The sequence below is a fragment of the Oncorhynchus mykiss genome, chromosome 25, assembly GCF_057628025.1.
Source record: "Oncorhynchus mykiss isolate SJ-2025 chromosome 25, ASM5762802v1, whole genome shotgun sequence".
In the NCBI taxonomy this organism is placed as follows: Eukaryota; Metazoa; Chordata; class Actinopteri; order Salmoniformes; family Salmonidae; genus Oncorhynchus; species Oncorhynchus mykiss.
Genome location: NC_143046.1, coordinates 28427765 through 28556540, shown reverse-complemented (window position 1 = coordinate 28556540; position 128776 = coordinate 28427765). Strand labels below are relative to the sequence as shown.

The 128776-nt window shown below is 42.2% G+C and overlaps 6 protein-coding genes across 8 annotated transcripts; 4 read left to right on the top strand and 2 right to left on the bottom strand.

The window, feature by feature from the left end:
- Nucleotides 1-5896: 5896 nt before the first annotated feature.
- tyw2 (tRNA wybutosine-synthesizing protein 2) lies at nt 5897-7659 on the bottom strand. Its single transcript, XM_036970093.2, is given in 9 exon segments — nt 5897-6417; nt 6419-6677; nt 6680-6716; nt 6801-6813; nt 6815-6852; nt 6854-6957; nt 7196-7280; nt 7283-7307; nt 7463-7659. Coding segments are annotated over 9 exon segments (849 nt in total). The 3' UTR covers nt 5897-6326.
- Nucleotides 7660-16891: 9232 nt separating this feature from the next.
- On the top strand, nt 16892-32255 carry LOC110504923 (lipid droplet-regulating VLDL assembly factor AUP1). Of its 2 annotated transcripts, XM_021583796.3 has the most exons (12): nt 16892-17166; nt 17598-17735; nt 18219-18369; nt 18558-18742; nt 23959-24031; nt 24511-24584; nt 29061-29127; nt 29374-29479; nt 29594-29731; nt 30718-30866; nt 31540-31628; nt 31773-32255. In XM_021583796.3, exons 1-12 carry the CDS (start codon nt 17126-17128, stop codon nt 31816-31818), a joined length of 1257 nt encoding a protein of 418 aa, XP_021439471.3. In that variant the 5' UTR covers nt 16892-17125; the 3' UTR covers nt 31819-32255. The 2 variants fall into 2 exon arrangements, with proteins under 2 accessions (XP_021439471.3, XP_090075706.1); XM_090219580.1 differs by lacking the exons at nt 23959-24031; nt 24511-24584; nt 29061-29127; ... (3 more) ...; nt 31540-31628; nt 31773-32255 and adding an exon at nt 23006-23181 and having other exon boundaries at nt 16919-17166.
- Nucleotides 32256-34955: 2700 nt separating this feature from the next.
- On the top strand, nt 34956-37773 carry LOC110504922 (tubulin beta-4B chain). The gene is made up of 4 exons (XM_021583795.3): nt 34956-35205; nt 35946-36054; nt 36216-36326; nt 36599-37773. The coding sequence occupies exons 1-4, from the start codon at nt 35149-35151 to the stop codon at nt 37660-37662; spliced, it is 1341 nt and encodes a 446-aa protein (XP_021439470.1). The 5' UTR covers nt 34956-35148; the 3' UTR covers nt 37663-37773.
- Nucleotides 37774-41815: 4042 nt separating this feature from the next.
- On the top strand, nt 41816-77649 carry LOC110504921 (diacylglycerol kinase theta). Its single transcript, XM_036970338.2, has 23 exons — nt 41816-43183; nt 44786-44865; nt 45084-45183; nt 49361-49446; nt 55160-55285; nt 55366-55519; nt 59693-59767; nt 67715-67815; nt 68610-68824; nt 69003-69093; nt 69295-69349; nt 69502-69563; nt 69735-69885; nt 70077-70115; nt 70680-70795; nt 70928-71079; nt 72182-72330; nt 72444-72622; nt 73082-73182; nt 73484-73630; nt 73835-73946; nt 74133-74285; nt 74424-77649. Exons 1-23 carry the CDS (start codon nt 42967-42969, stop codon nt 74523-74525), a joined length of 2763 nt encoding a protein of 920 aa, XP_036826233.1. The 5' UTR covers nt 41816-42966; the 3' UTR covers nt 74526-77649.
- Nucleotides 77650-86122: 8473 nt separating this feature from the next.
- LOC110504918 (nuclear factor NF-kappa-B p105 subunit) lies at nt 86123-110384 on the top strand. Its single transcript, XM_021583791.3, has 24 exons — nt 86123-86389; nt 86978-87018; nt 87305-87380; nt 88706-88752; nt 88904-89002; nt 95707-95855; nt 98530-98693; nt 100250-100408; nt 101252-101356; nt 102414-102505; nt 102606-102744; nt 102906-103034; nt 103234-103332; nt 103428-103595; nt 103745-103886; nt 104089-104203; nt 104337-104538; nt 104682-104851; nt 105068-105170; nt 105317-105450; nt 105686-105749; nt 105880-106046; nt 108673-108811; nt 108932-110384. The coding sequence occupies exons 2-24, from the start codon at nt 86983-86985 to the stop codon at nt 109009-109011; spliced, it is 2778 nt and encodes a 925-aa protein (XP_021439466.3). The 5' UTR covers nt 86123-86389; nt 86978-86982; the 3' UTR covers nt 109012-110384.
- Nucleotides 110385-110810: 426 nt separating this feature from the next.
- Nucleotides 110811-119358, bottom strand: LOC110504919 (ubiquitin-conjugating enzyme E2 D2). Of its 2 annotated transcripts, XM_021583792.3 has the most exons (8): nt 118779-119349; nt 113178-113241; nt 112978-113009; nt 112803-112880; nt 112569-112674; nt 112357-112450; nt 112157-112206; nt 110811-111794 (listed from the first exon to the last, which is right to left on the bottom strand). In XM_021583792.3, the coding sequence occupies exons 1-7, from the start codon at nt 118800-118802 to the stop codon at nt 112158-112160; spliced, it is 447 nt and encodes a 148-aa protein (XP_021439467.1). In that variant the 5' UTR covers nt 118803-119349; the 3' UTR covers nt 110811-111794; nt 112157. The 2 variants fall into 2 exon arrangements, with proteins under 2 accessions (XP_021439467.1, XP_021439468.1); XM_021583793.3 differs by lacking the exon at nt 112157-112206 and having other exon boundaries at nt 118779-119358.
- Between the last annotated feature and the right edge of the window lie 9418 nt (nt 119359-128776).

The window sequence follows — 128776 nt, the reverse complement described above, 5'->3', positions numbered from 1 at the left end:
ACGGAGGAGGTTGCATGCATATACAACAAGTCACCATAATCAATTACAGAGAGAAAAGTGGCCTGAACAAGCTTCTTTCTAGCCATAAGCGGGAAGCAAGCCTTATTACGAAAAAAAAAAAAACAATTTCAATTTAAGATTTGTCACAAGATTATCCACATGAACTTTAAAGGACAACTTGTCATCCAACCAAATACAGTGCCTTGCGAAAGTATTCGGCCCCATTGAACTTTGCGACCTTTTGCCACATTTCAGGCTTCAAACATAAAGATATAAAACTGTATTTTTTTGTGAAGAATCAACAACAAGTGGGACACAATCATGAAGTGGAACGACATTTATTGGATATTTCAAACTTTTTTTAACAAATCAAAAACTGAAAAATTGGGTGTGCAAAATTATTCAGCCCCTTTACTTTCAGTGCAGCCAACTCTCTCCAGAAGTTCAGTGAGGATCTCTTAATGATCCAACGTTGACCTAAATGACTAATGATGATAAATACAATCCACCTGTGTGTAATCAAGTCTCCGTATAAATGCACCTGCACTGTGATAGTCTCAGAGGTCCGTTAAAAGCGCAGAGAGCATCATGAAGAACAAGGAACACACCAGGCAGGTCCGAGATACTGTTGTGAAGAAGTTTAAAGCCGGATTTGGATACAAAAAGATTTCCCAAGCTTTAAACATCCCAAGGAGCACTGTGCAAGCGATAATATTGAAATGGAAGGAGTATCAGACCACTGCAAATCTACCAAGACCTGGCCGTCCCTCTAAACTTTCAGCTCATACAAGGAGAAGACTGATCAGAGATGCAGCCAAGAGGCCCATGATCACTCTGGATGAACTGCAGAGATCTACAGCTGAGGTGGGAGACTCTGTCCATAGGACAACAATCAGTCGTATATTGCACAAATCTGGCCTTTATGGAAGAGTGGCAAGAAGAAAGCCATTTCTTAAAGATATCCATAAAAAGTGTCGTTTAAAGTTTGCCACAAGCCACCTGGGAGACACACCAAACATGTGGAAGAAGGTGCTCTGGTCAGATGAAACCAAAATTGAACTTTTTGGCAAGAATGCAAAATGTTATGTTTGGCGTAAAAGCAACACAGCTGAACACACCATCCCCACTGTCAAACATGGTGGTGGCAGCATCATGGTTTGGGCCTGCTTTTCTTCAGCAGGGACAGGGAAGATGGTTAAAATTGATGGGAAGATGGATGGAGCCAAATACAGGACCAGTCTGGAAGAAAACCTGATGGAGTCTGCAAAAGACCTGAGACTGGGACGGAGATTTGTCTTCCAACAAGACAATGATCCAAAACATAAAGCAAAATCTACAATGGAATGGTTCAAAAATAAACATATCCAGGTGTTAGAATGGCCAAGTCAAAGTCCAGACCTGAATCCAATCGAGAATCTGTGGAAAGAACTGAAAACTGCTGTTCACAAATGCTCTCCATCCAACCTCACTGAGCTCGAGCTGTTTTGCAAGGAGGAATGGGAAAAAATTTCAGTCTCTCGATGTGCAAAACTGATAGAGACATACCCCAAGCGACTTACAGCTGTAATCGCAGCAAAAGGTGGCGCTACAAAGTATTAACTTAAGGGGGCTGAATAATTTTGCACGCCCAATTTTTCAGTTTTTGATTTGTTAAAGTTTGAAATATCCAATAAATGTTGTTCCACTTCATGATTGTGTCCCACTTGTTGTTGATTCTTCACAAAAAAATACAGTTTTATATCTTTATGTTTGAAGCCTGAAATGTGGCAAAAGGTCGCAAAGTTCAAGGGGGCCGAATACTTTCGTACCTAGGTTTTTGTAGGATGATACTTTTTCAATGGATAAGCCACCAGATGTGACAATGCTAACGTTCTCTGGCAGAGTTCTAGCTCTGGTAAAGGTCATTCATTTAGTTTTTTGTACATTCAAGACCAGTTTGAGACGATAGTGACTGAAAAGCAGTCTGGAGCTCTTCAACAGCCTGAACCAGAGAAGGAGCACATGGATATATGTATCATCTGCATATAGATGTAACTTTGCTGGTTGCATCCCATTTCCCAAATCATTAATAAAAATTGAGAACAACACAGGAGCTAAAATGGAACCCTGGGGCACACCTCTATTAATCTCAAGAAAGCTAGACTGTGATTGTCAGTATATACACATTGTGTTCTGTCAGAAAGATAGTTCCAAAAACAATTTTCTGCCCCTTCACTCTGACCAATGTTTCTGAGTCTAGCTAGCAACAATTCATGGTCAACTGAATCAAATGCCTTTGATAAATCCACAAACAGAGCAGCACAATGTTGCTTTTTATCAAGTCCATTAATGATGTCATTTGCCACTGCAATAGCAGCAGTTGTGGTGATGTGCCCAGATCTAAAGCCAGACTGAATCCCGCTCAGTATGTTATTTTCAATGAAGAAGTTTTTTAACTGAGTTCACTAGGGAGTCATAGACTTTGGGCAGGATAGGGAGTTTAGAGATAGGACCATAGTTATTAGCATCTGAGGGATCTCCACCCTTTAGCAGTGGGATAACATAAGCTGATTTCCAAATGCTGGGTATGGAATTGGTCTAGAGACTCAAGTTGAAAATATGAGCCACAGGCTCAGTAATAATACCAGCTGGTATCTTTAAGACGTAGGGGGTCCAGATTGTCTGGACCTGCAGACTTTATAGACCTCAGCATAAGACACAGGCTCAAAGTTAAAATGGTACACATGAGGGCCCAGATCATAGTTGACTGTAACAGAGCTTACATTAGAGGCCTGGGCCCCACCATTATCAAAAACTGAACCAGCAGATGTGAAATGCTTGTTAAAAACCCCTACAATATCTGCTTTATCCTTCACTTCATTAGAATCCATCCATCATTAAATAGTCAGGAAGGCCAGAGGATACATTAGAACCTGACACTGATTTGATTAGCTTCCAGAACATGGTAGGTTTGTTTAGGTTCTCTGTGACTGCATATAAATAGTCATCTGATTTGGACTTCCTAATCAATCATGTACATTTGTTTCTTAGCACTCTGAAGGAGGCCCAGTCAACAAGAGCATTTGTATGTCTAGCTTGAGCCCAAGATATATTTCTCTTTCTAATTAATTCTGCCAAGTTATCTGAAAAGCAGGGATTGTCCCTTCCACTGAATCTATATTTCTTCACAGGGGGATGCTTATTACAAATCGACACAAATTTCATATAAAAATAGTCCCAGGCAGTGTCAACATTGGGAATCAGACTTACTCTGTCAATATTGTGGTACAGATCATGTAAGAACGCTTGCTCATCAAACTGTCTAAAATGTATTTTAAAAATATAACGGGGTTTGGCTTTGGTCATTTTTTATATTTTTAACACAAGCAATTGCACAGTGATCACTGACATCATTACAGAATATCTAGGTCGATGTGTATTTGTGAGGGGTATTCGTTAGAATAATGTCCAATAGTGTTGATTTGTTAGGTGCTCTGGGATTCGGTCTTGCACAGTAATTAAATGAGCAAGATTCAGAGAGTTACACAGATCTTTAAAAGAGTCTGATACAGATATAAGCATGTCTCAGTTCAAATATAAAAGAATGAATTCAGAGTCATTTAACTTGTGCAGGACATCAGAAAGAGAGTTAAGTGCGTCTCCCGATGCCGATGCCGGTCTGTAGCAGCCGAGGGCGGTCTGTAGCAGCCGAGGGCGGTCTGTAGCAGCTGAGGGCAGTCTGTAGCAGCCGAGGGCGGTCTGTAGCAGCCGAGGGCAGTCTGTAGCAGCCGAGGGCAGTCTGTAGCAGCCGAGGGCAGTCTGTAGCAGCCGAGGGCGGTCTGTAGTAGCCTACTACAGTGATGTGGGAGTCTTTATATACGTTCACTTTAATAACTGCAACCAATTCACAATGAATTTCAAGTTAGCTATTGAAGAAAAAAAAATGTTTTTGTGTGTGTGATTATACAGTAGGCTTAGTAGCCCTTATTTTATGCAAATATTTATTCCTATGGTTACAATATTTATAAAGACATTTTACAAATGTGTCCCAAGAGTGGCATCATACAGGCTACTATACTTGGCAAGTCAGTCATTTTTATTTAACTAGGCAAGTCAGTTAAGAACAAATTTCTATTTACAATGACGGCATACCAAAAGGCAAAAAGCCTCCTGCGGGGATGAGGCTGGGATAACATTTTTTTTTTGTAAGAAATGCAAATATAGGACAAAACACACATCATGACAAGAGTGACAACACAACACTACTTAAAGAGAGACCGAAGACAACAACATAGCATGGCAGCAACACATGACAACACAGCATGGTAGCAACACAACATGGCAGCAGCACAAAACATGGAACAAACATTACTGGGCACAGACAACAGCACAACGTGCAAGAAGGTAGAGACAAAAATACACTGCTCAAAAAAATAAAGGGAACACTAAAGTAACACATCCTAGATCTGAATGAATGAAATATTCTTACATAGTTGAATGTGCTGACAACAAAATCACCCAAAAATTATCAATGGAAATCAAATGTATCAACCCATGGAGGTCTGGATTTGGAGTCACACTCAAAATTAAAGTGGAAAACCACACTACAGGCTGATCCAACTTTGATGTAATGTCCTTAAAACAAGTCAAAATGAGGCTCAATAGTGTGTGTGGCCTCCACGTGTCTGTATGACCTCTCTACAACGCCTGGGCATGCTCCTGATGAGGCGGCGGATGGTCTCCTGAGGGATCTCCTGCCAGACCTGGACTAAAGCATCTGCCAAATCCTGGACAGTCTGTGGTGCAACGTGGCGTTGGCGGATGGAGCGAGACATGATGTCCCAGATGTGCTCAATTGGATTCAGGTCTGGGGAACGGGCGGGCCAGTCCATAGTATTAATGCCTTCCTCTTGCAGGAACTGCTGACACACTTCAGCCACATGAGGTCTAGCATTGTCTTGCATTAGAAGGAACCCAGGGCCAACCGCACCAGCATATGGTCTCACAAGGGGTCTGAGGATCTCATCTCGGTACCTAATGGCAGTCAGGCTACCTCTGGCGAGAACATGGAGGGCTGTGTGGCCCCCCAAAGAAATGCCACCCCACACCATGACTGACCCGCCGCCAAACCGGTCATGCTGGAGGATGTTGCAGGCAGCAGAACGTTCTCCACGGCGTCTCCAGACTCTGTCACGTCTGTCACGTGCTCAGTGTGAACCTGCTTTCATCTGTGAAGAGCACAGGGCGCCAGTGGCGAATTTGCCACTCTTGGTGTTCTCTGGCAAATGCCAAACGACCTGCACGGTGTTGGGCTGTAAGCACAACCCCCACCTGTGGACGTCGGGCCCTCATACCACCCTCATGGAGTCTGTTTCTGACCGTTTGAGCAGACACATGCACATTTGTGGCCTGCTGGAGGTCATTTTGCAGGGCTCTGGCAGTGCTCCTCCTGCTCCTCCTTGCACAAAGGCGGAGGTAGCGGTCCTGCTGCTGGGTTGTCACCTGATGTACTGGCCTGTCTCCTGGTAGCGCCTCCATGCTCTGGACACTACGCTGACAGACACAGCAAACCTTCTTGCCACAGCTCGCATTGATGTGCCATCCTGGATGAGCTGCACTACCTGAGCCACTTGTGTGGGTTGTAGACTCAGTCTCATGCTACCACTAGAGTGAAAGCACCGCCAGCATTCAAAAGTGACCAAAACATCAGCCAGGAAGCATAGGAACTGAGAAGTGGTCTGTGGTCCCCACCTGCAGAACCACTCCTTTATTGGGGGTGTCTTGCTAATTGCCTATAATTTCCACCTGTTGTCTATTCCATTTGCACAACAGCATGTGAAATTTATTGTCAATCAGTGTTGCTTCCTAAGTGGACAGTTTGATTTCACAGAAGTGTGATTGACTTGGAGTTACATTGTGTTGTTTAAGTGTTCCCTTTATTTTTTTGAGCAGTGTACATCACACAAAGCAGCCAGAGTCATTGCATGTATAAACATTTGTAAAATCAGTTGTACAACAACCGGTAAACAACAGTTTCATTTTATAAACCTATAAACCATGTTTTTCTTAAAAAAAAACGAAATTCTGATTAATTTAAATTAGTGTGCAACAATTTATTAATAGCCACAAATGGCAGAGTACACCAGATGGACTGGTCCATTTTTAGCCTAGTGGGCCTGTCTAATTTGGGTTGTTGTGCGCAAAATTCTAATTATTTTGCTAATTATGGGGGCCTCAAGGTGATAAAAATGGGCCGGTGTGTTAGAAAGGGGCGATTTTTGGTCCCAGTCCGCCACTGGTACGACTACACAAATAAGAGTCATGCTACAGTCCTGTATTTTGTCTCCTCAGAGTGGCCTGCATTCTAAGAATAGTACTACATGGTGAATGTGAGGTGCGTATGACTTGACATGCTCAATGTGCTGGACGCCAGTCCAGAGTGATGTCCTGCAGTAGAGAGGCAATGTGGATGTCTGTGTCCTTTGTCCAGGCACCCCAAACTTCTCTGTCACTCCCCTTAGGAGACACCTCTTCTTGGTCTCCTCCAGAAATGTCCACTCTCTCCATGACAGGAACAGAGGAAGTGTCACAGTCTGTAATATGATGTGGTGCGGTAACATTCTGGTGAATATGCAACATGCCACCGGTCCTTTTCCTCAGTAGTCGACAGGCAACAGGCCAGCCACTCGCAGAGCTGGACCCAAATTCACCCGGTCAGCCAGGTTACACAATGGGAGCTGGAAAAACACCCAAAACGATTATTCTCAGATCACATAAACTGGTTGAGTTCTGATCTCCAGTATAAAGATGTTGTTCCTTACTTGCCGGTTGTCTCTCGTGGTCGGTGCAGTGATGCCACACTCCATTTAACTCCCAAGTTTCTTTGCAGGGCTTCCACGGCATCTGGGTTCCACTCACAAGCATGAACATGGCTGGCCCCCGCATGCACCAAGAATGGGATAGTTAAGTAGCCAATACCTAATAAAGAATAACAATAAGGAATAACAATATAATCCTATAGTGCTAAATTATGCATAGATTATGAATATTTTCTGTAATTCATGGATAATATACACAGATGTGTTAAACAGCTAACAGCAAGTGGCTTGTCCAATTAGTGTATTTTTAGTGGCCTGTTGAACAAGCCTCACCGTAGCCCCTCTCTAGCAAGGCACACTGATTGTGTCACAGTCATATACAAGATGTATTTTCTTACCTGCATATAAATCCACCACAGTCTCCCCACTGCAGTTGAATGAGGCAACCCTGAGCTTCTCTGTGATGTTGCCGGCAGAGAACATGCGCACCTGGTCACATCAAACTCATCCCTCAAAGAAAATTGTAAAACATGACAAAACAATTGGACAAGGAGTACATAACATGCAACTATTCCATTGAGACTACAAAGTAACACTTCTGGTACCATTTTGTTTTTAAAGAATACTGGTAGTGATGTCATTGAAAGGGTTAAAGGAGTCATTACCTGATATTGTTGTCTACATGTGTCACCCAGCTGTCCTCTCCAACTAGCATGGTCACTACCGGAGTTCTTAATCCATCCTTGGAGATTCAAGCTATCTTTGACAAATGTCCTGCACCCAGTGCTTGGGCCACTGCTGGCCACAAATCTGGACCTGTAACAGATGCATTGGAATTAACACACACACACACTAAACCCATACAGAACGTAAAATTAGGCCTGTATCAATATGATAACAGTTTGTATGCTATACTATAGCATACCTGTTTTCTTCCATACTGGCTGAGAAAAAGTGTTTTCCCCCTAAGACCACCAAGTATCCGTGGCGCTGGCCACCGTGATGCATATCGTCTCTCAGATCCTCAGTCCATCTCTCACAATGGGATTCTAGTAGGTCCTATAAGACATTCACCAGCTTGTCACTGCTTGAGATCCTCCTCTCTCTCTTTGACAGCAGAGGAGCCTGTTGCATAGAGAAAAGCAGAACAATTACAGCAAATTGTTAGATTTCAATCCAAAAAGTCAATGAAGCTAGAGATCAGTAGATGATTAAGACTATGCATATGGGTTGTTCCATTTGATTTTAATCGAACCTCTTTTCATTTGAACAAAAAACTTTCCATACATATTTGCCTATGGTGGAAGTGGTCAGAAAGTGACTTTTTGAACCTGAATCCCAACACATTCAGGAGATAAAGGTGCCCAAAGTTGACCCATTTTGCATACACGACCATACGACGAGAAATCCATGTCTGCATCACTGGAAAATATAAAACGGTTGAGTTGAAAAAAAGTTTTTTAATAAAAATTGTAATTTAACCTTTAAGGTCAAACTCAGATTTGTTTCCATTTTCCGCATATCTTGTAGCTTAGACCCTATTTTACATCATCTGGGGTGTTTGTCTTGTGTCCGCCATCGGTTAAGACACAACATACATATTATATATAAGATAAGAAAGAGTATGGAAAGTTTGTTGAAATCATAAGGGGTGTGGTCAAAAAGTGCTTTAAACCAAAATGGAACCACCCATACATATTGGACATTGTCAGAAAGGTAGAAAGAGGTTTTACTGGCTGGTGTGTTTATGGATATATTCAATCGCTCCCTATCCCAGTCTGCTTTCCCCACATGCTTCAAGATGGCCACCACTGTTCCTGTTCCCAAGAAGGCAAAGGTAACTGAACTACAGTTGAAATCTGAAGTTTAGATACACCTTAGCCAAATACATTTAAATTCAGTTTTTCACAATTCCTGACATTTAATCCTAGTAAAAATTCCCTGTCTTAGGTCAGTTAGGATCACCACTTTATTTTAAGAATGTGAAATGTCAGAATAACAGTAGAAAGATTTATTTCAGCTTGTATTTCTTTCATCACATTCCCAGTGGGTCAGAAGTTTACATACACTCAATTAGTAATTGGTAGCATTGCCTTTAATTTGATTAACTTGGGTCAAACGTTTTGAGTAGCCTTCCACAAGCTTCCCACAATAGGTTTGGTGAATTTTGGCCCATTCTTCCTGACAGAGCTGGTGTAACTGAGTCCGGTTTGTAGGTCTCCTTGCGCACACATGCTTTTTCAGTTCTGCCCACACATTTTCTATAGGATTGAGGTCAAGGCTTTGTGATGGCCACTCCAATACCTTGACTTTGTCCTTAAGCCGTTTTGCCACAACTTTAGAAGTATGCTTGTGGTCATTGTCCGTTTGGAAGACCCATTTGCGACCAAGCTTTAACTTCCTGACTGATGTCTTGAGATGTTGCTTCAATATATCCGCATAATTTTCCTCCCTCATGATGCCATCTATTTTGGAAAGTGCACCAGTCCCTCCTGCAGCAAAGAACCCCCACAACATGATGGCCAAACAGTTATATTTTTGTTTCATCAGACCAGCGGACATTTCTTCAAAAAGTACGATCTTTGTCTCCATGTGCAGTTGCAAACCATAGTCTGGCTTTTTTATGGCGGTTTTGGAGCAGTGGCTTCTTCCTTGCTGAGCGGCCTTTCAGGATATGTCGATATAGGACTCGTTTTACTGTGGATATAGATACTGTTGTACCTGTTTCCTCCAGCATCTTCACAAGGTATTCTGCTGTTGTTCTGGGATTGATTTCCACTTTTCGCACCAAAGTACATTCATCTCTAGGAGACAGAACACATCTCCTTCCTGAGTGGTATGACAGCTGCGTGGTCCCATATACTCGCGTACTATTGTTTGTACAGATGAACGTGGTACCTTCAGGCGTTTGAAATTTCTCCCAAGGATGAACCAGACTTGTGGAGGTCTAGAATTTGTTTTTCTGAGGTCTTGGCTGATTTCTTTAGATTTTCCCATGATGTCAAGCAAAGAGGCACTGATTTTGAAGGTAGGCCTTGAAATGCATCCACAGGTACACCTCCAATTGACTCAAATGATATCAATTACCCTATCAGAAGCTTCTAAAGCCATGACGTCATTTTCTGGAATTTCCCAAGCTGTTTAAAGGCACAGTCAACTTAGTGTATGTAAACTTCTGACCCACTGGAATTGTGATACAGTGAAATAATCTGTATGTAAACAATTGTTGGAAAAATTACTTGTGTCATGCACAAAGTATATGTCCTAACCGACTTGCCAAAAACAGGAAATTTGTGGAGTGGTTGAAAAAACGAATTTTAATGACTCCAACCTAAGTGTGTGTAAATTTCCGACTTCAACTGTAAATGACTACCGCCCCGTAGCACTCACTTCTGTCATCATGAAGTGCTTTGAGAGACTAATAAAATATCATATCACCTCCACCTTACTGGCCACCCTAGACCCACATCAGTTTGCATACCGCCCTAACAGGTCCACAGACGATGCAATCTCCATCACACTGGCCTATCCCATCTGGATAAGAGGAATACCTATGTAAGAATGCTGTTCACTAACTACAGCTCAGTATTCAACACCATAGTACCCTCCAAGCTTATCATCAAGCTGGAGGCCCTGGGTCTCAACCTCACCTTGAGCAATTGGGTCCAGGTCTTTCTGACAGGCTGCCACCAGGTGGTGAAGGTAGGAAACAACATCTCCCCCTCGCTGACCCTCAACACTGGGGCCCCACAAGGGTGCGTGCTCAGGCCCCTCCTGTACTCCCTGTTCACCCACGACTGCATGGCCATGCACGCCTACAACTCAATCATCAAGTTTGCAGACGACACAACAGTAGTGGGCTTGATTACCAACAACGACGAGAGCCTACAAGAAGGAGGTGAGGGCACTCGGAGTGTGGTGTCAGAAAAATAACCTCTCACTCAACGTCAACAAAACAAAGGAGATGATCGTGGACTTCAGGAAACAGCAAAGGGAGCACCCCCCTATCTACATCGAAGGGACAGCAGTGGAGAAAGTTTCAAGTTCCTCAGTGTACACATCAACGACAAACTTAAATGGTCCACCCACACAGACAGTGTGGTGAAGAAGGCGCAACAGCACCTCTTCAACCTCAGGAGGCTGAAGAAATTTGGCTTGTCACCCAAAACCCTGACTAACTTCTACAGATCCACATCCTGTCGAGAGAGCATCCTGTCAGACTGTATCATACCGCAAGGTTGCGGTCTGCACAACGCATCACCGGGGGCAAACTATCTGCCCTCCATGACACCTATAGCACCCGATGTCACAGGAAGGCAAAAAAGATAATCAAAGACAACAACCACTGGACCCACTGCCAATTCACACCACTACCATCCAAAAGGCGAGGTCAGTACAGGCGCATCAAAGACTTGACTGAGAGTCTGAAGAATAGCTTCTATCTCAAGGCCATCAGACTGCTAAACAGCAATCACTTAACTCAGCAGAGGCTGCTGCCTACATAGAGACCCAATCACTGGCCACTTTAACAAATTGATCACTAGTCACTTTAACAATGCCACTTTAATAATGTTTACATATCTTACATTACTCAAAGTATATAATACAGTATATGCATATGATATCTAGTTGCACCTTTCCTATGCCGCTCGGTCATGGCTTATCCATATATTTAAATGTACATATTCTCATTCACCCCTTTTAGATTTGTGTGTATTAGGTAGTTGTTGGGGAATTGTTTGATTACTTGTTAGATATTTCTGCACTGCTGGAACCAGAAGCACAAGCATTTCACTACACTCGCATTAACATCTGCTAACCATGTGTATATGACCAACATAATTTGATTTCTCCGCCCAAAATCTGAGAGTAAAGTAACATGTCGGGAAACAAAATGTCACGACAATCCTGATAGAAACAGCGAATTTATCAGTTAACTTTCCAAATGTAGACAAAAAAATATTCTAGACAAGCTGGGATATTTTTTGTCGGTAAAATTAGGTATGCGAGAAATGGCGGTAGAAAGCCTTTATGCACAACTATTTATATAACAACAATAATATCTAAGTAAACTTGGGAGTTACCAATGATATGTTGTGCGGTCCTCCCAGGAACTCAGGAAAGCATGCAGTTTATTAGGCTTCAGATTAAATATGTTGTGATGAACTTCTCAGGATGGTGAACAGTGATGAGCTTGATGCATCTTTTCAATAAATATCGAGTGTCTTATTCTGGTGATATTATGATCGACGCTTGGCTAAAACGTATATTCTGCGCCCAATACGTGTGTGGTTTAGACCCAGTGGCCTGGCGCCCCCTGGAGGAGAATATAGTAAAGCCGTACAGGCTCCAAGATCTGGTATATTTCAACATCTCAATCAAAAAAACTAAACTCACCTTTGACCCTATCATCACGCAAATGCTTACAGTATGGCGTTCAATGGGGATCAATTGCAAATATATTATTAATCACCCCCATATTATTTATTTTATTTTCAATCCCAGCCCCTGTCCCCGCAGGAGGCCTTTTGGTAGGCGTCATTGTAAATAACAATTTGTTTTTAACTGACTTGCCTAGTTAAATAAAGGTTAAATAAAAAAAATATGCCATTGTTTAATAATGACAGTCTCATTTTGGGTGGCCAGCCTATATGTTTTCCAGCTTGAGGGGGGAATTCATACTCTCTCTGACATTGTGGACAGTTGAAACCTACATGCGTTCCAAGACATGAAAAAGCAATACCATCTGCCTGGTTTTCATTTTTATTTTATTTGCAGCTTCGTTCTGCTCTAAGTGCTTATGGAGTACGTTGGGGATCTGATAATCTCACCCTATCCACAAAATAATAATGACATGGGTAAGGGCAGTCTCCAAATTATATATATCAATCAAACGTATTTATAAAGCCATTTTTACATCAGCCGATGTCACAAAGTGCTGTACAGAAACACAGCCTAAAACCCCAAACAGCAAGCAATGCAGATGTAGAAGCACGATGGCTATGAAAAACCCTAGAAAAGCAGGAACCTAGGAAGAAACCTAGAGAGGAACCAGGCTCTGAGGGGAGGCCAGTCCTCTTCTGGCTGTGCCAGGTGGAGATTATAACAGTACATGACCAAGATGTTCAAACGTTCATAGATGACCAGCATGGTAAAATAATAATAATCACAGTGGCTGTAGAGGGTGCAACAGGTCAGCACCTCAGGAGTAAATGTTCAGGTGGCTTTTCATAGTCGATCATTTAGAGTTAGAGACAGCAGGTGCGGTAGCGAGAGAGAGAGAGAGAGAGTTGAAAACAGCATGTTCGAGACAAGGTAGCACGTCCGGTGAACAGGACGCGCTACCTTGTCCCGAACCAGCATGGTATATATTCCTATTCAAACCAACATATTACCAATCTATTAACAATGGAACAAAGATATACCAGCAGTAGATATTAACTGGAGTACTGTCTGGTCCAACATCATATTCTCATCAGGAACCCAAATGACTCACTACAATTTTGCCACATGAGTTATGCGACTCCTAAACAACTTTTCCAGATGAACATAAACTCAACCCCTGTCTGTATGCTCTGCCCCCAGGGTACTCCTGGCACATTTGTGTGACTAAACTGCACACTTTAGAGTGACCTTTTATTGTCTCAAGCGCAAGGTGCACCTGTGTAATAATCATGCTGTTTAATCAGCATGTTGATATGCCACAGCCTGTCAGGTGGATGGATTATCTTGGCAAAGAAGAAATGCTCACTAACAGGGATGTAAACACAATTCCACACAATTTGAGAGACATAAGCTTTTTGTGCATATGAGAGAGGGAGGAGGGGGGGGGGGGTAAATGTCTCTTGGTTTGTTTGTTTGTTTGTTTGTCACAAAAACAACAAGAAGTCTTGCTCTTTTGTCCATAATAATTTCCTCATGTAAGCTACTTCAGCACTGTATACTGAAAAAAAAACATCAGTAGAGTTGAAAATGAGATGGAAACCCATTTAACTTCTATTTTTTACAGCAACGATTGTTGTAATGTACACTACGTCACCAAGCAAAGCCTTTTTTAGCAATAAATGTCAGTTTGATGCAAACACCCCTCTGGTGGGAGAATATATTGTTTTTATGCAGATTTTAGAATATTTGCATGAAAATCTGTCGCCAAGTGGATGGAAACCTAGACACTGTTACCTAGCTACCTAGCTAATGAGACTGTCGAATTTGGTCAACAACAAAAAAGCTTTCTAATTTGCTACGTGAGGCTTATTTGATTGAATATACGTTTTGTAATGGTTAGGTTGTTACAAATGCACAGACATAAGTGGACGCACGTGGCATTTTGGCAACTTACCTGAAAACGACTTGATATTGGAGTTTTGCCTGTTGTCATAGAGATAGATGATAGAGATACATGATTATCCAATAAGACATTTCAGCATGGACATTGTCATTAAGGGCTTCCACCATTTTAAAGTAGTCAACTACTGAACTGGGAGCAATCAGCCAATGAAGAAGAACATGTACTACTTTAAAATGGAGACAGCCTCAATGGCTCTGCCCATGCTGTCACAGACACTATAATTGTACAGATACAAATATGAGTTCTCTCTCTCTCTGTATGTATGTATGGCTGGCATACATATGACCACTCTTTGGCTAGAATGGTCCCACCTGATTTCGCCTCCTCCCACCTGCATTCCATCTTTGAGGACATGTACTTCCATTGTTAGAAAGGTCACTCTAATACAGGGATGGGAAACTTTGATGTGTGTGGGGGCCACAAAAAAACTAAACTCATTAGGGGCCGCAGTGGCTCTTGGGTCTGCGTACCACTAACATGAGCTAATTGAGTGACTGCTGATGCGCAACCAAATTTCAAAATTACACCTTGTATATTCTATTATTCTAACTCTCAATAGTAAGTTGATACTCAACTGAGTTCCTAAAAAAAATAAAACACTTTTCTTTTTTGGTCCACTGTCCTACAAAAAGGGGCCAAATGCCCAGTTGCCCATCCTTGCTCTAATATCTTGTCAATATAATAGACAATATTTGACATTGTGCATCCTCCTCATAGCTGCCATTACCTGGATCCTCACAGTTTCCCATGTGCTGCCAGTGGTACACTCTGTTTTGGAGATCAAGCTGGGGTAGGTAGAATGGTATGATTGGCAGGGTCACTGTCCTAGCAGAGTGTTTTTGCATGCAGAACCTAAGGTTCAGAACACCTTGTGCCTGCAAATGTTTCTTTTGTAAAGGTCATTACAAAGGAAATACATAGTTAGCAACAGAAGAGACAGAAAAACAAGCCATCCAGTCAAGACATGCAAATAAAAAGTAGGCTAGCTAGCTAGCTTCCAGAAATTGGGAATAGCTAGGTAGCTAACTGCACTGTTGTGCATGACGTTGTAGCACCCTCAGAGATGGTCAGTGGTGGAAAAAGTACCCAATTCTCATACTTGAGTAAAAGTTCAGATACCTTAATAGAAAATGACTCAAGTAAAAGTGAGTCACCCAGTAAAATACTACTTGTGTAAAAGTCTTTAAAGTGTTTGGTTTTAAATACACTTAAGTATCAAAAGTAACTGTAATTGCTAAAATATACTTAAGTCTCAAAAGTAAAATATTATAATTTCAAATTCTCCCCAGAGATATCACAAAACATGAAAATAACGATGCAGGAGCAAGTTGAATATGGTGACTGTTTTCCTTAGCCCTTTCCAGCTTTTTGGAGTGTCAAACGCTAACGAAAAAGAAGGAACCGTTGTAATGAACACTTATGAGAATGGAGGACTGAATTTTCTGGATTTTACTACTTTAAATAATACTTTTAAGATCAATTGGATAAAACAATTCCTAAGAAGACCCACTTCTATCTGGAATTTTATTCCTCATCATGTCTTCTCTACTTTTGGTGGCCTTAACTTCATGTTGTTTTGCAATTATAATATTGACAAAGTTACAGTGAAACTTTCTGCTTTTCATCGGCAGGTTTTCTTGTCATGGTCCTTAATTTAAAAACACAATTTTTCTCCACACAGATATTACATATGGAATAATCGGGATATATTGTATAAAAATACCTCTCTGTTTTTAGAATATTGGTTCCGAAATAATATCCTATTGGTGAGCCAACTGGTAAATGCAGAGGGTCTTTTACTCAGTTATAAAAAATTCTTATCACTTTACAAGGTCCCTGTAACACCTAAAGATTTTGCAATTGTTTTAGATGCCATTCCCTCAGGTGTTGCTATGTTATTCAGGAACATGTCAAGACCTGACCCTCAGAGCCTACCTTCTGTTGACCCTGTTGACTCATCAGTAGGAAAGATTTGTTTCTCTTTTGGTTCATTCAACAACAGAGCGATACGATCCTTGTTTCAGCAGGATGTTGTATCTATCTATACCTTATGTCATGCCTTATTGGAATGGATTTATTGATAATATCTGTTGGAAAAAAGTTTGGATGTTCCACACACATACCTACTTGTTAACAAAATTAAGGAAGTTTCCTTTAAAATTATTCATAAATATTATCCTGCCAACCACTATATGAAGAAGTTTAAGGAAAACATCAACTCAAATTGCTCCTTTTGTAATGACCACCCAGAAACAGTTGTGCATCTTTTTTGGCATTGTATGCATGTAAGAAAACTGTGGCAAGACATCAGTAGGTTTATAATTGAACACATTTATGAAGATTTTACACTATTGTGGAGAGATGTACTGTTTAGATTCTTTACATACAATAGAAATAAGCGGAATAATTTTTATGTAATTAATTTTATTATTCTTTTGGCCAAATTTCATATACACAAATGTAAATTTACAAACAGAAAACCACATTTTCGTACCCTACAAAAAGAAATTGAACTGTATTTTAAGACAGTTAAATGCTCTACTAACAAAAAAGCTGTTAGAATTGTAAGTATATGCATGTCCCTTAAGGTCCTTGTGTAATTGTAATGTGAAATTGTACCCCCTAGCTCGATTGTCTATTGTTTGTAATCTATGTATGCTTGTGTTCCCTCATGTGCTTTATGTATTGATTTGTAATTAATAAAAAAAAAATATATATATATATATATATATATAAAAAATGTTTTAAAAGGAACCGGAAGTGGTAGGAAAACGTCACTCTTCTGCTCGTTCTACTGTTCAACATGGCGCTCAAGGTAGACTAACTAGACACGTTAGCCAGCTACAACATGAGCTAACGAGCTGTTGCCAGTTTTACCTTTTTATCGTTTGAAATGAGTGTTTACGTTTGATTAGCAAGCTATTATGCAGGAATGTAACCCGTGTAAATAACTTACCCAACCGACAGATAAGGTGAAATAATGGAAACTCAAGGAATAGAACAGATGTTTGACTTCCAGCGGTAAGAACAAGATGTGTTGTTGTCAAGACAAGCATCTAACGTTAGCTAACTAGCAGCTTGCTAAATTAGCTCATCAGTACTCCCATAGCAAACATTATCCATAGTCTTGGTTGATCATAATCGGCTCTGGCTAGTAGCTAGCTAGGTCACAGTCTTCTTGCCTTCTATTTAGCTTGTTAGGTAGCAATATATATATCAGTATTTTTATGAACGACGTTAGCTAACTAGTTAGCTGTTATCTTGATTAGTATCAATAAGTAACATTTGTTTACTAGCTAGTAGCCATCTAAGCAACATGATGCTGTTATTCTTAACACGTTTAGCCAACTAACGTTAGCAGTTTTATAATCTTGCTAATTTTTAATCTGTCCGATTGGACTCGGAATATTCTGCTTGACCATGACCACACTGAAAATCTGTGTCTTAAACAGGTTGCCAAACGATGGACTGGTCCTGTTGCTGGTATTGCTTTACTCTCCAGTTGGCCTGTGTTTGATGTTACTACGAATCTTCGTAGGTGCACATGTGTTTTTGGTGAGCTGTGCACTCCCAGACAGTCTTGCTAGAAGGTAAGGGTAGTTTTGCATTATTGACTAGCAGTTGAAGGTTGACTCAGCAATATAACGTCATCATACACCTTGGGCTGACTTCCTCCTTATAATAAAACCAACATCTGACTAGACTGCAACAATTGGCTTCTCCCAATATGGGAAGAAGAGTGAAAATTTGGAAGAGCCAATTGTGGGAAGTCTTGGCAGATTTGGAATAGTTTTTTAAATGTAACCTTTATTTAGCTAGGCAAGTCAGTTAAGAAAAAATCTTATTTACAATGACGGGCCTACCGGGAAACAGTGGGTTAACTGCCTTGTTCAGGGGCAGAACAACAGATGTCAGCTCGGGGATTCGATCCAGCAGCCTTTAGTTGCTGGTCCAACACTCTAACCACTAGGCTACCTGCCGCGCTAGAGTTCATGTAGTATTTCTCAGTTTCAAAACATATTCTCCTGTTTTGTGCTTACAGAATCTAACTCAAAGCTTTCTTCCTGTTCCAGATTCATTGTGAGAGTAATGTCCTCAGTCCTTGGTATGCACGTGAGACAGAACAGCCCACGTTTAAGAGACAAAAGCACAAAACTGTACATTTGCAATCACGTGACCCAGTTTGACCACAACATTGTCAATCTTCTGACCTCGTGCAATACAGTGAGTATTTTGGTTGATTAAGTGAAGCTCTTTATAGTGTTGCATTTTGAGCTCCTGGAGTTGTGCTTGCCCAACTGAACAAAGATCTCTTTGTTTAGAGATACAGCCGCATTGACTCAACCGTTGGCCATCAACCAGTGTTTATTTATTTTGACCATGTCATGTGACCTGTCTGCTCCTCTGCTCAGCCCATGCTGGAGGACTCTGCGGGCTTCGTGTGTTGGGCCAGAGGCTTCATGGAGCTGGGTGCCATATCGGGCCAGGATGAGATGGAGTCCCTCAGGAGATACTGCTCCTCTCCAGGAACTCTGCCCCTTCTCCTCTTCCCTGAGGAGGACACAACCAATGGGCGCGCTGGCCTGCTTAAGTTCAGGTGAGCCACAATACATTGCATTTTTCCTGTCCTCAAGAGTATTGAGTTCTGTCTGTCACTCTATTTGTTTTCGAAGTTGGTTTCTTCAAACCAAGAGTATCACTGCCCCACACACTGCTTAAAGCATCATGTGCATATCAGTGCTTTCTATGGGGTTTATCCTATGCATAAAGACAAAGATGTTTTGTATTTGATTATATCTGCCCTCTTTGTATAGGGGAGAGTGGGGTAAGTTGAGCCTAAGGGTTAGTTGAGCCACCCTTTGTTTCTAGGAAACCATACACAAAATGAATAATGTTACCAAAATATTTAGAAAGAGGTTATCATTTCATTGAGTCTGTGAAGGATGAAGCCACATGGGACAAGTGGTAAGCAAGTTTGGTCTAAAAAAACTGATTTTCATAAAGTCCAATTAATTTAAGTTATACGTTTCATGATGCTTGTGTTTGTGATTGATGTTAACTGTTAATTCAGGGTTTCCCAAACTCGGTCCTCTGGACCCCAAGGGGTGCACATTTTGTTTTTTGCCCTACCACTACACAGCTGATTCAAATAATCAACTAATCATCAAGCTTTGATGATGTGAATCAGCTGTGTAGTGTTAGCACAAACAACTAAACATGAACCCCATTGGGTCCCAAAGATCAAGTTTGGGAAACGCTGTGTTAATTGGTTAGCCGCCGAAAATACATTTGACCGGTCATGCTTATCGGTCTATAGGTTCATTTGCATTATTTAGTGGAATTAAATGGGGGTGTGTATTTTCATTGGTGGAATTAAATTGACGTGTGTGTTTTCGTTAGTCGTCATGTATGTTATTTATCACGCGTACAGAGCCTAGTTTGAAGAGCGGAATAGCCTACCATCCGTCAGACAGCACGAGAGTAGCTCCTCATAAAGCCTGTAAACTACTGGAGTGAGACGTGCTTTTAGAAGCCCAGTCATTGTGCAACAAATAACTATTCTAAACGCAATCGCATGTTAACTGTTTTGATGGTCACGATTTTAAAGAGATTTTTTTATTTCTCAATCTCAACTCGTAATTAAAAGCATGTCTCCCATTGCCATTCGAGTGCAAAGGCTGTAGTCAACAGTAGGCAGGCTATCAGCGCGTCAGCCACCACTTTGTATTGTGAGCTTGAGGCAGTACAGTGTATTGTGAGCTTGAGGCCGTACAGTGTCTTGTGAGCTTGAGGCAGTACAGTGTATTGTGAGCTTGAGGCAGTACAGTGTATTGTGAGCTTGAGGCAGTACAGTGTATTGTGAGCTTGAGGCAGTACAATTGTTTAAAACGTTTTACTGAACGTTTTACTTTACTGTAAATGAGGTATGTCTTACCTTGCTTAGCCTAGTGAAAATCCAACCATAGAAACGTGGAGGCAATTATTTAATAGAATTCCTATATGCCATTAACCAGCATTTCTCTACTGTTGGTTTTCTTATCAACTTTCCTTCATTCTCCGGAACCAAAGGAACAGTCCTAGTCATATTAGCAACTCATCCTAGTTGTTGCTATTAGATTCCCCTTCTTTCTAAATTTGTAGCCAAGATTTTAATCCCTGTCACATGGAACCACTCGCATTAGGTGTGCTCTTAATGAAACATGTTAATTCCTTGTATGCATACATAATCATTTCTGTTGGTCACGCAATTTTACTGTTTAAGAATTTTTATTTACTGTTATTTGGCCGGTTAATGAGGGTCGGATAGTCAGCAGCAAAATTGACAGATATGCACCCCTAATCTAAACCAAAGTAGATCGTTTTAAGATTGATTTATACATCAGTTGGGGTCTCTACTAGCATTCAAACTCTAGGTGTCCTTCTGCATTCTGCCTTCTCCCTTCAGTTCTCAGCGGTTAGCTTCGCCCACGACTGACTCATGTAAACTACAATCCCCACGCTGTGTTTTAACTTTTAGAAATGTCAATAATCATCGCTTGCTAAACGGCTTACTTAACATATGACCCTTATCTTTCATCAGTGAGGAAGGATCCTTCAAATAAGAAATATACACTTACTGTAGCAGTTTTGCACTGATCCATACAGCTATGGGTTCCTCCATCAGACAACTACACTTCCACTACACTTCCAGAGTTATGCTTACACAGGCATTTGGAGAACGCTAGATAGCTAATTAACACAGGTGGTCTCCTCTGTTTTCCGTAAACAAGCACTGTAACATGGAGATATGGCCTTGCGGAAACACTAACCCAAAAAGGTGTGTATCAATTTTAACCTTTTTGTTTTTAGAAAACGAGTTCTCGCTTATATGAAAGATATGGTCCTTATGCTTTTTAAACCGTACCACAAGCAATGCGTGTTCAGACTGAGCGCCGGGGCTCTTAACAAAAATCCCCGTGCAGAAGACGCCTTCGTCCAATTTCTTATGTGTGTTATGTAATGGAACTGAGAGTCATCATCAAGGCCTAGGGTCTCTATAAGCTACAATATGAGGTCTTAAACCTAGCATGAAAATACATCCTTGTACCTTTTTGTGGGCTAAAATATAGTCAACATTTTTGCCAATGGCTACTATACCCCATAAAAATTATGATTACGTTTTGTCAGTTACAGTGCCTTGCGAAAGTATTCGGCCCCCTTGAACTTTGCGACCTTTTGCCACATTTCAGGCTTCAAACATAAAGATATAAAACTGTATTTTTTTGTGAGGAATCAACAAGTGGGACACAATCATGAAGTGGAACGACATTTATTGGATATTTCAAACTTTTTTAACAAATCAAAAACTGAAAAATTGGGCGTGCAAAATTATTCAGCCCCCTTAAGTTAATACTTTGTAGCGCCACCTTTTGCTGCGATTACAGCTGTAAGTCGCTTGGGGTATGTCTCTATCAGTTTTGCACATCGAGAGACTGACATTTTTTCCCATTCCTCCTTGCAAAACAGCTCGAGCTCAGTGAGTTTGGATGGAGAGCATTTGTGAACAGCAGTTTTCAGTTCTTTCCACAGATTCTCGATTGGATTCAGGTCTGGACTTTGACTTGGCCATTCTAACACCTGGATATGTTTATTTTTGAACCATTCCATTGTAGATTTTGCTTTATGTTTTGGATCATTGTCTTGTTGGAAGACAAATCTCCGTCCCAGTCTCAGGTCTTTTGCAGACTCCATCAGGTTTTCTTCCAGAATGGTCCTGTATTTGGCTCCATCCATCTTCCCATCAATTTTAACCATCTTCCCTGTCCCTGCTGAAGAAAAGCAGGCCCAAACCATGATGCTGCCACCACCATGTTTGACAGTGGGCATGGTGTGTTCAGGGTGATGAGCTGTGTTGCTTTTACGCCAAACATAACGTTTTGCATTGTTGCCAAAACGTTCAATTTTGGTTTCATCTGACCAGAGCACCTTCTTCCACATGTTTGTGTCTCCCAGGTGGCTTGTGGCAAACTTTAAACAACACTTTTTATGGATATCTTTAAGAAATGGCTTTCTTCTTGCCACTCTTCCATAAAGGCCAGATTTGTGCAATATACGACTGATTGTTGTCCTATGGACAGAGTCTCCCACCTCAGCTGTAGATCTCTGCAGTTCATCCAGAATGATCATGGGCCTCTTGGCTGCATCTCTGATCAGTCTTCTCCTTGTATGAGCTGAAAGTTTAGAGGGACGGCCAGGTCTTGGTAGATTTGCAGTGGTCTGATACTCCTTCCATTTCAATATTATCGCTTGCACAGTGCTCCTTGGGATGTTAAAAGCTTGGGAAATCTTTTTGTATCCAAATCCGGCTTTAAACTTCTTCACAACAGTATCTCGGACCTGCCTGGTGTGTTCCTTGTTCTTCATGATGCTCTCTGCGCTTTTAACGGACCTCTGAGACTATCACAGTGCAGGTGCATTTATACGGAGACTTGATTACACACAGGTGGATTGTATTTATCATCATTAGTCATTTAGGTCAACATTGGATCATTCAGAGATCCTCACTGAACTTCTGGAGAGAGTTTGCTGCACTGAAAGTAAAGGGGCTGAATAATTTTGCACGCCCAATTTTTCAGTTTTTGATTTGTTAAAAAAGTTTGAAATATCCAATAAATGTCGTTCCACTTCATGATGGTGTCCCACTTGTTGTTGATTCTTTACAAAAAAATACAGTTTTATATCTTTGTTTGAAGCCTGAAATGTGGCAAAAGGTCGCAAAGTTCAAGGGGGCCGAATACTTTCGCAAGGCACTGTATATGCATAATATTTTTGCAATGTGTCATGCATATGAACTCAAGATATTGTATTTTTATTGTTACAGAGCAGACATCATCATGCCCCGTGTATACAAATGTAAAACAAGCAGGAGTCTAGCCCCTCTTGAGGTTCTTGAGAGAGCAGCCAAGGAAGGGAAGAAGTCCATTCAAGCAGCAGCAAAGGATGAACAAATAGACTGAATTGACAGTAAAGGGATGCATTGACAAAAAAGAAAACAAACATGTACCTGTGTGAAAGAGAGGCTATGACAGAGTAGCAGAGGAACACAAGGTCTTATCTGATGACATGGAGTCAGCTTGATAAGCATATCAAGAATCTTGCAGATCAGTTTCATGGTCTTGGTAGCTTCAAATGCAAAGAACTAGCCTATAAATTGGCACATCGAAACAACATACCTGTCCCAGGCAACTGGCCAAGAAATTTAAGGGTAAGTGATATTGAACAGAGAGCTCTATATCTGAATGTAGGCATACATTTAAGATATACAATATACCACACCCCCATTCCATGAATTCAACTTTGACCAACCAGCACCATCACCCATTGTCACTGGACACAATCACCCACTTACCCCAAGGCGGCTCAACATACCCTGTCCATATGCTCAGCTTACCCTAAGTTGTGCCAAGAGAACTTTTTTTAAAACTTATGTTTACATTAATTCTGATTATTTCCAGGGATACCACATCCTGAAATATTTGTAGATATCTTTGTTACAAAGAATACTACATTTCCCTTGACATAGTGATGATGAATGTAATATATATATATATATTACTTACCCCACTCTCGCCTTCACAAATACATTTTCTAGTTTTCACCAGTAGGACAGAGAACTATTGCTATTAGCAACTTACATGGTTAGTGATTTATTAGCAGGTGATTAGAGGAGAATCTGTCCTGAGCAGAATGCCAACACTGCTATAGGCTGCCCCTGTACTGCCCATGTATTACTGGTGCTAAGAGCTGGTGTTCAACCTGTTTTCTCTCCCTCAGCTCCTGGCCTTTCTCCTTGACTGATTCCATTCAGCCTGTGGCCTTGCAAGTGAAGAGACCATTTCTAGCTCTGGTAATACGATCAAAACTAAACTGCCTCTTTCTCATATTTTAAAAGCAATGTGGTATATTTAGCAATATACATTTGGTGAAAGTTTTTGTTGAAAGAGTTGGGCTTTCAAGGGACAGCAACTGTTGTTTCTTCAGTCTCGTTGAGTAGACTCGTAATATATGGTAGATGAGTGGGTGTGCATTTAAATGGGAGGAGCAAGTTCCACACTAAACATGACATTTTTATAGAAATTCTAAGAAAGTGTGACATTATTTCCCTTGTTTGTTTTGAGACACCACTCGTATATTAGTTGATCAAGCCATCATTTCGTCCAACAGTCCATAGGAAGACCTGTAAAATTGTTTTACACACCGCTGGTAGACTAAATATGTTTTTGTGCACTTGATTTGTCACTGTTAGTCTTAACATATTTTTGTCAGACACATGCAGAGGATTTCCTGTAATGAAAGCGCTAATGTAGTTTGTTCCTCTTTCTCCAGAGCACGCCAGACTCCTTCTGGCTGACAGAACTGTTGTGGACCTTTTTCGTCCCGTGTACAGTGTACCATGTAAGGTACTAAATAACTACTGTCTCTTACTATTTGTCATTGTCCGGGTTCTGGTTGGACCTTGTAATAGAATTGATATTTGACAACTTTTGTTTGTCCTTGAAGTCCACTCCATTACTCATTGGAAAATTCCCTTAGAATTAGCAGTGGTTTGTCCTAGATATGTGACGCTCTTGCCATTTCAGAGTTAATGTTTAGTCAGCGTCAGCAGTACAGTTCCTAGTGAAAGTCTACACACTTCACATTTTGCTGCCTTAAAATTCAATCTTAACTAGTGACTCCCCGTCCGGGAGCGTAATCATCGACTGACACTAATTAGCATAACGCAACGGACATAAATATTCCTAGAAAATAATCCTATTCATGAAAATCACAAGTGAAATATATTGAGACACAGCTTAGCCTTTTGTTAATCACCCTGTCGTCTCAGATTTTCAAAATATGCTTTACAGCCAAAGCTAGATAAGCATTTGTGTAAGTTTATCGATAGCCTAGCATAGCATTTTGTCCAGCTAGCAGCAGGTAACTTGGTCACGGAAATCAGAAAAGCAATCAAATTAAATCGTTTACTTTTGATGAGCTTCGGATGTTTTCACTCACGAGACTCCCAATTAGATAGCCAATGTATCTTTTTTCCAAAAATATTATTTTTGTAGGCGAAATAGCTCCGTTTGTTCTTCACATTTGGCTGAGAAATTGACCGGAAATTGCAGTCACGAAAATGCCGAAAAATATTCCAAAATAGCTCCATAATATCGACAGAAACATGGCAAACATTGTTTATAATCAATCCTCAAGGTGTTTTTCAAATATCTATTCGATAATATATCCACCGGGACAATTGGTTTTTCAGTAGGACCGATTGGAATAATGGCTACCTCTGTATTTTACGTGAGAATCACTCTGAGAGCCATCAGGTGACCACTTGCGCAATGTAGCCTCTTACGGTTATTCTTCAATAAATGCGTAAAACTACGTCACAATGCTGTAGACACCTTGGGGAATACGGAGAAAAAGTAATCTGGTTGATAGCCCATTCACTGCTCAATAGGGACGCATTGGAACGCAGAGCTTTCAAAAGATGAGTCACTTCCAGATTGGATTTTTCTCAGGCTTTCGCCTGCAATATCAGTTCTGTTATACTCACAGACAATATTTTTACAGTTTTGGAAACTTTTGAGTTTTCTATCCTAAGCTGTCAATTATATGCATATTCTAGCATCTTGTCCTGACAAAATATCCCGTTTACTACAGGAACGTTATTTTTCCATAAATGAAAATACTGCCCCCTAGTCACAAAAGGTTTTAAGGGATTACATTGTGTTTTTTCCTACAGATCTAAACATCCTACACCACATTTCCCAAATGGAATAATAGAACATTTCCCAAATGGAATAATAGAACATTTCCCAAATGGAATAATAGAACATTTCCCAAATGGAATAATAGAACATTTCCCAAATGGAATAATAGAACATTTCCCAAATGGAATAATAGAACATTTCCCAAATGGAATAATAGAACATTTCCCAAATGGAATAATAGAACATTTCCCAAATGGAATAATAGAACATTTCCCAAATGGAATAATAGAACATTTCCCAAATGGAATAATAGAACATTTCCCAAATGGAATAATAGAACATTTCCCAAATGGAATAATAGAACATTTTCCTAATGAATAATAAAAAAACAATTGGATATGTCTTTACCCCCCAGAGTTAATACTTGGTGGAAACACCTTGGACATTCATTATAGCTGTGAATCATATTCAATCAGATTCTACCAACTTTGCCCAACCCTTAGGTCAACATACAGTACAGTTTTTGAATGACTACCTCATCTCTGTACCCACACACATACAATTATCTGTAAGGTCTCTCAGACAAACGGTGAATTTCAAACACGGATTCAACCACAAACACCAAGGTGTGCCTCGCAAAGAAGGGCACCTATTGGTAGATGGGTATAAAAGAAATTAGCTTACGTCAATAAGAATTCAACCCCTTTGTTATAGTAAGCCTACATAAGTTCAGGAGTAAAACAGTGAATAACAAGTCACATAAGTTGCATGGACTCATTCTGTGTGCAATAAATGTATTTTAACTTCATTTTTGAATGAGTACCTCATCTCTGTACCCTACACATACAATTATCTGTAAGGTCCCTCAGTTAAGAAGTGAATTTCAAACACAGATTCGACCACAAAGATCAGGGAGGCCTCGCTAAGAAGCATGTATTGGTAGATGGGGTACAATTTAAAAAAGCACACATTGAATATCCCTTTGACCATTGTGAAGTTATTAATTACACTTTGGATGGTGTATTTAACAAAATAAAAAATATTTTTTAACCTTAACTGACTTGCCTAGTTAAATAAAGAACAAATTATTATTGATCTGTACACCCAGTCACTACAAAGATACAGGCGTCCTTCCTAACTCAGTTTCCAGAGACGAAGGAAATCCCTCAGGGAGGCCGATGGTAACTAAACGGTTACACACTTTAAGCTTTGATAGGAGAACTGAGGATGGATCAACAACATTGTAGTTACTCTACAATACTTGCCTAATTGACAGAGTGAAAAGAAGGAAGCCTGTGCAGAATAAAAATATTCCAAAACATGCATCCTGTTTGCAACAAGGCACTAAACTAATTTTGCCTTAAAATGTGGCAAAGCAAGTAACTTTCTGTCTGGAATTCAAAGTGTTATGTTTGGGAAAAATCCAATAAAAAAAAGTACCACTCTCCATATTTAAGCATAATGGTATGTTATGGGTATGCTTGTAATCGTAATGGACTAGGTAGTTTTTCTGGTTAAAAAAAGAAATGGAATGGAGCTAAGCACAGGCAAAATCCTAGATGAAAACCTACTTCAGTCTGCTTTCCACCAGACACTGGGATATTTAATTTTCCTTTCCGCAGGACAATAACCTAAAACACAACTCCAAATCTACACTGGAGTTGCTTACCAAGAAGACAGTGATAGTTTTGACTTAAATCACCTTGAAAAGCTATGGCAAGACCTGAATATGGTTGTCCAGCAATGATCAATAACCAATTTGACAGAAATAATAATAATGTGCCAATATTATACAATCCAGGTGTGCAAAGCTCTTAGAGACTTACCCAGAAAGACTCGCAGCTGGAATCGCTGCCAAAGGTGATTCTAACATGTATTGACTCAGAGGTGTGAATTCCTGTATTTAATTTTCAATAAATTCACTAACATTTCTGAAAACATGCTTTCACTGTCATGGGGTATTGTGTGTAGATGGTTGAGAGAAAAAAATAAATGTATCCATTTTGAATTCAGGCTGTAACACAACAAAATGTGGAATAAGTCAAGGGGTATGAAAACTTTGGTCAAAATGTCTCGAGCTCAGTTTGGTTGGGAGTCTTTGATAGAAAGCAATTTTCAAACCTTGTCTCTGATTTGCATGCACATTTAAGACAGGACTGAGATTTGACCACTCAGGAACACTCAACATCTCTTGAAGCCATTCTGGTGCGTCTTTGGCATTAATATGTAATTGTCCCACTGAAAAATAAAACTGCTTTGCTCCTGGGTATGCTCTTTCATATTTATTTAGATCCTGACAAACTCCCCAGTCCCTAAATGGCCAATTTCTTTGCCGTGTTGTCTTGCAGTATTACTTAATGGCCGTGTTGCAAACAGAATGGATGATTTGGAGTGGATTTTTTTTAAAGGCCACTAATGTGGGGTGAATGCAATCTTCTGTATTTTAACGTATTGGCAGCATCATGTTATGGGTATGCTTGTCACCGGCAGGGAACTGTGGAGTTTGTCAGGATCAAAATAAATATGAAATGAACAAAGGCCAAATAAAAAGTTAAAGGAAACCCTTTCTTAGTCTTCTGAAAACATAACCCTGGTATAAACCAATATGTGTTCAGTGTTCCTGAATGGTCCATTCTCAGTCCTGACTTAAATCTGCTTGAAAGTCAGAGACAAGGTTAGAATATTACTGTCCATCAATGATTCCCAACCTTATTTACTTAGCTTGAGCAATTTTGACAAAAACAATGGCTTTATGTTGCCCAAAGGTGGTGCAAGGTTGGTAGAACCTGTTTCAAAATGATTCACAGCTGTAATGGCTGCCGAAGGTGCTTCCACCAAGTATTAACTCTGGAGCGGGTGAAGATGAACGCAATCAATACATTTTTGTATTTTTTATTATTAATTAGGAACATTTTCTATAATTTTTCTTTCACTTTAAAAACGTGGAGTAGGTTGTGTAGATCGTAGGAAAGAAATCCAATTGACTCTTATTTAATTTTAAGTCAACAAAAGGTGAAGAATATGCAAGCGGTATGTAGACTTTCACTAGCGACTGTTGTCATAACTTTTCAACCAGCTTGATTAGAGCTAGAAGCAAGTTTACATCAAGAGGCAAGTTTAAGTTTACTATCACTGCTCACAAAGCTTGTAGAGATCCTGTTTCGTTTACTTTCACAGATGGCTCCCCCCTGTGTCGAGGCAAGATGAAGAATCCCTTCAAGAGTTTGCCAACAAAATCCAAGGGGTATTAAACCTTACACACTTGTTCTGCAACGCCTTCTGTTCCCTAATGCCCACATTGTCTCAAACAAAACCCGTATGTATCTTATTGAAAAATGGTGCATATTGCAAGTTATCACATTGACTGCCGTAAAGCACCCAATTCCAGGCTCTGAGCTTGTGATATTACAAAATTCTTAATGATATGGAACACCTGAGCGAGTGGTTATTCAATTGTCCTCTGATTGATCTTTGTGCCGTCCATTTTCAGCTCCTAGCCACCGAGCTCGGCGTGGTCTCAACACAGATTACCAAAGCAGACAAAGCCGAGCACGTGAAAAGGAAACTGCACGTTGCACCGCACACCACAACCTCAAGTAAGTAAGAGAGCCCTGGAGAAACCTTCCCTGACAAAGCCTCTCTTACAGCATGGTCTTGGTGGTGGTTGGGACCGTCAGTGATGGTGTGTATTTGCTGCTGTCTGTGTCCAGATTTGGGTGCCAGACCACGTCCTCTGGGCTTCATGGTTCGCAGCTCTGGGGTGGAGGAGCTCAGGATCAGCAGGATGGCCCAGCAGGTGAAGGAGGTTCTGCCTGACATCCCCCTCGGCATCATCACCAGAGACCTGGGTACGCCAATCCTTCATTTCCGCTTTGCATTTCCAGTGCAGTGACACTGAATTTGAAACGGTGATGAGCAGTGCACCAATTCAAGTCGCTTGTGCATTTCATTGAAATGGTGGTAATACTTGACATGAAACCAGTGCCATAACACATTATGACAAGGTCAACCTGTTTTAAATATGATCATAACACTATCAGGATGCATATTTAGACCTGTTGTGACATATATTGTATTATTTTATGGCTGGTTATAACACCTACATTTTATGATTTTTTATTTAACCTTTAACTTGGCAAGTCAGTACATAAGTGTGTAAAAACCTACAGAAGGCAAAACATTCCATTACACTATAGCCTCCTTTCAACATTATGTTTATGTTATATGCTTAAAAAAAATTACCATATTAAATTATCATTGTAACTGTGCACACGTTGATGTCAGACATGCGCCTACCCCAATGCTCTGTTGCTGATGCCTGGGACGAATACAGGAGCATATTTCAGGAGCAGGACAAGACATCCTCTTTTTGACTGATGACTGATATAAGGGCATGTATGTGATAGGCCTATCTGGCTTATTATCACCAGTTATGATGGTCATAATGCTTCTTGACAGTGTCAAAGTGTGTTTCCTACAAGTTATTTAAAATCAAATGAAAAAACATGACTGTAAATAGTTCATTACATCAAAGGATTTAAGAAACAAACTTTCAACCGAAAGCTTTATTCAAATGTAACATTCTTATGTAGGTGTCATAACCAGATAAAATAGTGCAATATATGTCACAAAGGGTGTAAATATATGGGTTATGACAGTGTTATGACCATATTGACAGGTTGTCAGCTGTTATGACAGTTATTACTGTCGTAACGTGTTATGACACTGGGTTTCAAGTAAAGTGTTACCAATGGAGTTTGCATTAGGATCAATGGGAGAAAAAGGCACAGTAGCATGCAGCGTTTCCCAAACCTTTCCCTTACCCTTTTTACAGTGCAAACCAACTGCGTGGACACGACTATCACTAACCTGCTGGAGAGCACTGAGGAGTTTCCATTGGAGGCCACAGGCGGCTCCACATCTGCACCAGGCCCATCCTGGAGGTCCCTCTCCTTTTCAGCTGCACCTGCTCCCACCATTAAGGTTTGCCAATCATCTAAATGATGTCTTAAGTCTACTGGTAGTCTACACTGAGTGTATAAAACATTAGGAACACCTGCTCTTTCCATGACAGACTGAACAGGTGAAAGCTATGATCCCTTATTGATATCCCCTGTTAAATCCACTTCAATCAGTGTAGATGAAGGGAAGGAGACAGGTTAAAGAAGGGTTTTTAGCCTTGAGACGTCGATTGTGCGTGTGTGCCATTTAGAGGGTGAATGGGCAAGACAAAATATTTAAGTGCATTTAAATGGGGTATGGTTGTAGGTACCAGGCGCACCGGTTTGAGTGTGTCAAGAACTGCAAAACTCCTGGGTTTTTCACGCTCAACAGTTTCCTGTGTGTATCAAGAATGGTCCACCACCCAAACGACATCCAGCCAACTTGACACAACTGTGGGAAGCATTGGAGTCAACATGGGCCAGCATCCCTGTAGAACACTTTCAACACCAAGTAGAGTCCATGCCCTGATGAATTGAGGCTGTTCTGAGGACAGAAGGGGGTGCAACTCAATATTGGGAAGGTGTTCCTAATGTTTTTGTACATTCAGTGTATATTACCTTGCCAGCAAAGTAATTGAGGTACCATCTTGCTACACTATTCTATTTATCAGGAGCTTGCTGTATAGTCAGATTTTGTTGATTTTGACCCATAGCCTGCTGCCAAGTCTTTTGGGAAATCGCCAGTAGACCGACACATGTCCCTACAAGAGAGGAAGGAGGCCTTGTATGAGTTTGCAAGAAGGTGAGATCAAAGCTGCAATTCAGTCTTGGATTGATTTTAATTTCACCCACCCATAGAATTGACACATTTGGCCCTACGGTTTACACTCATCGTTGTTGTCCACCTGTCAACTCTGTTAGTTGTTCCCACCTTCCTTTCCTCTAGACGCTACATCGAGAAGCATGGACTGGAGCAGGACGACAACCTCTGAACAAGATCTGATCGCTGGGAAATGTGTTAGGAATGATGGTTGTTAAAATCAAATAATTGTACAGGCAGTAATTGTACAGGAGTGTATGGAGAGTTGAACAGAGGGTTTTTGTTGAGACATGTACCGGAGGAAAACCTTCTGAAGACTTCAATGGATTTTTTTTATTTTTTATTTGCTTGCATGGAAATCATGCATGTGTATTTTTAATTCTTTCTCCCAGCAAAAATATTATTTTGATAACAATTTGTATTAAGATCCAGTGACCATAAAACATCTCATTATTTTTTATAATGGCAGAGGTTATGATGAAACAAAGTCCATCTTGCTCTGCTTTCAGAGAAGCCACATCGGCTCTTAGGTTCATTATAATTTGACAGTACTTGTTTCTGCAGTATGAACATTTTAAAGTTAATAAAGTTCATAATTTATAAATGCAAGAGATTGTCTTGGCTAGAATCACAATTCCACTATTCCTCTTTGGATTTACCCTGGCATGACTCAATTAGTGCTAAGCAGCATTAAGTCATAAAATCAAATCCTACGAGATAGTAAATACGTGTGTATAACTGTTGGGGATTGTCAAGTCAAAAACCCAACTATAACAAACTATCTGTTGTTAAGCAACTGCTTGCTAAGCTTAGGGTAAGGTTTAGAATAAGGGTTAAGATTAGAGCTAGAGTAAGGGAATAGTTGAAATGTTACTCATAGTCTGTAGAGCATCTACAAATAAAGGATTGCTGACAAATGTTTAATAGTCAGATGAAACGATAAGAGATTATGAGAATGAGGAGTTATTAGCATCTATACAGCAGGATCATAGGGCCGAGACCCCCTTCAGCTGTTGCTCTCCTACAGTTCTTTGGGAAGTAGGCCACTAACACAATAAGTCACCTAAACATCTTTTTAATGTATTTTTATTTCACCTTTATTTAACCAGGTAGGCTAGTTGAGAACAAGTTCACATTTGCAACTGCGACATGGCCAAGATAAAGCAAAGCAGTGTGACACAGACAACAACACAGAGTTACACATGGAGTACACCATAAACAAGCCAAAAACAAGCCCATCTGCTCCGTTATGGGCCTGGCACCGCGGCAGTATCATGTCATATGTACAGTACCAGTCAAAAGTGTGGACACACCTACTCATTCAAGGGATTTTCTTTATTTTTACTTTTTTCTGTGTTGTAGAATAATTGTGAAGATGTCAAAACTATGAAATAACACATTTGGAATCGTGTAGTAACCAAAAAAGTGTTAAACAAATCAAAATATATTTGAGATTTAAAGTAGCCACCCTTTGCCTTGATAACAGCTTTGCACACTTGGCATTCTACTCAACCAGCTTCTTGTTCATATGTGGAATTTCTTTCCTTAATGCATTTGAGCCAATCAATTGTGTTGTGACAAGGTAGGGGTGGGAAACAGAAGATAGCCCTATTTGGTAAAAGACCAAGTCCATATTATGGCAAGAACAGCTCAAATAAGCAAAGAGAAATGACAGTCCATTACTTTAAGACATGAAGGTCAGTCAATATGGAAAATGTCAGTAACTTTGAAAGTGCAGTCGCAAAAACCATCAAGCGCTATGATGAAACTGGCTCTCATGAGGACCGCCACAGGAAAGGAAGACCCAGAGTTACCTCTGCTGCAGAGGAGAAGTTCATAAGAGTTACCAGCCTCAGAAATTGCAACCCAAATTAATGCTTCAGAGAGTTCAAGTAACAGACACATCTCAAAATGAACTGTTCAGAGGAGACTGCGTGAATCAGGCTTTCATGGTCGAATTGCTGCAAAGAAACCACTACTAGGACACCAATAAGAAGAAAAGATTTGTTTGAGCCAAGAAACACAAGCAATGGACATTAGACCGGTGGAAATCTGTCCTTTGGTCTGATGAGTCCAAATTTGAGATTTTTAGTTCCAACTGCCGTGTCTTTGTGAGACTCAGAGTAGGTGAACGGAGGATCTCCACATGTGTAGTTCCCACCGTGAAGAATGGAGGAGGAGGTGTGGGGTTGCTTTGCTGGTGACAGTCAGCACACTTAACCAGCATGGCTACCACAGCGTTCTGCAGAGATACGCCATCCCATCTGGTTTGCACTTAGTGGGACTATAATTTGATTTTCAACAGGACAATGACCCAACACACCTCCAGGCTGTGTAAAGGCTATTTGACCAAGAAGGAGAGTGATGGAGTGCTGCATCAGATGACCTGGCCTCCATGATCACCTGACCTCAACCCAATTGAGATGGTTTGCGATGAGTTGGATGCAGAGTGAAGGAAAAGCATCCAACAAGTGCTCAGCATTTGTTAGAACTCTTCAAGACTGTTGGAAAAGCATTCCAGGCGAAGCTGGTTGAGAGAATGCCAGGAGTGTGCAAAGCTGTCAAGGCAAAGAGTGGCAACTTTCATGAATATAAAATATATTTTGTTTAACATTTTTGTATGTGTTATTTCATAGTTTTGATGTCTTCACTATTGGTCTATGTAGAAAACAGTACAAATAAAGAAAAACCTTTGAATGAGTAGGTGTCCAATCTTTTCACTGGTACTGTATGTATCTCATAATCAAGGTAGAGAGAAGGGAGGATTTCATGATACAAATAAAAGTGTTATTCAAGTTGGTCTATCTGAGATTTCAACATGACAATGGTTCGGTTAATGTTGCAGACTTTAAAAAATAACTGACATGATGTGGAACCTTTTAACGTGAACAATGACAAGTGATTTATAACTCTTATAAATTAGAAGACTGTCTTGAAGATTGCATGTAAAGACTTCAGCAAGAGTCCAAAAATATAAAATAACCTTAACTCGTTCCCTGCGTTATGCCTCCACGAAAATTGACCAAATCAAAGGTGAAATTATATAAATACGGCTATTGATTATTTCTCCCTTATTAGTGGAGATATGTTTCGTGATGCAAAAATTCAGATTGAAGGCATTGAATGCTACAAACTTGAACGAATGAATTCTGTCGAGATGACATGCTAGACTTTTGATAACATGCTCAACTTAATTCGATTTACAATCTGGAGGCCGAGATGTAGGCTACTGTAGCCAGTGTTTTTATTCCCACTTCATTCTTTATGGTCCTATATTATTCATCCTATTACGACACGTGATATCGTAGCGTTTCTGGTCAGAATTACACCAATCACGTCGCTTACAATGCGGGTACTGCGACCAAATGAACCAATAGGATTGCTATAAATGGACGCGATTTTGGAGCATGACTTAACAAATTTACTTTGGAGCAACAGTTTGACGATTGTAGCCGCTCAAAGAAGGAACTCATTGAAACTAGACTAAGTTTACTCTAACAAAATGAGGGAGATTGTTCATTTACAAGCTGGTCAGTGCGGTAATCAAATTGGCGCTAAGGTTGGTACACTTTAGGCTTTTAAATCCTTGACTTTTGATCAGGTTTAGCAGTATGATTTGTTTAAACATAAAATCTGCGACAACGCTATATTGAATTTAAATATATTTCAAATTGTGCCCGAGAAAATAACTTTGGGGAAATTAAAATGTTATGTATTGGATTGAAAACAATGTGGCCCCGTTCTTAGTTGGTTCAATTTTTGTTTGGCGGAATATATCACATCCCCTTGATTATTTTCCTTCCCGTTTGTTCCAACAAGTTCAATGATTTTGAAGAGGCATCAACTTGTTTTTTACGGGGCAAACCAGATCGACGCAATGAGTCTAATTCAAGGGTGTTGGCCGCCCCGCGTTGATTCAGCGCGCGCAGTTGTAATATGGCTGGTTGTCTTGTTCAGCCGGGTGCGCCAAAACCTGCTCACTGCAACTATTATAGTCTTATGTTTCAGTTTACATATGCATATTTGTCTGTCCTAATACATCGAGCACAATTTCCCCTGTTATTTGTCCGTTTTAACCAAGGACAACGCAAAAATGATACTTTTTTTAAAATGGTGCCAACTTTGGAAACCATTTTGTTTTTAGATGTAGCACTTGAATGACGCAAAAAAGCCGATTACTCTTTTAATTCAAATGTCTTGTTTGCTTTTTATTTAATTCGATTGTAAACATCTTAACTGAATTGTCTATAGATTTATAATACATTTTCAGACTTATCAAAATGCATTCTTTGTCTTTAGTTCTGGGAGGTGATCAGTGACGAGCATGGCATTGACCCCACTGGAAGTTACCATGGGGACAGTGATCTTCAGTTGGAAAGGATTAATGTATACTACAATGAAGCTTCAGGTGAGTTAGGTTGTGTGATGTCATGATCCACATTTGGTCTTTTAATCTGGACTTTGTCCAGCTCTGGGTACACAAAATTGATGTCCTAGATGTCCTAAGTGTGGTAGAATAGGGTTTTGAAAGGATGTTAATTTATTCTAAGTGCTCTTGTGTTATTTCAGGTGGAAAGTATGTGCCACGTGCAGTACTTGTGGACTTGGAGCCTGGGACCATGGACTCTGTGAGATCTGGACCATTTGGTCAGATCTTCAGGCCTGACAACTTTGTCTTTGGTAAGAAACTGTCTTTGGCAGTTTGACTATATTAACTTGGAAGTTGTCTGTGCCTGGATTCGTTGCATGTTACTACAGTACACCTTAATTACCTGACTACAGTCACCAGAGACAAACTGTTGGTATTGGTTACGTAAAACAAAGGGTTTCCATGTTGCTTAATTTGCTTTGTCATCCCTGACTTTAGTGTTTGCACAATCAATCACCAGGGCCCAGTTTTTCCATAACATCTCATTATCTTTGCATTGATGTCCTACTTTTGTCCTTTCCAGGTCAGAGTGGCGCTGGTAACAACTGGGCAAAGGGCCACTACACCGAGGGTGCAGAGCTAGTTGACTCCGTCTTGGATGTAGTGAGGAAGGAAGCTGAGAGCTGTGACTGCCTCCAGGGCTTCCAGCTCACCCACTCCCTGGGAGGTGGAACTGGCTCTGGCATGGGCACCCTGCTTATCAGCAAGATCCGTGAAGAATATCCCGACCGCATCATGAACACTTTCAGTGTGGTGCCCTCCCCTAAAGTGTCAGACACTGTGGTGGAGCCCTACAATGCCACCCTCTCAGTCCACCAGCTGGTAGAGAACACAGACGAGACCTACTGCATCGACAACGAGGCTCTCTATGACATCTGCTTCCGTACCCTTAAACTCACCACACCCACCTACGGCGACCTCAACCACCTGGTGTCTGCCACCATGAGTGGGGTCACCACCTGTCTCCGCTTCCCTGGCCAGCTCAACGCCGACCTGCGCAAACTGGCAGTCAACATGGTGCCTTTCCCCCGTCTCCACTTCTTCATGCCTGGCTTTGCACCTCTTACCAGCAGGGGAAGCCAGCAGTACAGAGCCCTGACGGTTCCAGAGCTCACTCAGCAAATGTTTGACTCTAAGAACATGATGGCAGCCTGTGATCCCCGCCACGGACGCTATCTCACCGTGGCTGCAGTCTTCCGCGGGCGCATGTCCATGAAAGAGGTGGATGAGCAGATGCTGAACGTACAGAACAAGAACAGCAGCTACTTCGTTGAATGGATCCCAAACAACGTCAAGACTGCAGTCTGTGACATTCCTCCCCGTGGCCTCAAGATGGCCGCCACCTTCATCGGCAACAGCACTGCCATCCAGGAGCTGTTCAAGCGCATCTCTGAGCAGTTCACAGCTATGTTCCGCCGTAAAGCTTTCCTCCATTGGTACACCGGAGAGGGCATGGATGAGATGGAGTTCACCGAGGCAGAGAGCAACATGAATGATCTGGTGTCTGAGTACCAGCAGTACCAAGATGCCACTGCAGAGGAGGAGGGCGAGTTTGAAGAGGAGGAGGGCGAAGAGGAGTTGGCTTAAATTGTTTTCTTTTTAAAACATCTGACTTCACATTTCCTGTCTCTGGCAACCTTCAGCTGTACTTTTTTTTTTTTTTTTTTTGGTTCACTTGCAATAAAAGTTGAGAAACTATATTTCTTGTGTGAAATGGATAATATAATGTAAACAGGGTGGCAGGTAGCATAGTGGTTAGAACATTGGGCCAGTAACCATAAGGTTGCTAGATCGAACCCCTGAGCTGACAAGGTAAAAATCGGTCCTTATGCCCCTGAACAAGGCAGTTAACCCACTGTTCCCAGGTAGGCCGTCACTGTAATTAAGAATGAGTTTTTGACTGACTTGCGTAGTTGAATAAATATATATGGGATTTAAATTACGCAATTAGTATTTTAATGGAGATGTTTAATTTCATTAACATTTAATTTTGTGGGGGATTTTAAGGTGAAATAAGCTTGTTCAATGGATAATTATTTAAATGTGACTGCGTTAAGTTAAATGCAAGATATAGCACAATGGATCCAAATGAGGCGTTCAATTATTACCTTTAAGCACAAGTCCAAGCTTTGATCACTAAAAATTGTGATTAGAGGTCAAATGGTATGTGCACAAGTATTCAGACCCCTTGACTATTTACATCTTGCTTTACAGCCTTGTTCTAGAATTGAAAAAAATGCACAACACCCCAAAGCAAAAATGGGTTTAGATGTCTTTCAGGAACATTTACGTATTCAGACCCTTGACTGAGTACTTTGCCGCACCTTTGGCAATGATTACAGCCTTGAGCATAGATTATGATGCTACAAGCTTGGCACAGCTGTGTTTGGGGAGTTTCTCCCATGCTCTGTCAGATTGGCTGGGGAGCTTGGGCTCTAGTTGGGCCACTCAAGGATGTTGACTTGTCCCAAAGCCACTCCTGTCTTGTCTGTGTGCTTAGGTTTGTTCTGTTGGAAGGTGACCTTTTGTCCCCAGTCAGGTCTTGAGCGCTCAAACAGATTATCAAGGATATCTCTGTACTTTGCTCTATTCATTTTTCCTTTGATCTTGACTAGTTTTCCAGTCCCTGCTGCTGAAAAACATCCCCACAGCATGATCCTGCCACCATGCTTCACTGTAGGGTGCCAGGTTTCCTCCAGATGTGACACTTGGCATTCAGGGCAAGGAGTTCAATCTTGGTTTTGTCAGACCAGAGAATCTTGTTTCATGTTCTGCGAGGCCTTTAGGTGCCTTTTGGCAAACTTCAAACGGGCTGTTCATGCCTTTTACTGAGGAGTGGCTTCTGTCTGGCCACTATACCATAAAGGCCTGATTGGTGGAGTGCTGCAGAGATGGTTGTCCTTATTGACGATTTTCCAATCTCCACAGAGAAGCTATGTTGGTGACCATCAGGTTCTTGGTCACCTCCCTGAACAAGGCCCTTCTCCCCTGATTGCAATAATGTTCCTGGCAGACAGCTCTACGAAGAGTCTTGGTGGTTCCAAACTTCTTCCATTTAAGAACGATGGAGGCCACTGTTGTTGGGGACCTTAAATGCTACAGAAATTGTTTGGGTACCCTTCCCTAGATCTGTGCCTTGACAAAATCCTGTCTGCGCTCTACAGACAATTCCTTTGACCTCATGGCTTGGTTTCTGCTCTGACATGCACTGTCAACTGTGGGACTTTATTTAGACACGTGTGTGCCTTTCCAAATAATGTCCGATCAATTAAATTTACCACAGGTGGAGTCCCAAGTTGTAGAAACATAAAGGATGATCAATGGAAACAGGATGCACCTGAGCTCAATTTTGAGTTTTATAGCAAAGGGACTGAATACTTATGTAATTAAGGTATTTCTGTTTTTGTTTTTTTAAATTGCAAAAATGTCAACCTGTTTTTGCTTCATCGTTATGGGGTATTGTGTGTAGATGTGGGGGGAATATTTTAATCCATTTTAGAAAAAGGCTGTAATGTAACAATGTAGATGGAAGGGGTCTGAATACTTTCCAAATGCACTGTGTATACAGTATAAATCATTGGTCGAGACCTGTTGGGTCTGTGCCTCACCTATTTTCTCAGTTTGGTATAACCGTATGTATACTGGACAAAAACCTGCAACAATTTCAACGATTTTACTGAATTACAGTTCATATAAGGAAATAAATTAATTAGGCACTACTCTATGAATTTCACGACTGGGCAGGGGCGCAGTCATGCGTGGGCCTGAGCCACCCATGTGTTTTTCCCCACAGAATGGCTTTATTACAGACACAAATACATCTCAGTTTCGTCAGCTGTCCGGGTGGCTGGTCTCAGACAATTCCACAGGTGAAGAAGCCGGATGTGGAGGTCCTGGACTGGTGTGGTTACACGTGGTCTGTGGTTGTGAGGCCAGTTGGATGTACTGCCAAATTCTCTAAAACAACGTAGGCAGTTTGTGGTAGAGAAATAAACAAATTCTCTGGCAACAGCTTTGGTGGACATTCCTGCAGTCAGCATGCCAATTGCATGCTCCCTCAAAACATGAGACATCTGTGGCAATGTGTTGTGTGATAAAACTGCACATTTCAGTGGCCTTTTATTGTCCACAGCACAAGGTGCACCTGTGTAATGATCATGCTGTTTAGTCAGCTTCTTGAAATGCCACACCTGTCAGGTGGATGGATTATTTTTGCAAAGGAGAAATGCTCACTAACAGGGATGTAAATACATTTTGTGCACAAAAGCTTTTTGTGCGTATATAGAACATTTCTGGGACGTTTTATTTCAGCTCATGAAACATGGGACCAACACTTTACATGTTGTGTTTATAGTTTTGCTTAGAACAGGTAGGCCTACAAAAGAATACACATGTTTTCATATTCCTCTCAAAGCTGGTCACCAGGGCCTATTTAATCCAGATTAAAATGACCATGTGTTGTCTTTTTTATTTATTTTATTTAGCCTTTATTTAACTGGGCAAACCAGTTAAGAACAAATTCTTATTTACAATGACGGCCTACCAAAAGGCCTGTGGGGATGGGGGCCTGGGATTTAAAAAATAAATGCAATATAAATATAGTAGCAGCACAAAGACATGGTACACACATTATTGGGCAAAGTCAGGAGCACAAAGGTCAAGAAGGTAGAGACGACAAAACAATACATCACACAAAGCAGCCACAACTGTCAGTAAGAGTGTCCATGATTGTCTTTGAATGAAGAGATTGAGTGTTTGTTGCAGCTCGTTCCAGTCGCTAGCTGCAACAAACTGAAAAGAGGAGCGACCCAGGGATGTGTGTGCCTCGGTGACCTTTAACAGAATGTGACTGGCAGAACGGCTTGGTCTTAATCCTGAGCCCTCATTAAATTGTGTTACCTTTCACTTTAGAAATACATTTTTTTTTTATCCCAAATGTCATGGGATCATATAAAAGTGTATTTGTTGTAGCATATGTTATATATTAAGAGATTTGATTCAGTTCTCTAAAAACGACATCCAAAAATGAGGGACTACATCTAAAGGAGCAGAATCTAACACCACATGATAATTTTGATCTGCATTAAATGTTTTGAAAATCTGGGCCCTGGATTTCTACTTCTTGATCTGCATGCTCTTAGCTATCCACTGTGACATAAATTTCAGGCCAAGGTTAATACATTTCACTGTGTTCATGTAATGTGAGTTGTCACATGTATTTTCACCTAAATACCACTAGGTGGCAGCAGGTAGCCTAGTGGTTAGAGCGTTGGACTTGTAACCGAAAGGTCGAATCCCCGAGCTGACAAGGTAAAATCTGTCGTTCTGCCCCTGAACAAGGCAGTTCATCCACTGTTCATAGGCCGTCATTGAAAATAAGAATGTGTTCTTAACTGTTAAACTGTCTAGTTAAATAAAGATTTTAAAAAATAAAAATAACCGGCCTGTATCCAAGAGTTGGTTGACTGATGAATTGAATGCCAGGGACGATAAGAAAGGCAGAAAGAGGCCCATTGGGGTTTATCACTTTACTTTTGAGTTGATAGGTTATAAGTATTGACAGGTTTCCACCAATTCGGTTGACCACGGATAAGTATAATACTATAACAACCCGCACTGACAGCTGCGTGTTATGTGTTATGCTATTAGTTGGTTGTTTTGTACTTACCATTCATTACCCAGTGTTCGCGGGGTCCGACTTGCCAATCAACCTGCTATCTTTCCAATCATGGGAATGCCTGGAATGTTCTGATGCCGGGTATCCTGGTGGTTGGCGGGGTGGCGTGGAGGGGTTCGGGCAGGGGGGTGGAGCATTGGAAGTTAAGACCAGGTTTAGCTATTGTTCTTTCTATTATGGCGGTCCTTCACGAGAGAAGGTCACGGTTGTTTTATTGGGTATCCTTCATTTATTTGGCGTGGGCTACGGCCAAACAGTAGCCTGTGTGAAGTTGGGTTAATACACCGTAAATTCGTAAACTCAATCCTCTGTCTGGACAATTGTTCCTTTTTAATCTAGTCAGGTCATTACAATACTGGTGACCGGTGGTAGGTGAAATGCCGCATGCCAAAAGATTATGGGAAATACAAGTAGGCTAGTGAATAAAAACCAAGAGTTTGTTGCATTGTAAAAAAAAATCATTTTTATGATCTAGAGAACTCTGCACAATGAGTTGTTAGGGCAATAGGGTCGCTTGCGTGTTATGGTCGAGGTGGCTGCTGGAGCCCCGCAAGGATTTATCTGTTTGTGCTGTGCTTCATTTGCTTTGAAAATTCTGTGATGCTGGTCACTCACTCATGTCTAGGCGCTGTGAGGGCCAACCATGTCAGGGCGGATGAAAACCGCTGCACAACTATGAAAACTGCGGGCGGAAGTAGCTAGCAGCTGATGTGTAAAAGCTGCAAAAGAAAAACGGAGCAGGATAAAAACAACCAATTTAGTTAGCAATTTAAGTCGTTAATTAGTTCGATTGTCACTTGTTGCTTTGATGGATTTTCTTTGAACTTGCTTGCCTTTAATTTTTTTGCGAGTAAATGTAGCGTTTTGCTAACGTTAAGTTAGCCAGTAAGCTTATTTTTCTTGTTTCCTGGTGACGAGCCACAAGACTGAGTGTTTTGTCAATTAACCATATTTCTGGATCATTCAAGACTTATGTTTTTTATTTTTTGCAATGCTGGTAGCTAACTGCCTTGTCTATTGTTGTTAGCTAACTTCATGACTGCTATAGCTCCAGCAGCAGCTGGCACCACTGGCTCCAAAGTGTAATGACACGGCGGTTGGGCTTAACGTAGCTGGAGCTCGCTGGTTTTGCCGCTTGGCAGCGGAAACATATTTTCACTCAAACACCCTAGCTACGTTTTCATTATACACGACTCTTGTGGTGCACAGATACGATGGCAAACAGCACTCGAACGAAGAATGAGAATTCCATCATGGAAAGCGCAAGCCCCCTGTCCGGGAGGAAAAAGGCACAACAATCCCCTGGGTCTCGCTCAAGGTACCATGTCAGTGCACCCGGACATTGTTTTAGGAAAGTGACTCTCACCAAGCCAACGTTCTGCCACAACTGCAGTGATTTCATATGGGGTCTTATCGGCTTCATTTGTGAAGGTAGGTTGGTTTACATGAGACGTGACATTTGTTTTTGTTTCTTCACTTGACCAGACCAGTTGAGTTGAAACGGCTCAACTAAAATGTAAAATGTGCTTGACGTTGGGGAATTTTCCTTGAATTGTTGAATTCTCAAACTGAAGCATTTTGGTTGACGTAATGCGTATAGGTTCTAAACTTGTCTAGATATTGTCGCCGTGTACAGTATGGCATGTTCCTAGAGCAGTACTTACCCCGATGGCAGTTTGTGTGCGTGTCGTAGGCGAGAGGAAGCGCTGTATGTGTGTAGTAACATTGTGTATGTGTGTGTGAAAGAGGCCTTGTCGTTGTGTCCAATACATTTGTGTGTGTAAAAATGTTAAACTGCAGCCTGTAGACCAATGCCATTATCATGCACAGACTGACATTATGATGCTATCGATTAATGTCAATTCAGTAAAGTCCCTCTCCTTTACTCCATCTGAAAATGTACCTCCCATGAACATGTGTAAAAACATATAGGAAATAAAGCAATGCCTAGCCTTACACTGAAGCAAGGGGACAGCACAGCAGCACTGCATAACAGCATAAGACTGATGGACAGCACCCAGTGTTACCAGGCAGAGCGAACGAGGGGAAATGCAAAGTCTCTGGTGCGCAATTAGCTGCAGTCAAATCGTGATACACTTTAACTGGTCGGCATGGCAACAGGGGACTGGATGCTCGAGAGCAACAACAAAAAACTAAACACCCTAGACATGGCATAAGAAATGTTTATAATGCTACAGTGGTGCTAGATTATAGACTTAATGTGCCTTCTTATATGCTGTGACAGCCTATTTGCTAATGTGTCAAATGTGAAGCATAGACTGTATGTCGCCTCCGTGAAGGTGGATGCGATCATGCACTCTTGTTGTTAGACAGCTTGTCTTATTAGAACACTTGTTACTGTGCCATCTAGCAGAAGCCCATAATATCTCAGTAGGTCTATAGGGCTGCTTATGGCCTGGCTCAAGCAGTGTGTGCCCAGTGGGTTGTGACTAACCACTGCTCCTTTCAACATATAGACCCTGAGCCGTAACCTTGTCAGGGACCAGTTTCAGTAGCACTTTCTAGAGTAGGTCTATTCTAATGCATCATGACTGCCACAACTGTGTGCATCTGGGTGACACCGAGAATCAGATTTTCACTTAAAAACAACAACAATGATTGCAAAGTTAAACAAAGAATACAACTCTATACACAAGGACCACTTTTAACAATTTTCATAGAACACTATACAAAAACACATTTACTTATTTTTTTAAATTGAGCAATTATTGGTTTTTGTTTGGCATACAATTTTTAAAGTAAAACATCTGAGTCTCAGTGTCACTTGGTTGCCGTAGAATTGCCAATCTATAAAGATTATTACGAATGCTTAGCAAATATTATAATGCATTATTGTGTGAAGGCATTACTAAAGCATTTACAAGACATTAGCCAATACAAAGGTAGTTTATAGACAGTGTAACACCAAAATCTCATTACAAGAAATTAATAGGACTTTAGATAGCCTTGTTACTGATGCTCCAAGGATGAATTGACTAGTTGACTGACTCTGGTGTCTCCTCCCACCCCTAGTATGTAACTTTATGTGCCATGAGAAGTGCCTGAAGACTGTGAGGACTGCGTGTTCATGTATGGCCCCGACGCTGGTGCGGGTGAGTGACAGCACAAAGTGAAACCGCTCTATCGCTGCTTGTGATTGTGGTTAGTGCATGCTAGCCCGACAATCCTTCGGCATGGTTTCAAGAGCTTTCACAACAGACAGTGTATATGCCACCAATGGCACAATGTACTTGCAACGTATGGCCAAAGTGTTGCATGTTTACTTCGTAGAAGTGTGCATATTCCTTTTTTGTCCATTTGTGAACTCCAGATCCCTGTGGCCCATTGCTTTGGTCCAGCAGGGCAGAAAAAGAGATTCTGCTGTGTGTGTCGAAAACATCTGGAGGGAAACACAGCCATTCGCTGTGAAGGTTCGTTTTCAAGAGCTTTCACAACAGACAGTGTTTATGCGACCAATGGCACAATGTACTTGCAACGTATGGCCAAAGTGTTGCATGTTTACTTAGTAGAAGTGTGCAGGTCATGATGCTGCATATGGAAGCTAAACCTCAAGGTACGTGTACATAGGCCACATTGGACAGTAGACACACGTGTACACACCCAAAGTAGATTTTCTATACACTCCCCTCCATATGTATTTAGAGAGTGATGCTAAAATATTACATATGGCTCTATACTCCAGCATTTTGGATTTGAAATCAAATGTTTCATATGAGGCGACAGTACAGAATGTCCCCTTCATACATATCTGATTTACAGTTTAGAAATTAAAGCACTTAATATATTTAGTCCACTATTTGAAGATGTCATATATATTTGGACACATTTCACTTATAGTGTATTTAAAGTAGTCAAAGGTTTAGTATTTGGTCACATGTACCTTGCACACAATGTCTGTATCAAGCTTGTAACGCTATAAACTGGTTGAATGCATTTACAGCTTGTTTGGTTGTGTTTCGCATTGTTTGGTCCAATAGGAAGTGAATGGAGAATAATGTATTGTGTCCTTTTTATTGCTAGTAAGAATAGATGTTTGTGAACACATCTACATGAATGTGGATGCTACCCAGTGGTGATTTTAGCATGTAAATCTTGGTGGGGCAAATTCAACCTTCTTCTTTTTTTTTGATGCATGCCAACAAAGCCACTACACAACATTGTATTATTTGAATAGGCCTATGTGGTTTAAAAAGGAAGGAAAATACAATCATGAGGATCCACATTTATAGACAATATACTGACGCAATGACAGCACATTGCGCAAACAAAACAACCCTCGCAAAATCAACTGGAATTACATGAGTATATTACTGAACTTTTTGTTGAAAAAACGATATTTGAATGGGAAGAGACTGTCACTGGCAAACATGGTTACAGACCCAACAACATTATATAGTATCCCCTCCTCCTTAAGAAAAGCACATGAGATAATTATAATACACAAAGTAAGCAAAACAATGAAATAATTCCAACATGGCCTAAAATGATGAATAAGATACTAATGAGATAGACCTATATAAGCAATAAAACAATTGAGATGTACAAACTATGGCATAAGGGCACGATGACCGGATAAGAGGCAAGCCGTCATTTCGATTAAGACATTAATGAGCGAGTAGTCGATATAACTATTTGTTCAGCACATTTCGCGACAGAATTCAGAACATGGGCCGGTCTTACAGCATTCTCCCTGTGCACCCTAAGAACGCAGGATAAATAACGGGGGCATATAAGCAGACAAAGAAAGCTCTTACCATATTTGATGGTGACATTTCTCTAAAACAGGCTATAGGCTACAGGTGCATCACCAAATCAGAACAGTAGGCTAAATTATGAGGGGAAAAGGGACCAAATTATTAGGCTGTGGCACATGCGCTACTAACAGCTTACTACACAACATACACTTACACGCAACCCAAACCGGCTGACATTTAGTCTTTCAATCACCCACGTGGGTATAACCAATGAGGAAATGGCACGTGGGTACCTGCTTCTATAAACCAATGAGGAGATGGGAGAGGCAGGACTTTCAGCGCGATCTGCGTCAGAAATAGAAAGGAGTTCTATTTTAGCTCTTGGCATCGCTGACGCTCGTTGGCGCGTGCGAGCAGTGTGGGTGCAATAATTGAATAACATGGATTTCTACATTTATTTTGCGACGCTCGCGCATGCGACGTGCCCGGTCTGGTCAGCATGTATCATTGGTCATGAGTATTACTTTCTTATCTACAGTATACATATCTCCCTGGCATTTTACATCATTTATGCAGCAGCATACAAGACATTTTTGGACTCACCGTTGTTGTGCTGTGCTCACTTGAACGTGGTGCGGCTGTCCTTCTTGTGGGCAAACTTTGTTATCAAACTTTGTCACAGTCTGGCATTTTCTGGATTTATGGTGCTTTCAAGACAACTGAGAACTCTGAAAAAAAACAAGGTTGAATCATGACATCAGTGATTTTTCAGGTCGGAGCACTACAAAGAGGCCCGAGTTCCCTACATGGAATTCAGAGTTGGATGACCGTTCAAAATGTGTTTTCCCAGTCAGAGCTGGTTTTTTTTCAGAGTGAAGCAATGGAGTATGAGATTTCCAAGTTTCCAGTTGTTTTGAACGCGGCATAAGTCATGCTGGACTGACAGCATGACCAATGTGAATGTTTATCATTTTAAGCTTGGAAAAGAGACCCTTTCAGAGAGATGTTTTAAATCCTCAAACCCAGACTTGGACCACACATCCTCTCCACCAAATAGCTGGCAGGGGAAGCAAAATAGTGATTGTTTTGCAACGCTTGCAGTTAGCCTTTGATTCCTTCCAAACCACTCATTGTTGAATTTCCAATTTCCAACTTGTTGTGCAATGTTTATGGCCAATGAGCACCGATACGATTTATCTATAATTTCTCTTCATATGACAAGTATTGAAAAGGATTTGCCTGTAAATTGTCAATGTGATTCATGATTATGACTGGTTGTCTAGCTAGCTAGGTAAGATTGTGAAAGTAGGATGTTGACATGATCAGTACAATCAAAGCTATGGTAGATATAATGTGATTTGACGTCATTTAATCTCTGGCCAATGGCCTTAATCCTTCTTGGACAGGGACTTCTAATGTAAATCTATGGCAGCACCCAAGGGGGCTTGAACTGCCTAGCTCTACCTGTAGATTCTCCGATGAAGTAGTGTCCTCATGAGTGACAGAACACTGAGCTAATCACGCCGCAATTAGAGAAGATTACCAACCCCTACGCTCTGTATTTCCGCTGGCTGCCCCACCACCACAGAAAGCATTGAGCTGGGCTGAAACACCTACATTTTGGAGCTGCCTTACTCAAGAAAGAGACCGTGTTTGTATGCGGCTTTATTAAGTCTATTATTATTTATTTTTACATTATTTGCAAGCTGATATATCAATGAATGCCAAAATAAAATGCAAAACAGGCAACAAAAAAATACTAAACTGAACCGGTTGGGCTCAAAACCCATTCTCATGATATCAAATTGGTAGTTACAGTCTTGTCCCATTGCTGCAACTCCGCAACAGGCGAAAGTCGAGAGCCATGCGTCCTCCAAAACACGACCCTGCCAAACCGCACTGCTTCTTGACACACTGTTTGCTTAACCCAGAAGCCAGCCGCACCAATGTGTTGGAGGAAACACCGTTCACCCGGCGATCGGAGTCAGCTTGCAGGTGCCCGGCCCGCCACAAGGAGTCGCTAGAGCGTGATGAGACGAGGAAATCCCCGCCGGCCAAACCCTCCCCTAACCCGAGCGACGCTGGGCCAATTGTGCAGCCTGGGATCAAACCCGGGGCTGTGACACCTCAAGCACTACGAATCAGTGCCTTAGACCACTGCGCCACTCGGAAGGCCTGAGTGAGAAAGTTAGAGGGACGAAGATCATATACCTCCCAAAAATGTTTTATCTCCCCCATCATTGATAATGGTGAGAGGTTAGCATGCTTTGTTGTAGCCTCTGTAACTTTCTAACTCGCCATTATTCATGATTTTTCTTAATCATGGCAATATCAGAATTGATTTAGAAGTGTTCAGAAACATCTTATCTACCCACTTAGAAAGAAAATGACTCCAGCCATCATTCACCATTCCGTTCCTATGGGGCAAAACATAACCCAAAATACATCCAAAACAAACTGCAAATGCATCCAACGAGTTTGTAAAGTCACAAGCTTGATGTAGTCATTGCGTACTAGGAATATGGGACTAAATACTCAACTTTTGATTACTTTAATACATTAAGTGAATTTGTCTATAAAGATATAGAAAGTGCTTTCATTTCTAAACAGTAAATCAGATATGTATGAAAAGACCCTAAAATAAAAGATAACATTCTCTACTGTCACCTCATATGAAACATGTTATCTCAAATCGAAACTGCAGTAGTAGGGGAATGTACTTTTACATTTTAGTCATTTAGCAGACACTCTTCAACTTACAGTAGTGAGTACATACATTTTTGAATAATGAGATTCACACTGTATTTAAACTTCCTTGGGGGAAATCTAACTGGTCCATCAGTCATAGTAGTGACTTTGACAAAAGTAATATAACCTCTGTTTTCGGTTTCAGTTTGTGAGCTGCATGCCCACTCGGAATGTGCTGCATTCAGCTGTGGTGACTGTCGTCTCTGCCATCAGGATGGGAGTCAGGACTTTGTAAGTATTCCACGCCTCTGTCTTAAAGGTGCATTGTGTTCACACCTTTTTCATTTAAAGTTAATCCAGCAAACCAAAATTGGTTATTTTCTTCTTTTGAAAGTTCCCAGAACATTTATTAAGTTGGGGCAAATGTTCTCATAACACAAAAACGGTCCAGTTGTGCTGATGATTATACAATGTTTGTATAATCGGTCCTCTGGCAGTCTCTATGGGGGTGCCACAGGGTTCAATTCTCGGGCCGACTCTTTTCTCTGTATATATCAATGATGTTTCTCATGCTGCGGGCGATTCCCTGATCCACCTCTACGCAGACGACACCATTCTATATACTTCCGGCCCGTCCTTGGACACTGTGCTATCTAACCTCCAAACGAGCTTCAATGCCATACAGCACTCCTTCCGTGGCCTCCAACTGCTCTTAAACGCTAGTAAAACCAAATGCATGCTTTTCAACCGTTCGCTGCCTGCACCCGCACGCCTGACCAGCATCACCACCCTGGATGGTTCCGACCTTGAATATGTGGACATCTATAAGTACCTAGGTGTCTGGCTAGACTCTAAACTCTCCTTCCAGACCCATATCAAACATCTCCAATCGAAAATCAAATCAAGAGTCGGCTTTCTATTCCGCAACAAAGCCTCCTTCACTCACGCCGCCAAACTTACCCTAGTAAAACTGACTATCCTACCGATCCTCGACTTCGGCGACGTCATCTACAAAATTGCTTCCAACACTCTACTCAGCAAACTGGATGCAGTTTATCACAGTGCCATCCGTTTTGTCACTAAAGCACCTTATACCACCCACCACTGCGACTTGTATGCTCTAGTCGGCTGGCCCTCGCTACATATTCGTCGCCAGACCCACTGGCTCCAGGTCATCTACAAGTCCATGCTAGGTAAAGCTCCGCCTTATCTCAGTTCACTGGTCACGATGGCAACACCCACCCGTAGCACGCGCTCCAGCAGGTGTATCTCACTGATCATCCCTAAAGCCAACACCTCATTTGGCCGCCTTTCGTTCCAGTTCTCTGCTGCCTGTGACTGGAACGAATTGCAAAAATCGCTGAAGTTGGAGACTTTTATCTCCCTCACCAACTTCAAACATCTGCTATCCGAGCAGCTAACCGATCGCTGCAGCTGTACATAGTCTATTGGTAAATAGCCCACCCATTTTCACCTACCTCATCCCCATACTGTTTTTATTTATTTATTTTTATTTTTCTGCTCTTTTGCACACCAATCTCTACCTGTACATAACCATCTGATCATTTATCACTCCAGTGTTAATCTGCATAATTGTAATTATTTGCCTACCTTCTCATGCCTTTTGCACACAATGTATATATAGACTCCCCTTTTTTCTACTGTGTTATTGACTTGTTAATTGTTTACTCCATGTGTAACTCTGTGTTGTCTGTTCACACTGCTATGCCTTATCTTGGCCAGGTCGCAGTTGCAAATGAGAACTTGTTCTCAACTAGCCTACCTGGTTAAATAAAGGTGAAATAAAAAATAAATAAAAAAAACATTTGCCTGACGTTGCAAGAACATTCCCAGAACACATGTTGTCTATTCTTTAAATGTTCCCAGAATGTTTCATTAGGTTGTAGGAGCAGTCTGGTGGGAACATTGTGGGGCCATCACAAAATATATGTTCCAAAAACACAAACAGCTATCCAGTTGTGCTGATGATTACAATGTTACTAATAGGTAAAAAAAAACATTTGCCTGATGTTGCAAGAATGTTCCCAGAAATACATTTGTATGTTTACAATTGTCTTTAGGTTGTGGGAACATTTTGGGGATATGACAAGAGAGAGGTTCCCAAAACACTAAAACTGATCAGTTGTGCTGACATTCATATAATGTTTGTGTCAGGGTGCACAAAACATCCTTTGATGTTGCAAGAAGGTTAACAGATCAGCCGTTTTCAGTTCTTTAAAGGTCCCCAAGAACACAGTGGCCTCCTTCATTCTTAAATGGAAGAAGTTTGGAACCACCAAGACTCTTCTTAGAGCTGGCCGCCCAGCCAAACTGAGCAATCGAGGGAGAAGGGCCTTGGTCAGGGAGGTGACCAAGAACCCTATGGTCATTCTGACAGAGCTCCAGAGTTCCTCTGTGGAGATGGGTGAACCTTTCAGAAGGACCACCATCTCTGCAGCACTCCACCAATCAAGCTTTTATGGTAGAGTGGCCAGACGGAAGACACTCCTCTGTAAAAGGCACAAGACATCCCACTTGGAGATTGCCTAAAGGACTCTCAGACCAAGAGAAACAATATTCTCTGGTCTGATGAAACCAAGATTGAACTCTTTGGCCTGAAAGCGTCACGTCTGGAGGAATCCTGGTACCATCCCTACGGTGAAGCATGGTGGTGGCAGCATCATTCTGTGTGAATGTTTTTCAGCGGCAAGGACTGGGAGACCAGGATCAAGGGAAAGATAAACGGAGCAAAGTACAGAGCGATTCTTGATGAAAACCTGCTCCATAGCGCTCAGGACAATAGGATGGGGTGAAGGTTCACCTTCCAACAGGACAAGGACACTAAGCACACAGCCAAGACAACGCAGGAGTGGTTTCGGGACAAGTCTCTGAATGTCCTTGAGTGGCCCAGCCAGAGCCCGGACTTGAACCTGATCAAGCATCTCTGGAGAGACCTGAAAATAGCTGTGCAGCAACGCTCCCCCATCCAACCTGACAGAGGTTGAGAGGATCTGCAGAGAGGAATAGGAGAAACTCCCCAAATACAGGGGTGCCAAGCTTGTAGCGTCATACCCAAGAAGACTCAAGGCTGTAATCGCTGCTAAAGGTGCTTCAACAAAGAACAGAATAAAGGGTCTGAATACTTATGTAAATTTGCCAAAAATCTGTTTTTGCTTTTACATTATGGGTATTGTGTGTAGATGGGTGAGGGGGAAAAATATATATTTAATCCACTTTAGAATAATGCTGTAATGTAACAAAAGTCAAGGGGTCTGAATACTTTCCAAATGTTAAAAAAGCATACATTGAATATCCCTTTGAGCGTGCTGAAGTTATTAATTACACTTTGGATGGTGTATTAATACACCCAGTCACTGCAAAGATACAGGCGTCCTTCCTAACTCAGTTGCCAGAGAGGAAGGAAACCACTCAGGGATTTCACCATGAGGCTACACATTAACAGTTTAATGTTCAATGACTGTTATATATTCCAAAACGTACATCGTGTTTGCAACAAGGTACTAAAGTAATACTGAAAAATCCAATAGGAACACCAGGTTCAGTCTGCTTTCCTCTTGACTCTGGGAGATGAATGCACCTTTCAGCAGGACAATAACCTAAATCACAAGGCCAAATCTACACTGGAGTTGCTTACCAAAAAGACAGTGAATGTTCCTGAGTGGCCGAGTTATAGTTTTGACTTAAATCTAATTGAAAATCTATGGCAAGACCTGAAAATTGCTGTCTAGCAATGATCACAACCAATTTGACAGAGCTTGACAAACGTTGCACAATCCAGGAGTGGAAAGCTCTTAGAGACTTACCCAGAAAGACTTACAGCTGTAATCGCTCTTCTACAAAGTATAGACCCAGGTGTGAAAACTTATGTTAATTAGATATTTCTGTATTTCTTTTTCAATAGATTTGCCAAAATGTCTAAAAACAAATTTTCACTTTGTCGTTATGGGGGATTGTGTGTAGATGGGTGAGGGGGAAAAATATATATTTAATCCATTTTGAATTCCGGCTGTGACACAACAAAATGTGGAATAAGTCAAAGGGTGTGAATACTTTCAGAAGGCACTATGTTTGGACAATACCTTAATAAAATATAATGATGTAAGAATATTAAAATGCCATTTGTTTAAAAGTTTAGCAACATCATATAATAATGTCACATTACACATCAACATAGGCAGAACATTGCAGCAATGCTTTCAGAACTACTTCCGTTATTGTTGAAGTAGGTTTTTAGAGCAATTTTGTGTCGTCATGTCTTAACCTTTAAGTAATAACTTTATAAGAGTCTCGCAGGACTGTTTCTTTTTTGTTCTAGGTGTTAGTAGTAATGTCTCCATCCATATTCGCTGACTATACCAGGACACCATTTTTTCTTCTTTTTTTACAAATTCTATTGCTCCAACATTTTAAAGTATGTTCAGGGAACGTTATTTGAACCATCATGTCATAACATCACACTACCTTTTTGAGACCATTTTAGGAATATTCCTTGCTTGTTGTGTATAGGTGTTTTAAATAACATCCATCAACATTAGCAGAACATTCCTGTACTGTTTCCTTCTGTTGCGCCCACATTTTGTTTGCGGCAGTATGTTCTAAGAACATTACCGGAACATTGTGTTAATACATTCCCTGGCAACCTAATGAGAACCTTATCGGAATGTTCTGTGGTAGTTTTTACAGATGTTGTGAACAACATTTTAGTGAATGTTAGGAGAACATTCCAACATTTAATTTATAACATTTTATTAAGAAAAAGGTTGTGGTGATCAAAAAACCTTCTTTGAATGTTTGTGGGACGCTATCATCCTAATGTTAGCTCAAACTCTAACTAGAACTTAATGGAAATGTTAGCTAATGTTCTGGGAATGTTTCCGGTTTGCTGGGTGGTTTGTTGTTATCAATACGCATCATTAATTGTTAGGCCTATACAGGATCTTAATTTGACCACCCTGTTGCAGGAAATTACAACTTGTAGTGTATTCGAGGCTTTTAAAGTTTGTAATTTCCACTTTAAAATTTCAGATTTGATTTGTTCTAACGAAAAACGTATTAACCCATACAAAAATGTCCCTTAATTATCATCCACATTTCAACTCAAATTTCCTGGTGCTGCAGGATTATTTTCCTGCTGTGAGAAACTGGTCAAATTAAGACCCTATACCTTGGTAGGTGTATCGGATGACATCTCCATTAATGTTAGCAGTACATTCCAGTAATGTTTTCTCAGAACCAATTTAATTGAATCCAGGCCTCATTGCTGAAGAATGTTTAGAAAACGTTATTGGAACAATCATGTCATAACGTCACACTAATTTCATGAGAGCATTCCTTGCTTGTTTCTAATAACATCTCCATCAACATTAGCAGAATATTCCTGTAATGTTTTCTTAGAACCTTTTCTATTGCTTTCACCGGAACATTGTGTTAATACAATCCCTGGCAACCTAATGACAACCTTCGGTGAATGTTATATGGTAATTAATACACATTTTAATGATTGTTAGAAGAACATTCCAAGGATATTTCATTTCAAGCATTTTCTTCGCAAAAACATTTGGGAATGTTATCATTCTAATGTTCGAAAAAACTTAATGGGGAACTTAGGGAATGTTCTGGGAATGTTCACAGTTTGCTGGAAAGGTACAGTATTCTCAGTAGGCAAAGAGGCAAAACAGAAGACTAGTGCAAGGGTAGCACTTTTGAGGCGGAATTTAAGTTACAGATTGTAGCTTTAACACTGATAACCTGCCTCGGTCAGGGGAGGGATCATCTTGAGCCAAAGAGTTCCATGAGCAAGCACACTGAAACAATGTGAGAGAAATTACTGCTGTGCTGAGCAATATCAAATGTTTGGTCCAGCCAGATCTACATTAAAGCAAATCCAGCAGGATAATGAGTGTATTCCGATGTGGTGACTAATTCACTTATTGCTTTTTGAACCACCTCTCTCTCCGTCTCCTTTTCTCTCTTCTTGTCCTAGGATACGCTTCACCACCACTGGCGGGAGGGAAACATCCCCTCAGGTGCACGCTGTGAGGTCTGCCGACGCACCTGTGGCTCCTCGGACGTCCTGGCGGGGATGCGGTGCGAGTGGTGTGGTATGACGGTAAGCCTCAAAACGACACCAAATGTACCGCCACTAAAGAACAACTATAGTTAATAATGCGTTTGTTTCATCCTTTGCAGACACACGCTGCCTGTTATGTCATTGTGCCTCCAGAGTGTGGCCTAGGACGTCTACGTAGCATGCTCCTTCACCCCGCTTGCGTGCGAATATGCTCGCGGAACTTCAGCAAGATGCACTGCTACCGCATCTCTGAGAGCTGCCAGAATGACCTGGGTAAGCTGGTGGTCTCCACCAATGTTCCCTCTAAGCTGCGAACTTCACTCAACTTTGTAGAGCAGTGGTCACCAACCGGTCCATCTCCAAGGCCTTCCTAGTTAATCGGCAAACATTTCTTTGGAAGAAAAAAAACAACGATAAAGCCTTGTTCCTTTTTTTTTCTTTTTCGTCTCAGGCTGTTGGCGGTAGGTGCATGTGATTCAGCTACACTGGGTGCCGGATAGGCGAACTGTTGCCATTTTGAACCTTTTCATGTGTCTGAAGGTACAAATTCTGCCTTTCCGACGTGCCTGAAGAGCAAATCAAGTACACTACAGGCCTACCGCTAGACAATCGGATGGCTCAGATTACTGTGTCTGCAGTAACGTAGCAGGCATAGCTGGGGTGGCAGGTAGCCTAGTGGTTAGCGCGTTGGGCCAGTAACCGAAAGGTTGCTGGATCAAATCCCTGAGCCGATTAGGTAAAAATCTGTTGTTTTGCCCCTGAACAAGACAGTTAACCCACTGTTCCCTGGTAGGCCGTCATTGTAAATAAGAATTTGTTCTTAACTGACTTGCCTAGTTAAATAAATAAATTAAAAATTAAAAAGCTACAGCAAAGCTCATACTGTGAGATTTCAAAACATTTAAAACCATGACTAGAGAGAGACTGTCAATGAATACAGCAAAGAGCTGCTGGTTTTATGAGTGAGTTCATGTTTAAGTTCTTACTCAGCACTGTCAACACTTTGTATTCAACACTTTTATAACCCATAAAATGCACGTTCTTCCTATTTCCACTCAGCTCTACAACAAGCACTGCAGCAGTAAGGAATGAGGAGGAAAGTGGCTTGCATTGTTATTATTATTAGCGGCTTGGGTGTTTTTTAATATCATGGAATATTTCACTTTCTCTGTTCATAAGAGCAACAACATGAATTTGTGCATGAAGCAGAAATAATGCGGTCCGACTCGAGTTTCGGTGTCCCTTTTTGGTCAGTGTCAGTGGAGGAACCTCAGTCTGCTGTTCTCTCCCTCCACTGAGACTGACTATCAAATGCAGGCACCATCAGCCCAGTAAAATAAAAAGCGAATTATTTAAATGTATGCTCACTCAGCTGTGCTTCACAAGTAATGCAAGAACTGATCTATTACCGGTGTGATCATACAGCCTACCTCAAATTGTTTAATATACATTTAAAAAAACAATGCATTGGGAAAGCCAATATGTGGTGTTAATGTATTGGGCCTATAGCTTACTGCACAAACCTCGTTGCTACAGTACTGTTTTTGATTGGTTAATGTTGCGTAGGCTTACATTTTTTTTAAGTCATGTTAAAAAACAATCTGAGTGGTCGATCTCGGTTTGCGTTTTGACTCATAAAAGGTTGGTGGCCACTGTTCTAGAGTTTTCCCTGCTGACACTATCAGCGTTTTCCTTTATTGTGGCAATTGTGATCGACTCAACGCAATATTAGCAGCTTTCAATGCAACATACCGAAACAAAACAAACTATGCAAGACATTTTACATAGTTCTACAAGAGCACAAAATGTGTACATTTCTAGACATCTTTGAAAGCGAGTCAGGTAAAGAGATTTTTGTTTGTCTTAAAGGGGTAGTGTTGTATTTTTAAGACAGACAGGCTTGAATAAGCAAAGGAGCTAATAGGCAGAGGATAGCATCATTTGTCGGATTCTCTGTAATAATTGTATGGGAATAATGATGCATTTTATTTTGTAAAGTGGTTTCTTGCATCACACAACACAACAAAATGTTCAGTCATCTCATTTTCTCTATTGTTTTGATAGTAGGCCACTCTGGTAGGCCTACATTATGACCAAATAGCCACAGTAGCCTACTGAACCACTGTTAAAACTGAAACTTAAAGCAGGTACAGCAGTGTTAACAGTAAACGCGCGCTGGAAGTTGCACAGAATTTTCACAACATTCAACTTTGCGCTTAGCAGACCTGAAATTTGCTCAGTGCTGAATTTTTTTTGAGGGAACATTGGTCTCCACCGTCCATTAACCCTCCCCACCCCCATACCCAAAGCCACATCCTCTAAGCAACTGTTTCACACTCCGACATTACCATTCAAACGAATATAGACAGTGTGCACACAAAATATACACATTGGAAAGTAAATTAAGAAAGTAATAAGATATACAGTGCATTTGGAAAGTATTAAGACCCCTTCACTTTTTCCACATGTTGTTACATTACAGCCTTGTTCTAAAATGGCTTAAATAAATAAACAATTCCTCATCAATCTACACACAATACCCAATAACAACAAAGCAAAAACGGGTATTTCGAAAGTTTTGAAAATTAATTTAAAATAAAAACAGGTACCTTATTTAAATAAGTATTCAGACCATTTGCTATGAGACTCAAAATGGAATCCTGTTTCCATTGATCATCCTTGAGATGTTTCTACAACTTGGATTCCACCTGTGGTATATTCAATTGATTGGACATGATTTGGAAAGGCACACACTTGTCTATATAAGGTCCCACAGTTGACAGTGCATGTCAGAGCAAAAACCAAGCCATGAGGTCGAAGGAATTATCTGTAGAACTCCGAGACAGGATTGTGTTGAGGCACAGACCTGGCAAAGGGTACCAAAACATTTCTGCAGCATTGAAGGTCCCCAAGAACACATAGGCCTCCGTCATTCTTAAATGAAAGAAGTTTGGAATCCCCAAGACTCTTCCAAGAGCTGGCTGCCCGGCCAAACTGAGCAATTGAGGGAGAAGGGCCTTGGTCAGGGAGGTCACCAAGAAACCGATGGTCACTCTGACTGAGCTCCAGAGTTCCTCTTTGGAGATGGGAAAACCTTACAGAAGGATAACCATCTCTGCAGCACTCCACCAATCAGGCCTTTATGGTAGAGTGGCCAGACGGAAGCCACGCATCAATAAAAGTGCAAAGGGATACCTAGTCAGTTGTACAACTGAATGCTTCTTCCACATTTAACCCATCCCCTCTGAATCAGAGAGGTGCGGGGGCCTGCCATAATCGACATCCACGTCTTCGGAGCCCGGGGAACAGTGGGTTAACTGCCTTGCTCAGGGGCAGAACGACGGATTCTTACCTTGTCAGCTCTGGGATTCGATCCAGCAACCTTTCGGTTGGCACCTAAAGACTCTCAGACCATGCAAAACAAGATTCTCTGGTCTGATAAAACCAAGCTTGAACTCTTTGGCCTGAATGCCAAGAATCACGTCTGGAGGAAACCTGGCACCATCCCTACAGTGAAGCATGGTGGTGGCAGCATCATGCTGTGGGGATGTTTTTTTCACGGCAGGGACTGGGAGAATAGTCAGGATCGAGCGAAAGATGAACGGAGCAAAGCACAGACTGATCCCCAGTCTGAGCAGGTTACGGTTCACCTTCCAACAGGACAGCAACCCTAAGAACAAAGCCAAGATGACGTAGGAGTGGCTTTGGAACAAGTCTCTGAATGTGTTTGAGAGGCCCAGCCAGAGCCCGGACTTGAACCCGATTTCTGGAGAGACCTGAAAATAGCTGTGCAGCGACGATCGCCATCCAACCTGACAGAGCTTGAGAGAATCTGCAGAGAAGAATCTCCAAATACAGGTGTGCCAAGCTTGTAGCGTCATACCCAACAAGACTCGACCGAGGCTGTAATCTCTGCCAAAAGTGCTTCAATAAATATATCTGAGTAAAGGGTCTGATCACTTATGTAAATGTTATATTTCAGTTGTAATTTTTTTGTTATAAATTTGCAACCATTTCTGTGTTTGCTTTGTCATTATGGGGTAGTGTGTGTAGATTGTCAAGGTGTCTGAATACTTTCCAAAGGCACTGTAACTGAATGGCTGAGTTTCCGTTCTGAAAATGTGAGACCTAGGCCTAATTCATTCTCTGACAATACCACACAGTCAACTTTTCAGTCCCTTTATAAGCATTCTTACTTCTAGGCTGTTAGGAATGACGTCTGTCTTTGAGCAAGTGTCAACTTGTCGTTGTCTCTTGTTCTAGGTCAGACAAGATGTCATTTGTCAAGCAAGATGAGCAACGATAAACTGTGCTTGACTTTGAAATTAAAAAAGCATTCCATGTTTCACACGTGTGTAAACTATGTGGGAAAACAAATGCAACGTTCATTCTATTTCCTCATTGTTTGCCTTCACGTACCTATACCTAACACCTTTGCTTCATCAGATAACCTGGACGAAGTTGACACCCAGATTCCAGCAACTACAAAGGAGAGCCAGCCGGCAACCACAGCGGATTCAGGTAGAGACAGGATAAGTTGTCACATGTATTTGGCCAGTAATGTTTCCCTGTGATCAGTGAAGTCACATCAAAACCGATACAATTATTCCCATGTTTCAACTATATAAGAGTCCCTAACGTTTCTGTAAGAAGTTACAGTACCAGTCAACAGTTTGGACAAACCTACAGTTGAAGTCGTAAGTTTACATACACCTGAGCCAAATACATTTAAACTCCTGACATTTAATCCTAGTAAAAATTCCCTGTCTTAGGTCAGTTAGGATCACCAGTTTATTTTAAGAATGTGAAATGTCAGAATAATAGTGGAGAGAATTATTTCTTTCAGCTTTTATTTTTTTCGTCACATTCCCAGTGGGTCAGAAGTTTACATACACTCAATTAGTATTTGGAAGCATTGCCTTTAAATTGTTTAACTTGGGTCAAACGTTTCGGGTAGCCTTCCACAAGCTTCCCACAATAGGTTGGGTGAATTTTGGCCCGTTCCTCCTAACAGCTGGTGTAACTGAGTCAGGTTTGTAGGCCCCCTTGCTCGCACATGCTTTTTCAGTTCTGCCCACTAATTGTCTATAGGATTGAGGTCAGGGCTTTGTGATGGCCACTCCAATACCTCAACTTTGTTGTCCTTAGGCCATTTTGCCACAACTTTTGGAAGTATGCTTGGGGTCATTGTCCATTTGGAAGACCCAAGCTTTAACTTCCTGACTGATGTCTTGATATGTTGCTTCAATATATCCACATAATTTTCCTCCCTCATGATGCCATCTATTTTGTGAAGTGCACCAGTCCCTCCTGCAACAAAGGACCCCCACAACATGATGCTGCCACCCCCGTGCTTCAAGGTTGGGAAGATGTTCTTCGGCTTGCAAGCCTCCCCCTTTTTCCTCCAAACATAATGATGGTCATTATGGCCAAACAGTTCTATTTTTGTTTCATCAGACCAGAGGACATTTCTCAAAAAAGTACGATCTTTGTCCCCATGTGCAGTTGCAAACCGTAGTCTGGCTTTTTTATGGATGAACCAGAACAGTGGAGGTCTTCAATTTGTTTTCTGAGGTCTTGGCTGATTTCTTTTGATTTTTCCATGATGTCAAGCAAAGAGGCACTGAGTTTGAAGGTGGGCCTTGAAATGCATCCACAGGTACACCTCCAATTGACTCAAATGATGTCAATTAGCCTATCAGAAGCTTCTAATGTCATGTACTGTCATGTTGTCTTGTCTCTGTCCTTTCCCTTCACCCTGTCTCCCTCTGCTGGTCGTGTTAGGTTACCTTTTCTCCCCCGCTTTCCCCCAGCTGTCCCTTGTCTCCTCTAACTACCCATTCACCCCGTTCCCCACCTGTTCCCTTTTTTCCCTCTGATTAGGTCCCAATATCTCTCTCTGTTTCTGCTCCTGTCCTTGTCGGATTCTTGTTTGTTTGTGTCATTCATGCCTGAACCAGACTGTCGTCATGTTTGCTGTAACCTTGTCCTGTCCTGTCGGAATCTGCCGGTCCATCTGAGCCTACCTATGTTTGGTAATTAAAGAAGCTCTGTTTAAGTTGATTCGCTTTTGGGTCCTCATTCACGCACCGTAACAGAAGAATCCGACCAAGAATGGACCCAGCGACTTCGGATCCTCTCCACTCAGCCGTCGAGATCCAGGGAGCGATGCTAGGCAGACACAAGCAGGAATTGTCTGCTGCTCGACATGCCGTTGAGACCCTGGCCACCCAAGTCTCCAACCTCACAGAACAGGTTCACCATCTCCGCCTCGATCCACCGGCCACTTCCAGGGCTTTCGAATCTCCGGAGCCCAGAATCAATAACCCGCCGTGTTACTCTGGGGAGCCCACTGAATGCCGCTCGTTCCTCACCCAGTGTGATATTGTGTTTTCTCTCCAGCCCAACACTTACTCCAGGAGCACTGCTCGTGTCGCCTACGTCATATCTCTCCTTATTGGACGGGCTCGTGAGTGGGGCACGGCAATCTGGGAGGCAAGGGCTGAGTGTACTAACCAGTATCAAGACTTTAAGGAGGAGATGATACGGGTTTTTGATCGATCTGTTTTTGGGGAGGAGGCTTCCAGGGCCCTGTCTTCCCTATGTCAAGGCAATCGATCCATAACAGACTACTCTATTGAGTTTCGCACTCTTGCTGTCTCCAGTGGCTGGAACGAGCCGGCCTTGCTCGCTCGTCTTCTGGAGGGTTTCCGCGCAGAGGTAAAGGATGAGATTCTCTCCCGGGAGGTTCCTTCCAGCGTGGATTCCTTGATTGAACTCGCTATTCGCATTGAGCGACGGGTTGATCTTCGTCACCGAGCTCGTGGAAAGGAGCTCGCACTCTCCGTCGCCTCCCTCTCCGCATCACTACCATCTTCCTCTGCCGGCTCGGGTGCTGAGTCCATGCAGCTGGGAGGTATCCGCATCTCGACTGAGGAGAGGGAACGGAGAATCACCAACCGCCTCTGTCTCTATTGCGGTTCCGCTGGTCATTTTGTCACTTCATGTCCAGTAAAAGGCCAGAGCTCGTCAGTAAGCGGAGGGCTACTGGTGAGCGCTACTACTCCTGTCTCTCCTTCAAGATCCTGCACTACCTTGTCGGTCCATCTACGCTGGACCGGTTCGTCAGCTTCCTGCAGTGCCTTAATAGACTCTGGGGCGGAGGGCTGTTTTATGGACGAGACCTGGGCTCGGGAACATGACATTCCTCTCAGACAGTTAAAGGAGCCCACGGCCTTGTTCGCCCTGGATGGTAGTCCTCTCCCCAGGATTCAGCGTGAGACGCTACCTTTAACCCTCACTGTTTCTGGTAATCATAGTGAAACCATTTCTTTTTTAATTTTTCGTTCACCTTTTACACCTGTTGTTTTGGGCCATCCCTGGCTAGTTTGTCATAATCCTTCCATTAATTGGTCTAGTAATTCTATCCTCTCCTGGAACGTCTCTTGTCATGTGAAATGTTTAATGTCTGCTATCCCTCCTGTTTCCTCTGTCTCTTCTTCACAGGAGGAGCCTGGTGATTTGACAGGGGTGCCGGAGGAATATCACGATCTGCGCACGGTGTTCAGTCGGTCCAGGGCCACCTCTCTTCCTCCACACCGGTCGTATGATTGTAGTATTGATCTCCTTCCGGGAACCACCCCCCCCCGGGGTAGACTATACTCTCTGTCGGCTCCCGAACGTAAGGCTCTCGAAGATTATTTGTCTGTAGCTCTTGACGCCGGTACCATAGTCCCCTCCTCCTCTCCTGCCGGAGCGGGGTTTTTTTTTGTCAAGAAGAAGGACGGGTCTCTGCGCCCCTGCATAGATTATCGAGGGCTGAATGACATAACAGTGAAGAATCGTTATCCGCTTCCTCTTATGTCTTCAGCCTTCGAGATCCTGCAGGGAGCCAGGTTTTTCACTAAGTTGGACCTTCGTAACGCTTACCATCTCGTGCGCATCAGGGAGGGGGACGAGTGGAAGACGGCGTTTAACACTCCGTTAGGGCACTTTGAATACCGGGTTCTTCCTTTCGGCCTCGCTAACGCTCCAGCTGTCTTTCAGGCATTAGTCAATGATGTCCTGAGAGACATGCTGAACATCTTTGTTTTCGTTTACCTTGACGATATCCTGATTTTTTCACCGTCACTCCAGATTCATGTTCAGCACGTTCGACGTGTCCTCCAGCGCCTTTTAGAGAATTGTCTTTTTGTGAAGGCTGAGAAGTGCACTTTTCATGCCTCCTCCGTCACATTTCTCGGTTCTGTTATTTCCGCTGAAGGCATTAAGATGGATCCCGCTAAGGTCCAAGCTGTCATTGGTTGGCCCGTCCCTAAGTCACGCGTCGAGCTGCAGCGCTTTCTCGGCTTCGCGAACTTCTATCGTCGTTTCATCCGTAATTTCGGTCAGGTGGCAGCTCCTCTCACAGCCCTTACTTCTGTCAAGACGTGCTTTAAGTGGTCCGTTTCCGCCCAGGGAGCTTTTGATCTCCTCAAGAATCGTTTTACATCCGCTCCTATCCTTGTTACACCTGACGTCTCTAGACAGTTCGTTGTCGAGGTTGACGCGTCAGAGGTGGGAGTGGGAGCCATCCTTTCTCAGCGCTCCCTCTCTGACGACAAGGTCCACCCATGCGCGTATTTTTCTCATCGCCTGTCGCCGTCGGAACGTAACTATGATGTGGGTAACCGCGAACTGCTCGCCATCCGGTTAGCCCTAGGCGAATGGCGACAGTGGTTGGAGGGGGCGACCGTTCCTTTTGTCGTTTGGACTGACCATAGGAACCTTGAGTACATCCGTTCTGCCAAACGACTTAATGCGCGTCAGGCCCGTTGGGCGCTGTTTTTCGCTCGTTTCGAGTTCGTGATTTCTTATCGTCCGGGCTCTAAGAACACCAAGCCTGATGCTTTGTCTCGTCTCTTCAGTTCTTCAGTAGCCTCCACTGACCCCGAGGGGATTCTCCCTGAGGGGCGTGTTGTCGGGTTGACTGTCTGGGGAATTGAGAGGCAGGTAAAGCAAGCACTCACTCAAACTCCGTCGCCGCGCGCTTGTCCTAGGAACCTTCTTTTCGTTCCCGTTCCTACTCGTCTGGCCGTTCTTCAGTGGGCTCACTCTGCCAAGTTAGCCGGCCACCCTGGCGTTCGGGGTACGCTTGCTTCCATTCGCCAGCGTTTCTGGTGGCCCACCCGGGAGCATGACACGCGTCGTTTCGTGGCTGCTTGTTCGGTCTGCGCGCAGACTAAGTCCGGTAACTCTCCTCCTGCCGGCCGTCTCAGGCCGCTTCCTATTCCCTCTCGACCGTGGTCTCACATCGCCTTAGATTTTGTCACCGGACTGCCTTCGTCAGCGGGGAAGACTGTTATTCTTACGGTTGTCGATAGGTTCTCTAAGGCGGCTCATTTCATTCCCCTTGCTAAGCTTCCTTCTGCTAAAGAGACGGCACAAATCATCATCGAGAATGTTTTCAGAATTCATGGCCTTCCGTCAGACGTCGTTTCGGACAGAGGTCCGCAATTCACGTCTCAATTTTGGAGGGAGTTTTGCCGTTTGATTGGGGCTTCCGTCAGTCTCTCTTCCGGCTTTCACCCCCAGTCTAACGGTCAAGCAGAACGGGCCAATCAGACTATTGGTCGCATCTTACGCAGTCTTTCTTTTCGCAACCCTGCGTCTTGGTCAGAACAGCTCCCCTGGGCAGAATACGCCTACAACTCGCTTCCTTCGTCTGCGACCGGGCTATCTCCTTTTCAGAGTAGCCTCGGGTACCAGCCTCCGTTGTTCTCATCTCAGTTCGCCGAGTCCAGCGTCCCCTCCGCTCAGGCTTTTGTCCAACGTTGCGAGCGCACCTGGAAGAGGGTCAGGTCTGCACTTTGCCGTTATAGGGCGCAGACTGTGAGAGCTGCTAATAAGCGTAGAACTAAGAGCCCTAGATATTGTCGCGGTCAGAGAGTTTGGCTCTCCACTCAGAACCTTCCCCTTAAGACGGCTTCTCGCAAGTTGACCCCGCGGTTCATTGGTCCATTCCGTATCTCTCAGGTCATTAATCCTGTCGCAGTGCGACTTCTTCTTCCGCGATATCTTCGTCGCGTCCACCCGGTCTTCCATGTCTCCTGTGTTAAGCCCGTTCTTCGCGCCCCCGCTCGTCTTCCCCCCCCCCCCCCCCATCCTTGTCGAGGGCGCACCTATCTACAGGGTCCGTAAAATCTTGGACATGCGTCCTCGGGGCCGTGGTCATCAGTACCTAGTTGACTGGGAGGGGTACGGTCCTGAGGAGAGGAGTTGGGTTCCCTCTCGGGACGTGCTGGACCGTGCGCTGATTGATGATTTCCTCCGTTGCCGCCAGGTTTCCTCCTCGAGTGCGCCAGGAGGCGCTCGGTGAGTGGGGGGGTACTGTCATGTACTGTCATGTTGTCTTGTCTCTGTCCTTTCCCTTCACCCTGTCTCCCTCTGCTGGTCGTGTTAGGTTACCTTTTCTCCCCCGCTTTCCCCCAGCTGTCCCTTGTCTCCTCTAACTACCCATTCACCCCGTTCCCCACCTGTTCCCTTTTTTCCCTCTGATTAGGTCCCAATATCTCTCTCTGTTTCTGCTCCTGTCCTTGTCGGATTCTTGTTTGTTTGTGTCATTCATGCCTGAACCAGACTGTCGTCATGTTTGCTGTAACCTTGTCCTGTCCTGTCGGAATCTGCCGGTCCATCTGAGCCTACCTATGTTTGGTAATTAAAGAAGCTCTGTTTAAGTTGATTCGCTTTTGGGTCCTCATTCACGCACCGTAACATCTAAAGCCATGACATAATTTTCTTGAATTTTACAAGCTGTTTAAAGGCACAGTAAACTTAGTGTACTTCTGACCCACTGGAATTGTGATACAGTGAATTATAAGTGAAATAATCTGTCTGTATACAATTGTTGGAAAAATTACTTGTGTCATGCACAAATTAGATGTCCTAACCGACTTGCCAAAGCTATAGTTTGTTAACAAGAAATGTGTAGAGTGGTTGAAAAAAGAGATTCCATGACTCCAACCTAAGTGTATGTAAACTTCCGACTTCAACTGTACTCATTCCGTGGTTTTTCTATATTTTTACTATTTTCTACATTGCAGAATAATAGTGAAGACATCAAAACTATGAAATAACACATATGGAAACATGTAGTAAGCAAAAAAGTGTTAAACAAATCTAAATATATTTTAGATTCTTGGAAGTTGCCACCCTTTGCCTTGGTAACATCTTTGCACACTCTTGGCATTCTCTCAACCAGCTTCATGAGGTATTCACCTGGAATGTATTTCAATAAACATGTGTGCCTTGTTAGAAGGTAATTTGTGGAATTTCTTTCCTTCTTAATGCGTTTGAGCCAATCAGTTGTGTTGTGACATGGTAGGGATGGTATACAGAAGATAGCTATATTTGGTAAAAGACCAAGTCTATTTTATGGCAAGTACAGCTCAGCTCAAATAAGCAAAGAGAAATGACAGTCCATCATTACTTTAAGACATGAAGTTCAGTCAATCCGGAAAATCTCAAGAACTTTGAACGTTTCTTCAAGTGCAGTCGCAAAAACCATCAAGCGCTATGATGAAACTGGCTCTCATGAGGACCGCCACAGGAAAGGAAGACCCAGAGTTACCTCTGCTGCAGAGGAGACATTCATTAGAGTTACCAACCTCAGAAATTGCAGTCCAAATAAATGCTACACACAGTTCAAGTAGCAGACACATCTCAACATCAACTGTTCAGAGGAGACTGCGTGCATCAGACCTTCATGGTCGAATTGCTGCAAAGAAACCACTACTAAAGGACACCAATAATAAGAAGAGACTTGCTTGGGCCAAGAAACACTAGCAATGGACATTAGACCAGTAAAAATCTGTCCTTTGGTCTGATGAATCCAAATTTGAGATTTTTGGTTCCAACCGCTGTGTAAGGGCTATTTGACCAAGAAGGAGAGTGATGGAGTGCTGCATCAGATGACCTGGTCTCCACAATCAGCCGACCTCAACCCAATTGAGATGGTTTGGGATGAGTTGGACCGCAGAGCGAAGGGAAAACAGCTAACAAGTGCTCAGCATATGTGGGAAGTCCTTCAAGTATGTTGTAAAAGCATTCCAGGTGAAGCTGGTTGAGAGAATGCCAAGAGTGTGCAAAGCTGTCATCAAGGTAAAGGGTGGCTACTTTGAAGAATCTAAAATCTATTCTGATTTGCTTACTACATGATTCCATATGTATTATTTCATAGTATTTAATGTCTTCACTATTATTCTACAATGTAAAAAATAGTACAAAAAAGAAAAACCCTTGAATGATACTGTATTTTGTGTCACTTTAACTGTGTGCTATTTGGAGCATGACACTGAGCTAACGGGTCCTAACGCTCCCAATGTTCAGCATTTGCTAATGTTTAGTAATCTATCATAATCCTAATTATACAGGTCCATACATGTAGAATTTCCCACGTTTGTCTAAAGAGTGTTTTTTTGCAAACTTCAGGGAAGCAGGTTCTCAAGGTGTTTGATGGGGACGATGCAGTCAAGCGCAGCCACTTCCGCTTGGTCTCCATTCCTCGGATAACCAAGAATGAGGAAGTGGTGGTGAGATTCTCCCCATTCCTTAAAACTGGATTAACTAGAGATTATTTCCACTTTTTTCTGGCATCAAGTGATTCATTATTTTTAGAGTGCATTTATTTTCTCCCACCACTCCTTCCTGGATATCTGCTGTGTATGTAGCCTTTAGCCCTGCTCTGTCACACCTGATTCAAGGTCCTGATGTTCAGCTGGTCAGCAGTGGTGTTAAGTAAAAATACATTCAAGTATTACTTAAGTATTTTTTTTCTTCATATCTGTACTTTACTATTTATACTTTTGACAACATTTACTTCACTACAATCCAAATGAAAATAATGTACTTTTCACGCCTGTATCAAGAGAACATCCCTGGTCATCCCCACGGCCTCTTAACTGGCGGACTCACTAAATCTTCATTTGTAAATGAGGTCTGAGTATTGGAATGTGCCCCTGGCTATCTGTAAATTTTAAAAAACAAGAAAATTATGTTGTCTGGTTTGCTTAATTTGAAATGATTTATACTTTTACTTTTGATACTTAAGTATATTTTAGCAATTAGCTTTCGATACTTAAGTATATACCAAATACTTTTAGACTTTTACTCAAGTAGTATTTTAATGGGTGACTTTCACTTTTACTTGAGTTGTTTTCTATTAAGGTATCTTTACTTTACTGACAATTGGGTACTTTTTCCACCACTGACTATGCAAAGTGTTTAAGTACTACTGGTCGTTAGAATCAGGTCAGGTGTGTCAAACGTCTGCACTCCCAGTAGGTCTCTCCAGGAGGATGATCACTGATCTAATCCCTGTCTGCAGGAGTCAGCGTTGAGGACCTTCTACATCCCAGATGACTCGCTGGACTACGAGCTCCAAGACAACGGCCAGCAGGCTCTACACAGCAATGACATCCTCAACCGTAACGGCACCCCTGACGAAAAGGCCATCTTTAAGGAGAATGTGCCTGAGGCGTGGCTTCTAAGGGCCAAACCCCAGGACACAGAGGTCCTCAAGGTTTATGCTGGCTGGCTCAAGTGAGTACTGCAGGGGCACAATACTTAGTCATTGGGCAAATCTCAAATGACTATTCCCTAAAAGTGCATTCCTTTTTGAACAATCCTTTGCTGATGCCTAATGAGTTGTTCCTATGGTAAAAGTTGCCCTTATACCATACCTCTATCTCCCATCTCTACTGCCTGGCTTTGTTTACAGGGTTGGTGTGGCGTACATATCCATCTCCATCTCCAAGAACAGCACAGTGGATTCTGTCATTAAGGAGGTCCTCACTCAACTGGGAAGACAGGTACAGCTTACCAGCAGGTCTCCAACATAACACACCCAGTCCACCTTAACTGCAGCTTGGCACATACCTTGGCACTAGTATTGTTCACAGAAATGGCAATTAATGGTTGTACTAGAGACTCCATTGCTCTGACTGTATAAACGTATCTGTTAATGACAACCCTCGTTCAATACTCTTGTTTGGTGATGCTCTTTTCTCCAGGACGAAGACCCATCAAGCTTCAGCCTTGTGGAAGTTTACATGGGCAGTAAGCAAGGTCAGGAAACAGGAAACAGGGAGGTGGCAGACCTATACACCAAGGCTGGGTTTTTACATAGCAAGTGTCATACTCTGTTTATTATATGCCTTCATTACTGTATCTTATCAAAGTTCACTGACGGGGTGTGTTATTTCTCTCTCTACATTCAGTTCAGAGACAAGGGCTGACAGGCCAGGAGCTGCTACTGTACAAACTGCAGGAGATAAGAAAGGTATGAGGAACTTCAACCTGACATTTAAGTTTATGGGCGATTGGGTGTGCATAACGTAACAAAATGTGGAAAAGGTCAAGGGGTCTGAATACTTTCCTAATGCACTGTATGTGTGTGTAGGTGTTTATGAACAGGCATGTGTGTTTATCTTTGTCTTTTTGTTTCTGACAGATCTCCCTAAGGCAGATGAACCAGACCCGTTTCTACATAGTGGAGAGCAGGAAGCAAGTTGTGCAGGTCAACCTACTGCTGGAGGGACTGCCTGTACAACTGAGCAAGGAGGAATATACCAACCTGCTACAGGAGCACTTAGCTATCAAGAGTGAGTCTACACACATCGCATCACAATGCTGCTCCTTTTCTAGAATTAAAACGGATGGAATCCCACGGTATTCAGTGTTGTTCCGCTTTACCCCAGAAATCCTCCTGAACATTTCCCTTGAAAAAGACTATAGTTGATTGAAATGTGATTAAGACTGTTGTTAACTAACTAGATTTGAATCTGCTCCTTAGGTCACTTGGTCACCATCACACATGTTTACGGGAGCCAAGGTGGGTATGTCGCCATGGAAACAGCCAGTGGAGCACCACCTTCCCTTTTCCACCGCCCCTCCATCTCATCCCACTCTTTTCTCCCCACAATCCCCTCCCTGTCCCCCTCCCTGTGCCCTCATTCCACATCATCCCCATTCAGGACACACAGGCTTTAGTTGGCTCTGAAACAGACGGTCTGTTCTGGGCTGTGTGTCCCTGCTTGACACTGCTCAAGTCGCTCCTCTGTTGCCGCAGGCCACTGCAGCAGGGTCCTGCCCCATTCAGTGTTACATAAGCCTCTTTCTTACTGACTGTGAGTGTCCCACTGCAGCTGCCACTTCCCTAGAGCTAAATGGGCCATTTATATCAAGCCTGCTATATGGCCCACAGCCATTTATCTTGCGATGTCTTTATTATAATAAACTATTTATTTGTGGAGAATGTTTGGTGCAATACATCCAAAGTACTAAATGTCATTATAACATTGAATGTGTGCCAGTCTGGGCTATATGAGAGGTCATATTTACAGTGCTTGTTATGCAACATCACATCCTGAGGTTTGCTTGTCTGTCTGAGTTGTAGGTGCAGTAGTGGTGCAGATAACGTGCTTCTCTGAGGCTGAGAGGATCTACATGTTAGCCAAAGACACGTCTGTCAGCAACCAGCAGCTGACCTCCCTAGTCATACCAGAGATCATGGTAATGCTGCGTCAATGTGAAGTAAACAATCCCAGATCCCAATTGAATGTGTCATTTACATGACCAGACCTTTTTAAAGAAGCTGGCTTGCTTTACTCAATTGACTGTGCTGCTGTTGTAACTCCCCTGCAGCACAACAAGTTGCCCAAAGGTGGCTCGCCCCTACTGGTGTTTGTCAACCCCAAGAGCGGCGGGCTGAAGGGCCAAGAGCTTCTTTACGGCTTCCGGAAGCTTCTCAACCCCCACCAAGTGTTTGACATGACCAACGGGGGACCGTTGCCTGGGTGAGACAAGTGGTGGTTAGGCTCATTCAGCAGTGTGATGTGAGAGCTGTTGTGTTTGTAGAAGGGGGGTCTGTATTGTGCAATGTTTTTTCCACAAGGTCTTTGGAAGGAGTTTTTTTCTACTATGTATGTTTGTTAGCCATGACACGGACACAAAGAAATTAACCAACCAGCGAATACATGATTGACTTTAAATATATATGTTGTAGAAAATAATAGAAACATTATTATTTATGTAAGAGATATATCTAACTAGCTTACTAGGCTATAATTCTAACCAATGAAAGAGATAGATATATCTAACTAGCTAACTAGGCTATAACTAGGCTATAATTCTAACCAATGAAATAGATAGATATATCTAACTAGCTTACTAGGCTATAATTCTAACCAATGAAAGAGATAGATATATCTAACTAGCTTACTAGGATATAATTCTAACCAATGAAAGAGATAGATATATCTAACTAGCTAACTAGGCTATAATTCTAACCAATTAAATATATAGATATATCTAACTAGCTTACTAGGCTATAATTCTAACCAATGAAAGAGATAGATATATCTAACTAGCTTACTAGGCTATAATTCTAACCAATGAAAGAGATAGATATATCTAACTAGCTTACTAGGCTGTAATTCTAACCAATGAAAGAGATAGATATATCTAACTAGCTAACTAGGCTATAATTCTAACCAATGAAATAGATAGATATATCTAACTAGCTTACTAGGCTATAATTCTAACCAATGAAAGAGATAGATATATCTAACTAGCTAACTAGGCTATAATTCTAACCAATGAAATAGATAGATATATCTAACTAGCTTACTAGGCTATAATTCTAACCAATGAAAGAGATATATCTAACTAGCTTACTAGGCTATAATTCTAACCAATGAAATAGATAGATATATCTAACTAGCTTACTAGGCTATAATTCTAACCAATGAAAGAGATATATCTAACTAGCTTACTAGGCTATAATTCTAACCAATGAAATAGATAGATATATCTAACTAGCTTACTAGGCTATAATTCTTAACCAATGAAATAAGCACCTTATCTCTTTTTTCTGTTCTTTTTTTCTATCCTCCACAGACTGCACACGTTTAGAGAGGTACCCCGCTTCCGGGTTTTGGTGTGTGGGGGAGATGGGACGGTGGGCTGGGTCCTGGGGGTCCTGGAGGCCATCCGACACAAGCTGGTCTGTCCTGAGCCCCCCATTGGTATTGTCCCACTGGGCACAGGTGAGAGGACACACCCTTCTCTTCTGATCACTGTAGTGTCCGTAAATTAGCTTTAATCAGCATATATCAGTAGTTGACCCCAATATCTTCTCTCCCCCAATGCCTTCCATCAGGTAATGACCTGGCGCGGATCCTGCGCTGGGGGGCGGGCTACAGCGGAGAGGACCCCCACCACATCCTTGTGTCTGTAGACGAGGCGGAGGAGGTGCAGATGGACCGCTGGACCATCCTGCTGGATGCACAGGAAGTCACAGAGGACGGCAAGGAGAACGGCTTCCTGGAACCACCAAAGGTACAATCAGATGAATGCAGATATAACAATGGCAATAGTTATAATTTGAATCATAACTATAATGCCAAGAGATCTTGGTCCCTAGCTGTGTGTTACCGCTTTCCATGTCTGTTGTCTGTAACTTGTGAGGTGTGGAAACACTTTGTTGCTTTTATGAATTTTGTCTTGACGCTTTTTGTTCTATGTTGCTCTGTCTGTATGCTACATCTTGCTTGTCCTATGTTGCTCTGTCTGTATGCTATGTCTTGCTTGTCCTATGTTGCTATTGTCTATATTGTAATTGTTTTTAATAACCTGCCCAGGGACTGCGGTTGAAAATTAGCTGGCTGGCTAAAACCAACACTTTTACTGAAACGTTGATTAATGTGCACTGTCCCTGTAAAAATAAAATAAACTCAACTCAATCTATTCAGTTGGTCGTCCTGGTCATTCATTTACTGGTGATCTCCCTTGTTGCAGATAGTGCAGATGAACAATTATTTTGGTCTGGGCATCGATGCTGAGCTCAGTTTGGACTTCCACCATGCCCGTGAAGAAGAACCAGGGAAGTTCAACAGCAGGTAGGAGACCACCTCCAGTAAGAAGCTGCTTTAAAATGTCTCAAAAAAGAGAACATCCCCAAAACGACTTATCCTTGTTGTGTGTGTGTGTGTGTGTGTGTGTGTGTGTGTGTGTGTAGCAGTGGAGGCTGCTGAGGTAGGACAGTTTATAATAATGACTGGAACGAAGCTAATGGAATGGCATTAAACACATGGAAACCATGTTTGATGTATTTGATACCATTCCACTAATACTGCTCCAGCCATTACCACTAGCCCATCCTCCCCAATTAAGGTGCGACCAACCTCCTGTGGTATGTAGGTTCCATAACAAAGGTGTGTACCTGAAGGCGGGTCTGCAGAAGCTGAGCCACACACGGAACCTTCACAAGGACCTTAAACTGCAGGTGGACAAACAAGAAGTGGAACTGCCCAGCATAGAAGGCCTCATCTTCCTAAACATCCCCAGGTAGGAAATACACACAAAAACACACAGGGTTAAACTCTAGACGCGGCTGACAGTCAGACACTCATGACGTATGACATTCACTTCAAGATGCATGCTCATGAAGAGGAATGGCCTCACACACGGTCCCCTTACTCACACAAACCTAAAAGTACATAACGATCTGTAACACAGTCAGTACTTACAACTGCGTGTGTGTGTGTTCAGCTGGGGCTCTGGGGCAGACCTGTGGGGATCAGAAGGTGACTCGCGCTACGGGAAACCACGCATTGACGATGGCATGCTGGAGGTGGTGGGGGTGACCGGGGTAGTGCACATGGTGAGTTCATCACCTACTGCCCTTACTCTGTTGAGTACCATGTATGTCCTGATACCACAGAGAAGAGAGACATCAGTGCTAAAAATGATCCCAGTGTTTCAGAACGTTTTCTCCAGTGTACAGTGTTAAAATCAGGATACCACGAATGAGGTTTGTATACAGATATATCTGTGTTGTGTGGTCCAGGGCCAGGTGCAGGGCGGCATGCGTTCTGGGATCCGTCTCGCCCAGGGCAACTACGTGCGTATCACAGTGACCAAGCCCATCCCTGTGCAGGTGGATGGAGAGCCCTGGATCCAGGCCCCTGGAAATATCATCATATCTGCAGCAGGCCCAAAGGTAACAGCTTTTTCCTACTATAATGGGGCAAGTAGTTACAACTTTACTGTGGTGTCCTTCACCATGGATGCAAATCTCCCATAGCTATCTATAAAGTAAAGCGCTGTTAAGCTATCGTGTCCTTGATGCTGTGTTCAGGTACGGATGCTGAGGAAGTCCAAACACAAACAGAAGAAGCAGCCTGCCAGCCTGAAAGAGAGGCGATCCGAAAGCCCTTCGTCCAGCGATGGGGGACACTGATGCCCCCCCCAACACCTGCTCCTTGGTGTCACCATGTGAGCATGGTGGCCTGTTGGCTGCTCTAAACAGCTGTGGCAGGGGCCCGTGTGCCCCATAGGCTCTCAGATGGTTTGCGTAGCTAGCACTGTCATCTCCTGGAGTGTTACATTGATAAAGGAGGAGATATCACAAGCATTTAGCAGTCCCTCTCATTCTCATCTTACTGCTGATCAATTTCACCTCTGTTGGGTTCGGTTGCCCCAGTTAAGATCATTCAGATTAGCTTCCTGTCTGATTTGTTAGTTTGTTTTATTTTTGCAGTCCTTCAGAGTTTATCGAAGACAAATACATTGTAACAATTGGCCGTGGTATTATCTGGTACTATAGAATTTGGTACCAGGTGGTTACAATGAGTCCCCAAGAAACCGAGAGGTGTTTATGGACAACATGTAATTACTGTGTTACCGTGTAATATCAAAGTAAATACCAGACGGTAAAATAAAGTGTCATTGTTGCTTTTTTAAAGTTCAGACATCAAGCTGCTTGCTGGATTAACGTCAAATAGTCTACTACTTGACAAATGACCTACTACTTGACAAATAGGCTACTACTTGACAAATAGGCTAGTACTTCGCAAATATTCTACTACTTGACAAATAGTCTCTTACTACTTGACAAATAGTTTAGTACTTGACAAATAGTTTAGTATTTGATTTGACAAAGTACTAGTATTAATGTAAAACAAGAACTTACCAAAGTAAAAATGCTTACGTGTAGTATATTAGAGTGAAAAAAACTCACTATTTGCCTAAAACCCCACTAGCCATTCAATAACAATTGTAGGAAGTGCATGTGAGACATTGCATGTTATTTGATACGTACATGTTTCATTCAGTTGTAATACTTTGAGGAAAATCGATATTCCAAGTGGAGACTTACGACAGTAGCCTCAGAAATATGCACATCCGCACAGACAAACACACTCCCATCTTAACATTCAGTTAGTGCATACTCAAGTCTGTAGCCAAGTTCCTCCTATTGTTTATAATCTGTCTCTGTAGCAGTCACCCTCGCTGCAGAATAAGTACTCACCTCACTTAATGCCTCACAAATGTATTCCAGACATAAGTATCATTGTGTTTGAATGGAATCATGAATGTTGCACTCCATTCGTTGTTTTACATATCTCTGTTGCTGCTCATTTTTTTGTAGCTGATGGAATGAATGCAGGGACGAGACCACCAGCCAATCCTAAATATGCATTATAAACTAGAGAGACTTGTGTTGTATTTCTCCAGTCATTTGCTTGGCCTGGAGGTCATGTTTCATTCATAGTAGAGATGGTACGCCTGAGTACCTGTTCTCTTGTTGTCAGCACTTCGTCCGCATTCCTGGTGATGTAGAATTTACAAGAAATGCAGTCATGAAATGACTCCTTCATTTGAAGGAGGATCTCATTTTTTACACTCCAGCTCATGTGATGTCGCCGGAACAGTATTTGATTGATTCTAAGTTGACTCACTTTTGTGACTTGGTGCTAGTGTGTAGCAAACCGTTTGAATTATTCACTCCACTAACAGCTTCGGGCCCTATTCAATCAAAACTGGTAAGCTGGTGTTGTGGTTGAGTCAGAATCTGCAGTCCTTTTATGCGGTCTGAAAGTATTTGTGAAAGCACAGTATTTCCAAGTTGCATTGACAGCTAACTGGGCTTGAATGAATAGGGTCCTAGACAGTTGGGTCCTCATGGCCCAGTAAACACACCCACTGTGGTGATTTCACCTGTGGTTCCTCATTGGCTGTGTTCCAATCATCGTAATTACTTTCTTTCCTTCTCTCTTCTCCTTCCTGAACACTAGTAAATGAAGGGCTTGGATAGGTACTCACCATATACCATAGAGACTTATGACAAGGACATGAACCCATTTTAGACTGAGGGGACACAGCTATTGTGTTGTGAAATGCATGTACCGTCAACAGCCTGTGTAAAAGAAAAACGGGAGTAAACATAGTGATGTTTTTAGCTGTTTAGCTCTAATATGAGAATGTCCATGTGTATTCCATTTAGAGGCATAAAGAGTTTCTGTGTATACAGTATGTGAAGACAAGGATTGGTTTTAGATCAATAAGTATCTTTGGTATCTGTCTTTGGTGTCAGTGGTCAGCTCTGTTCTGCAGTGCTCATTGGGATAGTCCGTCTTTTACAACCATTGCTGTGAGGTTTTGTCACACCATAACTCCATCACCAAAAGCAATCTACTCCAAAGATAATGCTCCAATAGGAATGCCCCTTTCACCCCTCTCATAAGACGGAAGAAAGTCCACACCAAGGGATGATTTGAATATACATGGAAGAAGTGATGACTGATTGCTGGCAAATGCATCAGCACACAGTTTGATGGCTATTAATCATAACATTTTTGTGTTTGCCCTAAAAAGTGCCATTATTTTTAATATTTTTTTTATTTCTCCTCAATGTTGCCGCACTGAAAACTCCATAACAGCATTGCGTCAATGCCCAAGGTACTGTTTTGTGTTGAATGTCGCTTATGTGTATATCGTAGTAAGTTTACAGCTTCTGCATCATTTGTGCCTGTTGCTGTGCGATGAACCTTCAGGCCAAAGTGTCGTTCTGTGTTGTCATTAGACCTAACCTCCACGTGGTGCCTCATTCAAGTGCTTCTAGAACCTTGGTGTTATTACCTGTGTGTCAAAGTGTTTAACATGATGTGTGGTCCACTCCTGCTGGTGCAGTGATTGAATATCTTCATCTAGGCATTTTTAGACCATTTTGAGCTAATGTGCCTATAGATGACTTATGTTGTCAATTCTGTGTTTTTATTTGATTTGCCGTAATAAAGGTATTTTACGTTTTTACCAAGTCTAAATAGCAGTTAAAAGCTAAATGAATAAATATGTATATTTTTGCAGACAAAAGCTGTTTTTAGTTTGAACTGTAAATTGCACTACAGGGTGACGGTATTGACGGTATTGTTTTACAGATGCTTTTAGGTGTTAAGTTTGGTTACTCTGATGTTTAAAAAACTAAATCTAAAGATATATGTGAAAATAACTAAAGATATATGAAAAGATTCTGTGTAACAATTGTGTCCAGTTAAAATAAAATCAAGAAATGGGACATCTTATGTATTATTGTACCTGAGTTTTTATTGTAGTTGGGAAGTCATATCTGGGATACGGGAAGTCTGGGAAGTCTTGTCTCGGATACTACAAGGGAGAAACGGGTTGCACTTTTTTACGGTACTGAAGTCACCAGGTATTTTACATTGCATCAAGTAGAAAATAATCTGGTACCAGATAGTAGCAAACGTATAAGTGCTAGAAAGTGAATGCCATTTCTTTGTCGTGTGGCTCAGACTTTGTTGGGCAACTGGCTGCCTGGCGAGGCCCCCTTTTCTAGGCGCGCAGATCAATTAGCCCCCATAAAACTCAAACTCAGTCGGGGTCTCAACTTTGAGAGTTAGAACAGTACACAAGGTGCAATTTCAAAATGTGGTTGCGCATCAGCAGTTAGTTTCTTGTTATGTCAGTCACTGACAGTCACTCAATTAGCCAGGTCAGCTAGAAATGTTTAGCTGGCTTGACCACTTTATCAATCTATCTACATGTGTAGTAATCATGTTTCAATTACCAACCGGGGCACCCCATTGATTTTGTTAGTCACTCTCACTCATATATTAAAAATGGCAAACATTTCTCTCCATCCCATGGCAAAATAAGTAGAATTGCATGAAATTTGTTTTCAAAATTGCAAAATAAATTCTCTAAGCCCCATGGCAAAATGTGTAGAATTGCAGGAAATGAATTCTAAAATGTATTTTTTCTCTTCTGTCACTAATGTACAGTGGGGCAAAAAAGTATTTAGTCAGCCACCAATTGGGCATGTTCTCCCACTTAAAAAGATGAGAGAGGCCTGTAATTTCCATCATAGGTACATTTCAACTATGACAGACAAAATTAGAAAAAAAATCCAGAAAATCACATTGTAGGATTTTTCATGAATTTATTTGCAAATGATGGTGGAAAATAAGTATTTGGTCACCTACAAACAAGCAAGATTTCTGGCTCTCACAGATCTGTAACTTCTTCTTTAAGAGCCTCCTCTGTCCTCCACTCGTTACCTGTATTAATGGCACCTGTTTGAACTTGTTATCAGTATAAAAGACACCTGTCCACAACCTCAAACAGTCACACTCCAAACTCCACTATGGCCAAGACCAAAGAGCTGTCAAAGGACACTAGAAACAAAATTGTAGACCTGCACCAGGCTGGGAAGACTGAATCTGCAATAGGTAAGCAGCTTGGTTTGAAGAAATCAACTGTGGGAGCAATTATTAGGATATGGAAGACATACAAGACCACTGATAATCTCCCTCGATCTGGGGCTCCACGCAAGATCTCACCCCGTGGGGTCAAAATGATCACAAGAACAGTGAGCAAAAATCCCAGAACCACACGGGGGGACCTAGTGAATGACCTGCAGAGAGCTGGGACCAAAGTAACAAAGCCTACCATCAGTAACACACTACGCCGCCAGGGACTCAAATCCTGCAGTGCCAGACGTGTCCCCCTGCTTAAGCCAGTACATGTCCAGACCCGTCTGAAGTTTGCTAGAGAGCATTTGGATGATCCAGAAGAAAATTGGGAGAATGTCATATGGTCAGATGAAACCAAAATATAACTTTTTGGTAAAAACTCAACTCGTCGTGTTTGGAGGACAAAGAATGCTGAGTTGCGTCCAAAGAACACCATACCTACTGTGAAGCATGGGGGTGGAAACATCATGCTTTGGGGCTGTTTTTCTGCAAAGGGACCAGGACGACTGATCCGTGTAAAGGAAAGAACGAATGGGGCCATGTATCGTGAGATTTTGAGTGAAAACCTCCTTCCATCAGCAAGGGCATTGAAGATGAAACGTGGCTGGGTCTTTCAGCATGACAATGATCCCAAACAACGAAGGAGTGGCTTCGTAAGAAGCATTTCAAGGTCCTGGAGTGGCCTAGCCAGTCTCCAGATCTCAACCCCATAGAAAATCTGGAGGGAGTTGAAAGTCCGTGTTGCCCAGCAACAGCCCCAAAACATCACTGCTTTAGAGGAGATCTGCATGGAGGAATGGGCCAAAATACCAGCAACAGTGTGTGAAAACCTTGTGAAGACTTACAGAAAATGTTTGACCTCTATTCATTGCCAACAAAGGGTATATAACAAAGTATTGAGATAAACTTTTGTTACCAAATACTTATTTTCCACCATAATTTGCAAATAAATTCATTAAAAATCCTACAATGTGATTTTCTGGATTTTTTTTTCTAATTTTGTCTGTCATAGTTGAAGTGTACCTATGATGAAAATTACAGGCCTCTCATCTTTTTAAGTGGGAGAACTTGCACAATTGGTGGCTGACTAAATACTTTTTTGCCCCACTGTATATGCACTCACTACTTACTGGAAGTCGCTCTGGATAAGAGCGTCTGATAAATTACTAAAATGTAATGTAAAATGTTGTTAGTTAAGAATCCCAGCTTTACCATACTACGTAATGGTCACCAGGGGGCAGGTGCTACTATAGATATATGTATTACATGTTTTATTTAACCTTAATTTAACTAGGCAAGTCAGTTAAGAACAAATTCTTATTTACAATGATGGCCTACCAAAAGGCAAAAGGCCTCCTACGGGGGCTGGGATTAAAAATAAATAAAATGTAAATATAGGACAAAACACACATCACAACAAGAAACAACACAACATTACATAAAGAGAGACCTATAAGACAACAACATAGCAAGGCAGCAACACATGACAACACAGCATGGTAGCAACACAACATAACAATAACAACATGGTAGAAACAACATAGTAGCACAAAACATGGTACAAACATTATTGGGCACAGACAACAAGCACAAGGGGAAAGAAGGTAGAGACAATAATACATCACACAAAGCAGCCACAACTGTCAGTAAGAGTGTCCATGATTGAGTCTTTGAATGAAGAGATTGAGATAAAACTGTCCAGTTTGAGTGTTTGTTGCAGCTCATTCCAGTCGCTAGCTGCAGTGAACTGAAAAGAGGAGCAACCCAGGGATGTGTGTGCTTCGGTGACCTTTAACAGAATGTGACTGGCAGAACAAGTGTTGTATGTGGAGGATGAGGGCTGCAGTAGACATCTCAGATAGGGGGGAGTGAGGCCTAAGAGGGGTTTATAAATAAGCATCAACCAGTGGGTCTTGTGACAGGTATAAAAAGATGACCATTTTACAGAGGAGTATAGAGTGCAGTGATGTGTCCTAAAAGGAGCATTGGTGGCAAATCTGATGGCCGAATGGTAAAGAACATCTAGCCGCTCGGGAGCACCCTTACCTGCCGATCTATAAATTATGTCTCTGTAATCTAGCATGGGAAGGACGGTCATCTGAATCAGGGTTAGTATGGCAGCTGGGGTGAAAGAGGAGTGATTATGATAGAGGAAACCAAGTCTAGATGTAACTTTAGCCTGCAGCTTTGATATGTGCTGAGAGAAGGACAGTGTAACGTCTAGCCATATGTAACAGTATAACTTTAGACCGTCCCCTCGCCCATACCCGGAAGCGAACCAGGGACCCTCTGCACACATCAACAACAGTCACCCATGAAGTATCGTTACCCATCGCTCCACAAAAGCCGCGGCCCTTGCAGAGCAAGGGGAACCACTACTTCAAGGTCTCAGAGCAAGTGACGTCACCAATTGAAACACTATTTAGCGCGCACCACCGCTAACTAGCTAGCCGTTTCACATCCGCTACACTCACCCCCCTTTTGACCTCCTCCTTTTCCACAGCAATCAGTGATCTGGGTCAACAGCATCAATGTAACAGTATAACTTTAGACCGTCCCCTCGCCCATACCCGGGCACGAACCAGGGACCCTCTGCACACATGTGTGACTACCTCAAGTTCTAAACCCTCAGAGGTAGTAAAAATACCTGTGGGGAGAGGGGCATTCTTCTTACCAAACCACATGACCTTTGTTTTGGAGGTGTTCAGAACAAGTTTAAGGGTAGAGAGCTTGTTGGACACTAAGAAAGCTTTGTTGTAGAGCATTTAACACAACATCTGGGGAGGTGCCAGCTGAGTATAAGACTATCATCTGCATATAAATAGATGAGAGAGTTGCCTACTGCCTGAGATATGTTGTTGATGTAAATTGAGAAGAGCGTGGGGCCTAGGATTGAGCCTTGGGGTACTCCCTTGGTGACAGGAGGTGGCTGAGACAGCAGATTTTCTGAGGATACACGGCACTATTTAAGAGAGGTAGTTAGCAAACCAAGCCAAACCAAGCCAAAGACCCCTCAGAGACACCAATACTCCTTAGCTGGCCCATATCAAAAGCTTTGGCCAGGTCAATAAAAATAGCAGCACAACATTGCTTAGAATCAAGGGCAATGGTGACATCATTGAGGATCTTTAAGGTTGCAGTGACACATTCATAACCTGAGCGGAAACCAGATTGCATACCCGAGAGAATACTATAGACATCAAGAAAGCCAGTCAGGGGCCTCCTGGGTGGCGCAGTGGTTAAGGGCGCTGTACTGCAGCGCCAGCTGTGCCATCAGAGACTCTGGGTTCGCGCCCAGGCTCTGTCGTAACCGGCCGCGACCGGAAGGTCTCTGGGGCGACGCACAATTGGCCTAGCGTTGTCCGGGTTAGGGAGGGCTTGGCCGGTAGGGATGTCCTTGTCTCATTGCGCACCAGTGACTCCTGTGGCGGGCCGAGCGCAGTGTGCGCTAACCAAGGTTGCCAGGTGCACGGTGTTTCCTCCGACACATTGGTGCGGCCGGGTTGGATGTGCGCTGTGTTAAGAAGCAGTACGGCTTGTTTGGGTTGTAGCGATGAGACAAGAAAAAACTATTGGATACCACGAAATTGGGGAGAAAAAGGGGTAAAATTCAACAACAACAAAAAAGAAAGCCAGTTAAGTTGATTATTGACAAGTTTTTTGATCAACAGGGAAAAATTGAAATCCTATCCTTATATTAGGACATTCCATTCATTACACCGATTATTTTGCAAAAACTTTCTTAAACAGAACGAAACGGGAGGGAAACTCTCGTTGCAACTGTTTTGGACTGATGATTATAGATTGCAAAGAAGAAGTTGAATATACTGCTACGTCACTGGGTATTTCACTGCGGTCAAGTGAGCCGACACGCGAAAAACGCATGGTGCGTTCAACACAAGTGGGAACTCGAAAGAAAACCGAGGTCAAATCATGACGTCAGTGATCTTAACGTCGGAAAGTCTGAGCTCTAGAAAGAGGCCCGAGTTCCCGACTTGGAATTTCGAGTTGGATGACCGTTCAAACCGAATTGCCCCAGTCGGAGCTCGTTTTTTTTTCGCGTTTCCAGTTATCTTGAATTCCCGCGTTTCCAGTTATCTTGAATTCCGAGCTCCAAGTTTTTTTGAACGCGGCAGCAGTCAAGCTATACGCGCTTAGCTTCCTCCTGAATTTTGGTGCGTGAATACACAACACTTTACGGCATCGCGTATTTTCTTGTAAGGATAGAGCAGATAGACAATAGCTACAAATCATTCCAATCAAACAGTTTGAAGCACAGGTATATTCAATCGTCCATAATCGAAATTATACCAAATCGTTTATTTCATTTTGTCTCCTTTTGAAAATGTACTTTGATATCACGGGTAGCGAGAGGCTGCAGTAGCCTAACAAGGGTGCTGTTTAGCAAATGTTCAATTGTGAAAGCAAGACGTATTTACAGTCATGACATAATATACACACACACACACACTAACACGCACACACACAGAGCAAGATATATTTGAGCTTAATATGTTTTCTTTGTATTTCATTTTTGATAAATTATATAATTATTGTTAGTGTTAACTAACTACATTTAGTTGATCTGTCCCACATTCTTTATCTTTATCTTTGTTTTAAGTATTGAACAAAAATATAAACGCAACATGCAGCATTTTCAACGATTGTACTGAGTTACAGTTCATATGAGGAAATCAGTCAATTGAAATGACTTCATTAGGCCCTAATCTATGTATTTCAAATTACTGGGCAGGGGCGCAGCCATGGGTGGGCCTGGGAGGGTACAGGCCCACCTACTTAGAATTGGTTCTTAACTGATTTGCCTAGTTAAATAAAGGTTAAATACAATTAAATAAAACGTAGGAGCCATGTCCAGCCAATCAGAATGAGTTTTTCCCCACAGAAGAGCTTTATTACAGACAGAAATACTTCTCAGTTTCATCAGCTGTCCGGGTGGCTTGACTCAGACGATTGCACGCTCCCTCAAAACTTGAGACAGCTGTGACATTGTGTTGTGTGACACAACTGCAGATTTTTAGAGTGGCCTTTTATTGTCCCCAGCACAAGGTGCACCTGTGTAATGATCATGCTGTTTAATCAGCTTCTTGATATGCTCCACTTGTCAGGTGGATGGATCATCTTGGCAAAGGAGAAATGCTCACTAACAGGGATGTGGAGAAATGCTCACTAACAGGGATGTAAATACATTTCACTTAATTTGAGATAAATAATATTTTTGTAGGTCTGGAACATTTCTGGGAACTTTTATTTCAGCTCATGAAACATGGGACCAACACTTTACATGTTGTGTTTATATTTTTGCTCAGTATTGTTATATTACAGTGAACTTTGATGACGCCTATGTAAAAAATCTATATAAAATAGCTGTAAAAATGGCTGGTATACTTTTTTATGCGTGACACTAGTAGATCATTAATCCAGTGTGATGACCATTTTATGCCAGTTTAAAATATTGGTTAAATAATTGGTTATTCTACACTGAGTGTACAAAACATTAGGAAAACCTTCCTAATATTGATGCACCCACATTTGCCCTCAGAATCATTCGTCGTGGCATGGACTCTACAAGGTGTTGAAAGCGTTCCACAGGGATGCTGGCCAATGTTGACTCCAATGCTTCCCACGGTTGTGTCAAGTTGGCTGGATGTCCTTTGGGTGGTGGACCATTCTTGATACACACGGGAAACTGTTGAGAGTGAAAAACCCAACAGCGTTGCAGTTCCTGACACAAACCGGTGAGCCTGGCACCTACTACCATATCCCGTTCAAAGGCACTTACATCTTTTGTCTTGCCCATTCACCCCACACACATACACAAAAATCCTTCTTTAACCTGTCTCCTGCCCTTCATCTACACTGAGTGAAGTGTATTTAACATGTGACATCAATAAGGGATCATAGTTTTCACCTGGATTCACCTGGTCAGTCTATGTCATGGAAATGTTTTGTATACTCAGTATATTAAAGTGAACTTTTGAGGGTATGTAACTCAAGTTTTCCACAGACAAAATGTCTGGTAAACATATTTTGAGATGTGAGCCACTAGTAGATAATTAATCCAGTGTGATGACTGTTGCATACCATACGATGCCCATATTATGCCCGTTTAAAGATGTTTTGTCACATGTGAGCCACTAATGGATCAATCATCCATTGTCATCAATATCGCAAAGCATAACATGCTCATATTATGCCAGTTCCAAGATGGGAAAATACTTGCTTTGTCCTATTATCGTGAACTTTGAGGGATTCTAATTCAACTGTAACACAGTAAAAATGGATGGTAAAAATGTTGTCACGTGTGCTACTAGTTGATCAATAATCCTTTTTGACTGACTTAATTTAAATCATTTTAACGATTTTTTTATTAATTTAATGAAATGATATATGTTATAGCTTGAAAACAAATCTAAGCCTGTACAGTGAGTTGGTTCTCTCTTCCAGTGGTCAGGTTGGAGTCTCTTCTGCTCCTCTTCTGTTAATTGGCTTCAATGGTGTACATCCTCCTTTCTTCTCACCTTCTTCAAATTCTCCCCCGACATCACAAGGAAGCAATGGTGCGCCATGTTAATCACACTGTATTACTGATACACTAGTGACACTCGTCACAAAATGTTTACCATCCATATTTACTGTGTTAAAATTGAATTAGAAATTCAAAAAAATTTCACTGTAATATAGAGTAAATGTATTTTTCAAATTTTGTAGCTGGCATAGTATGGGCCTTGTATGGTTTATAAAGATACCATTTTGTTGAGGATAGATCAAACACATGTAGTTATTTAACACTTTAAACACAATTCTAAACTCTCTTTAATGAAATACAAAGAAAAATGAAGAAAAACATCACGCTCACTTAGATTTTGCTGTGAAACTGTGTGTGTGTGTGTGTGTGTGTGTGTGTGTACTGTGTTTGTATGTCATGACTGTAAACACATCTTGCTTTCACAATTTAACATTTGTTAAACAGCACACACGCTAGGCTACTGCAGCTTCTGCAGCCATACTCTACCCGGAATATCAAAGAAAGTTTTGATAAAGCGAGAAATTTTATAATTTTGATTATGGAAGATTAAATACGTGTGCTTCAAACGGTTTGCTTGGAATGATTTGTAGCTATCGTCTCCATCTGTGCATGAAAGTGCATCCTACTCAGTTTCAGAAAACACGTGATACCCTAAAGTGTTGTGTATTCGCGCATCGAAATTCAGGAGTAAAGTCAAACGCAGATGGCTTAGCTGCGATTTGCGAGTGTCGGCTCACTTGACCGCAGTGAAATTTCTAGTGGGGAAGTCAAGTGTCTGAACAACTGTATAAGTCGATGTCCTTTGTTAGCTAGTACTGACATATTTAGTTGTGTGTAACATGAACAATTTACCATAGATTCTGTCCATGTTTGATTAGGTCAAATGAGTTCAGGTCGCAAGCATGGCGCAATAATGTGCAAAACTCGACTCAACTGATTGGATTGGGACTGCCATTGCCTTGGACTTTCATGTTGATGTAGGAATCACATTTGTGACCGAAGGTAAGCATTGGCTATGTTTCAATTAAATGAGTAACTAAGTTAGAAAGTTTATTGATAGTTAGCTTAGCTACCGTTAGCTGGTATAACTTTGCTAGCATGTCAGTTAGGTAGCTAGCCTTGTCCACTTCCTCTTTATTAGCCAGTTAGCATGTATGCTAGCCAACTAAAATAGTATAATCGACAAGCATGTTTGCTAGCCACAATCAAACAATGTAGTTAGCTAGTTAGCTAAGTAAAGCCAATAAAGCCAGTTTGCTCTTCTTTATTTAGTCATTATGGGGCTATTGGAAAATGTACTTAAATTAGCTAAAGCAACACCCTCTCTTATCTTGACACTGGTTTTAGTTAGCTATTAAACTTGAACTGGCTAGTTAGCTAAGTGGTTTATGCACAGAGCATTACCAGTAGCAAATCCAAATGTAACGAGAACTGTTTAATCAGGCCACATTTGAGATTGGGTCAGATGCAGGAAATCAATGGTATCTTTAATTCCGGTAAGTAATTTGATATAACTGTATGTAATATCCATATGTGTACTATTGCTTTATAAGCCATTACTTTTCTCAAGGTCTTTGTCTTCTCTCTCAGATACAATGGCAGAAGAGGAGCCTTACCTACCTCACCAACCGGTAAGCTAGGTGTTTCATGTCCACGCAATGTCGACACTGAATCTCTGTATTTGTCATATATGCATTGTAGGCTTTATCTTTTGTCACTGAGTTTTAAGAAGAAATCGATTTCCCTATGAACATATAGCACATCAGAACAACAGCCCATATTAAAGGAGAGGTTAACACGGTGGCTAAAGATGTCTCTTCATCTGACATAGGTTTGCCAGTGTCTCTTTCATAGATATTAGTCATACATTTCTACATTTGTCATTGAAATTAGATTCTCTCTTGTCTTTTCTTGTAGTACAACTTTGACATAGATCCACTATGGGATCCCCTGAATTTCCCTCCCATGTCACACTCCAACTCACTCCGGACAGGTAAGAAGTCATGACCCCCTTTATAAACCCATTATGAGCTATATTGATTACCTGCACCCATCTGTCCCTTTCAGATATGCCCCATGTTTAGGCCTTTATAACCCAAATAGAGATGAAATGGGCCTAACTAAAGATGTCATTGAATGAAAGCCTAAAATTGGAGAGTACTTTCACTGTAGAGAGTATGCTCTTCCTTGCCACCTCTGTTCTTTTATGGGAAAAGTTGTTTTTCTGAACTCAGTTTCATGATGTCATGATATTGCAGAGTTGTAATGTAGACATAAAGTGTACTTCTCCTTCTCTGTGCTTTCACTTCTCCTTTGGTCTCAAGAGGGCTGTTTTAAAACCAAGGTTTAAGTGAGACTAGTAGTGGATGTTTATGCAAGAGTGGTTGTGGGAATGGGCCAATAAGGTTCAAGGTACTGCTGCTGTCTGCCTTTCTGAACTGCCCAGACATATGAAGCTGTGAAAGACCATCAACTGTGAACAGCAAGATCTCTACAGTTGTTTTTGTGTTCAAAGCGACATTGAGATTGTTGTTTGTAATGAAAAGAGCTATATAAAATACATCTATTTTATTACTACTTTCTTGGGGGATACCCATCCGTGTACCCAGAACTGGCATATTCAAGAGCAGTCTAGATGAATGGACATACCCAATAAGCTACTTCATTAATCTTACAAGTATGGATCAAGACATCTTGTGACAGTGCAATGCTCCATTTTTAGAGCTGAAGGAAAATGTCACATTTGAATGTCTGGATGAAGGTTGTCTGTTCTATAGAGATCTGAAGCCGAACATCATTTGGCAGATGAGGTTCTTGATTGAGGTTATGTCAGTGGGAGGATGTGGCTTAGGCAGCGGGCCCTACATTAGGCAGGAAGGGGAAGAGGCTCGCTCAGCTAAGTTGTTTGAGGAGGAAGATGTTCTGAGACAGAGAGCAGAAGATGTTTTGTTGACACGGACGATAGCCCTGGCCCCCATTCCTAAAAGGTTCACACCCTTTGTCAGTGTTGCTTCTTATCTGACTTTAAATACATCCTCTACCACAGCACCTGGGGAAAAGTAATATGCTTGTTTAGTAGAGGGAAGGTCCTGGAGAGCTAGGCTACTGGCTGTGCAGGATTTTGTTCCAGCGCCACTCTAACACCTGATTCCGCTAGTCAATGTCCTCACTGGCAGCTCATTAGTTCACAAAATCGTCTGTGTTAGAGCAGGGCTGGAACAAAAGCCTGTATGCACACCCAGTACAGAAGCTCTCCAGGAGGAGGGTTGGCCAGTCCTGCTGTAAAACTAACGTAAACCATTGTTTATTTGTTCTTAGTTACAGCAGATGGGCCCTACCTCCAAATCATTGAACAGCCTAAACAGGTAACCCTTTTCGTCATTGTGCTCCTTCTTTCAGTTACACCACAGGCTACGTAAACAAGCTAGACTCCAAAATCAAATTTAATCACATTTCAAAGTGGTATTGAAAAGTGTTCAGTTGAGTGTCATTAAAGGTATTCTATGTCTATTCTAGCGGGGCTTCAGGTTTCGTTATGGCTGTGAGGGACCTTCTCACGGCGGGCTACCAGGGGCCTCTAGTGAGAAGAACAGAAAGTCCTATCCCAATATCAAGGTAAGATCCACCAACATGTCCTTCCTTATGTCATAATTTCCTTCCTTTCTTCCTTCATGCTTTCCATCCTTCCTTCTTCCTTTCTTTCCTTAGTTATTTCCCTTCTCCCCTCCTTTACTTTCTTCGTTCTGTTCTCTTATTGCCTGCTGTCTGTCCTTCACTCCTTCCTTCCATCCTTTATTATCATGTTTTTTACCCCTTTTTCTCCCAAATTTCATGGTATCCAATTGGTAGTTAGTCTTGTTCCATCGCTGCAACTCCCTTACAGACTCAGGAGAGGCGAAGGTCGAGAGCTGTGCGTCCTCCGAAACACAACCAGCCACACTGCTTCTTGACACAATGCTTGCTTAGCCCGGAAGCCAGCCGCACCAACGTGTCGGAGGAAACTCAGAGTGCATTACGCCCGGCCCGCCACAGGAGTTTCTAGACAACCCAACCGGCCAATTGCGTGCTGCCTCATGGGCTCCCGGTCACGGCTGGATGCAACACAGCCAGGGATCGAACAAGGATCTGTAGTAACGTAGCTAGCACTGCGATGTAGTTCCTGCGCCACTCGAGAGGCCCCCTGCCTTTGATCTTCCAACTGAACAAGCAGAAGTAGGAATTCCGCTTGCGAATCCTAGGAATTTATGTGTTTGAGATTTAATAGTTTTTTTCATGCATAAACGGAAAAAGTTATGATCAGTTCTGCTTGTATTTCAAACTAACATTTACAGGCCCACCCTGACAGAAATCCATTTATGGCATGCAAATATATCCAGTCTCACTCACACACCACAAATATTAATTTATCTTAGACAATTTGAACTATGTTCTGAATAAACTCTGGGAAATCCCCTCTTCTCGTGTCTCCACATATTTTCTTCAAGTAGTAGGAGTAGGTGTTGTCACTTTCTCCAACCTCTCATTTGCATAGAGTGCTTTTGAAAAAATAGATTTGAACCTTTGTGACAGTAACACTCAAACTCCTAACTGAGCCTGTCACTCAGCCAGTCAGCCAGCCAGTCAAGACCTTACGATTCAGTAATTTAGTCATTAAGTCGTTATGAATGAACTAGCTGCACAGGCTAAGAGCCAATAACCCTGAGAGCACATTTTTGAAAATTAGGTGTTTGAAAACGGGTATATAAATCTGACCTGCCATTTACTTTGTTTCAAGCCTTTTGGGATTTTCCTCCTGTGTCATAGGGGTAATTACTAGGAACTGTTGAGTGGCGTCTCCGACAGGAAACAGTATTTTCAGCTCGCCCCCACGATCTCAGACAGACTCAGACATGAAACGACTGCCTCAGAGCGAAGAAAGTATTGTCTCTCAAACCTGTTCTAGAGGTTGTGCAGGCACATGTAGCCCACTGCCTATGTTGTGCATCTGTACAAAGAAGACACACAGTGCATTGATATGTGAGTTCTGTTTCTGTGCCACATACATGCTCCCCTATGTATTTATTTGGACGGTGAAGCTAAAGCTTTTAATATGACTCTATACTCTAGCCTTTGGGATTGAGATCAAATGTTTCATATGCGGCGACAGTACAGAATGTCTGAGTTCTCCACAAGTCAGTGCTTGCATCCATCCCTGGAGGGGCAATTTAAATTGAATCTGATCTGCAAGACAAGGACAACAAAATAGCATTCTCACTGCATCCTCACTTTTCACCTTGTAAGATAACCCAAATAGGTAACCAAGGGAGGAGTTATATTCTAGTCCGTATATTCTAGAAAGCCGGATATGTATATGCTGTGGCTATAGACTGGGTTGAGGAAAAATACATTTGAGCGCAAGAGCAGGCTAGAGATTGTTTTCTAGGTAGACAACTTCAAAATGTGTTTTCAGTCTCACCCTCTGGCTACTGCACCTAACGACACAGGCCGTTTTTAGGAACTGGGTTGGTTTTGTATGTAGGCCAATTTTGTCTAGGGGAACCAGAAAGAGGCGAAGTGAAGGCCTAGTTCAGTGGCATTCGTCTACAGCAGGGTTTCCCAAACTCGGTCCTGGGCCCCCCCCGGTACACGTTTTGTTTTTCTCCCTAGCACTACACCGTTGATTCAAATAACCAACTCCTCATCAAACTTTCATTATTTGAATCATCTCTGTAGTTGCTAAGGCAAAAAACAAAATGTGCACCTGGGGGGTTGGGGGGAGGGGGCCCAGGACTGAGTTTGGAAACCCTGGTCTACAGTGTGGTATTAATTTTGACCAGGAAGCATGTGTAAGATTTCAAAGTGGTTAGATGGCATTCCTTTACCTCCCCCTGTGTCCATTACATATGTTGTTATCCATAAGCTCATAGCATACATAAGTCACTCCCAGAGTTAATCATTTATTTGATGCATCATTGTTGCTGTATTGAATTAATGTTATCAGCCTTTGACAGATCAAGAATGTTGTTTACATTCTATTGTTAGATCTAGACTATCTATGTCGGCTTCCTTTTAGTCAGAACAGAACTCTGAGACGTTGGTCTGTGTGTCATAGAAAGTGATTCAACTGCATGAAATACATATCTGATCACTGAAGAGAAATGCACATTCTCTTTTCTGTGAAGAATTGGTGACGGGTAAGCTGAGGGGTTCCCCGTGACGGGTAAACCGAGGAGTTTTGGATTGGCTGGGAATCTTTAGTTGAACTTGACCTTTTACCGTTGTTTGAAAATAGATCTGGTGGCATATGAAGAAGTGTGCAAAGACTGAGGTTCCCAACCTACCCTAACCCTGAGTGTCAACTTGAGCCATGTGGAACACTGTTTTCATCCATCCTTTCCTTCATGTTTTCATTTGGTCGATTCATCACTCAGATATTGTTTACCATTTGGACTGGCATTTTCAACCATTTTGAATGCTTGTTGCGTGTGATTGTATGCGTGTGTTTTGTTGATGCAAGAGAGACTAATTTTCCCCGTAGAGAAAGTGTCTGAATAACCACATGATACACACAACACAGTGACCATCACACTGCAGCTCCTAACTGAGCCTCACTCAGCCAGCCATTACATTTCAGTAATTTAGTCATTAAGTCGTTACGAATGAACTAGCTGCACAGGCTAAGAGCCAATAACCCTGAGAGTACATTTTAGATTTTTCTAAATTGTATTTCCTTACACAAAAAAACACACTACCATGCTATGTAAGCAGGAGAGCACGTAGCAGTCTGGCTATAACCCAAATAGGTAACCATGGGAGGAGTTGTATTCTAGTCCTTATATTCTAGAAAACCTTATATGTACTCTACCTTTCAAAAGTTTGGGGTGACTTAGAAATGTCCTCTAATGATCAGTTAGCCTTTTAAACACTGGTCTCAACGTTAACAGTAAGGAGGCGACTCCGGGATGCTGGCCTTCTAGGCAGAGTTGCAAAGAAAAAGCCATATCTCAGACTGGCCAATAAAAAGAAGATTAAGATGGGCAAAAAAACACAGACACTGGACAGATGAACTAAGCCTAGAAGGCCAGCATCCCAGAGTTGCCTCTTCACTGTTGACGTTGAGACTGGTGTTTTACGGGTACTATTTAATGAAGCTGCCAGTTGACGACTTGTGAGGCGTCAGTTTCTCAAACTAGACACTCTAATGTACTTGTCCTCTTGCTCAGTTGTGCACTGGGGCCTTCCACTCCTCTTTCTTTTCTGATTAGAGCTAGTTTGCGCTGTGAAGGGAGTAGGACACAGCGTTGTACGAGATCTTCAGTTTCTTGGCAATTTCTTGCATGGAATAGCCTTCATTTCTCAGAACAAGAATAAACTGACGAGTTTCAGAAGAAAGTCCATAACCACAAATGGTTATGCTCCAGATACTCAACTAGTCTGAAGAAGGCCAGTTTTATTGATTCTTTAATCAGAACGATAGTTTTCAGCTGTGCCAACATAATTGCAAAAGGGTTTTCTAATGATCAATTAGCCTTTTAAAATGATAAACTTGGATTAGCTAACAACATGCCATTGGAAACCAGGATTGATGGTTGCTGATAATGGGCCTATGTAGATATTCCATAAAAAATCAGCCGTTTCCAGCTACAATAGTTATTTACAACACTAACAATGTCTACACTGGGCCTCCCGGGTGGCGCAGTGGTTAAGGGCGCTGTACTGACCGGGAGGTCAGTGGGGCGACGCACAATTGGCCTAGCGTTGTCCGGGTTAGGGAGGGATTGGCCGGTAGGGATCTCCTTGTCTCATCGCGCACCAGCGACTCCTGTGGTGGGCCGGGCACAGTGCGCGCTAGCCAAGGTTGCCAGGTGCATGGTGTAGCCTCCGACACATTGGTGCGGCTGGCTTCCGGGTTGGATGCGCGCTGTGTTAAGAAGCAGTGCGGCTGGTTGGGTTGTGTATCGGAGGACGCATGACATTCAGCCTTCGTCTCTCCCGAGCCCGTACGGGAGTTGTAGCGATGAGACAAGATAGTAGCTACTACAACAATTGGATACCACGAAATTGGGGAGAAAAAGGGGTAAAATAAAAAAAAATATTTAAAAAACAATGTCTACGCTGTATTTCTGATCAATTTGATGTTATTTTAATGGACAAAAAAAAATGTTTTTCAAGTGACCACAAACTTTTGAACAGTAGTATATGCTGTGGTTAAGGACAGGGTTGAGGAAAGAGACATTTGAGTTCAAGTGCAGGCTAGAGACTTTTCTAGGTAGGCCTAGGCAAATTCTAAATGTGTTCTTCAGGTTCACCCGCTGGCTACTGCGTCTAACAACACGTGCTGTTTCTAGGAACTGGGTTGGTTTTGTATGTAGGCTCATTTTGTCTCGGGGAACCAGAAAGAGGCGAAGTGAAGGCCAAGTTCAGTGGCATTCGTCTACAGCAGGGTTCTCCCAGCAGGTAGAGCTACCAGTAGCTCGCAGCCCACCTACGAGTAGCTCGCAAATCAATTCTGAAATACATGCATTTTTTTCACATGTTCCATCGCAAAATGTCAAACAAAGCTCACGCTATCATTGGCTACTATCCAATCAAAGCCACATTGACATTATCCCACCCCTGGTTAGCCATGGTTAGTGTTAAATGTGGCTTTTTAAACCATCTGCCAATTAATTTCAGCAATATTGCCCCCCCTCTGTCTGTTTGGTTGCGCGTTTGTCTACCAATCTTTATGTAGCCAGTTAGCGACGATAATGATAACCGTCTTGTGGGTAGACAGACTTTCCCCAAAAACATTCTCAATTAAATGTTAATCCAGGATTATTTCTATCAATTGGGTGCGGATTGTTTTACTAACTCTGTCATGACATGTGCTTCAGCAGTAACTGAAAAAAATCACAAACCACGAAAATAAAATCTTAAAACAGAATTTGGGAAAATACAAAATAGATTTTTATGGGACCTTTTGTGCAAAGTAAGGCTTATTAACCAGTTTGCTGAAGGGTTTTCCGTGACGGGTATGCCAAGGCGTTTCGGATTGGATGTAGAGGTCGACCGATTAATCGGAATGGCCGATTAATTAAGGCAGATTTCAAGTTTTCATAACAATCAGAAATCTGTATTTTTGGGTGCCGATTTAAAAATATATTTTAATTTTTTATACCTTTTTATTTAACTAGGCAGGTCAGTTAAGAACACATTCTTATTTTCAATGACGGCCTAGGAACGGTGGGTTTAACTGCCTCGTTCAGGGCAGAACGACAGATTTTCACCTTGTCAGCTTACAGTTAACTAGTCCAACGCAATAAATAACGACCTGCCTCTCTCTCGTTGCACTCCACAAGGAGGCAGCCTGTTACGCGAATATAATTACCCAAGGTATGTTGCTAGCTAGCATTAAACTTATCTTATAAAAAACAATCAATCAATCATAATCACTAGTTAACTACACATGGTTGAGGATATTAATAGATATTATCTAGCGTGTCCTGCGTTGCATATAATCTGACTGAGCATACAAGTATCTAAGTATCTGACTGAGCGGTGGTAGGCAGAAACAGGTGCGTAAACATTCATTCAAACAGCACTTTCGTGCGTTTTGCCAGCAGCTCTTCGTTGTGCGTCAAGCATTGCGCTATTTATGACTTCAAGTCTATCAACTCCCGAGATGAGGCTGGTGTAGCCGAAGTGAAATGGCTAGCTAGTTAGCACGCTAATAGCGTTTCAAACGTCACTCGCTCTGAGCCTTCTAGTAGTTGTTCCCCTTGCTCTGCATGGGTAAAGCTGCTTCGAGGGTGGCTGTTGTCGTTGTGTTGCTGGTTCGAGCCCAGGGAGGAGCGAGGAGAGGGACAGAAGCTATACTGTTACACTGGCAATACTAAAGTGCCTATAAGAACATCCAATAGTCAAAGGTTAATGAAATACAAATGGTATAGAAGGAAAATAGTCCTATAATTACAATAATAACGACAACCTAAAACTTCTTACCTGGGAATATTGAAGACTCATGTTAAAAGGAACTGAAAACACGACCTTTCACTGTTTAATAAAAAATAACTCTGGTCACTTATTTAAAAAGTGTGCGAAGACAGGTTCCCAACCTACCCTAACCCTGAGTGTCAACTTGAGCCATGTGGAACACTGTTTTCATCCATCCTTTCCTTCATGTTTTCATTTGGTCGATTCATCACTCAGATATTGTTTACCATTTGGACTGGCATATTCAACTGTTTTTTTCAATGCTTGTTGTATGTATGTATGAATGAATGAGTCACTATCAGTCTGGCTCCCGGGGCTGTAGTTCTAATATCTAGTCTAAAAAGTGTTTGTCTCCCTCTTTGCAGATCTGTAACTATCAGGGGTTGGCACGTGTGGTGGTACAGCTGGTGACCAACTCTAAAGATGCCCACCTCCATGCCCACAGTTTGGTGGGCAAGCAGTGTGACAAGGGCATCTGCATCGCAGACCTACAGCCAAAAGACTCCAACATCAGGTGTTTGTTTCCACCATTCTCTCTCTAGCTGACACACATACCAGCTAGCTTACTGGTGCATTCAACACGTTTTAATATGCTTACTTATTGACAACATTGCAGACATGTCAGGACTTTTATAAGATGATTATAGGCCCTTCCTTTGAGATGTAGTGATGAGATTTCTGACTTAGGGTTTCCCCATCTAACCTGAACGTACGTCGTTGTGGTGTTATATCTTGCATGTTTACGTAGCCCTTCCCATTAACAGCCTGTATCACCCTGTATATAGGTTGAAATTAGAGGTTGACCGATTAATCGGAATGGCCGATTAATTAGGGCCGATTTCAAGTTTTCATAACAATCGGAAATCTGTATTTTTGGACACCGATTTTGCCCATTTGTTTTTTTTTTATTTTATTTTAATTTTTTTAACACCTTTATTTAATCTTTATTTAACTAGGCAAGTCAGTTAAGAACACATTCTTATTTTCAATGACGGCCTAGGAACGGTGGGTTAACTGCCTCGTTCAGGGGCAGAACGACAGATTTTCACCGTGTCAGCTCGGGGGATACAATCTTACAGTTAACTAGTCCAACGCAATAACGACCTGCCTCTCTCTCGTTGCACTCCACAAGGAGACTGCCTGTTACGCGAATGCAGTAAGCCAAGGTAAGTTGCTAGCTAGCATTAAACTTATAAAAAACAATCAGTCAATCATAATCACTAGTTAACTACACATGGTTGATATTAATAGATATTATCTAGCGTGTCCGGCGTTGCATATAATCTGACTGAGCATACAAGTATCTAAGTATCTGACTGAGCATACAAGTATCTAAGTATCTGACTGAGCGGTAGTAGGCAGAAGCAGGCGCGTAAACATTCATTCAAACAGCACTTTCGGGCGTTTTGCCAGCAGCTCTTCGTTGTGCGTCAAGCATTGCGCTGTTTATGACTTCAAGCCTATCAACTCCGGAGATGAGGCTGGTGTAACCAAAGTGAAATGGCCAGCTAGTTAGCGCGCTAATAGCGTTTCAAACGTCACTCTCTCTAAGCCTGTGGTTGTTCCCCTTGCTCTGCATGGGTAACGCTGCTTCGAGGGTTGCTGTTGACGTTGTGTTCCTGGTTCGAGCACAGGGAGGAGCGAGGAGAGGGACGGAAGCTATACTGTTACACTGGCAATACTAAAGTGCCTATAAGAACATCCAATAGTCAAAGGTTAATGAAATACAAATGGTATAGAAGGAAAATAGTCCTATAATTACAATAATAACGACAACCTAAAACTTCTTACCTGGGAATATTGAAGACTCATGTTAGAAGGAACCACCAACTTTCATATGTTCTCATGTTCTGAGCAAGGAACTTAAACATTAGCTTTCTTACATAGCACATATTGCACTTTTACTTTCTTCTCCAACACTTTGTTTTTGCATTATTTAAACCAAATTGAACGTTTCATTATTTATTTGAGGCTAAATGTAATTTAATGATGTATTATATTAAGTTAAAATAAGTGATCATTCACTATTGTTGTAATTGTCATTATTACAAATAAAATACAAATTAAAAATCGTCCGATTAATCGGTTTCGGCTTTTTAGGTCCTCCTATAATCGGTATCGGCGGTGAAAAATCATAATCGGTCAACCTCTAGTTGAAATGGCAGATTTTGGTAAGCTGGCTGTCATTGGTAAGCGCCTAAATTAGAATGCAGTGGCTGTACAGTAACATGCTATACATGATGTCAGAGCTTTTGACTGACAGCCATTATAAACTTGAACACCGCGCGTGACAAGAAGATGCCCCCGTCCCTCCCGCAAATTGGGCAACTTTTGCACATTTGTGTTCTGACTGAGGGAAATGCTTTAAATCAAGAAAAGTCATGCCATTTACAGTATCAAGGTTTATAATGATGTTTCATCCACATTTAGAAAAATGACATGCAGTATAGCCTGGGTTGTCCTGAAGAGAACGAGCCTATGTTTGTCTTGTCCTTTCTATGCGCACCAAAGTTGCAATGTTCTTGAAATGCCTTTTGAAAGCCTAACACTGTAAGATCCTATTTTATAATTTAGCTAGCCATGTTGGCAATATAATACGCTTTCAAAAGATGGCCACCTGACCCAAATTGTGATTTTTATATTGGAATGTTTTTGGATTGCATAAACAACAACAGTAATTTTGTGATGGTGGGGACACGACTGTGTTCCAAATAAAAAACTACAAGTGTGCTCGCTTCAGTTCCTCAATGGCAACGCTAGGAGAGCAAAAAAAGAAGGGGAAAAAGCACCTTATAGTTGAAGGCTCTTTCCTTGAGTCATAAAAGTGCTTTGAAATGACTTGGGAACTGTGCACAGTTTAGAGACACCAGTTAGACCTCTCACTCAAATCCTTGTAATCATTGACAAATGCTGTGAAAAGTAGAGTAAATGTAAAATGCACATTGAATCCAAACATTACACTGTTGATTTTGTCTTGTCAGGTGAATTGTTGTGTCCTCACCTTTGGTCTAATATTTTCCCCATAATCTCCAAATTGTTCTTTCAATTGCTTCCATGGTCATGAATATGCTTTTTCATAGTTCTTCTATTAGAAACATTTCCATTTGGTGGTATCCATATAGGCCTATTTCCACAAGCGTACAGGGTTAAAGACGTACCACATATAAATCAATATCTCCATGTGACAGTTTCCCCAACTTGGGCATCCTCCACGTGACCAAGAAGAACGTGAGTAAGACACTGGAGGACCGTATGTCTGAGGCCTACAGGATGGGCTACAACTGTGGTATCGTCATCCATCCCGAGATGGACGCCTTCCAGGGAGAGTTCCGCATCCCCCGAGAGCTCACTGGTCAGTCACCTTTAAGACGATGGACTGAATGACTATATTTCTGCAGAGCACAAAGAATATTTTTTGTTTTGCATACAGTGCTTTCAGAAAGTATTCACACCCCCTGACTTTTTACACATTTAGTTGTGTGACAGCCTGAATATAAAATTCATTAAATTGTGATTTTTGTGTCACTGATCCACACCCTATAATGTCATTGGAATTGGGATTTTAGAAATGTTTACAAATTAATTCAAAATGAAAAGCTGTAATGTCTTGAGTTAAACGTATATAACCTCTTTGTTATGGCAAGCCTAAAATAGTTGCTTAACAAATCACATAATAAGTTGCATGGACTCTGTGTGCAATCATTTTTTTTGTGACTACCCCATATCTGTACCCCACACATATCATTATCTGTAAGGTCTCTCTCAGTTGAGTAGGGAATTTCAAGCACAGATTCAACCACAAAGACCAGGGAAGTTATCACAAAGATGGGCATTGGTAAAAAATAAACTAACAATAAATAAATAAGAAAGCTGACACTGAATATCCCTTTGCGCACGGTGAAGCTGTTAATTAGGCTTTGGATGGTGTATCAATACATCTAGTCACTACAAAGATACAGGCTCCCTTCCTAACTCAGTTGCCGGAGAGCAAGGAAACCGTTCAGGGATTTCACTGAGGCCAATGGTGACTTTAAAACAGTTAGAGGCTGTGATAGGAGAAAACTGAGGATGGATCACCAACATTGTAGTTACTCCAAAATACTAACCTAAATTACAGTGAAAAGAAGTAAGCCTATACAGAATAAAACAAATATTCCAAAACATGCATCCTGTTTGCAACAAGGCACTAAAGTAATACTGTAAAAAATGTGGCAAAGGAATTAAACTTTTTGTCTTGAATACAAAGTGTTATATTTTGGGCAAATCCAACACAACACATCTATGAATACCACTCTTCATATTTCCAAACATGGTGGTGGCTGCATAATGTTATGGATATGCTTGTCGTCGGCAAGGACTGGGGAGTTTTTCACTAACCTAAAACACAAAGCCAAATCTACAGTTACTTACCAAGACGACATTGAATGTTCCTGAGTGGCCAAGTTACAGTTTTGACTTATCTGCTTGAAAATCTATGGCAATACCTGAAGATGTCTGTCTAGCAATGATCAACAAACAACTTGACAGAGCTTGAAGCATTTTAAAAAGAATAATGGGCAAATGTTGCACAATCCAGGTGTGGAAAGCTTTTCGAGACTTACCCAAAAAGACACTCTGCTGTAATCACTTCCAAAGGTGTTTCTAACCTGTATTGACCCAGTGGTGTGAATACTTATCTAATCAAGATATCTTAGTGTCTTATTTTTTATTTGTTTAAAAAATAAATAAATCCTTCCACTTTGACATTACAGAGTATTTTGTGTACATTGTTGGCATCCATTTCAACCCTACTTTGTAACAAAAAAAATGTAGAAAAAGTCAAGGGGTGTGAATACTTACTGAAGGAACTGTATGTGAACTTATGCGTTGCCTGCTTCATTCCACCTTTGTGAGTGTGTGTGTTTTCAGATCACCAGAGAAATCTGATCAGCAGCGCAGCGTCCTACCAGGCTAAAGAGATGGACCTGAGCGTGGTGCGCCTCATGTTCACAGCCTTCCTCCCAGACAGTGACGGGGGCTTCTCCCGTAGACTGGACCCCGTCATATCAGACCCCATCTTCGACAGCAGTAAGTCACTAACAGCCACAGCCACTCGGCCGTTTGTGCTGCGCTTTCCAGTGCACTCTGACCCCAACAGAACAATGACTAGCTAGCTAACTAGCTAGCCATGACCCAATAAGAAGTCTCTGTTGTCCACCGTTGTTTATTCTTTACATTACCAGTGAAGGGTGGTCTATTACCCTTCTCTAAGTCCATCTTATGACAAAGGTCCCTCACCTCACCGTAGAAACACACCATATCAGGCTACATGCAACCCAGTAGCTATAAGACCAAGTGCCTCAGCTTAATGAAACTCCGGAAGGGACTATTGTTTGAACAAATGAATAGAACCGCTCTCGAGCCTTTATGCAGTGTATCACTGAATTCACGTTTTTATTCAGAGTTATACAGATGTATTGAAATTAAACCATATATGTGTGCCCTGGTTTCATTTGCGTAGCTCTGTGCGTTTATCTTCCTCTACATCACATTTGTCACTCGGCTTCCTCTCCAAGGCTGAAACCAGGCATCCACTTTTCATTTCATGATGCCAGCCCTTTACTGCGTGAAAGCATCCACACAGTTTGTGGATGTCACGTCCTTTCTTCTTCACATTTGGGGTGTCTGGGGTTTCTTGAAATTAGAAAAGATTTTGAAGAGAAACAAACAAAATGGTGGTTTGAAATTTGATAACAAAGGGCAATTTCAAGGATTTGCAAGATATCCAATAGGGATGATGCACCACAAAGAATACATTTTTTTGGTAACATATTAGCTGTCAATAAATATAAATGTAATTCTGCTTGCACTAAACAGAAGATCTGAGTTGACCCTTTTGACCATCTCTCTATTCCCTTGTCTTGTCTGCAGAAGCTCCAAATGCATCTAACCTGAAGATAGTGCGGATGGACCGAACAGCTGGCTGTGTGACGGGAGGAGAGGAGGTCTACCTGCTCTGTGACAAGGTTCAGAAAGGTACACTAGTTCCTTTTTCACACTCCACAGCTGAGTCAACCTTGAGCTGAGCTGTACTGCGCTGGCATGGTTACGCATCCACCATAGTTGCTGGAAAGGAAAATATCCGAGCCGGTACCATTTGGGTCATCATGATAGTGTGAAACCGGTGTAAGATGCAGGCGCCATGGTTGTACCATCTATTCTCCCAAGTGTGATTTATCAAGACAACTTTATCATGAAGATCTAACTGTCAACGTGTTGTCTGAAGCGTTATCTAGCTGGCTCTTAAAATCAACCCGGTACATGTCTCTGTGACATCATCATTTATCACACTATACTACTCATGAAGGAAGTCCTTCGGCCTGCTTTTCCAACCTCAGGGAATTCCCCATCTGTTATGCAAATGTGGGAAGAGGAAGAGAGTTGTAGTGGCCTATTGTCCTTCTTGCTATGTTTTCATTTAAAAAAATCTGCATTGGTCGGATGGCAGAACATCAACAACCCTGGAATGAAAGATCCTCTCTTGGGACAGAAGTTCAAGTCTCTGTTGGGCTCTGCTGTTTGACTTCCAAACAAAGAGCCTCATCTCCAGTCTCCAGTAATTCTACCTCACTGAGTATCAGTGATCTCCTATCCCTGTCCTACAGGCCTTTCTTCCAGCCCAGCACTAACACACTTGATTCAAACAATCCATACTGAAGACCACGATTTTCAATGATTCTTTGAAATAGGTGTATTAGTGTTGGGTTGGAACAGATGCCTGCGCACACAGTAGCTTTCCTAAGACCGGAGTTTCCTTGTCGAGGAAGTGTACAGTGCAGTGGGGCACCATTTCCTGGTTTCCTTGGAAAGATGTTGACATTTCCTTTTTGTTCCATGACTGATGACACATGAAAGATACCTTGCAACACTTGAAGGCTTTATGCACATACTTGTTGGTTTGGATAATGAAGAAGTGTTTTTTTTTCTAGTGAACTTGTATTATCCTCCAATATCTTTCACATCGCCAGTTTATTACTTTACTCCTAGTTTGAAGGTGGAGTTGTGACCGTGTATCTTCCCTCTGTCGCGACAGATGACATCCAGGTGCGCTTCTATGAGGATGACGAGACAGGGCTGACATGGGAGGCCTTTGGGGACTTCTCCCCCACCGATGTCCACCGACAGGTCAGTGACACAGAAGTTGCCGATGAAGTCCATTTCCTCCCCTGTAACAGTACTATAACCTAACCATGAGTAAAATCTCCACCCTCTTCCCCCTCCACAGTTTGCCATTGTTTTCAAGACCCCCAAATACAGAGACCTGAACCTCCAGAAACCCACCTCGGTGTTTGTGCAGCTGAAGCGTAAATCGGACAATGAGACGAGCGAGCCCAAGCCCTTCACCTACCATCCGCAGATCATAGGTGAGCCGGTCTGAAACACCCCCAGACCACTTTCTGGAGACCCCTTGTGCATGCTGGCCTCCATCCCAACCCACTGTAGTTTGTGCCATTCTTCAAATTGAACATAACCCATTATTCTGTCAAGTCAATCCGCTCGTCTTGCCCCTGGTCTTCATCCTCAGATAAGGAAGAAGTGCAGAGGAAGAGACAGAAGACCCTGCCTAACTTCCAGGACTACAGCGGCCACGGTGGAGCAGGGGGCCTGTACCGGGGACCAGGGGGGGGGGGTCCCGCTACAGGGGGAGGAGGAGGTACAACAAACATCTTTCTTATGTCATTCATTTTTACAAAAATGAATAAATGTGGTGAAATGTGATTTAAGGTGAACGAGACAAGCCATGTCAACTTCAAATGGGTAATGTCTCATAAAAGTCCTAAACACAAGATGAAGTACCATTTCAAAAGCTTTGACTATTTAGGCTAAAATAACAACTTTTGATTATATTTTAGGTTTCTTCCAGGGCTATTCCACCTACAATAATTATGGCACCAGCTACAACTCTGGCTTTTCCCCTGGCATGAGTGGTGGCGGGGCAGGAATTAAACATGGTGAGTGTGTCCGTCTGTTTTCCAGGGTTTAGAGATCAATTCTGTTTCAGTTCAGGATAGGAATGAAGCTCAACCCATGTTCCCTCTCAACACAGCTCCACAAGGCAGAGCGGAGGACAGTGGTGATGACAGTGACATGAATGATGACCCGGCCTCAGGGGCAGTGGTGGGGGTCCGAGCCAAGTCAGAGGATGCCTCTGCTGGGGAGACGAGTGAAGAGGGCGGGGCCGGTGTGGAGCTAGGACCAGGGGACAGGACTGGAGGTGAGGTCAACCGAGACATTTGTAAAGTGATTAGCCAGAGTGAGTCAGTGCCTCAGGGTACAGACCACTGCAGGGTGTGTGACCGTGTGTGTTGGAAGTCAGGGTGTTGTGTATCCAGTCAATGACAGTGTTTTTATATTTGTGTACAGAGTGTGTGCTGGTGGCCAGGCTGGTGGATGTTGCTGAGAGGCAGGCTGAAGCCCTCTTCCAGTACGCCGTCACTGGTGACGTCAGCTACCTGCTGGCTCCACAGCGCCAGCTCATGACTGCTCAGGACGAGAACGGTGACACGTACGTCCCCTCTCCCATCACTTCAGACCTAATTTTAATGGAAATATAACCGTCCCTGCATTTTTCAAACTTTTCTATCTGCATTCATTTGCCTCCATTTTGTGTCCATCTGCATTGATGCCAATAGGATATATATCCCTGAAATGTGGCATAATTTCTCCAGTAGCACATGCCAATCTGTGCCTGTCCTCTGTTTCTCCAGTGGTCTCCATCTGGGGGTGATCCACAGCCAGACAGACGCAGTCAGGAGTCTAGCCCAGGTCCTCTCTGCCCTGCCTGGAGAGGAGGTCCTTAACATGAGAAACAACCTCTACCAGGTAACAAACACACACGGACAAGAATTGGTTCTTAACTGACTTGCCTAGTTAAATAAAGGTCAAATAAAAAAATATATTCTGTGGTGATCTGAGGTAGTAAAATCAGAACCCCATATTTATCCCTCTATACCAGACTCCTTTGCACATAGCGGTGATAACACAGCAGAAGGCGGCAGCTGAGGCCCTCTTATTGGCTGGGGCTGATGTCACTCTGTGTGATCGCCACGGAAACACAGCTCTTCACCTGGCCGCCCAGCAGAAGGAGGGAGGTATGGTGGGATTTCTACTGAGACACAGAGAGATAGTGGAACTAGTGGACCTCCCCAACACAGCAGGTACAACACAGACACACACACACACACACACACACACACACACACACACACACACACACACACACACACACACACACACACACACACACACACAGTACATTGTGAAGAGTCCACTGGAGTATGACATTGATTTTATCCTCCAGGACTGTGCTCCCTCCACCTGGCTGTGCTTGCCAACAGCCTGTGTTCCCTCAGGGACCTCCTGGTGAACGGGGGCAGTGTGGAGGTCCAGGAGAGGAGCTGCGGCCGCACGGCGCTCCATCTGGCCACTGAGCTGGACAACGTCTCCCTGGCAGGCTGCCTGCTACTGGAGGTATATATTGTAGAGTCCTTTCTTACATCCATACCTACCACCCTGCATCTTTCTGCTGGCATCTTGAGACTAAGCAGAGTTGGGGCTGGTCAATACCTGGATGGGAGACCTAGAGTATGTTTAGTATAGGCAAACTAACACAACCCAAGTAGCCCTTTCCTTGTGATGGTCGTGGGCGTAAGATGTGTGTGTTGACAGTGTTCTCTTTCTCCCTAGGGGAATGCTGATGTGGACTGCTGCACCTACAACGGTTCCAGCCCTCTCCATACAGCCACAGGGCGGGGCTCTGTCAAGCTGACCGCTCTCCTCATGGCTGCAGGTGGGACTACGTTTCTTCAAACTGTCCCCTTTGTGCAAATGTCTCAATTTGATGACCGTCTTGATGTTTGCTCTGTAACTGCCCCTTTTTATAATATAGTCCTAGCTCAAAGACAGAAAGGACTTTATCAATCTTTTCATGTCTAGGTGCCGATCCTCACAAAGAAAACTTTGAGCCCCTGTTCTTCAGAGAGCATGACTGCTGTATGGATGAGGAAGAGGAGGAGGACGAAGGCTACATCCCAGGGACAACTCCTCTCAACATGGCTGCCACTCCTGAGGTGGGTTCCGTGTGTTTGTCATTAACCTCAATGTTCTTCTATGGTCACATGTCACTCAGCTGACTAATATTGCTACAGTCCTTTCTCACACTTACTTTTTTTTACTATGAAAGTCATTTTATGACTGTTTGAAACTACTGGTGTGTGAATTCAAGAGTTGAAAGCATTTTTGAGAATTGACCTTTGATCAACTGGAACATTCGCTAAATATTCTCTCTCTTCCTTGTGCTTCTAGGTGTTGGAAATCTTGAATGGAAAAGAGTACAAGCCCGAGACCTTCGTCTTCGTCCCCCCTCAAGGTTGGCTCACGCACTTCAGTTTAAACAAGCCCCGTCATTGTAATCTCTACAGCTTAAGCCATGGGGTTCTCCTGCTGTCTCATCTTGGTTCTTGTCCATTGTGGAGTACAACAATGTCATATTTCTGTAGGTGACATGCAGAGCCTGGGCTCAGACACAAAGCGGGCACTATGCCAGGCTCTGGAGTGCCCGGAGGATGGCTGGGAGATGCTGGCACACATACTGGGCCTGGGCATCCTCAACAGTGCCTTCAGACTCAGCTCCTCCCCCGCAAGCACGCTGCTGGACAGCTACGAGGTACACACCCACTATCCCAACCTAAAGCAAAGACATGAGGGGGAAATATAGGGCTTGTGAGTCACACAGCCATTGTAAGATTGAAATTTCACTTTCATAGTCTGTCCTCTTTCTTGGTCAGATTTCTCCCACCTTAAATTAAAATCAGAACAGAAAGTGAATGAATATGTTCTCATGGAAACTTGGGGACTTTTTTCAACACTTCAATTGAATTTTGACTCAATTGCTGAATGATGACGTGCGTCAGGGCCCCCACCGAGCCAGGGAACTAGGTGATCTCGCTCTCCGGGGCCGACGTGATCTTTAATCCGGTCAACACTTAAGGTCGCGGGGCCGGACGTTATTCCAGCAGCTGGCAGGCATATTCACGGTCATGTCCTACCTCTCCTTGACCCCGCCTTTATTCCCCACGTCTCAGGAGACCTCAATTCCATTCCACACTGCCCTCACCCACCTAAATAAGAGGAATACCTATGTGGAAATGCTTTTCATACACTACAGTTCAGCATTCAACACCATAGTCCCATCCAAGCTCATCACCAAGCTTAGAACCCTGGGACTGAGCACCTTCCTCTGCAGCTGGATCCTGGACTCCCTTTTATTTTGATTTATTTCACCTTTATTTAACCAGGTAGGCCAGTTGAGAACAAGTTCCCATTTACAACTGTGACCTGGCCAAGATAAAGCAAAGCAGTGCGACAAAAACAATAACACTGAGTTACACACAAACAAACATACAGTCAATAACACAATATAAAAATCTATGCACAGTGTGTGCAAATGTAGAAGAATAAAGAGGTAAGGCAATACATTTAAATAATTACAATCTAGCATTAACACTGGAGTGATGGATGTGCAGATGATGTGCAAGTAGAGATACTGGGGTGCAAAAGAGCAAGAGGGTAAGTAATAATATGGGGATGAGGTAGTTGGGTGTGCTATTTACAGATGGGCTGTGAACAGGTACAGTGATCGGTAAGCTGCTCTGACAGCTGATGCTTAGTTAGAGGGGGGATAAGACTCCAGCTTCAGTCATTTTTGCAATTCGTTCCAGTCATTGGCAGCAGAGAACTGGAAGGAAAGGCAGCCAAAAGAAGACTTGGCTTTGGGGATAACCAGTGAAATATACCTGCTGGAGCGCGTGCTACGGGTGGGTGTTGCAATGGTGACCAGTGAGCTGAGATAAGACGGGGCTTTACCTAGCAGAGACTTATAGATGACCTGGAGCCAGTGGGTTTGGCGACAAATATGTAGTGAGGGCCAGCCAACGAGAGCATACAGGTTGCAGTGGTGGGTAGTAAATGGGGCTTTGGTGACAAAGCGGATGGCACTGTGATAGGCTACATCCAGTTTGCTGAGTAGAGTGTTGGAGGTTATTTTGTAAATGACATCGTCGAGGATCGGTAGGATAGTCCGTTTTACGAGGGTATGTTTGGCAGCGTGAGTGAAGGATGCTTTGTTGCGAAATAGGAAGCCGATTCTAGATTTAATTTTGAATTGGCGATGCTTAATGTGAGTCTGGAAGGAGAGTTTACAGTCTAACCGGACACCTAGGTATTTGTAATTGTCCACATATTCTAAGTCAGAACCGTCCAGAGTAGTGATGCTAGTCGGGAGGGTGCGGACAGCAATCGGTTGAAGACCATGCACTTAGTTTTACTAGCATTTTAAACCACCACCCTTGTGGGTGGTGAGGGTAGGCAACATCACCTCTGCCACGCTGTGAGCACCCCCCCATCCACATCGACAAGGCTGCAGTTGAGCCGGTCGAGAGCTTCAAGTTCCTCGGTGTCCAAATCTTTGAAAAATCTTTTGTATTTATTTAACCTTTTATTTAATTACGCACGTCAGTTAAGAACAAATTCTTACTTACAATGACGGCCTACCCCGGCCAAACCCTAACAACACTGGGCTAATTGTGCGCCGCCCTATGGGACTCTCAATCTCGGCCTGTTGTGATACAGCGGACAGCCCAGTACATCACTGGGGCTCAGCTCCCTGCCGTACAGGACCTCAGGCAGTGTGAAAGGAAGGCCCAGAAAATCGTTAGAATCCAGCCACCCAAGCTGTTCTCTCTGCTTCTACACGGCAAGCGGTATCGGTGCATGAAGTCTGACACTAACAGGCTTCTGAACAGCTTCTATCCCCAAGCCATAAAATTGCTACATAGTCCATGTAGCCACTTTTAACTATCTGAGTTAACCCTTTTATTTACATTTTTACACACTCACAGGACTCTACACACTCACGCACTGACACACCAACACAAGCACACTATCCATTTTCTCGCACACACATTTATACTGACTCTACACACTCACAACTTACACTGCTGTTAATCTGTCTGTCATATATCATGATGCCTAGTCACCTTACCCCTATACATATCTACCTATATATATATATATATATATATATATATGTGTGTATTTAATTGGTGTTGGAACTGGCCCTGTATATACCTTACTTACTTTCTTGCTCTCTTTCTCGTTTGTTGTACTTTATTTTTTAGTACTACTGATATTGATTACTCCATTGTTGGGATAAGCTCTTGCAAGAAAGGCATTTAACTGTAGTTGTGCACGTGACAACTTGATATGTTACACTTCTATGCCACCGTCTGTAGGTGTCTGGAGGAAAGGTCAAGGACCTTTTGGAGGGACTCAGGACTGTAGGGAACTGCTCTGCTTTGACAGTACTGGAGGGGGCACTGCGTGAAACAGAACATGCTCCACCAGCCCCCCAAAGCACCACAAAACTCTTAGGTAAACTCAAAAACAACAGCCATTATACCTTATGTGATTTCAATAGAATAATCTTGGATAAGAAGTCCCCTGCTCTTAATCCCCCTTATCGCTCTCTCTTTGTGTTGCTGGGTGTCTCAGAACGCGTGTGTGATCTGAAGCTGGACGGATGGGAGGACAGCGGAGTGTGTGACAGTGGGGTGGAGCTCTCCACAGCGTGACCGCCAGATTGGTCCATCACATATCATGGCCCTGCCCACGTCATGAAGCTTCTGCTTCCTAAAAGCAGGCTATAGACTATTTCCCTCTGAAAGGGATGAATTCTACAAGCACACCTCACGCTAAATATCCTCACTTTTCTATTTGGCCCAGTAACATTTTGAAAGTGGTTTTGTATACGTAAATATAATATGCAGGTTATGTTTGGATAATGTTTGCATAATAAGTAATCTATTTGAAATGTGATGTTTGTATAAACATCATGAATGGGTTTTATTCGGGGGGAAAAGGTGTTTCCAAGGTAACCAACCGCATGTAGTATAAATCCTTGAAACTAATAATTTATGAAAGATTCATTGACAATTAGAAACAAAATATGATCTGATATTTTCTCCTCCCACTAGTTAATTTAGTCAGTCAAACAAGCAGCCAATTCTAATAACACATTTTTTGTATGGCCCTCCGGACTATGCAAAGTCCATCTGGCCCCGGGGCAAAATGATTTCCAACACCTGATTTATAGGGCAGGGACCCCATACAGAATGGATTTTAACTGTAAACCGCTTTGGATTAATTATATGAAATTAAAATTGCCCCTATACAGCAGTAGTATGCTGCCAAAGGGATAGCTCATTGTTATGAATCTCCCACTCATAAAAAGTGATTCCGTACCTGTGGAAATGCTAAACATGGATAAAATGGTTTGTATTGGAACCAAGCAACCATTAACACCTCCCTCCTGCAATTTTTTTGTATCGTGTACAAAGTCAAATTGAATTTCCTATGGAAGTGGTGCTACCAGTCAATTATAAGTATAATGGATTATCCTCCACTATGCATGTCTGTTAGAGCACAATCCTCATCCTGGACTACAGTACAGAAACCACTTTTGGATATCCTTTAGTTAATTCCTGTGTAGACATGCTTTTCTCCATGTATCTGTATTGAGTTGGGGGGGTAAACTCAGTTTTGGAAGCCATTTGTTTCTGGTTGTGTGTAATTTGCAGGTCCATTTTTTAAAATCACATGTTGAGTTCTGCGTGAAGATTTTAGAGAACGGTGCCATATTTTCTTCCCAATTTTGTAATGAAGTATTCAGCGTCCCTATTGATATTTCATGTTATCAACAGCAGATTGAAAGACATTTGTTTCATACAAGTTTGAAGCCATTCCAACATCTTCCTGACAACACTGGCATTTTTAGACATTAAAATGTGTATCTGTCCCAAGCAAAAGTTTGGATTGGCACTGCATCACTGTGTGGGGCTTCAATATTTATACCTGTACCATGTGAAACAGCTTTGTACAGTCAATGTTTGCTTTTTAATGGGTTTTATTGTAATACTTTTTTAATAAAATTGTTAATGGTGTGCAATTTATGTCCCATATTTTAGAAGCTACATATTGGGTGAGGTTAATGTAATGTAGTTGGGACACAGGCCTGAAAAAACATATCCACACTTGCACAACACGGCAAGTATCTGTCACTCTGGATAAAGTGTACTTAATGTAAATGTCAACCATTTCTGATTCAAATGCAGGTATTCAGCATCACTACCGAAGTGGACGTTACCCGTCTTAGTCTGAAGATTTTCTTAAATTAAGGTATTGGAGTCTAGGAAAATACATGGCTACTACATCGTAAGGTCCATAGCTGCTCTAGTCAGTCATGGGGGGCCTATTAATAACCCCACAGTTGAGGGCTTCTCAGCATTCCCAGAGGCATATCGTTTGCTACTTGTAATGCGATCAACAGCCCCAATGCATCTCCATATATTTAAAAGTAGTCCTGCTACAAAACAAGAGTTATTTGTTCAACTTTATTGAGAAAAAAAAAAGTAACCATTAAATAGCAGAGCTATTAGTTGATCGATCAGCCATTGAGAACTTTGAATAACGTATTCAGTGCAAAAGAGAACAGTGTTATGGATGATGATTAACTAATGGCTCCACATTCTAAGAACAAAAAGTAACAAAATATCAAAGTGAACACATTTGCTCTCAATCCATTCTCAGCAGCACAAACCAATTATTTATCTTATTAACATGCATAAAATATTTCTTATTTACTTCAGCAATTCTCCATTCAAAACAGTTAAGATTCACCCATTTTGAATGTTTAAGTTTTTGTGCATCTCTGATCTATCGATTCCTGCGTCATTCCATGTGTATCTGAGCTTTTGCCGTTCAATCAGGCCGGTATGACAAGTTTTGCACCGGCTGTATTTCTGCCTGATGGAACGGTAGCTCAGATACACATGGAATGACCCGGGAATCGTTAGAACATTCAAAATAGGTAAATCTTAACTTTAAGATTAAAGTGTATGATATTCACAGACATCAGTTCTCTAATGCTATTGGAAAAGTGTGATTGAACCATGTTGATTCTCTCAATACAGAAATGGTGGCATTGAGAATCTTTATTTTTAGTTGGCACCTCCTGCGTGAATTCAGAGCAATCAAGAGCTCTTCACAAAGTGGCTGTGGTTGGCTTTATACAGACATGCTTCACTGAGAGTTCAGAGCAATTGGCATATTTTGTAAAGGGAAAAAAGGGGTATTGGAGACATTTGTCCTTGTTAAGAGGATGTGAATACATTTAGGGGGCAAAACAAATAATCAATTACTGTTATTTGCTGATGGTAAGGGGTTGCGGCCGAATGGGCAAAAAAAAAAAAACAGTAATTTAAAGTTTTTTTTCCCAGCTATAATGCAAGTTGATACGACCATGACCGATTATCACATGGCGTACTTCTGAGTCCATTCCCGGGCTATTCTGTTGTACCTGTGGAAAGGTAACAGAACATAAATCAATCCACAATAGACTAGGGGTGGAGCTTCAAGAACAACGCCATGCCTTACAACACAGCAACTACCCAAGATAAACCTGAGATGCATGATGTTCACACACAGAATACTCTCATCCCATAGTCCCACCAAAATGGCATTCAATACTGTCAAACAGTCCAAGACAGACAATCAGACAGTGGGAATACAGGTCAGAGCAAAGCCACCATCCACCAAGGCAAATTTACTTAGAGTGGCAAAATATGTCAGCCTCATTGAGTTAGTTGAAGTGCTGTCAACAGTATAAATGTCAGAACCCACAACAATGTCCTCTCCCTCGACGATGCAGGGCAGTCTTACCCTAAAGCATAGCGTACTTTTCTGTCCATTCTCTCGCTAGTCTATTATACCTGATGCAGAAGGAAAAGTCCTATAAGTCCTATAAGTATCTAGATCTAATATTATAGGGTATAACTCACTTTGCACCGATCTTGTTCAAGCCTTTGGATCAAAAAGATAATAATATTTTTCACAAAATGATTAGAGTACAATATACTAACTTTTCCGTATCTGTTTTGTAGATACGGGCGATCTCTGGCACTAACGGGTCGTCAGGGTTGGGGTCACATAAGAGTGAACAAATGGACAAAAGTACTGAAAGGGAGATTAAAAAGAAGGATTAGGAGTGGATCTTAGGCATGTGAATCGAAATGAAGTCAAGGTAAAAATGAGTAACACGAAGGGCACAAAGAATGGAAAAACGACACCCTACCTTTAGAGATAGTTAATGCTGGAGACCACTGTGATCTCAAAATATCCAGGCAGATGCTGCCGTTACTGTTAATATTTGGGTGATAAATTCTTGTGGTGAACGCAAGCTGCAATGAAAAGGTTGGAGGAGCAATCAAACACATTGATCCACGGAAACCTCATTCCTCAATCTTCCACATGCATCAACACAACTTCAATTGTAAAAGAACAGAGGAACAAGAGCGGAAATAATTACCTTAGGTGGTTTGAAGGGATAGTCTGTGGGGAAGTGAATAGTCAGGAAAAAAACACCACCTTGGTATGGGCTGTCATTCTGAAAAGAAAACAGAATTACATCTCAACGGTCACACTGAGCAGCCAAAGCAACTTCAAATTCATCAAATGGAGAAACACTTTATAATGATACTCACAGGCCCCATAATTGTAGCTTGCCAATGAAACACTGCCAAACAGAAAGGGAGACAGTTGAGGAATGTTTCAGATGCCTTGCTGTTGATCATTTATTTGTGCTCTGAGATTATTCTGTATAATGAAAAGCGCTTAACAAAATGTAATAAATTAAGAATTATTATAATGTTAGGTTTAATACAAGTGCTCAGTTTGGCCTTACTGTCGTCTCCAACCGGGCCAGCGGAACACTGTGCAGGAGGGTCCCTGCCCAGGTCGTTCAGCTCCTGAAACAGAGAAACCAAACCAGGACACCATCAGCCCACGGTTCCCCTTCCGTGTACCAACACTGTTAACTCATCATTGCTACTGCAGACCTCACAGCCGTACTTGGAAGAGCATTTGCTTTGCATTTACATTGCTGGCGTTGCAATGTGCACTGCACAGGAAGTACTTTTAAAGTTGAATTAGAGACCGATGAAAAGAGGAATCCATTTTATAACGACTGTAGCTTAATGATTAGTCTTGGCCATAATGAAAGTGGGCAGTGACTAAACAGTTTCTTGTATTGCAGTGATTGAGCATATGGTATCTTGCAGAGCCCCGTCAGAGCAAGCACTTCAGGATCAGGTAAGAACTTCTTGGGCCAATAGTGATACTGTCTATATTGCATGTGGGTCCGAGTGACATGAGGGTGAGAATGTTAGTCATCGAATAGATCAGTAAAATAGGTGCACGCCTTGAGCAGGCAGGAAGCTGTGGGCTGTGTTGCCGTCAGGCAAAGTTGGTGTCAGTGCGAAGCTGAGCTAAAGTACAGACACGCACAGCCGTCACTCAACCTGTAACAGCCTGTGTTGACATGGGCCTAGGCTTCCTCCCCCATGGTCAACTAACGGGTTAGTAAAGGTCAAAATGTTACTATTATGTAAATACAGACCTGCTATATCTCAGTAATAAACATAGGTCTGCATAGACTTGAATGATGCGTATGCGAGTCCAGGAAAATAATTAAACTAGAGTGTAGTGATAGTCCCAACTTTTCACAATGGATGAGGCCTATCCCTGACAACTTGTGGCAATGTCTCAAACACCCAAGTCAGAATGTGGATTGGCCTGACCAGTGCTACACTGGAGGGAAAGATGACAGCAGCATTGCTGACAGTAGCTAGGTTTCCATAAAATCTGAAACAGATTTATGCTAAAAATTATATAATAAGCTTTTTTTTTTTTATATGCACATTTCCCACCAGAGTTGTTTCCATCAGACTGACTTTGTTGCGGATTAAAAGGCTGTGTGTGATGACAGGGCACATAAAAACACGTTTGTGCTTAAGTTTTTGTGTACTGAAAAAAACAACTAAATAACTTGTTTGTGTATCCATTGCATTTTACACCACCGATAGTGTTGTCACAAACTGTGGCAATAAATGGCAAACTTGGCCAATCTGGTTTTCACGCACGTTCTCAAGACAACAATTTGCTCCGAAAGTGGATACTGGACAGGGTAGGTTATGACATGGATAAGAGCAAGATCTTTTTGACTTGTTAATTGGCAGCTAAGCATCGATCATCGTGTCACTAGCATACAAATTTAATCAGCATGTATTAGTCGTAAACATGAGGTAATTCTCCATCTATAAAATCGGGTGAACCACTAAGAAAAATGACAGCACTTTTTGTACACAGTGCCTCCATTTTAGGGAACCAAATGTATTGGGACAAATTCAATTGTGTGTTAAAGTAGTCAAAAGTTTAGCATTTGGTCCCATATTCATAGCACGCAATGACTACATCAAGCTTGTGACTGCAATTTTTGGGGGATGCATTTGCCGTGTTTCAGATTATTTTGTGCCCAATATAAATGAATGGTAAATAATGTATTGTGTCATGAGAGGCAGTCCCTGTCATTGTAAATAAGAATAAAATGTTTCCAAAACACTACCACTATTAGAGATCGTCCTGAATGAATCGTGAATAATGATCAGTGAGAAAGTTAGACGCACAAATATCATACCCCCAAAAACACAAACCTCCTGTTATTGTGATGGTTAGAGGTTAGCATGTCTGTTTGTGGCCCGCCTGTTAGCTTGCATGATTCTTGCCATTCTCCTTCGACCTCTCGTCAAAGCTGTTTACGCCCACAGGACTACTGCTGACTGGATGTTTTGTTTGCCACACCATTCTCAGTAAACCGTAGCGATGAGCTTGGATTGTGATCGACTGGTTGATCTCCAAAGCATTCCCAGACGATAAAACATTTCTGTAAAAACAACCAACGATAAAGCCTCGAGTTCCAATTTGTTTCGCGCTGCTGTTGGTAGATGCACTTGATTCAGTAGCCAATGCACCGGGAAGGTAAAAGTGTTCCCATTTGAACCATTTCCTGGGTCTAAAAAGGTAGATCTACACCTACACGGCAGGCCCAGCGAGCAAATCAAGTGCACCCATAGGCCTACCGCTGGCCAATCAGATAGCTCAAATCACTGTGTATGCACAGGAATCAAACCATAGACTATAAAAAACCTTGAACACACAGCAAAGTTGATATTGTGAGATTTCAAAACCATGACTAGAGAGAGACAACAAAAACAGCAAAGAGCTGTTTTACATCCCAGGTTTACACATGCTCCCAGGGACACAGCTTGGGGTAAAATTAAGACCCTCGATATTTATTGGAAAGGAGCCTCATGCTCATCACTGTCCACTTTCACCACCCTGTGCATGCTTTTCAAGTCGCAGTGGGAGGACCACACAACATAGCATCGCATAACTGTAAATCAGAATGGAGAAAGACCCATTGAAATCACATTTTTTTTTTATTGTGTTGCCACCCTAGGGTCATGCACTACTCATTAAGCAAATGTATAACTTTTACTATTAAAAAACGAAATACTGTCTTCTTTTCTTTTTAAATACTGTGATATAATATTTTGCCCATATCGCCCAGAGTTTACATGCATCGTCCTGCATGTTTAGGCCTACATTTTGTTGCTGGTTTAATAAACTATGTTGGGTTCAATTCAGTTCAATTGTGTCAGTAAGTTTAAAACAGGAACATCCCATTCTAATAGGTTGGTTATTAGGCTATACCTTATTTGTACAGTAACAACCAATGTTTCCCCTTTATTTTTCAGGCAGGCCTCAAAGGGCTTTGAAGCAACATCCAGGATTACTAACAACTTATTTTTAGGCACAGGGCCTGTCCCACTCAATGTGAATATAAAGCTATCTGGAAGCATAGGCCTACATTTGTTTACACCTATTCAAACTGAATGTTTGTAAGCTAGGCATAATGTAAAATCAACAATGACGCCCAATTTGCTCATGTTTCAAGGGTACAGGCTACTACAGCAATGTAATGTTGGGGACTTCATCCATTATGTTTTAGTTTGAATGTTTGCCAATTACAATCGAATATGCATTATTTTAGATTAATGCTATGGCACTGTAACATTAAAAGCAGAGTAGCTACAGTGGTTTGCGAAAGTATTCACCCCCCTTGGTATTTTTCCTATTTTGTTGCCTTACAACCTGGAATTCAAATTGATCTTTTTGGGGGGGGGGGGTTGTGTCATTTGATTTACACAACGTGCCTACCACTTAGAAAATGCAAAATATTTTTTTATTGTGAAACAAACTAAGAAATAAGACAAAAAACAGACAGCTTGAGTGTGCATAACTCATCACCCCCCCCCCCCCCCCCCCAAAGTCAATACCTTGTAGAGGCACCTTTTGCAGCAATTACAGCTGCAAGTCTCTTGGGGTATGTCTCTATAAGCTTGGCACATCTAGCCGCTGTGATTTTTGCCTATTCTTCAAGGCAAAACTGCTCCAGCGCCTTCAGGTTGGATGGGTTCTGCTGGTGTACAGCAATCTTTAAGTCATACCACAGATTCTCAATTGGATTGAGGTCTGGGATTTGACTAGGCCATTCCAAGACATTTAAATGTTTCCCCTTAAACCACTCGAGTGTTGCTTTAGCAGTATGCTTCGGGTCATTGTCCTGTTGGAAGGTGAACCTCCGTCCCAGTCTCAAATCTCTTGAAGACAAACAGGTTTCCCTCAAGAATTTCCCTGTATTTAGCGCCATCCACCATTCCTTCAATTGTGACCAGTTACCCAGTCTCTGCCGATGAAAAACATCCCCACAGCATGATGCTGCCACCACCATGGAGATGTTGTTCTCGGGTGATGAGGTGTTGGGTTTGCGCCAGACATAGCGTTTTCCTTGATGGCCAAAAAGCTACATTTTAGTCTCATCTGACCAGAGCACCTTCTTCCATATGTTTGGGGAGTCTCCGACATGCCTTTTGGTGAACACCAATACGTGTTTGCTTATTTTTTTCTGGCCACTCTTCCGTAAAGCCCAGCCCTGTGGGGTGTACAGCTTAAAGTGGTCTTATGGACAGACACTCCAATCTCCGCTGTGGAGCTCCTTCAGGGTCTCTTTGTTGCCTATCTGATTAATGCCCTCCTTGCCTGGTCCGTGAGTTTTGGTGGGAGGCCCTCTCTTGGCAGGTTTGTTGTGGTTCCATATTCTTTCCATTTTTTAATAATGGATTTAATGGTGCGCCGTGGGATGTTCAAAGTTTCGGATATTTTTTTATAACTCAACCCTGATCTGTACTTCTCCACTACTTTGTCCCTGACCTGTTTGGAGAGCTCCTTGGTCTTCATGGTGCTGCTTGCTTGGTGGTGCCCCTTGCTTAGTGGTGTTGCAGACTCTGGGGCCTTTCAGAACAGGTGTATATATACTGAGATCAGGTGACGGATCATGTGACACTTAGATTGCACATAAGTGGACTTTATTTAACCAATTATGTGACTTCTAAAAGGTAATTGGTTGCACCAGAGCTTATTTAGGGGCTTCATAGCAAATACATATGCACCCACCACTTTTCCGTTTTTTCATTTCACCAATTTGTACTATTTTCTGTATGTCCATTACATGAAATACATTTAAATTACAGGGTGTAATGCAACAAAATAGGAAAAACGCCAAGAGGGATTAAATAGTTTTGCAAGGCACTGTAATAGGGTGTTTTCTTAACGAGTGACTGACTACCTTCTCTTGCATTTCTATCTCGACTTCGGGCGTCACAGTCAAGTGTCAGTGCAATCATGACATCGCTTTAAACCAATATTAGGAGAAGTGTTGAATGTATTACTTTGTTTGGGGACACAGCAATTACACTATTTTACTTTAGTAATAATTACCACAGCAGCTATGTATATTTTTATGCTAGAGTTTCGGAATAGATACCAGAAAATACCAACACGAGGATGACACTAGACTTGGCCAGCTTGAATGACAAGGTTTATATTTCCAGCAAGATACACCAAACCGAAACCTGCCACGAGTTGGTGGTAGTGGTATGTAATAACAACCATATCCTCAATCTCATCAGGTTTCACCATGACTTGTTAATTAGTTAACAAGCACCAGAAAGTTTAGGGGATAACGTTACTAGCTAACAATGACACCGACTAAGCTAACGTGAGACGATTAATATAATTCGGATTCTGAGCTAACGTTACTGCTAGCTAGATTCTGAACTAATATTTAGCTCACTCACTTTAAACTAGCCAACGTTAGCTTAACTACTTAGCTAGCTAAGCTACTAGGCCATGCTACTGCAAGCCAAGCTGGCTAACAACCAAATAAGCACGCTTGTTATAGCGAACTTGCAACTGCTCACTGTACGACGCGTTACATAGCTAACTAAAACGACAAAAAAATATATACATTCTACCACATGACCTATAACATCACTAACTTATTTAGCTGTGTTTACGGCAAAGACTCAAACAACAATCAATTTACCTTGTGAATTCGTTTTAAGGCCATTCTGCTAGTGCGTAGGGACCGGTTGTCGAAGATAGAGCAAAGGCTAGCTACGTGATGCTAACTAGCATATAGCAATTAGCTGTAGTGTACGGCGATCTACCCTGGCTAGCTTTACATCAACTCACAATATTACTTTTATAGTTGATAAACGGGTATCAATAGATATACTGGTATTTTCGCGTTTCCTTGGTCGACAGCCGTTGGCTGCTTTGACTGCACTGGTATTATAACGTTTCCGATACGTTAGCTCGGCTCGTTCTTCTGGTCACGACTATGAAGTGAGCGATATTACCGATGAGTTGAATCAGCGGTTCGCCTTCATAATAAAAGTTCTGCATTGAAACTGTATACAAATAGTCGAATCATGCCACAATTGGACTAAACCCAAACAAAACAAATCACAGAAGTATATACAGAAGTCAAATAAGAAATTATGCACTGGTGTTATTTGTGTGCATACAAATGATATAATAAATTGCTAAAACATATATATGACCACCAGCATTAGTCGAGAGAAGAGAACGCGAAGAGAAAGTTGAAGGAGAGTGGTTTCACTAAATGTTTCCCCGTGACCAGATATGATAAACCCAATTCAGACTGCCTTTTCTGTTCAATCCTATGCCATGTAGTGAGTTTAAAATTAAGATTGCTGTGTGCGTTTTGTTGGGTATCAGAGCTGGCATGTCTACTATAGAGAATACTCAAACAACAGGGGGAAACAAGGGTTGAGGGCATTACTTTCCTAACTTTTTATTTAATTTTTATTTTACCCCTTATTTCTCCACAATTTCGTGGTATCCAACAACTCCCGTATGGGCTCGGGAGAGACGAAGGTCGAAAGCCATGCATCCTCCGAAACACAACCCAACCAAGCCGCACAGCTTCTTTAACAAAGCGCGCATTCAACCCGGAAGACAGCCGCACCAATATATCGGAAGAAACACCGTGCACCTGGCGACCTGGTTAGCGTGCACTGCGCCCGGCCCGCCACAGGAGTCGCTGGTGCGCGATGAGACAAGGATATCCCTACCGGCCAATCCCTCCCCAACCCGGACGACGCTTGGCAAATTATGTGTTGCCCCACGGACCTCCCGGTCGACTGCGACAGAGCCTGGGCGCGAACCCAGAGTCTCTGGTGGCACAGCTAGCACTGCAATGCAGTGCCCTAGACCACTGAGGCTCTTTGACTACTAGACCACTGAGGATCTTTGCTAACTTTTTAACCCAATGGGAGTATTAACTCATCCTGTCCTTGATAGGGGATTCCCGAAGAAAGTGGGCAGCTAAAACTGGGGGCCCAAAGTCAGAGGAGAGAGGTTTTGAACCCTGAGAGATGAACGGAGCTGTCTCCCTGAAGCAGAAACCAGGACACAGAGAAGACGAGAGTTACTGTGCGTGTGTGTGTGCGTGTGTGTGTGTGTGTGTGTGTGCAACATACATTTATATAGTATCTTCCAAGATCCCAAACACTCTTTGCACAATGAAGTAAGCAACATTAAATAGAGCAGAAAATACACCTAAAGGAGGACTCACAAACACGGGCGCAGTAGGTTGACTGGGTTGGTTGAGGTAACATGAAGCAGCAGGTTGACTGGGTTGGTTGAGGTAACTTGAAGCAGCAGGTTGACTGGGTTGGTTGAGGTAACATGAAGCAGCAGGTTGACTGGGTTGGTTGAGGTAACTTGAAGCAGCAGGTTGACTGGGTTGGTTGAGGTAACATGAAGCAGCAGGTTGACTGGGTTGGTTGAGGTAACTTGAAGCAGCAGGTTGACTGGGATAACTTGAAGCAGCAGGTTGACTGAGGTAACTTGAAGCAGCAGTTTGATTGGGTTGACTAGGGTTCAGTAAATCACGTATTAAATCAATCCTTCAGATACATTAAAATCCTTTCAGAACTTGCCACAGACAACCATAGAGATGAGGCTTTGTATTTGCATGTACGTCATGATAGTAAACCAAAGGGGGTGCCTGTTGATCCACGGCCTGTCATGGTGTGGCAGCAGAGCTGTCAGGTTTGGCTGCCTGCTTCTTATAGCAACACTTCTTCACATAACAACAACATACAGCCACCACAGCAGAGAATAAGCAGAAAACACTCATATAAACCCATACAGGCATAGGTGTGAGACGAAATGAGTGAGAGACAGACAGACGGAGAGAGAGAATTTGTTCATTTCAAGAAGCTTACATCCTTATTACAAGTTTACAACCCACATCAGATACCCCATCAAAGGCAATGTGTATTTGTCTGAAGTATTGGTCACAAAGAAATAATGTCCATTGCCAATCTAAATTGATACCGAGCAAGACTCTCACTCACCACCACTCCTCAGCCTCACCACCATGGCAAGGTTGCTATACTGGTCTGTCAGCTCAAACATGCCTGATTCATAGCGTGCTAGATCCCTGATCTCAAGGTACACCATCAGAACCTTGGAGTCCAGGTGTGAAGGTGATGCTACACAGGGTGGGGTCCAATGGGAAGTTCATCTTGAGGTCCTTGCCCTCAAGTTTATTGTATTCCTCCACCCATTCTGAAAGGCAGGATGGGTAAGACTATATCTGGATAAGAGGGCCAATATAGTGAAGGGTAGATATTCTAAGGATGTCCCTGGTCTTGTCATTGTTAAACATGAGAGAAAACATACTCTCATCCTTCTCTGTCACATCTGGCACCTCAAAGATCTTGGTGGTTGTGTACCATGGGTCCTTCAGCTGAAGATCAGAGGGACAAAAACACATCCTGAAAATCCTCTAAATATCAGTGCTGAGTGCTGAATGGAAACTAATCAGGCTCCAACCATTTAATTTGGACCTTTGGCTAAAGTCACACACACACACACACACACACACACACACACACACACACACACACACACACACACACACACACACACACACACACCACATAGTAGCCTGGAGTCAATAGCATTGGGGAATGGGGTCCTAGTTCACATACGATAGTTAATTTAAAACTGCTCACCACAAGTCTCCTGTGTTCCGGGTGGTGAATTGGGGTGAAGAAGAGTTTGGTTTGGTAAAGACCACTGTAAATATCCTGTGTCATCTCATAGGTATCACCCCAGCACACATCAGCCGTGATGAGCTGAGCCAAGCCTGAAGAAAAAGCAGGACATTTAAAGGGAGACACACAGAAGGGAAACAGCAAGATGGACAGAGACAGGGGAGCGAGAAAAAGAGAGAGATGAGGTGGAGATTGCATTCACTGACGGTGAGGAGCTGTGACTTGAAGCAGTATTCAATGTCAATTAAATCAGGGTATTACATTTATTTGACACAGACATTTACTATGCAGGTAGATGTTACCTACCGTCAGTTTCCCCTATATTAATTGAGCAGCAGAGTGCCGCGACTGCATAATCGTTGTCGCCACTTCAAAAAATATGATTCAAAAATTATATTAATGAAAATCATTTTAGGTATGCTATATTTTTTTACAAGTTAAACTAGAAAATATAATGGGGCTTTATATGTATAAGATCGTCAGAAGTTCAAGTAACAACCACCAAATAAAAAGTTGACAGTCAAGGGAGAATACAAAATTCTGAAAATTTCATGACACGGGGCTTGATTTTGTTATGTTTGAGTCATTCAGATTGCATAAGAACACTGCATAAGTCATGGCAAAATGTGTAGAATTGCAGGCAATTACCTTTAAAAGAGCAAAATGTTGTCTCCATCCACTTGACAGGTGTGGCATATCAAAAAGCTGATTAAACCTCATAATCATTACACAGGTGCGCCTTGTGGTGGGTACAATAAAAGACCACTTTAAAATTATATGAACTGTAACTCTGTAAAATCTTTGAAATTGTTGCATGTTGTGTTTATATTTTTGTTCAGTATAGAATCTAGATGCTAGTGCACCATGAGTAGCGTCGGTCCAGGTCACGCGAGGACTGAATTAGGGCACAAAGAAACGTTCACTGTGAGCATCAGATTAGATAGTCACACAAGTCATCTTCAGAATTCAGTTTGATACTTATGCTTAATTAAAGGTTGTGTAAAATGGCCTTTAATGTGGGGGAAGTCCTTTCGATAAACATACAGAGAGCCCTTACTGGGTCCCTGTATATCCGTCTTCCTGTTTAATGTAAGATAACAACTGGACAAGATATTTGTCACACCATGATTTGTGTTGTTTGTTTCTATGTTTTGTTTGGTCAGGGTGTGATATGAGTGGGCATTCTATGTTGTATGTCTAGTTTGTCTATTTTTTGTTATTTTGTCAGGGCTGTATTGGAGGTGAGCGAAGCGAAGCAGAGACAGTGAATGAGTTAATGGGGAGATTGGAGGAGAGAGTTATGAGGGAGGTGCTGTGTTGGTGCCTGAGGCACGACATCCGCCCGACGGAGCGTGTCGGGGATTTGATGTCACCTGGGTCAGCTCTCCATACTCGTCCCACCGGTGGCAGCCCCCCGCACCAGGCTGTCTCTCCGTCTCATCCCTACAGGTGCTCCCGCCTGTCCAGCGCCGCCAGAGCCTTCCTCCTGCCCAGCGCCACCAGAGCCTTCCTCCTGCCCAGCGCCGCCAGAGTCTCCCGTCTGTCCTGAGCTGCCAGTCTCCTGTCTGTCCTGAGCCGCCAGAGTCTCCCGTCTGCCCTGAGCCGCCAGAGTCTCCTGTCTGCCCTGAGCCGCCAGAGTCTCCCGTCTGCCCTGAGCCGCCAGAGTCTCCTGTCTGTCCTGAGCCGCCAGTCTGTCCTGAGCCTCCAGGGCCGCCAGTCTGTCCTGAGCCGCCAGAGCCGCCAGTCTGTCCTGAGCCGCCAGAGCAGCCAGTCTGTCCTGAGCCACCAGAGCCGCCAGTCTGTCCTGAGCCGCCAGAGCGGCCAGTCTGTCCTGAGCCGCCAGAGCCGCCAATCTTTCCTGAGCCGTCAGAGCCGACAGGAGCTGCCAGAGCCATCAGTCAGCCAGGAGCTGGCAGAGCCGTCAGCCAGCCAAGAGCTGCCAGAGCCGTCAGCCAGCCAGGAGCTGCCAGAGCCATCAGCCAGCCAGCCTGCCCCTCAGTCCGGAGCTGCCCCTCACTCCGGAGTTGACCCTCAGTTTGGAGCTGCCCCTCAGTCCGGAGCTGTCCCTCAGTCTAGAGGCGCTCCTCAGTCCAGTGGGGCCTTTAATTAGGGTCTTAGGCCCAAGGTCGGAGGCGAGGGTCGTCTCTCTAAAGAGGCCCTTGAAGAGGGCAATGACTATGGTGGAGTGGCCAGATGCCCACCCAGACCCTCCCCTATAGGTTTAGGTTTTGCGGCCGGAGTCTGCACCTTAGGGGGGGGGGGGGTACTGTCACACTCTGACCAAGATTTGCGTTGTTTGTTTCTATGTTTTGTTTGGTCAGGGTGTGATATGAGTGGGCATTCTATGTTGTATGTCTAGTTTGTCTATTTCTATGTGTTTTGGCCTGATATGGTTCTCAATCAGTGGCAGGTGTTTGTCGTTGTCTCTGATTGGGAACCATATTTAGGTAGCCTGTTTTGTATTGTGGTTCGTGGGTTATTGTCTATGTGATGTTGCATGTTAGCACTCAGTTTCGATAGCGGTCACATTCGTTTTGTTATTTTGTTTGTTTGTTTAGTGTACTTCGTGTTTTTTCGTCATTCATTAAAAGTATGTATTCACACCACGCTGCGCTTTGGTCTCCTCACTACGACGATCGTAACAATATAGGACATGTTCCCCTGCTCAGGCATTGCATGCATCATCCAATGGTCGGGTAGGTCATGGACTGTACAGTCGGGCACCAGATTATTATTCACTTTTATTTAATCTGGGACCAGGTTGTCATTTTCAATAGGGGACATAAAATAAAATATACAACTACAAGATTCAAGATAGAATAACAGGTACATTACTTTTGAACATCACAAACATCACAGGCATCATAAACAATCAGTCAAAACAATTGCACACCTCCGTGAACTCATCATCAGGGTTTTAAACTGACCTAGTTGCACCAGGGAATCCAAATCTAATTAATTATGAAAGTGATTCCAAGTGTGGAGCGTTAAAATTAAAAATGTACCTAGTTCAGTGGAGACACGAGGAATCTCAAGAGTTAGTATCTCATGTTTTTATACATCAATATGTAATTTTTTGGGTGACCTGACCAAATTCACATAGAAATAGATCTGCTATTCTCATTGAAGCAAGAAGCGGTATGTGCAGTATTTTTATGCTTCCTGTGCTTAAGTTTAGTTGTTGCATCTTTTTCTTACATTTTTGTGCACCAGCTTCAAACTGCTGAAAATACAATATTTTTTGTTATGCAAAATATATTTCACAGCGGTTAAGATATCAAAATGATTTTCTACACTATACCTGCTTGTTTTGTCACATAAACTGAAAATAGGCAAACTATTAGAATTTTAGCAACCAGGAAATGGCGGAGCGATTTCTGCATAGTACATCTTTAACAACGAAGTGAGGTAAATCGGAAGCGTGTATAGTAAGTACCTAGAGCTTTCTAAACAAAAAGGGAGTAATGAAGTGATCTATGGGACTTTTGATACAGGATGCACTGAAGAGTATTGAAACGATCACCTGTGATAAAGCAAAGGGCGCTATGGTAGACGACATACAAAGGTTTAAGAGTAGTTGCTGCTGCATTCTGATAAATGGTCTCACCATAGAAGGAAAGTTGACTGTACAATAATTTTTAGCATTTTTTAAAAATTGAACCTTTATTTAAAAAAATATGTTCACCTTAAATCTTAGCTTTTTAACTAGCTCATCAGTATGTTTTTTAAACGTTAGATCTTTATCAATCCAAAACGCCCAGATGTTTATAAGCGGAACCCGCTCAATGAGAGAACCATCCAATGAGTGAATATGTAGCCCATGTGAGAAATGTTTCTGTGAATTAGAAAATAATATATATTTAGTTTTGCCTGCATTAAGTGCAAGTTTTAAATCAACAAGGGCTTTCTTAAATGTAACAAAATCACATTGCAGCTCTAACATTCATGTATGTAATTCCATACAAATATGCAGTCCGGACTAGAAATAGGTGGACCATCTTTGTTTATGCTCGCCTAACCACACCCAGCAGTGGATGATTAACAAGACAGCCAACCAATGGGATTCCCTGACGTGTAAGTGTGGCTGAAACTTCTGGGAACATTTTTAAAAAACAGTATCCGGGAACTACAATCATCGATCCGTTTGAGAAATCTGAATTATAGCAAAGATGGTTTTGTATGAAGATATGTAGAAACTGCTTCTCCAATAGAAATCCCTGATCACGCTTGTATGTGATGTCATGGCGATGTTGGCTAGTTAAGCTAATGCACAGCAACACGCCATCTGGTCTAACGGTCATCTTGCGGCCAACTGCGCATGTGCATGCCGTCAAATCAAAGTCACAACCCAAGACAGTCAAACCGTCTGTATTTTCAAGTATTGTGGTGGCAGCATCATGTTATGGGTATGCTTGTCACCGGCAGGGACTGGGGAGTTTGCCAGGATCAAAAGACATATGAAAGGAGCAAAGCCCAGATAACAAGTTAAAGGAAAACCTGCCGTATTGTTCTGAAAACCTAACCCTGTGATGAAGTTGTATTTTTCAGAGGGACAATTACACACCAAAGACACACCAGAATGGCTTTCTAAAAGGTTGTGGGTGTCCCTGAATTGTCCAGACTCGGTCTTAAATCTGTTTGAAAATCAAAGACAAGTTTTGATATGTATTGATGTCCATCAATGATTCCCAACAAATTGAGCAATTTCGACAAAAACAATGGATATGCACTGAGTGTACAAAACATTTAGAACACCTTCCTAATATTGAGTTGCACCCCCTTTTGCCCTCAGAACAGCTGGCCCATGTTGACCAATACTTCCCACAGTTGTGTGCCGAAGTCGGCTGGATTTCCTTTGGGTGGTGGACCATTCTTGATACACACCGGAAACTGTTGAGTGTGAGAAACCCAACAGAGTTGCAATTTTTGACACACTCAAACCGGTGCGCCCGGCACCTACTAGCATACCCCGTTCAAGGAACTTACATATTTTGTCTTTCCCATTCACTTTCTGAATGGCACACATTCACAATCCATGTTTCAATTGGGTCTAGGCTCAAAAACCCTGTCTCCTCCATTTCATATACACTGACGTGGATTTAACAGGTGACATCAATAAGGGATCATAGCTTTCTCTTGAAGTCACCTGGTCAGTCTGTCACAGTTTTCAACTGTGCTAATATAATTGCTTAAGGGTTTTCTAATGATCAACTAGCCTTTGAAAATGATAAACTTGGATTAGCTAATAACGTGCCATTGGAACACAGGAGTGATGGTTGCTGATAAATGTAGATATTCCATAAAAAAGTCATTTCCAGCTACAGTACTCATTTAATTTTGAATGTTGTGCCTAAATGTAAAGAACTGTGTGTAGTGTTTTGCAAAAAGTGGTATATAGAATTGAAAACTGAGTGTAAAGCAGGAATTGTGCTTGCAATTTTGCAGACTTGGTTTAGGGATTTGGTACATGAGTTTCAGGTTTCAGTGATTGCATTTCAAGTTGACTTTCTAGTTTGAAGATATCTTATTTCATGCATTTACCACATGCCGTGTTTGAAGCAATTAGTCGTAGGCATTAGCCAAAACAAAGAGAATGTTTTGAAGTAGATACACGTACCTCTAGGTATACGTACAGTATGTGGGTGAGTCAAATAATTTGAAGGACATTATTTGATATGATGTAATACACGATAACAAAATGTGCTCCATTTAAAGTAGAAGTAACTGCGCAGGCACCTGACCTAGATGGACTGGAATGACCTATATAACCCAGCATCAATAACCCAACAATGCGCTTTGTAGAAAACAACCCAACTAAGTAATCCAATGCCTGCGCCTTAGCAATTGGGTCATCCAAAACAGCCCATCATTTTTTAGAGTGTACTGCTGAAAACCTTGAAGATAAAGTTTGAGGATCATTTAACATGATGGAAAAAATCCCCTTGCCCCTTTCTGTCACATCTGGTACAGTCAAGGAGATATAGGGGATACTTAGCGTGGGTACTTCAGCTGGAGATGAGGACAAAAACTCTTCCTTAAAAGATCTTAAGACATGTACAGCAGTGGAGGCTGGTGGGAGGAGCTATAGGAGGACAGGCTCAGTGTAATATCTGGAATGGAATGAATAGAACCGCGTCAAAAACATGGAAACCTCCTGTTTGACTCAGCTACATATATTCCATACCAGCCATTACAATGAGCCCGTCCTCCTATAGCTCCTCCCACTGCTATACAGCTAGTGGAAAATGGAACACCTGCATTTAAAAATATATTTTATTTCAGAAACAATACAAAACATACACATACAAACAACAACGCCATACAAACAAACATCAAATACATCACACCTATCCAGACCCACTAAAAGGGATCTTCCCTCAGCTGTGACGTTAAGCATCGTTCTCGATATCAACCCCCTGTCACTGCCTTGGAGGGCATAGTGGCCTGAGTGAGATCCCGTAACACCCACATTCTACCCTCCACACTCCCCATTGAAGGTCCCTGGGTTTGTGTGGTTCCACTGGACCACCGGCTGAGAGGTAGAGCCCCGGGTAGTAAAGTCCAGCAGGGTGTACTTCTCCCCATAATTATGGCATACCCTATCAGAGCAATCAGAGAGCAGAGACGGGAGAGAGGGTGGTGGTGGGGGGGGGGGGGGTGATAGTAGTTATGAGGGCAGAGACAGGAGAGAGGGTGGTGGTGGGGGGGTGATAGTCGTTAGTAGTTGTGTAGTAGTAGTAGTTGTGCGTATGTATTTGAAAGAGAGAGAGATGATGTACAGACGGAACTATACTCATCCATAAATAAATAAGGCACTCAGTAATAAACTCAGCAAAAAAAATAAAGAAACATCCCTTTTTCAGGACCCTGTCTTTCAAAGATAATTCGTAAAAATCCAAATAACTTCATAGATCTTCATTGTAAAGGCTTTAACACTGTTTGCCATGCT

Bases quoted from the DNA above. Each gene is read 5' to 3' on its own strand.
- LOC110504918 (XM_021583791.3), top strand. From the start codon at position 86,983: ATGGCAGAAGAGGAGCCTTACCTACCTCACCAACCG. The intron at 100,409-101,251 runs GTAAGTCACTAA...TCTTGTCTGCAG, and splicing joins AGACCCCATCTTCGACAGCA to AAGCTCCAAATGCATCTAAC. The intron at 103,333-103,427 runs GTGAGTGTGTCC...CTCTCAACACAG, and splicing joins CGGGGCAGGAATTAAACATG to CTCCACAAGGCAGAGCGGAG.
- LOC110504923 (XM_021583796.3), top strand. From the start codon at position 17,126: ATGGAAACTCAAGGAATAGAACAGATGTTTGACTTCCAGCG. The intron at 29,480-29,593 runs GTAAGTAAGAGA...GTCTGTGTCCAG, and splicing joins ACCGCACACCACAACCTCAA to ATTTGGGTGCCAGACCACGT. The intron at 31,629-31,772 runs GTGAGATCAAAG...CCTTTCCTCTAG, and splicing joins TTGTATGAGTTTGCAAGAAG to ACGCTACATCGAGAAGCATG.
- LOC110504921 (XM_036970338.2), top strand. From the start codon at position 42,967: ATGGCAAACAGCACTCGAACGAAGAATGAGAATTCCATCATGGAAAGC. The intron at 67,816-68,609 runs GTGAGATTCTCC...CCCTGTCTGCAG, and splicing joins CCAAGAATGAGGAAGTGGTG to GAGTCAGCGTTGAGGACCTT. The intron at 73,183-73,483 runs GTAGGAGACCAC...TGTGGTATGTAG, and splicing joins CCAGGGAAGTTCAACAGCAG to GTTCCATAACAAAGGTGTGT.
- LOC110504919 (XM_021583792.3), bottom strand. From the start codon at position 118,802: ATGGCCTTAAAACGAATTCACAAG. The intron at 113,242-118,778 runs GTAAATTGATTG...TCTCTGTTTCAG, and splicing joins CCTTAAAACGAATTCACAAG to GAGCTGAACGACCTGGGCAG. The intron at 112,207-112,356 runs GTTAGTATATTG...CTTCTGCATCAG, and splicing joins TACAAAACAGATACGGAAAA to GTATAATAGACTAGCGAGAG.
- LOC110504922 (XM_021583795.3), top strand. From the start codon at position 35,149: ATGAGGGAGATTGTTCATTTACAAGCTGGTCAGTGCGGTAATCAAATT. The intron at 36,055-36,215 runs GTGAGTTAGGTT...GTGTTATTTCAG, and splicing joins ATACTACAATGAAGCTTCAG to GTGGAAAGTATGTGCCACGT. The intron at 36,327-36,598 runs GTAAGAAACTGT...TGTCCTTTCCAG, and splicing joins GCCTGACAACTTTGTCTTTG to GTCAGAGTGGCGCTGGTAAC.